At 43.3% G+C, this 144179-nt stretch overlaps 1 protein-coding gene across 4 annotated transcripts; it reads right to left on the bottom strand.

Moving 5' to 3' along the window:
- Positions 1–25872: 25872 nt before the first annotated feature.
- Positions 25873–116385, bottom strand: LOC142659414 (uncharacterized). 4 transcript variants are annotated; one of them, XM_075835572.1, is made up of 10 exons: positions 116215–116385; positions 90662–90735; positions 80903–81066; positions 76490–76675; positions 76284–76407; positions 59570–59667; positions 59375–59480; positions 59181–59278; positions 58900–59014; positions 25873–27132 (listed from the first exon to the last, which is right to left on the bottom strand). In XM_075835572.1, exons 1-10 carry the CDS (start codon positions 116220–116222, stop codon positions 25988–25990), a joined length of 2118 nt encoding a protein of 705 aa, XP_075691687.1. In that variant the 5' UTR covers positions 116223–116385; the 3' UTR covers positions 25873–25987. The 4 variants fall into 4 exon arrangements, with proteins under 4 accessions (XP_075691687.1, XP_075691768.1, XP_075691853.1 ...); XM_075835653.1 differs by having other exon boundaries at positions 59402–59480; XM_075835738.1 differs by lacking the exon at positions 90662–90735.
- Positions 116386–144179: the final 27794 nt, after the last annotated feature.

Here is a 144179-nt window from a genome sequence, read left to right as displayed (position 1 = left end):
GTTCTTGATAACCACCTCTTCAAATTCCAGGAAAGTTCCCGTCTGGCCTGCACATCGACGTAGCACGTACACATTGTACAATGCCTTCTGAATGATGTGCACGGCCAGCTTCATATACCACAACGCATGGCGCTGTAGGGCTTCAGGACTTGATGTGACCACCCCTCCCATGTACCTATTGTAGTCCAGGATGCAGTCTGATTTGGGGGTCTCTGTACTGGTACCTCGTACAGGTACATGGGTACTGGTGTGACATCTCTCTTGTCCTTGTACGTGACACACAATATGTTGCTGCTGGATTGTGCCCTGCTCTCACTCCTTCTTGTTTGCCCAAGCAGAGTCTTAGGGAGGCCTCTCAGATTTCGTCTAACAGTGCCGCAGTACTTCTGGAAGCGAGGCACCTGAAGAATGGGACGCTGGTATAAAGATTATCCAGGTAGAGGTGGTAACCCTGGTCCAGCAGTGGGTGCACCAAATCCCACACAATTTTTGCATTAATTCCCAGTAAGGGGGGGGTCATTCTGGGGGCTGAATTCTGTTGTCCTTCCCTTCATATATCCTAAATTTGTAGGTATACCCTGATGCACTCGCACAGCTTATACATCTTCACGCCATACCTTGCCCTCTTACTCGGCAGGTACCGGCGGAATTGAAGCCTCCCTTTAAAATGTACCAAGGACTCATCAATAGAAATACAATTCTCGGGGGTGAATGCTTGGGAAAACCGGGCACTGAAACGGTCTAATAGGGGTCTCCGTTTATACAAAACTGGGCTCATCTCGGCGTGGGCATGGCTCATTATCAGTATAGTGTAAGAAGCGAAGTATTGCCTCATTTATTTATTTTTTTAGGTTCCAGTTCAGTTCTGAAGTTGCTTTGTGGGGCCTATATATTAGACACCCCCATCAAAAATGCCCCATTTTAGAAACTAGACCCCTCAAAGTATTCACAACAGCATTTAGAAAGTTAATTAACCCTTTAGGTGTTTCACAGGAATTTAGAGCAAAGTAGAGGTGAAATGTAATTAATTTAATTTAATTTATTAGGCACCATGTCCGGTTTGAAGAGGTCTTGTGGTGCCAAAACAGTGGAAACCCCCCCAAAGTGACCCTATTTTGGAAACTAGACCCCTTGAGGAATTCATTGTAGTTTTCATGGGGTGCATGCGACTTTTTGATCAATTTTTATTCTATTTTTAAGTGAAGTGGTGACTAAAAAACAGCAATTTTACTATTGTTTTTTATTCAATTTTTTTTACAGCGTTCACCGTGTGCTATAAATGACATATTCACTTTATTCTGCGGGGCGATACGATTACGGCGATACCAGATGTTTATAGTTTTTTTTATGTCTTATGGCATTTGCACAATAAAATACATTTTGTAAAAAATAATTTTCTTTTTGTGTTGCCATATTCTAGGAGCAATAACTGTTTTATTTTTCCATCAGGAAAACCGTGTGATGACTTGTTTTTTTGCGTAACGAACTGTAGTTTCGATCAGTATCATTTTTAGGCACATGCGACTTTTTGATCTCTTATTATTCCATTTTTTGGGAGATGAAGTGACCAAACAATTGTGATTCTGGTACGGTTTATTATTACTTTATTTTATAGCGCACTGAATAAATAATGACATAATTTTGTAGTTCAGGCCGTTACAGATGCGGCGATACCAATTATGTATAGTTTATTTGTTTATTTATATATTTTTTTATTAATAATAAAGGACTGATGAGGGAAAAAGGGGGATTTTTACAAACTTTTCAAACTTTTATTTTATTATTTTTACACAACTTTTTTTTTACATTTTTACACTTTATTACTTTGTCCCGTTAGGGGACTTGAGGGCAGGAGGCCCTGATCGCTATTCTATTACACTGCACTACATGCGTAGTGCAGTGTATTAGAGCTGTCAGCTATTCGCTGACAGCAAGCATAGTGGGTCCTGACTTTGTCAGGACCCACTAGGCTTCCGTGGATGGCGTAGCCAGAGTCCATTGTTAATACTCTGGTTACCATAGTAGCCATCGCCGGCCGCTATCGTGTAGCGGGCCGTTGATTGTGTCTTAACACCTAAGAAGCCGCGATCGGTATTGAACGCGGCTTCTAAGGGGTTAATCGGCGGGGACCGCCGCGATCGGTCCCTGCACACTGAGCTGTGATAGCCTGCTGTCGGAAACAGCAGGTATCACAGCTCAAACACGCGCCGGGGAAAATGGTGCCGTGTTAACTCAGGTCAGTACTATTACTGAGCTGAGCACGAACGATGTGCTCAGCGCAACGTAATAGTACTCAGCTGAGCGGGAAGGGGTTAAAGGGATTGTTGAGAAGAAAAAAATTTCCTAATTGGTTAGGAAATCTAGACTGAAAAAATAACTAATATGCCTCTGTTTTCAAAATGGCACAGATGTCTCATTTCCATGCCCTGTAATGTGGTCCCAGAAATAGAGCTTCTCCCCTTAGTTGTGACGTGTCGAAAGAGCCTCAGGCTTCAGGTAGCTCTCCCTATCTGTGTGTCAGTGACGTGATGCAGAGGCTTGCTGCCTGGCTCAGTTTATTAGCTAAGCCAGCTCCTTCTCTGTCACAGCTGGAAGACAGCAGGCTTCATGTATAATCTGCAAGTGTATATCCTCCTTCTCCTCACCTTATTATCTGTTATCTTACTCTCTCCCCTTGAGTTTCAGCAAGGAGCTATCTACACCGTGTTACAAATTATTATGCACATTGGATTTAAGTGTCATAAACATTTAATTATTAGTTTTTCAATTAAACTCATGGATGGCATTGTGTCTTAGGGCTCTTTGGATCATTGTAATCAATCTCAGACACATGTGATAATTAGTTTGCCAGGTGTGCCCAATCAAAGGAAAACTACTTAAGAAGGACGTTCCACATTATTAAGCAGGCCACAGGTTTAAGCAATATGGGAAAGAAAAAGGATCTCTCTGCTGCCGAAAAGCGTGAAATAGTGCAATACCTTGGACAAGGTATGAAAACATTGGATATTTAAAGTAAACTTAAGCGTGATCATCGTACTGTGAAAAGATTTGTGGCTGATTCAGAGCACAGACGGGTTAGTTCAGATAAAGGCATAATGAGGAAGGTTTCTGCCAGACAAATTAATAGGATTAGGAGAGCAGCTGCTAAAATGCCATTGCAAAGCAGCAAACAGGTATTTGAAGCCGCTGGTGCCTCTGGAGTCCCACGAACCTCAAGGTGTATGATCCTCCAGAGGTTTGCAAGTGTGCATAAAGCTATTATTCGGCCACCCATAAACAATGCTCACAAGCAGAAACGGTTGCAGTGGGCTCAGAAATACATGAAGACTAATTTTCAAACCGTGTTGTTTACTGATGAGTGCCGTGCAACCCTGGATGGTCCAGATGGATGGAGTAGTGGATGGTTGGTGAATGGCCACCATGTCCCAACAAGGCATGTTTTGGGCTGGAATCATGGGGAGAGAGCTGGTAGGTCCCTTTAGGGTCCCTGACGGTGTGAAAATGACCTCTGCAAAGTACGTAGAGTTTAAGACTGACCACTTTCTTCTGTGGTACAAAAAGAAGAACCGTGCCTTCCGTTGCAAAATTATCTTCATGCATGACAATGCACCATCTCATGCTGCAAAAAATACCTCTATGTCATTGGCTGCTATGGGCATAAAAGGAGAGAAACTCATGGTGTGGCCCCCATGTTCCCCTGACCTCAACCCTATTGAGAACCTTTGGAGCATCCTCCAGCAAAATATCTATGAGGGTGGGAGGCAGTTCACATCAAAACAGAAGCTCTGGGAGGCTATTCTGACATCCTGCAAAGATATTCAAGCAGAAACGGTCCAAATACTCACAAATTCAATGGATGCAAGAATTGTGAAGGTGATATCAAAGCAGGGGTCCTATGTTAACATGTAACTTGGCCTGTTAAGTTTTTTTTGATTGAAAGAGCTTTTGATTTCTGTAAATATGACCTCCTGCTGCTGCAAATTCAACAAATTACCATTTTAGTTCTCTTTACAACCTTTAAAATGTTTTGCTCTCTGTTGTGCATAATAATTTGAAACTGTGCATTTTGAGTTTTTTACTTCTAAAAAAAAAATCTGTTATCATTAGGAGATTTGTTCAATAAAATTTGCATTATACTCCAACGGTTGATGGCTTGAAGATTATACTGACTGTCATTTGCATCGACTATTTAGGAAAATCAGCGAAAAATAACATTTACATAATAATTTGGAACGCGGTGTACTTTCAGTGTGATATGTCGTATACTGAAAGCAGATAGTTCCATGCTGAAACACAAGGGGGGAATGGAGATAACAGAAAATAAGGACAGAAGGAGGGGGCAGGACTCTTGGAGACAGGACATGGAGAAGGGGCTGGCTTAGCTAATGAACTGAGCCAGGCAGCCAGCCTCTTTGTGACATCACCAACACATAGAGGTGGGGGGGGGGTCCCTGTATCCTGAGGCTGTGTTGCCACATCGAAGCTAGAGATCAGCAAATCAATTCTGCCGGAATCTAATTTGTTACAAGTTTGGGATTTTAGCGAATCTGAAAGGAGAGAGAAGACGTCAGAGAGTGAGAGATAGTAAAACACAGAATGCAAATAGATAAAGTATTAGTGTCAGATTTTAGAGAGAGATAAGTCAGTCAGTCAGTCAGTCAGTGTCAGTGTGTTATTTAGGCGGGCACAGACAGACATTGTTGTGAGTGCTTCTACACCTAACCAGTTTTTACAATAATTTCTGATCACCAATCATCATCACATCATTCACAAATATTCAATAATATTAGTTCATAGTGTCATACACAGCTTTTCAGGGCACTTTCGATTCACAACAAATTTATTCGGACCAAACTGGATCTGATAAAATTGTATCCGAAACAAACTTTCGCGAAATTCATTCGTCTCTAGTCACAGCTAAGGAAATAAGCTCCACTTCCGGGACCACATGACAAAGCATGGAAATCTGGACATCTGCGCCATTTTGAAAATGAAAGTATATTAGTTAGTGTGTTCATTTTACATTTCCTAACCAATTAGGAAAATTTTCTGGCGTAGAACAACCCTTTTAAGGTCCGTATACTTCCAGACCTCATCGGGAGTTTCAAATAAGAAGACTTTATCTTGGTATGTAACTCTAAGTTTGGCTGGATAGATAAGGGAATATTTAATAACCAAAATCCCAAGATGTTTTGTTGCCTCTAGAAAAGAGCTCAGAGATTGTTGGGTAGTCAAGTAAAAAACAGTAAATGCCATAATTTGGCTATTGTTAAACAATACTGTGTTTAATTTTGAGTATCACATCTCTATCCCCGGAACAAAGTAATCTGCACAAAATAGGCCTGGGATTTAATCCTGGTGCTCTTGGTTTTAATGGTACTCTGTGTGCTCGTTCCATGACTAAAAAAAAAAATTAAAAAAAGCATCTACTCCAAAAGTATCCAATAACCATGTAGTTATGAATTTCGCACAGTCTATGCCCTCCGCTCCCTCCGAAAAACCTATCAGCCTAATATTGCCCCATCTGGATCTATCCTCCTTGTAGCCAATTTTTTTTAACAAGATTACAAGTTACGGTTTTAGTTTCTTTTACTTGTTTTTTTGTCTGATTGAGATCATCTTCTAGGTTGCTTACCCTCCCCTCCAAATCTCTCATTCGTTCTTTGATTTTACAACCTGCAATAACCCTGCTCCCACTACTCTACTTGATGAACAGCTTCCATCCTCATCGACTGTCTTCTCTTCCCTCATGATGTAGATTGTCCTCTCTCCTTCTATACCAATCTCTCAATTATCAAGCTTGAGTTTATTGCACTTGTTGTTTTATTGTCTCATGTTATGAGAAGGGGTATAAGTAAATATGCACAGCACCCTGGAATAAATGGCGTTTTAAAATAAATAATAATTAACTTTACATTAATGATATGTTACCCTTGGAAGACACAAGGTCATTAACATTATGAACATTATCCGGGATTTTGGAGATAATAATTTTTATATAGCGCCAAAATATTCTGCAGCACTTTACAAGTCAGAGGGAACATGTACAGACAATACCAGACATTACATAGTGACAAAACAAATTAAGTATTTAAGTAATAGAAGTGATGACCCTGCTCGCAAGAGCTTACAATCTAAGGCCTCATGCACACGACCGTAGCCATGTGCACGGCCGTGATTTTCGGGTCAGCCGGCAGCGGACTGTCAGCTGCGAGTCACCCGCAAATCGCGGGCCATGCACATGGTCGCGGCCATTATTTTCAATGAGCCCGGACCACAGAAGACGGCTGTAATAAGACATGTCCGTTCTTTCTGCGGTGCGGGCTCCCGGGCCATGCACGGACCGTAAAAACTACGGTCCTGTGCATGGCCGCATAGAAATTAATGGGGCCGCAATTCTCCCATGGATTTTCGGGGGAATTGCGGCCGTATAAGCACGTTCGTGCGCAGGGGGCCTAAGAGGAATTCCTATAAGGGTGATAAAAAAATGGAAAAAGTACTTGTTTTGTACAATGGTCCAGCTATCTTTTATACTAAATAGGGTAGTACATATAGAGATGCATGAGCCGGTCACAAGTCAGAATCTGTGTATACACAGATATTAAGTACATTAGTGTGCGAGGAGTGTGGGGGATAACTGTTGAAAGAGGGGATCAGGTTCTGAGGAATAATGTAGATGGGAAGGTCAGGTAAAGGTAAGGAATCAGATGAGAGAATGTGATAGGCCGGCCTAAAAAGATGTGTTTTTAAGGGCACGCTTAAAACTGTGGATGTTGAGAATGCATTCTCCAAGGTAGCGCATTCTATAGAATTGGTGCAGCACGAGAAAAGTATTAGAGAAAGGAGTGGGATGTTCTGATTATAGAGGATCTTAGTCTGAGATGGAAACATCAGGATTAGGTTAGTAGATGGTGGAAACACAAGAAGTTCAGATTTTGAAAGATTAATTTGCAGATAGGTAGAGGACATGATGGTAAAGACAGCGGACAGACCATCACTGTTCTTTTGCATTAGAATGGGATTATGTAAAGGGAAGAGGCATATAATTGTGTGTCATCAGCGTAGAGATGGTACTGGAATGCAAATCTGCTAATGGTCTGTCCAATAGGTAAAGAGAGTTAAGAGGAGAGGACCTAGGACTGATCCCTGAGGAACCCCAATAGAAAGGGGAAGAGGAGAAGAAGTAGAACCAGCAAATGACACACTGAATGAGCGGTCAGAGAGTTAGGAAGAAAACCAATAGAGAGCAGTGATGGAGGCCAATACAGTGGAGCATACTAAGTAGGAGTTGGCGGTCTACAGTGTCATATGTGCAGAGAGATCCAGAAGAATAAGGAGAGTAGTTGCTCAACAAAGTAGATTTAGATGTCAGGAGAGGATTTGAGACTCTAGTAAGGGCAGTTTCTGTAGAGTGTGGGAACCAGACTGTAAGGGTTGAGAAGAGAGTTAAGAGATTGCGGAATAGACTAGAGTAGACCAAGCCTTCCAGGAAATCAGAGATGAACTGGAGATAATAGACAGGTCGGTAATTATTAGCGCAGGGCGGGTCAAGACATGTTTTTTTATTTTTTTTCCAGCAATGGTGTTATAATAGCATGATTAAAAGAGGGAAGCTGGGGAGAGACTATGAGGGAATAGGATCACTAATTACAGGTAGTAGGACGAGAATAATAGAGACCTAGAGACTAATGCTGTTATTGTGTCAAATGCTGAAAGTGAAGACGAGGGAGTGTGGGAGGGAAGGAGATCGATGCTACTTGGAAATGACTCAGGCCTCACCAACAATTGGCGAAAATCGGTCCTTATGCCTGAAGACCCAGTTACCAGAGAAATTTAACCTTTTCCCGACATTTCACATATCCATACGCCAAAGTCGGGTAGGGGAAGTATGGAACGGGCTCACGGAGTGAACCCGCTACATACGATGCCGGTGTCGGCTGTATGTTACAGCCGACACCTCAGAGTAACGAGCGGGGTCGTGCACGAGCTTGATCCCCCTCATTTAACTCATTAAATGCTGCGGTCAATAATGACAGCAGCATTTAAATTGTTAGAATGAGGGGGGCGACCCCCTCTAACAGCTCATCGCGCCCCCCGCAACACAATCGTGGGGGGGGGGGAAATGGTTGCTATGGCTGGCTGGGGGCCTAATGAAGTCCCCCAGGTACGCCATCTTTGTGCTCCTAATAAGCACTGCCTCCGGCAGGGCTTAATAGATGTCTGTCAGAATCACGATATACTGCAATACATTAGTATTGCAGTATATCGTGCAAGTGATCTAACTATCGCTGGTTGAAGTCCCCCTAGGGGGACTAATAAAACAAGTAAAAATGAATAAAATAAAGGGGGTTTTTTTATGTAAAAAAAAAATAATTAAAATTAAAAGTAAAAAAAAAACCTATTCCTATTTTCCCCCTAGAGCATAGTAAAAAAATAAATAAACAAACATAATTGTTAACTCCGCGTCCGTAAAAGTCTGAACTATTACAATATATCATTATTTAACCCGCATGGTGTACGCCGTAAAAATAAATAAATTGTAATTTCTATTTTTTGTCACCTCATCTCCCACAAAAAATGAAGTAAAAAGTGATCAAACGGTCGCATGTACCCCAAAATGGTGTCATTAAAAACTACAGCTTATCCCGCAAAAAATAAGCCCTAATACCACTTAATCGACAGAAAAATAAAAAGTTATGGCTCTCGGAATTTGGCGACACAAAATACATTTCATTTTTTACACTTAGGTTTTTATTGTAAAAGTAGTAAAATATAGAAAAAAACTATATATATTTGGTATCGCCGTAATCGTATTGACCCACCGAATAAAGCTAACATGTTGTTTTAATTGCACAGTGAATTCCGTCAAAACGACGCGCAAAAAACAATGGAGGAATCGCTGTTTTTTTCATTTTCTACACCACAAATAATTTTTTTCTTGTTTCCTAGTACATTATATGGCACAATAATTCATGCTACAAAAACTAAAACTCGTCCCGCAAAAATCAAACCCTCATAGGACTATATAGACGGAAAAATTAAGACGTTATGGCTTCTGGAAGGTGGGGAGGAAAAAATGAAAATTAAAATCTGAAAAAAAGCTGCGGCGGGAAGGGGTTAAGAAGGTTCTCGGGGGAATGACAACAGTTAATATCCTCTCTTCATTACTTAGGAATTATGGTTTCTTTGAAACTTCAAGACTAATTTTTAACCCACTATTAAACCAATTAAAAGCTAAGAGAGCAGCGTGGTCCAAACTCCCTCTATCAATTGTTGGTAGTGCGCACCTAATTAAAAAGAAACCTTTGCCTCAATTTTTCTCCATATACGCCACAATGTCACCCATATGGATAAAGTGCCTGATTCTTGGCTTTAATATTTAGCGTCTCAGCTTTCAAAATTTACGGGGCAGCGTGTCAGAGGAATACACAGATTCTTGTGCATGTATTATTGGGCATGTGGTTGGGTCTGAACCTCTGTTATTTTAGGAACACGTGCTTTCCGAATACGGGATCAAAGATGCCTACTCTATAATTAATACATAAAATATGGTGGAAGATTAGACAACTGATGGAAGGGACGAGCAGCTTACCATGTACGCTTGTATGGGCCAATTTGAGATTTCCTCAGATCTGTAAGCTTGAGGAGCTCGGTGTGTGGAAGTTAAAAGGGATACACAATGTAAAATATTTATATTAAGATTTTAAGGCATACCTGGGTTTCTATAAAAAATGTAAATGTTATAATGATCCTCTATATTATTAGTTTACCATTGCTTGTAAATGTATTTTTGTGCTTCTACCTTACGTATCTGTCTGCGGATAGCCCCATTTTTGGTGCGCTGTCTCTTGCCGGTTCTGTAGAGGTGTGAACGCAGGCTCTGAGGTCTGCCAGCATTACAGATGCAGAAAAAGTAAGTGAACCTTCAAAAGATAATTAGTAAAAGGTGTTTCAATTAAGGACATGAGTTTGGAAGTGTGGGTCTCACATGTGCTTTGCCCATTGTAGCACCTGGATTAAAATCTAACTAAACTTTCTTGGCGTCTAATATACAAGTTCTAGAGATGTGACAAATGTATTAAAACTGTCTTACCCTATTTATTTTACCACTGAGCGCCCCATTTTTCATGCGCTGCTTTTTGCATTTTACTACATTGCTGGGGGAATGATCCGCGCGCTTCCGCTTGCCAGAGCCCCTAAGCCCCTCTACGTCATGCCTGTATGATTTTTGACAGAGAGAAGCGATTGCTATAAATTTAAAAAAAATACACTGAAGGGCCACTTTATTATCCCCTTAATGATGTGGTCTAGTTTGGGCCTTAAGGCTCAGACCCCATTTTTCAAATCTGACATGTGTCACTTTATGTAGTAATAACTCTGAAATGCTTACACCTATCCAAGCGAATCTGAGATTGTTTTCTCGTGACACATGGGACTTTATGTTAATGGTAAAACTTGGTCGATATATTCAGTGTTTATTTATGAAAAATTTGCATTTTTCTGAATTTTAATCTATCTGCTTGTAAGACAGATAGTACTACCACCCAAAATAGTTACCAGTTAACATTTCCCATATGTCTACTTTATGTTTGCATCATTGTTTTGAACATTCTTTTCTTTTTCTAGGACGTTACAAGGCTTATAACATAAGCAGCAATTTCTCATATTCTAAATAAAATTTTAAAAGCGTTTTTTTTTTTAAGTACCAGTTAAAATTTGAAGTGGTTTTGAGCATCTTATATATTAGAAAGTCCCTATAAAACACCCCATTTTAAAAACTAGATCACTCAAAGTATTCAAAACCGCATTCAGAAAGTTACTTAAAAACACTTTAGGCATTTCAGAGTAATTTAAAGGAAAGTAGAGGTGACATCTATAAATTTCTTTCTTTTGTCAGAAAATAATTATTCTATTTTTTTTTTCTGTAAAACAGGTTTTACATGAGAAACGCAACCTAATATTTATTGCCCAGATTGTGCAGATTTTAGAAATATCCCACATGTGGGCCTAGTGTCCTAATGGACTGAAACATCGGCCTCAGAAGCAAAGGAGCACCCAGTGGATTTTGGGGCCTCCTTTTTATTGGAATATATTTTAGGCACCATGTCAGGTTTAAAGAGATTTTGTGGTGCCAAAACAGTGGAAAACCCCCAAAAGTGACCCCATTTGGCAAACTAGACCCCTCAAGGAACTTATCGAGGGATATAGTGAGCATTTAGACCCCACAGGTTTTTTGCTGCATTTTTTGGAATTAGGCTGTGCAATTGAAAATCACATATTTTTCTGATAAAAGGTACACATTTAAAATTTTTACAAGGAATAAAGGAGATAAAGCACCCCAACATTTTGAAAGTAATATCTACCCATTACGGCAATACCCCATATGTGTCATACACTGCTGGTTGGACAAACGGCAGGGCTCCATGTAGATTTTGCTGGATTGGTTTCTGGGCGCCATGTCACATTTGCAGAGCTTCTGAGGTACCAGTACAGGGGAAACCCCTTAAAAGTGACCCCTTTTTGGAAACTAGACCCCTTGAGGAATTCAATATAGTTTTCATGGGGTGCATGCGACTTTTTGATTAGTTTATAGTCTATTTTTTATGAGCCGTGGTGACTAAAAAACAGCAATTCTACTATTGTTTTTTTGTTCTATTTTTTTTACAGCGTCACCGTGCGCTATAAATTACATATTCACTTTATTCTGCGGGGCGATACGATTACGGCGATACCAGATTTGTGTAGTTTTTTTTATGTCTTATGGCGTTTGCACAATAAAATACTTATTGTAAAATATAATTTTCTTTTTGTGTTACCTTATTCTAAGAGCCATAACTTTTTTTATTTTTCAATCAAGAAAGCCTTGATCTCTTTTTATTCCATTTTTTGGGAGGTGAAGTGACCAAACAATTGTGATTCTGGTATGGTCTATAATTATTTTCTTTTATAGCGTTCACCGCGCGGGATAAATAACCAAATAGTTTTGTAGTTCAGGCCGTTACGGACGCGGCAATACCAATTATGTCTAGTTTATTTTTTTAATAATAAAGGACTGATAAGGGAAAAAGGGGGATTTTAACTTTTATTACTCTTAAACTTTTATACAACTTTTTTTTTTTGTCCCACTAGGGGACTTGAGGGCAGGAGGCCCTAATCACAATTCTAATACACTGCATTACATGCGTATACTTTGTCAGGACCCACTAGGCTTCCATAGATGGCATAGCCGGAGGCCATTGTTAGGCCTCCGGTTGTCATAGCAAACATTGGCGCCCGCGATAATGTCGCGAGACGTGAATGGTGCTTTGACTCCTAAGAAGCCATAATCGCTATTGAACGCGGCTTCTAAGGGGTTAATCGGCGGGCACCACCGCTGTGTGAAATCAGGTCAGTACATTTACTGAGTGAGCTGGAAAGGGTTAATGACAACCATCTAGTAGCACTTTGGACCGTCTTTGGCCTTTAATACCTCAGCAATTCATCGTGACATAGATTCCTTTAGGTATTGAAATAGTTCTGCAAGAATATTGGCCCATGTGAAGGACAGTTTCTGGCAGTTGCCGCTTAAGGGTCGTTCTGATATAGTGTAAACAGCTGCCATGAAGGGATGAATTTGGTCGCTCCCATTGCTTAAGTAAGCCCTACTGTTTACACGTCCATTCACAGGTATCAGAGGACCCAGGGTGCGCCATGAAAACATTCCCCACACCATTATTCCACCTCTACCAGCCTAAACCATTGATATGTTACCCGACAGGAAAAGTTTATCGATTTATGCTTCTTGCTCCAAATACTTACTCTCCCATCAGCATGGTGCCATAGAAATCTGGATTCATCTGACCAGGCGATGTTCTTGAAATACCTGCCCAGGTAGTCTAACACAGATGACCAGACCTCATTCGTTGTTGCTTCGATCGCTTGATTTTCCCATTCTAATTGCATCTGATCCACAACCTTTGTGCTCGCTGGATTATATGCCGCACTGTTGTCAGGTGTCTAATTTCAGTACAGGGAAGCTCCAATCGTGAAAGGGCTGGTGTCTTTAATAAAGTGGTCAATGAGTGTAGGTGCAAGTAGAGACCCGATGGCAATCAGGCAGACAAAATTTATAGCAGGGATATGGGAGTGAGTACTTTGTCTGACTCAAATGGAACACAGTAGTGTGAATTAAAGTGAAGAGGTAAAAACTATTGACGCACACAGTGAGTGGCAAACAAACCCTGTGCCCTGGAAAATCTGTTCTTTGCAAGAAAGATTGGTTAGTGTGAACCATGCCTGAATGAAAACAACTTCAGAAGATGTGTTAAAGAGACGCATGAAGCTGGAAAGATCTTGGTATACATCAATCCATCATTAGGCTGGGTTCACACGACCTATTTTCAGACGTAAACGAGGCGTATTATGCCTCGTTTTACGTCTGAAAATAAGGCTACAATACGTCGGCAAACATCTGCCCATTCATTTGAATGGGTTTGCTGACGTACTGTGCAGGCAACCTGTCATTTACGCGTCGTCGTTTGACAGCTGTCAAACGACGACGCGTAAAAATATAGCCTCATCAAAAGAAGTGCAGGACACTTCTTTGGACGTTTTTGGAGCCGTTTTCTCATAGACTCCAATGAAAACAGCTCCAAAAAGGGACGTAAAAAACGGCATGAAAAACGCCGCGAAAAACGCGAGTTGCTCAAAAAACGTCTGAAAATCAGGGGCTGTTTTCCCTTGAAAACAGCTCTGTATTTTCAGACGTTTTTGGTTACTACGTGTGCACATACCCTTATACTTATTTTCAGGACTGTTGCTGCTCTGCCTAGGAGTGGGCGCCCTCTGAAAGCACTTTTTACAGAGAAATATTTTACAGGAGAAGGAAAGATGCTACAGTGCTTTTTGCCCTAAACCAGTATCCTTAATACAGTACCGGTGAGGCACCCTGACTCCCCACAAACTCCTAGGAATAGATGTTTATTCTACATATATGTATTCTTTGCCTCTGAAATTTATTTTATATCTTCTAGCTAGCTAAGGTTTGTTCTTGAACCATATTCTCTAAATATCGGACTACTGCTCTCCTTATCAGGCCTTCAAGGCCCTTCTGATATAAGACTACCAAGTTTACTGGAGACCGACATGATATTCAGACAACATAAAGCTTATAAATAGAATGATGTGTTATAAGTACGCGTTTCTTGTGTAGTCAATAAGTTGTAAGGCGGTTCCTTGATGGCCCTTAGCTAGAAAAGACCTTTAAAAGGTTAATCTAAAATGTAACTGTTAGCTCTTCTGTCTAACTCACCATGTCGTTCTTATTTCTTACTTCTCCATCTCTCTCTTATTATTGTAACTTTTCTTTCTTAATAAAGCTTTCATTTAATTTCACCATGAGACAAGAGAGTTTAAGATTTCCTTATCAATAGTGTATTGAAGCTTACAACAGCCAGGGACTTTTGATGAGTTTTTAAATGTTATACTCATAAACGAGATCTTTTAAAATCACATAACAGATACAATTCATGTGGCATCGACGATTAAATCACCTGACTGAAGTTTCGCCTTGGATGGGCTTCTTTCAGGGCATGAACTCTGATGCCACGGAAGAGTATTTGGAAGCAAACATCCACTTCACACATATATATATGTGCTCAAAACTTACAACACTGCCCTTCACTGTGCCAAACAAGTCTATTTCACTTCTCTCATCTTCACACTATCTAATAATCCAAAACGTCTCTGTGATACTTTTCACTCCCTCCTTAGTCCTAAAGTGCAGACGCCAATCACAGATCTCAGTGCTGAAGACCTGGCCACTTATTTTAAAGTTAAAATTGACAACATCCGGCATGATATTGTCTGCGAATCCCCTAGTAACATCGATCCCCTTCCCTCCCGCACTCCCTTTTCTTCACTTTCAGCATTTGACCCAATAACAGAAGTCTCTAGGCTCCTCTCTTCTTCTTGTCCTACTACCTGCCCTAGTGATCTTATCCCCTCACACCTCCTCCAGCCCCTCTCCCCGGCTTTCACTAGTCACCTGACTAAAATATTTAACCTCTCTCTTTCCTCTGGTATCTTTCCCTCCTCATTTAAACATGCCATTATAAACCCATTACTGAAAAAAAAACAACTCTTGACCCATCCAGCGCTGCTAACTACCAACCAGTCTCTAATCTGCTCTTCATCTCCAAACTCCTGGAATACTTGGTCTACTCTCGCCTTATCCACTATCTCTCTGCCAACTCCATTCTTGACCCCTTACAATCTGGTTTCCGCACTCTACACTCCACAGAGACTGCCCTTACTAAAGTCTCAAATGATCTCTTGGCGGCTAAATCGGACAGTAAATATGCTCTCCTGATTCTTCTGCATCTCTCTGCAGCCTTTGACACTATAGACCACAAACTCCTACTTAACATGCTCCACTCTATTGGCCTCAAGGACGCTGCTCTCCCTTGGTTTTCCTCCTATCTCTCTGACCGCTCTTCAGTGTGTCATTTGCTTCTTCTCCTTAGGCTGGATTCACACGTACGTGTGCGATTTGCGCCCGCAAAAAAACACGGCGTTTTGTGTGCGCAAAAGGCACTTAACAGCCCGGTATGATGCGTGGCTGCGTGATTTTCGCGCAGCCGCCATCATTATGACACTCCGTTTGGATTTTTGTAAACAGAAAAGCACGTGGTGCTTTTCTGTTTTCATTCATAATTTGACAGCTGTTGCGCGAATCACGCTCGTCCCACGGAAGTGCTTCCGTATTGTGCGCGTGATTTTCACGCACCCATTGACTTCAATGGGTGCGTGATGCGCGAAATACGCACAAAGAACGGACATGTCGTGCCTTTTTAACAACGGACTCACGCTGCATAAAAATCACGCAACTGTCTGCAAGGCCCCATAGACTAATATAGGTCCGTGTGACGCGCGTGAAAATCACGTGCTTTGCACGGACGTATATCCCGTTTGTCTGAATAAGCCGTTATCCACTTGCTATCCATGGTCCGCTCCTCTTTTCTCTCTACACAGCCCCTATTGGACAAACAATCAGCAGATTTGGCTTCCAGTACCATCTCCATGCTGATGACACCCAATTATATGCCTCTTCCATGACATCACCCCCGCTCTAATACAAAACACCAGTGATTGTCTGTCGGCTGTCTCTAACATCATGTCCTCTCTCTATCTGAATCTTTCTAAAACTGATCTCCTTGTGTTCCCACCATCTACTAACCTACCTAAACCTGATGTCTCCATCTCGGTGTGTGGCACTACCAGAACTCCTAGGCAGCACGCCCACTGTCTCTGGGTTATTTTTTACTCAGATCTTATCTTTACTGCTTACATTCAATCACTTTCACGCTCCTGTCATATTCACCTCAAAAACATCTCCAGAATCCGCCCTTTTCTTATGGAGGAAACAGCCAAAACTCTCATTGTTGCTCTGATTCACTCTCGTCTTGACTACTGTAACTCATTACTAGTCGGTCTTCCCCTCACTAAACTCTCCCCTTTCCAATCTATCCTTAATTCAGCAGCCAGACTCATCTTTATAACCAACCGCTGCACCAACACCTGTGATTACAGTATGGGACAGTTGTCCCGCAGCGAGGCAGGGACTCCTAGCGTCGTACATAACTATGATGCTAGGAGCCCGGCTCCCTGCAGTGTGTTTGGTCCGGGACTTGCGGCCGAAATACGTTCCATCCTTTACGGACCGAACATGCTCGTGTGAATCCAGACTTAGTTTGCTTCACACTCCACTTCATATCCGTCATACACAGATACTGGCTGGTGACCGGCTCATGCAGCTTTGTACCACCCCATGAATGGCTGGATTATTGTACAGAACAAAACACTTTTACACTTTGTGTCTCCCTTATTTCCTCATAGATTGTAAGCTCTTGCGAGCAGGGTCCTCGCTCCTCTTGTTTGAATTGCAAATTAACTTGGTCACTACGTAATGTCTGATATTGTCTGTTTCATATTCCCTCTAAATTGTAAAGTGCTGCGTAATATGTTGGCGCTATATAAATAAATATTATTATTATATATTAAAAAGGAACACAAATACCATAAAAAATTGTAAACAACTATGCTTTCTGATAGTAGCAAGCACCAACAGGATATATGGTGTAAGATGGTATTTAAAGGACGGGTGTCGCGAAAAATATTTTTTTTATATAATATTGCTTTTAGTATGTTATTAAAATACATTTTATTTATTTGTGTGTTTGTGTTTTACTTTTTTCTTACTTTTACTTCACTATGGGGGCTGCCATTTTGTTTTTCATCTCTGTATGTGTCGATTAACGACACATGCAGAGATGGAATACGGCAGCTACAGTGCATATGAGTCAATGAACGGGAGCCGTTCCATTGACTTTGCTCTCTGGCTCTGTACTGCGCAGACGCAGGTCAGAATCACACAGAGCAGAGCAGCTGTTTGCAGGGAGAGAGCAGGCGCCAGCTTGAAGACCAGCTGCACTGCAAGTAAGGTCTGTGTCTCTGCATGTCCCACTCTCTATCTCACAGACCGCCGCTCTCGTGACCCCCGACGGGCCGCCCCACCCGATGCCCCCCCCTAACGGCCCCACCCCCCGACAGCCCGCCCCTCTAATGGCCCCCCCCTCCCCTCTTGTGTGAAGGACTCATGATGCAACTGTACTGGGAAAGCCCTGAACGATAAATCTCTAGTTGTGCTGAGACTGTTTGGGGATGTGACTAATGAACCTCTCAGTCTCAGCACAACAAGAGAGATTTATCGTTCAGGGGTCTGGGAAAGCTGGGTGACCACCATTACTCCTACTAGAGAGTGTAAGAGGTTCATTAGTCACATCCCCAAATACACTCCAGTAGGAGTAATGGTGGTCACCCAGCTTTCCCAGACCCATGAACGATAAATCTCTCTAGTTGTGCTGAGACTGAGAGGTTCATTAATCACATCCCCAAACACACTCCAGTAGGAGTAATGGTGGTCACCCAGCTTTCCCAGACCCCTGAACGATAAATCTCTCTAGTTGTGCTGAGACTGAGAGGTTCATTAGTCACATTCCCAAACAGTCTCAGCACAACTAGAGAGATTTACCGTTCAGGGGTCTGGGAAAGCTGGGTGACCACCATTACCCCTCCTACTGGAGTGTGAGAGGTTCATTAGTCACATCCCCAAACACACTCCAATAGGAGTAATTGTGGTCACCCAGCTTTCCCAGACCCCTGAACGATAAATCTCTCTAAGGGTATGTTCACACGAGGGCGTCCGTTACGGCTGAAATTACGGGGATGTTTCAGCCTGAAAACATCCCCGTAATTTCAGCCGTACCGGCATGTGCAGGCGCTTGAACGCCGCGTCAATTACGGCCGTAATTAGCGCTGCTATTCATTGGAGTCAATGAATAACGGCTCTAATTACGGCCAAAGAAGTGACAGGTCACTTCTTCTACGCGGGCGTCTATTTACGCGCCGTCATTTGACAGCGGCGCGCAAATATACGCCTCGTGTGAACAGACAAACGTCTGCCCATTGCTTTCAATGGGCAGATGTTTGTCAGCGCTATTGAGGCGCTATTTTCGGGCGTAATTCGGGGCAAAAACGCCCGATTTACGTCCGTAAATAGGCCGTGTGAACATACCCTAATTGTGCTGAGACGTTCATTAGTCACATCCCCAAACAGTCTCAGCACAACTAGAGAGATTTACCGTTCAGGGGTCTGGGAGACCACCATTACCCCTCCCACTGGAGTGTGAGAGGTTCATTAGTCACATCCCTAAACACTCCAGTAGGAGGGGTAATGGTGGTCACCCAGCTTTCCCAGACACAGATATAACCAGGAAAGGGCTGGATGGACGGGCTGAGGGTGCACAGGGATTTTGGTGATCCCCCTCTGTCATGTGATCGGACCTAGGTTACCGATTCATCAGACGGGGTTCATGTGACTATAAATCTGTCCATAACAAGAGAGAGTGCACTCAGGACAAGCCCTGCCCTCATGCCGTAGTTGTGTGGTTCTGTCTGCAGTGATGGCGGTGGGTGGCTCTGACACCCGCCTCCCCCGTCGGTTCATCTCAGGACAGAAGGGGTGTCCAGATTGGAGACACAGCGCCGCACCTGTCCTCAGGTTGTGTCTGGTATTGTAGTTCACCTCCATTGAAGTGAATAGGACAGAGCTGTAATACCACACACGACCTGAGGACAGGTGCGGCGCCATGTTTTCCTGGACGACCCCTTTAAGACTTCTCCCGTGTGTGTGTGTGGCAGAGCGGAGTGTGCACGGGCGCCGCTGATACTTCATAGCCGCTTATCAGCTGTTTTGAAGAATCAGCGGCGAGCACCCCCCCCCCCACACACACACACACAAATCCCTCAAACACGCAAACTCAAGTGTAATCAAGCGGTTTTTTTATGTGTTTTTTTGCACGTAAAATGTGCAAAAAAAAAATATGTCAAATACACGGCGTGTGAACCTGTCAACTGAAAAGTCATTCACTTCACTTTCATCATTCTAAGGCTGGGTTCACACGACCTATTTTCAGGCGTAAACGAGGCGTTTTACGCCTCGATTTACGCCTGAAAAGACGGCTCCATTACGTCGGCAAACATCTGCCCATTCACTTGAATGGGTTTGCCGACGTACTGTGCCGACGACCTGTCATTTTACGCGTCACTGTCAGAAGACGGCACGTAAAATAACAGCCTCGGCAAAGAAGTGCAGGACACTTCTTGGGACGTAATTTGAGCCATTTTTCATTGAATTCAACGAAGAACAGCTCCAAATTACGGCCGTAATTGACGCCTCGCAAAACGCGAGTACGAGCAATTACGTCTGAAATGACGGAGCTGTTTTCTCCTGAAAACAGCTCCGTCATTTCAGACGTAAATGCAGTTAGCGTGTGCACATACCCTTAGGATATGTTCACACACAATGTTTTCAGCTGAAAAATCGGAAGCAGAACGCCTACAAGCATCTGCCCATTGGTTTCAATGGGAAATACGGCGTTCTGTTCCGACAGGGCGTTTTTTACGTGGTAGTTTTCCAAAAACGGCACGTAAAAAGACGCCCGACCAAAATGAAGTGCACATCACTTCTTGGGACGGTTTTGGAGCCGTTTTTCATTGACTTTATAGAAAAACAGCTCCAAAAACGGCCGTTAAAAAACGCGAGTTTGATTAAAAAATGGCTGAAAATCAGGAGCTGTTTTCCCTTTGCTTAGTAAGCGTGTGAACATACACTTAGCCTTTTGGTGTGTCCTATAACTTCTTCAAGCTGCAGAATCACACCCAATATGGCTGCCGGACACTGCTTAGCAATTTGAAGACACCTTTTCCTGGCTTGTGAGAGGGGGGGGTGAGGTTCCCTCCCACATTTACAGCAGCTGTGAGTCAGGTTGCTTTGCCTTATTCACCTTGCTGTAATTCTGGGAAGTGCTCCCCCTGGTGGCCAACATTGGAAAACTTGTCAAATTATTATTTAATTTTTAATACTTTCCACCATACGGAAAAAAAAAAATACAGCAGAAACGTAAAAAATATAATAGAAATAAGTAACGACACTTAAAAAAAAAGGTTTAATTTGCGACACATTCCCTTGAATTCAAATAAGAGTGCAGCAGTCCATGACCTCAAGCTGAAGAGACATCGGCTAATGTAAAAAGACAATAATTTCAAGCACGCAAATAAAATCAACTACACATTGGTTAAAAAAGAAAAAGGCAGGTGTTTTGGAATCGCCAAATCAGGGTCCTGACCTAAACCCTATTTAAATGCTGTGGCATGACCTGAAGAGGGCAGAAATATTCCTGAACTGAAACATCTTTACAGAGAGGAATGGCCCAAAATGTATTCTCAATGTTGTGTGGCTACAAGAAACATCTAGTGAAGGTGACTGCTGCTTAAGGGGGATCTACCGTTATTAAACTCAAAGGTTAACTTCCTTCTTCCGGATTTCACATAACATACAGAAGTTGATGGGAAGTCAATCACTTTATGTGGCATGAAAAGTGGGCGTTTAAAAAAAATTGGATCATTAAGGAAATTTGATCCCCAATACATGATCCTGAATTAATTCTACATATATGCTAGAAACCCCTGCCATCTTCGGACATCTCATATAAATACCTTGATGGACCTTTTTATGTACATGGCATGAAATAAATATCAGAATTGTGAGAGGATGTTGGGGGCTATCTTATTCTTTACATTTTAAAAATATAAATCTTTCAAAAAAAAAATATCTAAAAAAGCCCAAAACCTATTAGGTGGATGGTAACACAACGATAATGTTTTTTCAGGTCTAGAGAAAAACATCAATGTTGTTCTAGGCTTACTTACAATCCCCCCCTCCCGCTTCAAAACTACACATTTACGGAGCCTGCAGTGTTTAAGTCTCTGACTAGACACATAAAAATATTAGGACACGAGACGTAAATGGTTTTCATTTTTTTTTTATACATATGTGGACATATAGATCAATATTTGCTCTTCATTTTCACAGTATATAAAAAGGTAATGGAATTGAAAAAAATTGTATTTATTAAACAGAAAAAATACAGATATGCCATTTCCTTCTGTGGCTCCAATACCTGGTACTGCCCCTTTGGCAAAAACAACCTCATTCACACATGTGTAGTTTGGTCAATATTTTACATCAGTATTTGTAAGCTAAAACTAGGAGTAGATCCAAAACATGGATGACATGCAAATCTTTCCATTATACTTTTCTCTCTTCCATTCAGAAAATATGTGCTGGTCACGTGGTTATGCCATAAATATCTGTGGTGATACAACCCTATTAATAACAATAGAGTGGAGTATACAGAGTTGAGGTTGGTCGTCTACAGTGTTAAATGCTGCAGAGATCCAGAGGGATAAATACAGAGTATATGCTGTTAGATTTATCCATGAAGAGATAAGACTTTGGTAAAGACAGTTTCTGTATAGTGCTAAACCAGATTGTAAGGAGTCCAGAGGAGAGTCATCAGAAAAATAGCCGATCAGACAAAAGTAGACTAAGCGTTTATAGGAGTTAAAAGATGAGGGGTAGATTACAGACAGGTTGGTAGTGAGCAGCGCAGGGCAGCGGAAGAGATGGCTTTTGCCATAAATTAATGACATAGCGAAAGGGGAGGTGGAGTATTGACCATTCTCACCGGTTCAGCCAGCTCCATATGCGATCAGCTGTATATTATAGAATAAGCGGTCCGTGCGCTCAACAGTTCAGTAGGATGACCAGCTCACTGCCACATAACAGGTCCATTCAAGAAATGTTATTTTCGATCGGCGCTGCAAACATCAGACACCACCAGACACTTTACACACACAAAGTTACCCTTTTGTTTATAGTATCCTATGCAACAAACGCACAAAGTTAACCCCGGACACTTGGATCATTACCATCCTTTAATTAAAGGATCCACTATACGTATGACTTCAGTGTTGTTCTTGGATGCATAACACTGAATATAAGAGGAAGGATTGAACCAGAAGGGAACAGCGCCTAACAAAGGGCTGTTTATCACTATTCACACCTGGTAACAGGTGTGATACTACAATACCACTGTATATTACAGGATGAGTGGACGAGGTGTGAGAAAATAGAAATGCTAATGCAGGTAGTAGGGCAAGCAAAAGAGAGAAGCCAAGACTGTGTGTTATGAAGTCAAATGCTGAAAGTGAACAAGAGGAAGTGTTGAACGTAAGGGGTTGTTGTTATGTGGGGATTGGGAGACCAATTTAAAGAGGCTCTGTCACCAGATTTTGCAGCGCCTATCTGCTATTGCAGCAGATAGGCGCTGCAATGTAGATTACAGTAACGTTTTTATTTTTAAAAAACGAGCATTTTTGGCCAAGTTATGACCATTTTCGTATTTATGCAAATGAGGTTTGCAAAAGTACAAGTGGGTGTGTTGAAAAGTAAAAGTACAACTGAGCGTGTATTATGTGTGTACATCGGGGCGTGTTTACTTCTTTTACTAGCTGGGCATTCTGATGAGAAGTATCATCCACTTCCCTTCAGAACGCCCAGCTTCTGGCAGTGCAGATCTGTGACGTCACTCACAGGTCCTGCATCGTGTCGGCACCAGAGGCTACAGTTGATTCTGCAGCAGCATCAGCGTTTGCAGGTAAGCAGCTACATCGACTTACCTGCAAACGCCGATGCTGCTGCAGAATCATCTATAGCCTCTGGTGCCGATGTGTCCTCACTCGTCTGACACGATGCAGGACCTGTGAGTGACGACACAGCGTGATCTCTGGAGAACACGGCTGTGTCTGCACTGCCAGAAGCTGGGCGTTGTGAAGAGAAGTGGATGATACTTCTATACACAACGCCCAGCTAGTAAAAGTAGTAAACACTCCCAGATGTACGCACATAATACACGCCCAGTTGTACTTTTACTTTTCAACACGCCCAGTTGTACTTTTGCAAGCCTCATTTGCATAAATACGAAAATGGTCATAACTTGGCCAAAAATGCTCGTTTTTTTTAAATAAAAACGTTACTGTAATCTACATTGCAGCGCCTATCTGCTGCAATAGCAGATAGGGGTTGCAAAATCTGGTGACAGAGCCTCTTTAATTTCCCACATTCTGAACATAAATATGGCTTCTATTGTGTGAGAAATCTTCAATGTTGAACGAGACTTGAATAATCTATTAAAGAGGACCTAGAATGTTTTTTCTTTTTAAACCACATACCTCCCTTTATTCCCGGCGTCCCCTCGATTCCATCGCAGTTTTTTTAAAGTTTTTTTGACTCTCCTATTGTCCCGCTACGGCCCCTACTCTGTGTAATGATGGGGTAGGGAGAAGACAGGTGAGCCCTAATCTACCCACCACTCAGTCCCTGCCTACTTGCACGGCCCGTCCTAGGCAACGGCGTACAACTGGGCGATGGTCTCTACGCTCAATATGTGCACGACAGACAAACAGACAAGGGTACACAGAAGCTAAGGGAAATGGGGCAGTTGTCCACGGCAACACCGTGAGCAACAAGAGTAGTGAACGAGTCGAGTCAAACCAGGAGTGTACGAGGTACCAAACGCAGAGCAGGAGCGTAGTCAGAAAAGCCAGGGTCAAAATGAAGCAAGGTCAAGTATAATAGCAGGAGCAGCAGAGCCAGGAAACAGGAAAGAATCACAGGCAGAGACAAGCAGGAAATGAAGGTATAAATAGACCGAGGGTGGGAGCTAGAACAGTCTGGCCAGACTGTGATAGGTTCTCCCACTCCTGAGCCTACCAGCCTGAGTGGTAGCAGATCGAGTCAGTCTCACAGACATAGAAGCAGGTGCAGACTGATTATCTATGGGCGTTAACCCTGAAGCTGTGCCTGGCAAATCCTTTACAATAGGGGTATTATTCAGTCACTATGTGGTTATGGTGTGGCAGTATTATTCAGTAACAGTATGGGGTTATTATTTTGTCACTATATGGTAACGTTGTGGTGGTATTATTCAGTAACAGTATGGGGGTATTATTCAGTCACTATGTGGCTATGGCTCTATCAGACTTAGGAGCAGACTAATTAACCACAGACGTCGACACAGAAGCGGTGTCTGGCAGATCCTTTACACTCTGCTTGGCACCGAATATTCTAATTTTAAATAAAGGCACAGAGAGAAGGAGACTTCATCTCTCCTCAGTAGGCATTGCCTCCCGCATCACTGTGATGCAGTCCAATCAGAGTTGACAGCCTCACAGTGATGAAGACCCGCTCTGATTGGACAGTGATGCAGGTGGAAATGCTTACGGAGGAGAGAGGAGGTCTCCTCCTCTCTGTACCTTTACTCAAAATTAGCATATAAGGAACTCAGCGTAGCAGGACAACTGGAGGGCAAAAAGAAAGATAGCACTGTAACCAAGAGGATGCTAGGAACAAGGGGAGGTATTTGGTTTACAAAACACCACAACAGGTCCTCTTTAACCCCTTAAGGACACGGCCAATTTTAGCCTTGAGGACAGAGCAATTTTTTTTACATTTCCCTCTTTGCATCCCGACGCTCATAACGCTTTTATTTTTTGTACGACATAGTTGTATGAGACATTGTTTTTTGCGGCACGAGTTGTACTTTATGTACGTACCATTTTTTGGTACAAATACATTATCGTTTAATTTCTATAAATTTTTAATTAGATTAAAATGAAGAAAAAAAGCAGTTGCGCAGCAGTTTTAATATTTTTTTTTTTACACCATACACCGATCATCATAAATAATGGTATACATTTGTTGTACACGTTGTTACGGTCGTGGCGATACCAAATATGTCTATATTATTTCATGTTTTGGGACTTATATTTTAAAAAGTTTATTTATTATAAAAAATGTGTGTTTCTCTGTATTTTTTTGACTTTTTATTTATTTATTTACCATTATTTTTTTTTTACATTCATTTAACTTTTTTTGTTAATCCCATAAAGGGATTTATCATTTTGATTTTTATTTTGTAACTGTGATGTACTGGCATAGATCTATATGCCAGTACATTAGCCTGTTACTGATCGTACACAGGCAGTTGTTAGGACATACCTCAGTATGCCCTAACAACAGGAAATATGTTCAGACAGCCCTGGGGTCCTTCACTGGACCCTGGGCTGTCTGGCCATACGAGTTGTGGGCTTTGATCGCGTCACAGTTATATTCTGTGACGCGATCAATGTGCAGTCCCCTCTCTTTGAACGCCGCGATCAGCTGTCATCGCGGCGTTCAAAGGGTTAACAGCGGAGAGAAGATGTTTCTCTCCTCTCCGCTGTCAGAGCGGGGCCGTGGCTGTGTATTACAGCCGTTGCCCCGCTCTCGATCGCACACACAGAGACGGCAGGGACGGCTGTCACACAGGACGAGTATGCTCGTCCTAATGCGCGAAGTGCTCGCCGCTCAGGACGAGCATACTCGTCCTGTGTCGGCAACCAGTTAAGCACTTTGACCGTGAATATGGCTTCTACACTGTGTGATGTTTCATGTCTAACAAGACTTGAATTATTTTTAAAACATTTCCCACATTCTGAAGATGAATTATGGTTTCAATCCTGTGTGAATTCTATGATGTTTAACAAGATTTGATTTATCTGTAAAACATTTTCCACATATTGAACATGAATATGGCTTCTCTCCTGTGTGAATTCTCTGGTGTTTGACAAGACTTGATTTATATTTAAAACATTTTCCACATACTGAACATGAAAATGGATTCTCTCCTGTGTGAATTCTTTGGTGATCAACGACACTTGTTTTTTCTGTAAAACATTTCCCACAATCGGTACATGAATATGGCTTCTCCCCTGTGTGAATTCTCTCATGTTTAAGAAGATCTGATTTATCTGTAAAACATTTCCCACATTCAGGACACGAATATGGTTTCTCCCCTCTGTGACTTCTCTCATGTCTAACAAGATTTGATTTATCTGTAAAACATTTCCCACATTCTGAACATGAATACAGCTTTTCCCCTGTGTGAATTCTCTGATGTCTGACAAGAATTGTTTTTTCTATAAAACATTTCCCACAAATTGAACATGAATACGGTTTCTCTCCTGTGTGAATTCTCCAATGTTTAACAAGACTTGTTTTTTCTGTAAAGCACTTCCCACATTCGGAACATAAATATGGTTTCTCTCCTGTGTGAATCCTCTGATGTTTAACAAGATCAGATTTCCTTGTAAAACATTTCCCACAATCTGAACATGAATATGGTTTCTCTCCTGTGTGAATTCTCCAATGTTTGACAAGGCTTGTTTTTTCTGTAAAACATTTCCCACAATCGGAACATGAATATGGCTTCTCCCCTGTGTGAATCCTCCAATGTTTGACAAGGCTTGTTTTTTGTGTAAAACATTTCTCACATTCTGAACAGGAGTATGGTTTCTCTCCTGTGTGAATTCTTGTGTGTGTAATAACACCTGGTATTTTTGTGAACTGCTCACAACATTGAAACCTTTTACCCCCTTTCGGAGCTGCATTCGAGGCAACAATTTGTGATTGGTCAGGAGAAAGTTCCTCATGATTAGGGGAATTATATGATAGATATGTACTGTGAAGTTCTGGATGTACGGTAAGGGTAGTGAGGTTTTCTCCTGAGGAATGCTGGATGATATCTTCATCTTCTACTTTATAGTTTAGCCATAACTTGAAGTTTCCCTCACAGTTCTTACTTGGATTTTCTGTTAGGATTGAAAAAAAAATTAATTTTAATTTTATTTTTTCACATCACAAAGTAGACAAATCTATAATATACCTATTAGGTGGGAAACACAGACATGTAGTTTTTCATGGAGTTTTGGGTACAGTATTTTTGAGCCAAAGCTAGAAGTGGATCCAGTAGATAAATATAAAAAGTAATTCTATAGAATTTAAGCACAGCCTCAAAAACTGCATGTGTGATTTCAGCCTTATAAAGCTCTGTAGAACACATCTTATATATAAAATCGGGAAGGACGTGGAGCGATGGAAGAGTCAACAGACATCGCCTCCAGCCGTGCCAGGACTTTTATCCGAATCTGCAGCGGCTCGAAGCAATGTCTGTTCAGTCTTCCATGGCTCCAATGAAGAACCTGTGAGAGGAAGTCCCGTCACAGTGAGATCTCGCGAGATCACGCTGTGCAGTGAAACAAGCTGGGCATGAATGAAGAGAAGTGTATGACGCGGATTGGTCATTAAGATCTAATTAGCATAAATCTAGATTCCACTCCAGGATATGGACAGTGACGCCAGGGACTTTTGCTGGAGCGGTCCCCTACTCCTTAAGCGGAATCAGGGTTGACAACCGTCCATAAATTTACGGACAGTCCGCAAAAATGGGTGTTTTTTTTCTGCCATCCGTAGCGTCCGGCAGAAAAAAGCACCATCCGGGCTTTTTCAGCAGCCACCCGGAACTTTGCATGGTGTATCCGCCAAAATGTAAATGCGCAGTACAAAGGAATAGTAGGCCGCTGCCGGGCATATTTTTCGATTCTGTGGAATCTGAAAATATGGAGACCGGCCGCTGCCAAGTGAGGTCAGTGCCGGGAGTGGACCAATCCAGTCACCTGGACATGGTCAGGTGACTGCACTGGTCCAGTCCTGTCCATCACCGACCTCATTCAAAAGTGATCCTCTGCCACTTTGCTTCGCCCCATGACCACCTCCTGACGGTGAGTGGTGTCAGGCACAACGGAGAGTGGTAGCGGTAGGCTACCGCTCTGTTTGCCCTAAGTACAAGGGAAGGGGGAGGGGGGAGGCTGTGAGGAGCGACGCTACTTACAAGGGAAGGGGGGAGATGTGCGTGGCTATCGACACAGGGACCTGTGCGTGGCTATCGACACGGGGTGCTGTGCGTGGCTATCGACACGGGGTGCTGTGCGTGGCTGTCTACAAGGGGGCGCTGTGCGTGGCTATCGACACGCGGTGATGTGTGTGGCGCTATCTACAAGGGGGAGCGGTGTGTGGCGCTATCTACAAGGGGGAGCGGTGTGTGGCGCTATCTACAAGGGGTAGCGATGTGTGGCGCTATCTACAAGGGGGAGCGGTGTGTGGCGCTATCTACAAGGGGGAGCTGTGTGTGGCGCTATCTACAAGGGGGAGCGGTGTGTGGCGCTATCTACAAGGGGGAGCGGTGTGTGGCGCTATCTACAAGGGGGAGCGGTGTGTGGCGCTATCTACAAAGGGGAGCGGTGTGTGGCGCTATCTACAGGGGGGAGCGGTGTGTGGCGCTATCTACAGGGGGGAGCGGTGTGTGGCGCTATCTACAAGGGGGAGCGGTGTGTGGCGCTATCTACAAGGGGGAGCGGTGTGTGGCGCTATCTACAAGGGGGAGCGGTGTGTGGCGCTATCTACAAGGGGGAGCGGTGTGTGGCGCTATCTACAAGGGGGAGCGGTGTGTGGCGCTATCTACAAGGGGGAGCGGTGTGTGGCGCTATCTACAAGGGGGAGCGGTGTGTGGCGCTATCTACAAGGGGGAGCGGTGTGTGTGGCTATCTACAAGGGGGAGCGGTGTGGCTATCTACAAGGGAGAGCGGTGTGGCTATCTACAAGGAGGGTTGTGTGTGGTATCTTCAGGGGGCACGGTTATTGAGGGGGCACTTTTATTGTGTCGAGCACTGAGGGACCATTATTACAATCTGGGGCACTGTGGATTACGAGTTTGTTTAGAGGATTGGGTATACGTGAGGAGGATGCTGGATTAGCGAGAAACCAACATGTGTGTGTGTGTCAAATTCTGCAGAGACGAGTCATGGCTGGAATAAGTCGTCACAGTGGTCTGGGCCGCATGGAGAAAAAATAAGGGAAAGTGAACGACTAATCAGAGAAAACATCACCTAAGTTAACGGGGGAAAGATACAAGCGGAATTGTGATTGGTGAATCACTCCTAGCACACTGCACAGGCAACGATTTTGTAATGTGTCCGTAAAAATTTTGGCCTGTCCGTGAATTTTAGCTCAGTTGTCCAGAAATTTCCGAAGTGGAGGTTGGCAACCCTGAGCGGAATCCCCTGCATTGTGGCCGGTGATTCAGCTCCAGGAGAAGTCCCTGACGTCACTGTCCCTATATGGACTTTGAAGCAGGGATTTCTCCTGGAGCGGTCCCATAGAGGATGGTAGGGGGGGTGCCATCTATGGGGGGTGGCTATGTACAAGGGTGCGGGGTAGCTACCTACAGGGAGAAGTGTGGTATTATCTACAGGGGTGTCTGAGTGGCACTACCTACAAGGGGGGCTGTGTGGCATTACCTACAAGGGGGGCTTTGTAGCATTGCCTACAAGGGGGCTTTGTGGCCGTATCTACAGAGGGCAGTGTGTGACATTATCTACAGAGGGCAGTGTGAGGCATTATCTACAGGGAGGCTACGGCAATATCTACAGGGTGCGATGTAGCAATATCTACAGAGGGCAGTGTGTGGCATTATCTACAACGGGGGCTGTGGCAGTATCTACAGTGGGCAGTGTGTGGAATTATCTACAGGGGCTGTGCGGTATTATCTACAGAGGGAAGTGCGGTATTATCTACAGAGGGAAGTGCGTGGCAGAAAATTAAACGCCTCATGCACACGACCATGTGCGCCAGCCGAGTCCCGTCAGTGATCCGAGGAGAGATAGAACATGTCCTATCTTTCCTCAGATCGGAGACTGGGATAAATTTTTCACGGACCCGATTCACCCACTAAAGTGAATGGGTCTGTGAAGACTATCGGGTGCCACTCGGATGCCATCAAAAACGGCACGAGTGGCACAACGTTCATGTGGATGAGGCATTACAAATCAAATTCATCCGTTTTAAAAACAGACAGGGAAAACAACAGATGAAAACGGGTCAAAATCGGCCGTTAAAAACGGTAACACGGCCTGGAACGGATGCAAAACGGACGAGGAAAACATACCACAATGGACGTTTTTATCTGCCGACACTCAGACCCGGTCGTGTGAATAGAGCCTTACATAGGACTGCAGGTAACATCTACACTATCTGTACTCAGAAAGCTATCACTGTGTCATCTGTGGTGTCACATAGGACTGCAGGTAACTTCTACTACATTACACCGCGTTCCAAATTATTATGCTAATGTTATTTTTCGCTGATATTCCTAAATAGGACAGTCAGTATAATCTTCAAGCCATCAATCGTTGGAGTATAATGCGAATTTTATTGAACAAATCTCCGAATGATAACAGATTTTTTTTTTAGAAGTAAAAAACTTAAATGCACTGAATCAATTTATTATGCACAACAGAGATCAAAACATTTTAAAGGTTGTAAAGGTTGTAAAGAGAACTAAAATGGTAATTTGTTGAATTTGCAGAATCAGGTGGTCATATTTACAGAAATAAAAAGCGCTTTCAATCAAAAAAAACGTAACAGGCCAAGTTACATGTTAACATAGGACCCCTTCTTTGATATCACCTTCACAATTCTTGCATCCATTGAATTTGTGAGTATTTGGACAGTTTCTGCTTGAATATCTTTGCAGAATGTCAGAATAGCCTCCCAGAACTTCTGTTTTGATGTGAACTGCCTCCCACCATCATAGATATTTTGCTTGAGGATGCTCCAAAGTTTCTCAATAGGGTTGAGGTCAGGGGGAACATGGGGGCCACACCATGAGTTTCTCTCCTTTTATGCCCATAGCAGCCAATGACACAGAGGTATTCTTTGCAGCATGAGATGGTGCATTGACATGCATGAAGATAATTTTGCTACGGAAGGCACGGTTCTTCTTTTTGTACCAAGGAAGAAAGTGGTCAGTCATAAACTCTACGTATTTTGCAGAGGTCATTTTCACACCGTCAGGGACCCTAAAGAGGCCTACTAGCTCTCTCTCCATGATTCCAGCCCAAAACATGACTCCGCCACCTCCTTGCTCATGTCGCAGCCTTGTTGGGACATGGTCGCCATTTCACCAACCATCCACTACTCCATCCATCTGGACCATCCAGAGTTGCACGGCACTCATCAGTAAACAACACGGTTTGAAATGTAGTCTTCATGTATTTCTGAGCCCACTGCAACAGTTTCTGCTTGTGAGCATTGTTTAGGGGTGGCCGAATAATAGCTTTATGCACACTTGCAAACCTCTGGAGGATCCTACACCTTGAGGTTTGCGGGACTCCAGATGCACCAGCGGCTTCAAATACTGGTTTGCTTCTTTGCAATGGCATTTTAGCTGCTGCTCTCCTAATCCTATTAATTTGTCTGGCAGAAACCTTCCTCATTATGCCTTTATCTGAACTAACCCGTCTGTGCTCTAAATCAGCCACAAATCTTCACAGTACGATGATCACGCCTAAGTTTTCTTGAAATATCCAATGTTTTCATACCTTGTCCAAGGTATTGCACTATTTCACGCTTTTCGGCAGCAGAGAGATTGTTTTTCTTTCCCATATTGCTTGAAACCTGTGGCCTGCTTAATAATGTGGAACGTCCTTAAGTAGTTTTCCTTTTATTGGGCACACCTGGCAAACTAATTATCACGTGTCGGAGATTGATTACAATGATCCAAAGAGCCCTAAGACACAATACCATCCATGAGTTTAATTGAAAAACGAATAATTAAAGGAACAGTGTCACCCCAAAAAATGTTTTCATGTCAGTTTTATGTTAGTGTTTTATTAAAAACGTTTTTATTTATTTGTGTGTTTGTGTGTTACTTTTTTCTATTTTTTCACTTTTTCTTCCCTATGGGGGCTGCCATTTTTTTTTCCATTTCTGTATGTGTCGATTAACGACACATACAGACATGGAATACGGCAGCCACAGTCCCATAGGGACTGCGAACGGGGCCCGTCCCATCCACTTCTGTGTACGCCGTCTGTGTGGGAACGGCGCATGCGCCGCTCCCACACAGTCCAATTTGAAATGCGCGCCGTCCGGCGCCATTTTCCTGTGGACCGGAAGTCGCGGCCGGACAGTAAGATTACTACTTCCGGTCGCGGCTTCCGGACTTGTGCACTTGGACCAGCGGCAGCAGACGGAGCAGACGGGCCTGAGGGAGCCGCGGCGGCAGGAGCAGGTAAGAGATTTCTATGTATGTTCGTGTTTGTGTGTGTTTACTACTGTATGTAAACCTACTACACTGTGTGTTAGCTCAAAAAATGGCGACACACAGTGTAGGAGGTTAGACCGTTCAATCCCCTCGTTTATCCCGGCACTAGCCAGGATAAAGGAGGTGGGGATTCTCAGAGCTCACTAGAGCGAGTGCTTTTTTCCCAATTTTGCAGCAAAAAGCAATGTGGTTGCTTTACCACATGCAATGCTGCAATTTTGGTAATAGCTCCATCTAGTGACCAGCACTGGGAAATATTATAAATTAGAATCTAATTTATAATATTTCCTGACTCGTGAAAAAAATAAAAAAAATTTGAACAATGTTTAATCAACTACACACTAAATGTTTAACTAAAAAAAATAAATACATGTTTTGCTGGCAACACATTCCCTTTAAATGTTTATGACACTTAAATCCAATGTGCATAATAATTTGGAACACTGTGTATACCTTTATCCTGGATGAATAATCTATTATTCAGCAAACGCTGCCGCAGTTTTCTTAGGTTTTGAAATTTTGGTAATTAGGTTTTAATATACACTTATATCTTTTACAAATACTTATTCCTTTTGCTAGCAAATCCGTGTAATGGGTTTTCTATACTAGTTAAAATATAATCTAAGAAGTACAGGACTCTGATCTACACCCAGTCACCACTTTTTTAACATAAGCCTTGACAAAACTCAAAAATGGGGGGGAAAAAAAAACCAACCCTGTCTGGCAATCAAGTCTGTCCTCTACCAACACATTTGGCCCTTCAATACCAATTGGGCATCACCATAACCCCTTAATAACCAGGTCTTTTGCACGTTAATGACCAAGGATTATTTTTTGTTTTTTCACTCACATTCTAAGAGTAGTAACTTTTTTTTTATTCCGTCAACATAGCAGTATAAGGCCTTTTTTTTTTTGAGGGACGAGTTGTATTTTTCAACTGCACCATTTTTGGATGCATATAATATATTGGTTAACTTTTATTAACTTTATTTTAGGAAAGAATTGAATATAAACAGCTATTCCAGCATTGATTTTCGCGTTATAAATTTACGCCGTTCACTATGCGGCGTAAATATCATGTTACCTTTTATTCTATGGGTCGGCACGATTACGGGGATACCAAATATGTAAAGGTTTTAAATTTTCCTATGTTTGCAAAATAAAACCCCTTTTTTTTAAAAAAAACATTGCTTGTTTTTGCATTGCCGCATTCCAAGAGCCGTAACTTTATTTTTTCCGTCGATGTAGCCATATGTGGGCTTGCTTTTTGCAGGACAAGGTGTGATTTTCATTGGTAGTATTTTGGGGTGCATGGGACTTATTGATTAAACTTTTCTTTTATTTTTTATGGGGGAACGGGAGAAAACAAAAAAAGGCATTTTGCTGTATTTTTGGCATGGCGTTCACCCGGCGGTTTAATTAATGTGTTCACTTTATTGTTCGAGTCATTACGATCGTAGCGATAATATATATATATATATATATATATATATATATATAGATATAGATATATATGTGTGTTTTTTTGTTTTTTTTTACACGTTCACTAAATAAAACCACTTTTTGGGGGAAAAAAGTGATTTTATCTTTTTTTTTTCATAAATTTTATTTAAAGCGGCTCTGTCACCACATTATAAGTAGCCTATCTTGTACATAATGTGATCGGCGCTGTAATGTAGATAACAGCAGTGTTTTTTATTTTGAAAAACGTTCATTTTTGACGGAGTTATGACCTATTTTAGCTTTATGCTAATGAGTTTCTTAATGGACAACTGGGCGTGTTTTACTTTTTGGCCAAGTGGGCGTTGTGGAGAGAAGTGTATGACAGTAACCAATCAGCGTCATACACTTCCCCCCCATTCATTTACACAGCACATAGCGATATAGATATATCGCTATGTGCAGCCACACACACACACAAACACACGTTACTGTGTCCTGACAGTGAATATATATTCTCTCCAGCCAGGACGGGATGTATATTCAGAATCCTGACACTTCTGTAGCATTTCTGTGAGATTTACTGCAAGGCAAGCGTAATCTCGTTTTAAATGACAGTTTACAGCGTAATCTCGCGAGATTACGCTTGCTGTAGTGTTGGGATTGTGTTAGCGAAGTGTCAGGATTCTGAATAGACATCATGTCCTGGCTGGTAGTGATGTATATTCATTGTCAGGACACTGCAGTAACGTGTGTGTGTGTGTGTGTGTGTGTGTGGCTGCACATCGTGATATATCTATATCGCTATGTGCTGTGTAAATGAATGGAGAGAAGTGTATGACGCTTATTGGTCACCGTCATACACTTCTCTCCACAACGCCCACTTGGCCAAAAAGTAAAATACGCCCAGTTGTCCATTAAGAAACTCATTAGCATAAAGCTAAAATAGGTCATAACTCCATCAAAAATGAAAGTTTTTCTAAATAAAAAACACTGCTGTTATCTACATTACAGCGCCGATCACATTATGTACAAGATAGGCTACTTATAATGTGGTGACAGAGCCTCTAACTATTTAACTTTTTTTTTTTGTCCCACTGGGAGACTTCACTCTGCGATCTTCTGATTGCAGATATAATGCTGTGGTATACTTATTTTTTTAAAAGCTTAATTTTATTGAAAACATAAGAATTCTGACATAGGTTCTTACAGGAAGAGAAAAAAATATTAAAAAACACAGAGCATGCTGAAATACAATGACGCAAGTACCTATACATAATGTATAGTGTTATTTCTTTTTCACATGGACCACGTGGATCGCAGGCTCACCACACTAATGGGTAAGATCTGAGACATTAACTTCTTCTGGTTGTTTCCAGATTGGAAGTACCTTTCACCTTTGGGTACATTCAGGCCATATTCCTTCTGGATATGTGGCACCGGGGTCCTTTCTCGGAAAACACGTGTTTATAGATCGCCAAGTAAGATGCTTAGCATTTGTGGTACATGATATTGTGGTTATGTTACATATTGGACAGCAGTTGATATAGATTATGCACTATTACTATTTTCTTGCTGACTTCATGATCTTGCATCTGTTATCTTGGTTTACCGCAGCCATGTCCCTGTGTTAAGGTGTATGTGTACACTATACCCTATAATTTGGTGGTGCATTTGCACCATTTCTGCGATTCCACAGCAGTTTTGGAGTGGTCCATATATAACTTTCTTCTTTTTAGATACCTCGCTTGTTTTTATTATGTATGTTATATGTTTATATATTTATCTCTAATAAAATGAACTTTCTACAATATATGTAGCTCTGCGACTCTTGGTTCTCAATTTCTTTATCTGATATGGTAGAGTCCTGCTACCCTTTGATTAGATATTTTGGGGGTACTTTGTACACATGTGCTGGTTGTACCTAACCACTTACTTTTCCCTGAGAGACATTTATTCATAATAATGATACAGTATTTGAAGCGTATAACATACTGTAAAAAAACAAAAACAGCTTTCCATCAGTTTACAGAAAGAGGGAAGTAACAACCAGTGAAAACAATGCATACAAGGTGGTCAGTGAAGAAAAAAAAAAGTGAGACAGAGGAGACACCTCAGACACACTAAAGATATTTAGGAAGTATGTGGGTTGGCAATCCAGGGCTGCCAGATTTTCATGAAATTATCCGGGCAGTCATGCGCTTCATAAGCAAGTTTGAAAAGAGGGAGATTGGAGTTAATTAATGCGGTCCATGACTGTAAAGTAGGGGCTTTAGGATGTTTCCAGTTCAGGAGTTTTGGCATAGAACAATAATAACATCATAAGGGATCTGGAAGGAAAAGCAGGAATGAGGTCTTCTAACAGGAGAAGTAAACAGACTTTAGGTTCTTATATACGGGAGAAGTCCAACATTAGATTCAATAAATTCTAACACTTCCAACCAGAAGGCAGAGATAATCGGGCAGTCCCAAAACATGTGAAGGAAGGAACCTTCCTTCCTCAGGAACTTCGAGCATGTAGGAGAAGGAAGCTTCCCTATCCGAAACCATTTAGAAGGGGTGTAGTAGATTTGCTGAAATATAATTTGAATGAGTCTATCTCTTGCGGATATCAATGGGCCACCCAAGGCACCCAGGATTTCCGCATGATCCTCTGTAGAAATAGAGGGCAGGACCTGGGACCATCTATTCAAAGCTCTGTCTGTTGTAGTAGAAGAGACTCGAATCAGTTGTTTATAAAGTGTGGATAATGGTTTGGCCAATGTCTCCTGTGTCACCCAATCCTCCAACGGGGATGTACATAACCATAGATCATAACCCACAAACTGAGACCAAAGGGCATGTCTAAGCTGTAAGTATTGAAATTTCAAGTGAGGAGGGATCTGATGTTTAGTCCTGAATTGTATAAAGGTTGCAATTTTATTTCCTATCACCACATCCTCCAAAGTCAGTATACCCAACCCCGCCCATGTAGAAAGATTGGAGAGCTTTCGAACGTGTCACAGGTGTGGATTATACCAAAGAGGTGCGAAAGAGCAGATGAGACCTATGCCACACCCTCAAGGTGGTCTTCATCAGATTGTAAGTCAATAACCTGGTGGGGCTGCTTGTCGGAATAGCGAGATGACTAGGGCCTTATAGGATCCAAGTAGTGTTGCCTCGAGATCTGTAGATGGGTTTAGAGGTCTATGGGTAAACCACCACCAGACATATCAATTGACTGGCCAGAAAGTAAAGATACAAATTCGGTAAGGCTAGACCCCCCCTGCTCTGTAGTGAGCTGGAGAGTACCAAGGGCAATACGAGGGGTTCCACCTGCACAGATAAAAAGGACCCTTGTCCACCTTTGAGTAAAATGAAATACGCAACCACATAGATGAGTTATGAAAGAGGTCTAAAAATCTCGGGCGTGGCTTGGCGCGCAGCAAGAGCGGTCGCTTGACTTAGGAGCTCCGCAGTGACCTCATGTCATACATATCCTGTACTCATCCTTTCCTCTCAATTCCGTCCCAGAGATCCAGGAGGTTGAAGGTTGAGACGTTATGAGCCCCACGAGAGGTCAAACGGCCACGGAAAAGTTGCAAGAATTTGTGAGGTGACAAAGCCAAGATGGTGGCTGCACCCCTCAGCCACAGCGTTCTAGAGGAAGTGAGTCCTCTGGAGGGAAAGCCTCATTAGCTGCTGCGGAGGAGCCTGAGCCAGAACTTACCCTGACAGAGGTGACGAATAAACTACTGGCCGCCATCTCAGCATGCAAAACTTCCTTAAGAGGCAAGTTGGAGGAGGTGAAGATTGGCCTTATCAGGCAGGATATGCAGGCCTTAAGAGAACGAGTGACGCATTTGGAGGATAGAGTATCTGGCGTAGAGGATAGGACAGCCACCATGCCGCATGCGCTTGCAGACCTGGAATCGGCTGCTGAACTTTGGAAACAAAAAACGAATGACCTAGGGAACCGGCTACGCCGGAATAATATTCGGATAATCGGCATGCCTGAACAAACGGAAGGTCAGAACTCGCGCAATTTTGTTGTGAAATTAAAAAAGAAACTGTTACCTGACGCGCCATTTTCACAGGCCTTTGCTGTGGAGCGGGCCCATAGGGTCCCAGCCAGACCGCCTCCACCGGGCGCCCCGCCAAGACCACTGCTAGCTCATCTGCAATGATAGAGATGTGATTCTACTTCTAGATCGTAGACTACCGCCGATTACATATAATGGGGCTGCGGTCTCTATTTTTCCAGATTTTTCGGAAGATCTGCAGAAACGTAGAGCGACAATTATGGCTGTAAAGCGACACCTAAGAGACTTTAATATACCATACTCGATGGAATACACCGCGAGGCTGAGGGTGGTGGATAACGATTGCTCCATTTTCTTCAACTCCCCGCATGAAGCTGATGAGTGGGTGAGAAGTAGCCGACTACCTCGACGTAATTGATCATTTCCTTGAGAACATATCAGATCGGTCGTTTGGAATGTGCTTTATCTGGTATATTAAGGGAAACCTATGCTCCCTATTCCTATGCCATTGGATCATTCTTCTTTTTAGGACTTCCCAATTCAGAATTTACCGTCACCTGTGGACTATATCCTGCAATGCGAACGACATGGGACGATCCGATCTGAACTGCGGGATGAGGACATGCTGGTAATCTTACGTAATTCTATTGTCTGCAATGTATTGCTGGACGTAATTATAGTATAGTAGTTCAGTTTTGTGTGTTCCACTACAGACCATAATTATATAATATATACATACACACACATATATATACATAGTTAGTCGTGGCACTCTGCTCTAAAGAACACAACGACAATTCGTCATTTTCCAGATTTGATTAGCAGAGAGTGAGACTGGAGATACTGCCTTTGATCTCCTGTCTCCATACTCAGCAGGGGACCAGAGAGGTAATTGGGGATGTATCATGTGATGCACACGTGTACCACAGGACATCACCACTGGTTAACTTACCTCCCTCCCCCCTCGAGATTCTGGGGGAGACAAAAGATTCCCACTGCTTGCCCCCCTTCGCCAGGTAATGAGACTCCATGGCGGGAGCCATAAACAGTCCCATGTCCCCCCCCCTTGCACGTGCATGAGCATGTGATGTCATACAGAAGTGCACGGGGGGGGGGGGTTTAAAAGGATAACCTGTTCTATACTGCTCTTGCTCCTGCTTCCTGCCCACCAGACACCTACAGCTCTGTTCCTGACAACAACCTAGGACCACATGTGCTAAGTATCCTCCCACTCTCTCTCCCCTCTCCTACCCTTCTCCCCATAACCCTACTTTCCCTGGTCTACAGATTTCCCCTGGTATTTAATCCCTTGAGTGTATAGGGAAAGTTAGAACCAGGAGGGGGTTGGTCCCAGAAGCAAGCAAGAGTGAGTGCACTGTAACTTGTATGTACGTTAGTTAAGTGAGTGGGTGTTTGTATAGTATTGTAATATATTGTACTGGTACTGTGGCACGTGTAGTTATTACGCTAATGCAATGCTATATCGTGAATGTTAGGTAAGTGGGAGGTGGTATAGATTAGGGTTTGTAAGACCTTGTTTATACTGTACCACGCGTAGGGTCAGTGTATTCAATACATATTAAGTTATTATGTGTATTGGGATACACTGATACTATACAGTGATTATTTACGGTTTGGTGTATTTTATATCTAAGTGTGACTACGGTTTGTGTTAATAAATATTACCCTTTAATACTATACAGTTGTATACACTTCGTAGCAAAGCAAGTAGACTAACGTTAATACAAGAGAATGGTAGGGAAGCTAGGCATAACCCTAGTGACACTGATAATAAAGAAGGTAGTAATGGTGGGGGGACACTATCCAGTGAACCCCACCATTACCCACTTCCCCTTTTACATTGGCCAGCCAGCCCAAGCTGTTGACAATTTATTTCTGTGTTTTGTACAATAAAATTGTGTTAAAACGTGAACTAAGATAGGCGGAGAGGCGTGGACAGTTGACGTATACTGTGCGCCTAGACCTTGAAGTTTGGACGAGTAACAGTTTTATTTAAGGCTTAATAAAAGGATACAATTGAGAACACTGAACCCAGCTATTTGTTTTTTTCTTTTCCTTAGGTATTAACGTTTTTATTTTGGTTTGCGGTGTGCTGCTCTACTGCAACTAATCGTCGGGGCGATCGGGAGACGCATGAGAGTATCCATAAGTATCGACATCGGTGTCCTTCAAGTGAAGTCCAGCTGGTCTGGAAAAGGCGTTCCGGAGTAAAAGGACCTTTTTCATGCAGCAAGGGACAAGGAGGACAATGCAGACCGAGATCAATTCTGAAAGAGTGAGTATGGATTTCTCCACACTGAAACACCTCACGAAAAACACTACATTTAATCCAGTACCCCCCTCCACTACATACAAGTCAGCAGGAATGCTGTGGTCCACTCTGTTGGATGAGGCTTATGCACATGATAAGTTGTGTAATAGCAAAGAGGAGTGTTCTTAACAAAACCTCCAAACAGCTCTACATGCTCGCTAAACTTATCTGTGTGTATGAGGAGACATGGAAGCCTGATAATTCAGACATAAAGAGTGATTCCACAAATCTTCACTGCCAGTGTTGTGTCAATAATGTGAGGTGGGTTTGTGCTTTCCAGACACAACTGGCAGAGAATGCCCAATGTAGAGATAAGCAAATTTGCATTCCGGAATCGCAGGTGATAGATTTGAGAAATCATGGTGATGATGTTAATGCACAGCTGACTGGGTCTTATGCGGTGATCAATGCATTTTAGGATAAGGCGGCATCTATGGATGCGATCATTGCCAAGTTGAATGATGAACTTGCCACTAGGTCACAATCGGTTGCCAGTATGCAAAACATCATAAAAGATTTCTAAAAAATGTTACAGCAGAATCAGGCCTTGAGAAAGACAAGGCTGGTAAGTATAATTTTGGCCAAAATGATTACTAATACCCCAGGTATTTTTCATTCTTACTTATATTTGCTTCTTTTGGACACAGCCGGGTCTTTGATGCTGGGAGAGTATGGTGTGCTGTTTGGCATAGTAAGCAGGGTAGCCCGCTCTATGAATTATCAAGGAGTCACAAATAGGCTTCTACCTGGATATACACGCTGCGCCTCATGACCTACACACTATCCCCTCCATGTTTCACACACTGGCACCCCATTATTCATTTATTTTTATTTATGCACTTTAATCATTACTGTCCCCTATATTTCACCCCTATTATTATCACTTGCACATACACTATTCATTTATTCTTTTTTACTACACATCCCATGCACCACACGCCACTCCCCTCAAGACTAGTGGGAGTGGCTATTATTATTTAAAGCACCTGCTCACTCTCCTTCATCAGAGTTTCTGACCTGGCTGTGTCCATTTGTAAGTACATACACTAGAGACTCTCTCTCCTAAAGGCCTTAATAGAGAATATGATCTCCTTTCCTAAATGTTGTCTACATTCCTGCTTTATTCTATTCTGATATTCCTATTTATAATATATATTTATTTCTTCCAGGCACGCTAGAAAAATACGAGATCGATTAGAGGACCAGATACAGGTACCATAAAACCGGTTCACTTTTCTTACTTTTCTTCCTCCTTTTTTTCTTTTGCTATAGGACTGTATTATTTCATATGTTTATCTTGTTTTTCTTCTCTAACCATTTATACAATTTATTGATTCATTGAAATCAACTTCATATTGTTCACATTCTTATCATAATAATAAAAATTATGTTCCTATATTCTTTGTCCCTACAATATGCACTACTATATTTAATTTCAATCATTCACACATTATCCATACATATACCTTACGAGGATTACGAGGATTACTGTGGCCATACATCCAGTTAATATATCTACACTACTCTATAGTATCATATTCACGATCCTCCGTGTTTATCCATAATCCAGCTTGCGTCTCACAGTGGTGAGCACAGTGGTGCTACCTTTAATACGCCCGCGCCGGCGTTCCACACACCGGATACTACATTATCGATCATCTGGTTAATACATTTACACTGCTTCACAGTACCACATTCACGATCATCGGTAATTATCCATTACTAAGCTTGCATCCCAAGCATAGTGTTGCTATCTCTAGTACGCCTGCGCCAGAGCGTCACTTGCGTTCCACATACCGGATATCCGGGTTTGCCGCGCTATATCTGTACTTCCTGTAGGGAAGGTAGCAGCAGACATTATTCTGATATCGGAGCGTCTGGTTGACGCCGCTGCAGCTCTTAACCACACTGCCATTCCATTAAGGTATACTCGCTTTTGGATCTTATAACATAATATCCTTGTTTCCTTTTTTTCTTGTTTTTTTCACTTCTCTATGTGTTTTGACCCTGTGCACATTCTATACCGGCACTTTATGGTATGGTCTCATGTGACATAATAGCAATGCCTCCACTTGATATAAATACCCACCGTCAAAATTGAATGACATGATATTTATTTATTCTTTGAAGTATATTGTCTCACTATTTCTCTTGATTTTAGGAGAAGCTTTGCCCATTATAGTTCTAAAATATGATGCATAAGATATATAATGGATGTTTATTAAAGATAATACTCTTTTGACACATATATGGTCATAATACTTACCGCCATCACGATGTATATATACATTTCTTGTTGATTATGGTCAGTCTCTATCATCCTAGAAATGGATGTCATTATATTATTTCTACACGCAATTTTGTCATTTACTTTGTTTATTGTGTTTTGATGTATCAATATGATTATTGTTTTGTATTTATAGCGATTGTGATAAAGGCCTAGGTTGGGCCGAAACGTTCAATAAAATCGCCATAAACCAGATGATGAATTCACGTATTGAATACAATAAAATAATTTTTCTTTGAAATCCAAATACTAGAGTGCTTTCAGGTTTATCTCTTGGATTTCCATTTGTAAGTATGGCCTTTTTTCTGTGTTTTTGTGGTATATGTCCCCTTGTTTTTATCAAGGCTGGTAAGTGTGCCCTCTACGGGCAAATAGGGGAGAGTAGAAAAAGTGATGGATCAGATGTCCCAAATCGTGATCCCATCCAGAAATCTGAAAGTAACATTGTTACGAAAGTGTTACGCAAATGTAAGCGTACGATAATCAGAAGTGCCTCCCTAGCCATGCAGAACTTTGAAAGATCATGCACTGTTGACTGCCCTGAGTCCAACAGAGCATGTACTATTAAATGTTTTGCATGTGCTGGTTCAGGCCATATTGCAAAGTACTGCGAGTCTTTGAGTAGTAAGAAATGTGGTCCCGTTAAATGTTGTCAGATGGGACATAATGCTAGGAACTGCCATGGTATAAGCAAATGTGGAAAGCCTACTAAAGTAGCAAAATAAAATGGCCACATTACATAAAATGGTGGATTTAGGAAAGGACAAAATGGCTGCATGAGAATCTCCTCCAGCCATGTGCTCAAGGGTCTAAATGACCAAACACAACTGGGGAGGAGTTCAACTGTGAACTTTAAGTAGGCTATAATTTACATGTTTACAGAGAGGTGTTAACTCTTTGATGTCTCTACTGTGTGTTTATGGTCTTTTGGGTTTGTCACCAGTTGTCCTTTTGTTTTCATTTGTGGTTCATTCACAGATTCTATTGTGGTGTATCCCTGGTTATCAATAATATGTAGTTATACTATATGGGTGTTGCCTGTATTTATATGCATAATTAGAAAACCACTCCAAGAAAACTGGAGAATCAACCATTGAATAGTGGTGTATTTGCTTGTTCTGTGAACGGATATTAGGTAAAGAGGTGCGAACAGGTAACATAAGTTCATTTGTAGGGTTATGTTATACTGCGCACCTAGACTTTGCATTTACATCTATAATCGCAAAATGTTTTAATTGCTCTCTATTTGGGATAATAACTTTGGAATTGTTATTTACCACAATTTCATCTGAGACTCCAGCTGATCCTGAGTTCAGTGAGGAAGAGGATATCGTGGAGAAGCTTAAAGACTCTGAAAATCGAGCCTCCATCCCATTCCCTGAAAAGAGAGACCCAGAGGTGTCCTGGTGGGAGAGCCTATTTGGGTACAACCCCAAAGCAATTTTGTTCTTCAACTCCTCATCCACCCTGTGATTGTACTGATCAGTGAAAGGACTTGCCGACCAAGTAAACTATGTCAGGTGTAAAAGCATGAACTTGGATTAAGGACACTGTACCGTCCTGCGACCAGTAATCGGCGAGTGTATGCATGTAATGTATGTACATATATATATATATAAATATATATATATACACATACACACTTATTTGTGTAGTGTAATATGAATCAATGTGTCGTACACAACTTTCAAGGTGTACATATAGACATTGTAGGTGTAGATGTGTGTCCGCAACATAGGCATACTCAGTGAGGTTATGCCTGTCCCACCGTGAGTGTGTATGTATGTATGTATGTATGTGTAGGCGGGCACATATTTACAGCCTGTAGTCACCTCATTTATATGTGTACCTTTCATGTGTTTATGGAGGAGTAGTGAGAGATGCTGTTTGAGCGTGAATCTCTATATGTACATATACCTATGGATTAGGGGGAATATTTTTGTATGCTTGATTGTTTTACATTTTGTGTGTATGTTTGGGTGGTGTGTAGGAACCCTTAGGGACAGGTAAGGTACACACACACACACACACACACACTTGAAGGGCATTTCCACCTCAACTTAGAAATGGTATGGTTCATACGATGATGGATTGAAGGTTAGGTAGAGGGGAAATGGAAGGATGTTCCGCCCCTCAAATATATATCGGGTACCGAGACATCAGCTCCTACTTAGGGATGCTAACCTGCCATGGTAGAGACCTGGGTATCGGCCCACAAATATTGTGTCTTCGATCAAGGTGCTGGAGAAATTTGGAAAAAGTCAAGTTGAGCACGCACCCAGTTGAAAGTGGTGACGCAAGGGTCGACTAACGAACTGTGTTGAAGGAACGTTGTCGAAAGGTAGGACTAAGAAATTCCAAGGCTGACTGTGTGGGGGAACAATTAGCCTTACACGGGTCGGCACGCTAAAATTGGATTGGCCTTTGGAAAGACCTGCTGATGCCGCTAAAGGGGAAAAGATTCATAAAGAAAGATCAAGCCCAAGAAAGAAAAAGATCCAGGACTTTGAGTTTTGTTATAGACTTTGAGTTTCTATGGACTTTCAGCTTCGTTTTATGGACTTTGAGGTTTGTTCAATGGGCTTTGCGTTTCTATGGACGGAGTTTCATTATATGGACTTTTAAAACTTCATTAAACTTCATTCCATCTATGACCATTACTAATAACAAGGTTGAGGGGGTAAATACAAAACAAACACTTCCACAAATTTCATTGTCGTGTTCCCGACAACAGGGGGAATGTAAAGGGAAGTGTCTGCTTTCAGTGGAGATGGAGGGGTGGGGGTATGTGTATTATATATATATATACACACACACACACACACACACACACACACACACACACACACATATATATATATACACACACACATACACTACCGTTCAAAAGTTTAGGGTCACTTAGAAATATCCTTATTTTTTAAAGAAAAGCACAGTTTTTTTCAATGAAGATAACATTAAATTAATCAGAAATACACTCTATACATTGTTAATGTGCTAAATGACTATTCTAGCTGCAAACGTCTGGATTTTAATGCAATATCTACATAGGTGTATAGAGGCCCATTTCCAGCAACCAACACTCCAGTGTTCTAATGGTACATTGTGTCTGCTAACTGTGTTAGAAGGCTAATGGATGATTAGAAAACTCTTGAAAACCCTTGTGCAATTATGTTAGCACCACTGTAAACAGTTTTGCTGTTTAGAGGAGCTATAAAACTGACCTTCCTTTGAGCTAGTTGAGAATCTGGAGCATTACATTTGTGGGTTCGATTAAACTCTCAAAATGGCTAGAAAAAGAGAGCTTTCATGTGAAACTCGACAGTCTATTCTTGTTCTTAGAAATGAAGGCTATTCCATGCGAGAAATTGCAAAGAAACTGAAGATTTTCTACAATGGTGTGTACTACTCCCTTCAGAGGACAGCACAAACAGGCTCTAACCAGAGTAGAAAGAGAAGCGGGAGGCCCCGCTGCACAACTGAGCAACAAGACAAGTACATTAGAGTCTCTAGTTTGAGAAATAAACGACTCACAGGTCCTCAACTGGCAGCTTCATGAAATAGTACCCGCAAAACGCCAATGTCAACGTCTACAGTGAAGAGGCGACTCCGGGATGCTGGCCTTCAGGGCAGAGTGGCAAAGAAAAAGCCATATCTGAGACTGGCTAATAAAAGGAAAAGATTAATATGGGCAAAAGCACACAGACATTGGACAGAGGAAGATTGGAAAAAAGCGTTATGGACAGATGAATCGAAGTTTGAGGTGTTTGGATCACACATAAGAACATTTGTGAGACACAGAACAACTGAAAAGATGCTGGAAGAGTGCCTGACGCCATCTGTCAAGCATGGTGGAGGTAATGTGATGGTCTGGGGTTGCTTTGGTGCTGGTAAAGTGGGAGATTTGTACAAGGTAAAAGGGATTTTGAATAAGGAAGGCCATCACTCCATTTTGCAACGCCATGCCATACCCTGTGGACAGCGCTTGATTGGAGCCAATTTCATCCTACAACAGGACAATGACCCAAAGCACACCTCCAAATTATGCAAGAACTATATAGGGAAGAAGCAGGCAGCTGGTATTCTATCTGTAATGGAGTGGCCAGCGCAGTCACCAGATCTCAACCCCATTGAGCTGTTGTGGGAGCAGCTTGACCGTATGGTACGCAAGAAGTGCCCATCAAGCCAATCCAACTTGTGGGAGGGCCTTCTGGAAGCATGGGGTGAAATTTCTCCTGATTACCTCAGCAAATTAACAGCTAGAATGCCAAAGGTCTGCACTGCTGTAATTGCTGCAAATGGAGCATTCTTTGACAAAAGCAAAGTTTGAAGGAGAAAATTATTATTTGAAATAAAAATCATTATTTCTAACCTTGTCAATGTCTTGACTATATTTTCTAGTCATTTTGCAACTCATTTGATAAATAGAAGTGTGAGTTTTCATGGAAAACACAAAATTGTCTGGGTGACCCCAAACTTTTGAACGGTAGTGTGTGTGTATGTATATATATATATATATATATATATATATATATATATATATATATATATATATATATATATATATAATTTTATTTTTTTATTATGTATATCTTGAATCTGCTCAAAAGAAGACAGTGACAATTAGTCCTATCTCCATACTCTTCAGGGGACCAGAGAGGTAGTTGGGGGATGTATAATGTGATACACTCGTGTACCACAGGACATCACCACTGATTAGCTTACCTCCCTCCACCCTCGAGATACTGGGGGGGTGGGGGGAGGGGGAGCAAAAGATTCCTACTGCTTGCCTCCCCCACTCACCAGGTAATGAGATTCCATGGGGGGAGCCTTAAACAGTCCCATGTCCTCCCCCCAATTGCACGTGCATGAGCATGTGAGGTCATACAGAAGTGCATGGAAGGGTTTAAAACTATAAACTGTCCTACACTGCTCTTGCTCCTGCTTCCTGCCCACCAGACACCTACAGCTCTGTTCCTGACTCAACAACATAGGACCACATGTGCTAAGTATCCACCCCCTCTCTCTCCCCTCTCCTACCCTTCTCCCCATAATCCTACTTTCCCTGGTAACCTTTTCCTTCCCTGGTCTACAGACTTCCCCTGGTATTTAATCCCTTGAGTGTATAGGGAAAGTAAGAACCAGGTGGGGGTGGGTTGCAGAAGCAAGCATGAGTGAGTGCACTGTAACTTGTATGTATTTTAGTTGAGAGTGGGTGTTCGTATAGTATTTGAATATATTGTACTGGTACTGCGGCACATGTAGTTATTATGCTGAGGATATATCGGTATCGATGTATGTTAGGTAAGTGGGTGGTGGTATAGATGTGTTTGTATACCTTGTTTACACTGTACCACGTGTAGGGTCAGTGTATTCAATACATATTAAGTTTTGTATTGTGTATTTTATATCGAAATTTGACTACGGTTTGTGTTAATAAATATTACCCTTTATTTACTATGCAGTCGTATACACTTAGTATGAAAGCAAGTAGACGAACGTTAATAATTGAGAAACAAACCCAGTGACCCTGATAATAAAGGAGGTAGTAATGGTGGGGGACTCTAGCCAATGAACCCCACCATTACTCCAGCCCTTTAACAGTGCCTATGGTAAATGAGATGGCTTATAAAAATAGAGGGGTGTTGGACCACTCTCCGGCTGTATGGAGTTCTCTCCTTCCTGGCCCCTTGGGAACTAGCAATTGGAAAATACACCCTTTCTGGCTCACTTTAATAGGTCCTCAGGTTTTTTGCTAAGCAAACCTATTATGAGCTGGGTAACCAGTCAAGCAAACTTCTGGCCCACTTAATACACCGAAACGCCCAAAGTCCAGCTATACTGAAGCTTCAGGACGACTCGGGGAGTGTTCTGAAGGACACCCCGAGAATAGCGGCCAGGTTTGTTCAATTTTATAGGGATTGATATTCCTCCCAGACCTCATATGAATGGATTGACTTTATGTCCTACATGGATGGCATGATATTCCCGCAACTTGAGGATATGGGTAGAGCAGCCCTGGAATTGGATATAACCAAGGATAAGGCGTCTGGCCCAGATGGGATCCCTCTGGAGGTATACCTTCGATACTCTGATCATCTCATTCCCTCACTCTGCTCGATGTACTCCCATGCTCTAAGTGTTGGTAAACTGCCAGACAGTATATTTGATGCCGTAATCATAGTTTTATTGAAACTGGATAAAGACCCCGTTGAATGTGGCTCCGATATCGCTGCTAAACCTTACAAAGTTACTTACGAAGGTACTAGCTAATAGACTCAGTCATTTTGCAAATCATACATTCTGATCAGGCGGGCTTTATGCCTAGGAAGTCCACTTCAGATTTTATTAGGAAAGTTCAAGTCCTTACTCAAATTGGCACAGCTATGAAGGCTGATTGGGCTTTGGCGTCTCTTGAAGCAGCCAAGGCTTTAGACTCAATCGAGTGGCTCTACCTTTTGGAATCGCTGGGGAGGTTTGGATTTGGTCCGACCTTCGTCAAATGGATAACCATTCTGTATAAAGATCTGAGGGCGCAGATATAAATTAATGGTATGTCCCCATTCTTCCCTCTACACAGGGGTACCAGACAAGGTTGTCCCCTTTCCCCGTTATTGTTCGCTATTGCTATCGAACCCTTGGTGATTAATATACGAAATCATCCGACTTACAAGGGGATAGTGATAGGATCACGGGAAGACAGGATTAGTTTATATGCCGATGGCGTGATCCTTTATATGACTCGCTCAAGGGATTCTTTAAGAACAGCCATTAAGATCTTGGATAACTTTGAGCGTTTCTCTGGGTTACATATTAATTGGAGCAAGTCTTTTTTATGCCGTTGAAGGGAGTGGGATGGTCGGAGATGGAAATGGGTTTGCCAGTGGTGCTTTCATTTAAGTACCTGGGTATTATTAATAGGGACCACAGAGAGGATCATGCCTTGGAATACACGAGGCACAAATTTAGTGTATGGAGCACGCTTCCACTGGCAGTGGCGGGACGCATTAATCTCATTAAATTGGTGATTCTATCGAAATGTCTCTATATTCTTGAACATGCTGCTATACTAGTATAGAAGTCTTTTTAAAAAAAACAAAAAACTTCACGCTTTATTACCAGCATTCATTTGGGGTTCCAATAGGTCTAAGCTTAGTCTATATACTTTGCAGCACCCTAAACACCTGGGATGGGCGGAACTGCCGGATCTGTACCTATACTATGTGGTTAAGGTATTAGAGATTGTGGATTGATCATGCCCCTTTACCCAATAGGGAACAACATTTAGCCACTTATTTGCATCTTTCTCATCTGTGGCCAGTTCTGGAAAGTCCACCAGGGACTATTAAAGACATGCTTCCCGTACATAAGGTGGCATCACATGCCTGGTCAGCTGCGATTACTCGATGCATAGTCGGACATGCCTCTCTGGTTCAATCCACTCCTTACACACCTGTCAGATGGTTTAGCTCCTAGTTTTTGGATTCAATATGGAGTATGATATATAGGAGATGTATATACTGATAACATTTTTAAGTCCTTTCACAGCTGCAGAGTGATTTTCATCTTCCTAGGGAGAGTTTTTACAGATATTTGCAACTACGTCATGCTCTCAAAAGTCAATATCCACAGTCAGAGGTTAGCTTCTCACAATATCCGTTGATCAGAGTTTTCAAATCCCAAGGTCCAAGGGGATTGATATCAGTCATTTATACCTCTCTTATCCAGTCTAAATTGGCCAATACACCATTACCGGTGAGGGACAAGTGGGAAGTGTTAATAACAGACCTATCAGGAGAAGATTGGGAGGAGATCCTTTCTTCCCTACTTTCTGTCTCACTAGCTGCCAACAATAAAATTATTAAATTGTCAATTCATCAAAGCTATCTTACTCCGGTGAGAATGTATAAAATGGGTAGATACCCTAGTACTGAATGTCATAGGTGTGTTTTCCTAGATCTGATTTTTGGCACATGATGTGGGCATGTCCGACTGTCTCCTCTTTTTGGGAGGAGGTGGTGGAAGTAATTGCGGGGGTGGTGCAGCTCCCGATGCCTCATACCCCTCGGGTGCGTTTGCTTGGTGTGTTATCTGAGGATCAATGGCCCTATTATACGAGAATCCTTCTTCAAGAGATATTGTTCATGGCGCGAAAAAACCATTGCACTTCAGAAGATGGATCAGAGGCCCCCAAAAGTTTCTAAGTGGAAGTCGCTGATTAACTCCATAATTCCTTACGAGCGAGTACTCTATAAAAGACGAGGGTGTGTGAATAAGTTTTCTAGGATATGGGAGGTATGGTGTAACTCGCTCCTCACTCAGTATACCCACCCCACATAGGTTTTTGAATTTAACCCCTTAGTAACCACTAATACGCCTTTTTACGTTGGTCACTAAGGGGCCTTAGGCTAGGCTGACGCCTTTTCACGTGAGCCTAGTCTAAGTCCTGCACGGGTCTCCCGTGCAGGCTGGAGCCGGGGCTCAGCTGTCTGATGACAGCTGAGCTCCTGCTCCAACGCCCGCGATCGAAGTTTACTTCGATCGCGGCCGCTTAACCCGTTAAATGCCGCCCTCAATAGCGACCGCTGCATTTAACTTTGTTTACAGAGGGAGTGCGCTCCCTCTGTCACCCATCGGCGGCCCGCGAATGCAATCGCGCTTCTCCGATGGGGTGTCATGGCAGCCGGGGGCTTGATAAAGCCCCAGGTCTGCCCTGGACATATGCCTGTTAGGAAGTGCCGGAATCACGTCCTAACAGATTGCCTGTCAGATTTACACTGACAGGCAATAATGCTCTGGTATACGAAGTCATAATAAGTCATAATAAAAATAAATCAATAAGTCCCATGCACCCCAAAACAGTACCAATCAAAACTACGTCTCGTCCCGCAGAAAAGAAGCCAAAAAAAATTACTACATTGATGGAAAAATAAAAAAAAGTTACGGCTCTTGGAAAGCAACGATGCAAAAACAAATAATTTTAGTTCAAAAGTATTTTTATTGTGCAAAAGTCGTAAAACATAAAAAACCTCTACATATGTGGTATCGCCGTAATCGTACCGACCCAAAGAATAAAGGTAACATGTTATTTACGCCGCACAGTGAACGGCGTCAATTTAAAAACGCATAGAACAATGGTGGAATTTCAGTTTTTTTTATAATCCCCCCCAAAAAAGTAAATAAAAAAAAATTCTATGTACCCTAAAATGGTGCTATTAAAAAGTACAACTAATCCCGCAAAAAACAAGTCCTCATACAGCTATGTAGATGAAAAAATAAAAAAGTTATAGCTCTTTGAATGCGACTATAGAAAAACAAATAAAATAGCTTGGTCATTAGGGCCTAAAATGGGCTGGTCACTAAGGGGTTAAGAGACCGACTGCTGAGAACTTGATAAGTGGCTTGCAGCCTGTAATATACCTTCTGTATTGCATTCACTAAAATATGTTTTCCTGCTTGCTGTTCACAATGCCGTACGGATTTGGATATTTATATGTGACCTTGTTATGTTTTTTCACTTATCACACTCAAGTATTTGCTTATAATGACAAACTGTACTTTATCACTGATTAGGTACTGAATGTATTTGTACTGTAATTCTTCAATAAAACAAGGTTTAAAAATAAAGAAATCTCGGGAGAGACTTCATTATAAACCGATTGATGCGACCTGTTACTGAGAGGAGCAGGTGTCTCCATTTGTCAAAATCCACTCTAAGTCTCTGCAATAGTGGAAGGATGTTATCGGGTATAAAGGTGTTCGTGTCAGGACTAATACCTACACCAAGGTATGTAATGTTATCCACCCACTGTAAGGGCGCAGGAAGAATGGTTCCCCTGGCTCCCGCATCGAACGCCATTATCAAGGACTTGGACCAATTCATTCGTAGACCGGATACAGTGAAAATCTATCAAATAGGAGAAGAATGAACTCGCAGGGATTGATTAGGGTCATTAAGGAAAACAAAATTTAACAAAACCTTTTCCTCTCTACTTCCCACAGCATATCCCGCTATATCCGGGGAATTCCTTATGGCCAAAGCAAGCTGCTCAATCACTAATGCAAATAGTGAAGGTGACAAAGGACAGACCTGTCTAGTACCTCTGGCTGGGGCAAATGATGGGGAGATCAGACAATTGGATTTGACACTTGATACGGGTTGTGAATACAAGAGAAGCACCCATTGAGTAAAGCGGTCTCCAAACCCAAATCTACGCAACACTGACCACAAGTATGGCCATTGCACCGAGTCAAACGCCTTTTCTAGGTGACAATACAGGAGCCAGGAGAGAGGTTAGTGAATAATATCAGTGGCTTTACCCTATATAAATCCAGATTGATCCGGATGAACAAAATGAGAAATCACCCTCTGAAACTGCATTACTAGTATTTTGGCCAGGATTTTAATATCACAGTTATGCAATGTTAAATACCTTTGTGTCAAAAAAGACAAAAGTATAGAGGGTATGATACCTTTATTGGCTAACTATAAAAGTTCTATATGCAAGCTTTCAGAGCACAGAGGCTCCTTCTTCAGGCGGTTTACAAATGAATGACTTAGAAAAAAGCACAACATTAAGATGTTACACAAAGACAATTAGTACATGAGGTGATACATCATTAAGATAAGCCAGGGCAATAAAACTGGGGTTATAGGGGTGCTGACCTAGGAGTTAAGGCATCTGGAGTCAATATCACAGTTAAGAAGGGATATAGGTCTACAGGATTCACAATTACTCGGATCCTTACGGGGCTTAGGTATCAACACTATGGGGGCCTCTCTCAGACGGAGGGAGAGTTGTCTCCCCGTCCAGAGACACACAAAAGAAGCAGCTGTGGAGAAATTATGTGAACATGCATTTTATACAACTCAATGGGAAGCCCATCTAAACCCAGGGTTTTCCTATTTCGGAAGGAGCTAATGGCTTCCGTAACCTCGGCCAAAGTTCGTTCAGCCTCTAAGAAGTTCGTATTCTCCACATCCAGAACTGGGAACTCAATGGAATTTAAGTATTCTTCCAGACTGGGCATAGAGTACGTCACTTTGGAGGAGTATAGTTCTGTGTAAAATTGGGCAAAGGTCTGATTAATAATCAAGGAATCTCTCACCATCACACCCGTGGAAGATATAATTTCCATTATCGGATTTACTATTGTGTCGTCTCTAGCCAGATATGCTAATAAAAGCCTGTTTTTAATCACCCTGTTCAAAGCACCTCTGTTGGGAGTATAGCGTTTTTTTCCTAGTCAGTTCTGTCAAGAATAAAGTATATTCCCGCTGTTTAGCAGAGAAAGTAAGGAAGTCTAAGGTGTTTCTCAAGGCTAACACGCTGAGCCGCTGAGCCGCTGCACCTCTCCTATGTGAGAAGATAACTCATATAATCACCCCCCTTGCATATGCCTTGAAAGCATCCCAAGTTAGACCACACCCTGCCGTACCAGCATTAGTATCCCAAAAGCTTCGAAGCTCGGCCCCAAGGGTTGTTAGTACCTCATTACAGGACAGCCATAGAGGACTCAGTCTCCAAATTTTACGTTTGGCCACTTCAGGGTATCCCAATGTGACCAGTAGGGGAGAATGATCATAGATACACCTGGGAAGATAGTCAGCATCAACTACGAAGACTAGAGCAGCCATATTCCCAAATGAGAGATTGATTCTCGAGAACAATCTATAGGCCGGTGAGTGGCAGGAGTAAACACTAGATAGTGGATGACGCAGGTGCCAAATTTCTGCCAGATAATATGTATCAGCCAAAGGGGAAATACCACCCGCCACTCCTCCCAGTCTATCCATATCCAACACCAGACAAAGGAGGAGATTGAAATCACCAAGGAGTAGGGGGGGGGGGTGCAGGGCGAAGGCCTGTCACGAGTACCATCACCTCATGTAGAATTTGGACAGAAGCTGGAGGTGGGTTATAGAAATTTACAATAATGAATGAGGTACAATACATCTGGCAGCACAAAATTACAACTCTACCCTTAGGATCAGTGTTCACTGAAGTAATTACACATTTCAGAGACTTGTGGACCAGCAAAGAGACCCCTCAGGAATAGCTGGAAAAGGAGGCATGATATCCATGCTTAATCCAGGGTTTATGCAGAGCCTTCAATTTGGACCCCACTAAGTGGGTTTCCTGGAGGAGTATCATATGCGGATTGTATGTGGAGACCAAGTTAAAGACTAATAATCTCTTGAGCTTATCATTCAGGCCCTTAACATTCCAGGATATTATTTTAAAAAATACTGTAAAGTCTCCATCATTAATATCAAAGAAATGGGGTATCCCCAGACCATAATCTGGGAGAGTAAGAAGATGCGGTTTCCGCAAAGGTTCACATCCTTCAGCTGATTGTCAGGTCAAATCACCGATCCACACATAATTATATGCTGCAGTCACCTGGTGTAAGAGAGACAGAAAGCTAGAACTAACATAACCCAATCCAACACACCCTACCTGTCCCTCCAAACAGGAGATATGCTTAATTCCCAATGCAGTAACGCGCATGCTCAAGGTAAAGGTAAAACTGGGATAAGAAAATTTGGTTTTAAATGTTTAGAAGAAAGTGGGGGAAATCCTCTTCCCAGATCCTCTTCAGATCGAAGAAAGAAGATGGCAACCTCTGAGGGCCTAGATGTACGTGGCCCAGACGCAGTTCCTGCCGATTTCTCCATTTTGTCAGTTACTTTGGACTGCTTGGAAGAAGCCATTATCTCCGGATTACAGACCAGAAATATGTGACAGGGCAAATAGTGTATTCAGGCTAGTGCACCAGGAATGTACGCCACAGTAGAAATTGCATAGGGAAGGGGAAGATTCCTCTAGTCGCTACATTGCAGTCAAATATTGTGAGGAGTATACTGGGGGGGGGGGGGGGGTGTCCATAGCTAGATTGGTATGCTCACCAAAAAAGTAATTGAGCCTAGGAAACAGGGCACTTACCACACCGTAGGAGAGCAGATGCAGTCCAGAAGAAACATCTGTGTGGAGGACCAAGATGGCAGCCGCACCCAGCAACACCTGCAGTGAAGCACCCGTGGTGGTTGGTGTATGGCCAGCGATGTAGGGCACTGTGTGTCTTTGGTGGGGACAGCGTCCCAGCGGGATAGGCTCCTCCAGAGAGCGCTATGCAGCCCCAGCAGAGTGCCATGTTCCGAACTGGCCCGGACAGTAGGCCCCGCTACAAAACCAGCAGCAAATGGCAGCAAAGGGCTACCTGCACGTCTGCTCCTGCCAGCGTCCAGGCCAAGCCCCCCATGCTTTGGTATACCAAAGCATTATTGCCTGTCCGTGTAAAACTATTAAATTAAATAGGCAGTTGCTGAAGGCAGACCTGGGGGCCTTTGTTAGGCCCCCAGGCTGCCATGGAAACTGATCGGTGCCCTCCAATATTGTTGTGGGGAAGCCAAGGGGTGGCAGAGCGAGCTTCCTCCCTCTGTCAAACACATTAGATGGCAATATTGACAGCAGCATCTAATGGGTTAAAGTGCCAGAATCGGAGAGCGCTTCGATTTCGGCAGTTGGAGCAGGAACCTGGCTGTGTATAACAGCCATGCTCCTGCCGCTAATCTCGTAGGTACACTGGCAGTGCCCACGAGATCAGAACAACGGATATATCCGTCGCTATGCAGGTACTAGCTACTACTTGTGTTGGATATATCAGTCATTCGTCGTTAAGGGGTTAATACAATGGTTATTGAAAATAGGATCTTAGCCATGAGGTCTGTAAATCCTAATGGCTGCACAGTTACCAGATCTCAATTTTATAGAACATCTTTAGGATGTAGTGGAATAGACAGAGTGAGGGTATCAATCAGAATCTGTAATAAAGGTTTCCAGTATAGTTATATCATTCCACTAAGAATTCAGGCTGTTCTAAGGGAAAGGAGGGTCCTATCAAGTACTAAAAAGGAGGACCTAGAGAAGTGACCTGAGTGCAGGTAATCATCACTGATATGTTCAATAATTAATTAAATAAGAAATTCATGCTTACTAATAATCATGGATCTGAAAAATTGGATTACCCCGAAATTACAAAAAAAACACCACTGGGGGGACGGACCTGCAGCTTCAGTTTTGCGATTGCAGAGGAACCCCATGCTCCTCAATATGTCCTATGGACAGAAAGAAAGTAAGAGAATGGGGAAGTTCAATCTTTTATGTACATTGCTTTGCTTATTTATTCATGGTACTTTGTACTTAACTAGCTTACCAAATAGTACTGGTAGTCCCCACCTAAAGTTAATATAAGGACCTAGGGTATGTTGTATCTAGTCAGCCTCAGCTGGTACCATGAACTGGATAGGTGCCCAGCAAACTTTTGGTCGTCATCGACAGAAATGGGTGTTAGTGCATAATAAACAACGGGGCTCCCCATTTTATTGTGGAAAAACTATTCATCTGTGTTGATGCAATCCTGTGCAAAATATATTAGACTGAAGGTTTAGGAGAATCTCTGTTTATGTGGCTGCACATCGCTGCTGTGTAAATCAATGGAGATGAGTGTATGATGCTGACTGGTCATACACGTAAACACGCCCAGTTAAAAACACAATATACGCCCAGTTGGACATAACGAAAAAAAACGCCCAGTTGTCCATTTCAAACCTCATTTGCATATATATATATATATATATATATATATATATATATATATATATATAAAATAGCTCATAACTTGGCCAAAAATGAACGTTTTTAAAAAAAAACAAAACGTTACTGTTCTCTACATTGCAGCGCCGATCACATGCAATAGGAGATAGGGATTTCAGAATCTGGTGACAGAGCCTCTTTAAGCTGAGCAGATCATGAGCAAGAAAGCCTTTTATGGGAACTTACATGTAAGACAAAAGCTTCTCATAAGAATGAATGAGTAAGATAAGATTTCCCATAACAAGTTTACAGCTTCAAAGCTAACACGTACATTCTCATAGCAGACTCTGGGAAATCATGTGTTTACCATTCTTTATCGGACAATCCCAGAGCAAGTTTGGACTTCGGGCTCTTTTACTCGGCCGGTGCAGCGAGCACCGATCAAAGAGACATCATGGATCGGCGCTCGTTTGCTCTGATCACATGGAGCTATGGATGGGGACGAGCGGTCGTTACTCTGATCGCTTGTCCCCATACATTATCATGTCGGCAGCACGTCTCCCCGTTTACACAGGGAGATGTGCTGCCGACAACACTAATATTTAACTTTTTTAAAACGATACGACCAGCAGATGATCGAGCATTTGCTCGTTCATCTGCTGATCGCTGCCCTGTTTACATAGGGCAATTATCGTCAACGAGCGTTATATTAATGCTCGTCTGCCCGATAATCGTCCGGTGTAAAACCCCCCTTACAGAGAAAAAAAAAATCAACCTATTACATCCGGGAGTCTAAGCAGCTCCTGTAGATAACTGGCTGTGCTGCTTCTAACTCCATTCCATCAGTCCTCCTGACCGACCGATGTAATCTACTCTCCTCCTCCCTAATCTCAGTATTAGCGATATCAGCAGGGGAGGAGGTTGAACATGGCAGTTTAGTGAGAGCGGAGGGGAGGACACAGGCTATCAGTATCAGAGTGTAAATAGGTAAAAGAACACAGGGGTAGGGATTGGGAGTCACACAAGTTCAGGGTTGACAACCGCCTGTTTATTCCTCGACAACCTGTAAAAATAGGGCACATTTTTCCAGTGTTAGTAAAAACAAAATGAATGCGTCCGTGATTTGGAAGAAACTTGAAGTTGGAGGTGCTTGTACAAATCATTGGCATTGCAATTATTATTTCAGAGGTCTCAGTAAATGTTGTGAATGTGTTAAACTTTTCTAAGCTGTAAACTTCTATTACTTATGATTTCTTGATTCATTATAGTTTTACAATTTGTCTGTAAAAAATGTCTGTCCATGATTTTTAGATAAATTGCCCAGGAAAAAAAAAAATCTGGTTCGCAACTGTGCACCGTCAGTATCAAAATGCAAGTAGGGATTAGAGCAGAGGGGCTATCAGTGTAGAGAAAGCAGTGCTGATATATGAGAGCTAGTGAAGGCAGCAGCATCCCGGACACACAGACCTCACATCAAGCATGTATTACAGAAAGGACATGACCACAGGAGAAAAGTCTGACACTAGAGCAGCTTGCACACTGAATATCAGCGGTTGTAAAAACTAAATCAAGATTTTGCCTAAAACTTAGTGCAACTTTTTAATCTCCAGTTAACCATTAACATAAATAAAAAGGGTTTATTTTTTTACACGTCAAAAGGTTTCCATAGCCTGTATCACTAATGTGGACGCTTACCTCAAGAAACCTCTGAATTAACTCTAAATTCATTATTACTTACCTGTGGTCACATCTCCTGGAATTTCCGCCTCCACTTCACTCTTACACAATTGATCGCCCCTCACCCGCTCTTCTTCTGCTTCATCCTCCACTTTAATATTAGTCAGATCTTCCACCTGATTTCACATATGTAACAATTCAGTACAATACAAGAGAGAGTGCGAAAAATCTAACAGATCAACATAAGAAACCACCAAAATCTATGACCACATCTATGACCGCAGGACCAAAAACCTCCACACTCCCTTATATAGATCATGTATAGGGCTCAGCTTCATCTACCTGATGATTCTCTGGGACATTGTGATTTTCCTCTGGGCAGTCCTGGGAATAGAGAGGACAGGTACATCTCTCTGGTGGATTTCTTCTACTTGATCCATCTGTAGGAAACACACAGTGAAGGAATACATTGTTTAAATGTGATGACAGGATAGGAGTAGTATCTAGGTGAGCCTCAAAACAGGTTTTTGTCTTACAAGCAATAAAAGTCTCCCCCTCCTTACAATGCTGATCAGCCATTAAATCCGTCTCCTCTTCTGCTTCATCTTTAACCTCAATCTTAATATCAATCAGATTTTCACCCTGAATGGACAAGATATTATTATTTTTTTTAATTATATTGGGTTCAATTACTTTATGGTCATATTTTGGTGGACTTTACTGCCATCTACCTGATGATTCTCTAGGACATTGCGATTTTCCTCTGGACAGTCCTGGGAATACAGAGGACTGGGACATCTCTCTGGTGGATTTCTCCTGCTGGATCCATCTGTAGGAAACACAAAGTGACTGAAAACATTACTATTGTATATCTGTCTATATATCACACCTCTCAAGACCTTCAAATCTAGGTTTATTGATGAGCCAAAATTACAATATTGTCCTCTGCACCAAGGTCCCAGCACTTTGTAAGTCATAGGCCTGAAGTGGCCCACCAGAGCGAATGGTGGGGCTACCTACTCCGCCATAGTATTGAATGGTTTCCGCGTCCTGAAGATGTGAAGTTGAAAGTAGTAGGAGGCTTTTAAGAGCACCCTGCTGCGCCCTGCAAACCCCAAAAAGATTCAAGGTGCTGCCCTGATGTGTCCTGGAACAAATCACACCCCTGCTTATTAGGAAAATGGAAAATTTCAAAAGAGGGAACTCACGGTGAAGACCCTCATCTTTTATCAGTATCTCTAGAAAGGAAAACAACTACTCCAAGTTTCCTCTCCACAAGGGATAAGAAACCACTGAGGTTTTGGAGATAGCTCTATTTTTTTATACTCCCTGGTGCTATTATGGTGAATGGGTAGAAAAAAGGAAAATATGATTACATTTACCAGTAATTGGTTTTCCATGAGGACATGACAGCACCATGACCGAGACTGCCTCCCTCCCAGACAGCAAACAGGAACTTCTGAGATCGCTTCAAAGAAGGACACCCCCATCCTCCTCTGTAGGAAAAGTCCGACTTATCATAAGGACAGTTATGACAATTTATAAAAAAAAAATTTTTAAATGAAGAGGACCCACACTGCCTGCCTTAATATATACTCCGATCAGCCATAAAATTTTAAAACCACTGACAGGTGAAGTGAAAAGCATGGATTACCTCGTTACAATGGCGCATGTCAAGGTGTGGGATATATTAGGCAGCAACTGTACAGTCAGTTCTTGAAGTTGAGGTGTTGCAAACAGAAATAAAAACGGAAGGATCTGAGCGACTTTGACAAGGACCAAATTGTGATGGCTAAAAGACTGGGTCAGAGAATCTCCAAAACGGCAGGTCTTGTAGTGTGTTCCCGGTACACAGGGATGTTTCCCGATATATTACTACCAAAAGTGGTCCAAGGAAGGAATACGGTGAACCGGCCGGCCACCCGAAAAAAACCCGAATCTCACTGATGCACGTGGGATGCAAAAGCTAGCACGTCTGGTCCGATCCCACAGACGAGCTACTGTAGCAGAAATTACTGGAAAAATACAAAAATTACACTTACCACACAGGAAACCATTCCCAATCGCTTTAAAAGTGGCAATACCCCGAATCTCCTAAGTCTGTAGCAAGATTATTCACCCAAATTAAGGTTATATATTGTATCTATATTCATATACATTTTTATATATCTATACATACAGTATATTTTTTTTTACCAGCCACAGGGAAGTCATGTAAAAGCTCATACATATCTAAAAAGAGTGGGAAATAAAGGTGGTGCTGTCATGGGCTCATGAAAAACAGAGTACCAGAAAGTGTAATCTTAGTATTTCCCGTATCACCCATAACAGCACCAGTGAGAATAGACTTGGGTGGGATAGCACTTTTCTTCCAAAGGCTAACATGTATTAGGCCAACTCCAGGTAGCTGCCTTAGAAACGTGACCTATTAAAGGGGTTGTCCGAGATTCGATCAAATTTTCAAAAAAAGTGTGTAATACCCCTTATACAGACAACCTAAATAAACAAGTATTTAAAAAAAAAATAAAAAAAATCCACTTACCACATATCTTCTTTGAATTTAGCGCCATATGTTTACATGCACTCCAGGTCCGGTTTGTTGAGGTTTCCTTCTCATGAAACTTCTTTTCCCTGCATGCATTGCAGGCTGTAATGAGCGTGCATGTACAGCCTACCAAGAGTTCATTTGAGCTGTCCTTGCACGTCCCCACTGACCTTTTTTGCACCCCAACAGCTCCGTAGATGTCATCCCCCACCTCCTTATATGTCACACTACCCCTCCCCCACCTGTACCTAGCGATATTGTACGAAGCGCTATTGTACCTCACCGAAGGAGCGGAATCCCACTGTGGTCGTGGATTTCGCTCCTGGACGCTGCGCTTGAGGTCTCTGTCCATGTATGGACAGAGACATCAAGCGATCCGTTCTGGACAGAAATCACAGGCCACAGCGGCGCTATATATATATAAAGGCGGGGGGTGTATCTACAAGTGGCTGTGTTTCGCAGGTGCCGTCCTTGTTCACTGTGAACATGCACAGGCGCGCTCACAGTGAACAACTACATAGGCTGGGCAGGCATTAAAGAACAAGCACCCGCAGAAACGACACGTCACCAGTGACGTGTCGTATAGGATCCAAGGTCTCTCTGGTCCGAGACCATGTGATCGGTATACGACACGACAGTGGAGGAGGCAGAAAACGTGACGTTGGAGCTCACGTGATCAGCAGGAAAAAGCAGCCAGAGCGGAGAACAGAAGCAAGATTGCAAGGGTAAGTATATTATGAAATGGTAAATATCTGAAATGTGGTATTAAATGTAAAAAAATAAAAATAAATCTCGGACAACCCCTTTAAGGCTTTAGCTCTTTCTGCCCAGAAGGTAGAAATTGCTCTTGTGGAATGGGCAGCAAACCCAGAATGGGCATTATCCCTGGAATAAGCCAATCTGATAGAGCAATAGTCCTGATCGCAAACTAGTCCCCATTTTTAATTTTTTTTTTTATGTATACATTTATTTAGTTATAAATTCAGTTTAAAATTTTCACATTATGTAGATCATTCATAAAAAGACATACATATTTTACGCGGACATAATGTCCTTATCCATCCCTTCCCTGCATCACAGAGAACAAAAACAACCCAACAGATAAAGAATAAATCACTCATATCTTTAGGCGGCAGATGGAGAGATTTCTCGGGTATCATCGTTGATTTGAGACTAGATCTATACATCGTATGACCAGCAAGACCATCTCTCTAGCAACGACTTTACTCGGATAACCCCATTCTCCTGCATGCACTTCGCATATAGAGATAGTATTGATTTACTTTTTTCCTCAGTCCATTTAATTGTGGAAGATCTTTAGATTTCCATTTAGACACCAGTTCCGCTCTAGTGGCTATACATATTGTAGCGCCCATGGCCGCGGGCCGTCGGGTTCACTCACCTCCCGACGTCCGCAGCCATGGATCTGTGAGCGCTGGCCTCCGTCTCCCTTCTTGGAGATGCCAGCGCTCACTTCCGCTCCGTCCGGCCGGGTCCCGTAGGGTGCGCGCGCACGCTCGCGCCTGCTCTTAAAGGGCCAGCGCGCGCACATGAAAACAATGATCATTAACCCACGTGATTCCCTGCCCTATAAGAATGCCCCAGCCCTTCTGATCCTTGCCTGAGCGTTGTTAGTCTTTAACTGTCTGTCTCGCAAATGGTCAATGAGTGTCTCCCGTTCCCGCTGTTACCCGTGCCCGGTTACCGTTCCTGTATTCCGCATTGTTCCTGTGCCTACCCGTGTTCAAGTGCCATCTGCCACGTCAAGTGCTATCTGCTCATCGGATACTGCCCGCCACGTCTGGCGCCACTTTCCGCACCTGCCTCCATCCGTGCTGAAGCCACAGTCACCGTCCGGACTATTTCAGGTACCTAAGCATTACTGTCTGCTATCTTACCTTCACATAGACTGTGACCTGGTCAGCTGCCTCCCCGCTACGGCGGAGCGGCCTAGTGGGTCCACAAACCCAGGGTCCGTGACAGTACGCTCAGGCCATGGAACCCGCTGGCCAGCCCAAGACCCCAGTACAGAAGATTCAGACAGAGATGCATGACCTACGCACTCGTCAGGATCAACTCTTTGAGGCGGTGAATTCTATTCTGGTCCGCCTGGATCTACTCGCTGTTCCACCCCCGGTTCTTCCTCCAGAAGCTGTTGCTGTGCCACTGCCTGTTGCTCCCCCTGTTTGTTCCGGATCCTCAGTTCCTCTGCCTCTTCCTCCTCGCTATGACTGTGACCCCAGAGCATGCAGAGGATTTCTCAATCAATGCACGGTGCATTTTAGGCTACGGCCTCATCTCTTCCACTCCGAGGAGGCTAAAGTAGCATTCATCATCTCCCTCCTCGCTGGCAAGGCCCTCGCATGGGCAAACCCAATCTTGGAGCAACAAGGACCTGTATCCGCGTACCTAGCCTTGTTCCTGCAGTCCTTTCGTACCGTGTTCGAGGAGCCGGGTCGAACATCCCCTGCCGCAGCCACTCTGTTGACCCTCAAGCAAGAAGGCTCCACAGTAGGGGAGTATGCGATCTCCTTCCGTACCCTAGCAGCCGAGCTGGCATGGAACAATGAGGCACTGGTGGCGACCTTCTGGCAGGGACTGTCCTCTCACATCAAGGACGAACTGGCAGCCCGCGACCTTCCATCTACCTTGGATGCCCTCATCCTGTTAGCCACCCAGGTTGATATGAGAATCCGGGAGCGCTCAAGAGGTTCGTCAGGAGAGCCGGGCCCACAGACCAGCACCCCCTGCCCAGAGACCACAATTGTCCACTCCTAGTGCGCTACCTGAGGAACCCATGCAGGTAGACAGAGTCCGGTTATCTGAACAGGAGAAGCAGCGCAGACGCTCCTCTGGACTTTGCATGTATTGCGGCCTCAAGGGTCATTTTGTGCGTCAATGCCCACAGAAACCGGGAAACTCCAGTACCTAGGGTTGGTTGGAGAGGCAACTCTAGGTGGAACGTCTCCAAACGTTAAAACCTCTTCCAAATTATCGATACCTGTGGCCATCGTCACCGGACAGGCATCACATCCTTCCTCCGCCTATCTTGACTCTGGAGCGGCTGCTAATTTTATCCACCAAGATCTAGTGGATCGGTTTCAACTACCCACAGTCCGTCTGGAGAGACCCCTGGCAGTTGCCTCTGTGAATGGTCTACCGCTGCCTGATCCAATCATGCTCATCACTGAGCCGGTGACATTACGGGTCGGAGCTCTTCACTCAGAACAGATCTCCTTCCTGGTACTACCTAAGGCTATCAATCCTATCCTGCTGGGTCTGCCATGGCTCAGTCTACACGCCCTGACACTCGACTGGAGTTCTGGAGAAGTTCTTCAATGGGGTTCCAGATGCCATAGCCATTGCCTGTCACAAGTCCGTCCTGTTGTGCCCCCTCTGCCTCAGTCACTCTCCGATCTACCTTCTCAGTATGCCAGTTTTGCGGATGTCTTCTGCATACGAGAGGCTGAGATGTTGCCTCCACATCGGAGTTATGACTGTCCCATTGAACTGGTTCCCAATGCTTCTCTTCCCCGTGGACGAGTATATCCTCTCTCCTTGCCAGAGACGTTATCAATGTCAGCCTATATCAAGGAGAACTTGGAGAGGGGTTTTATTCGAAAATCTTCCTCCCCGGCCGGGGCAGGATTCTTCTTCGTTAAAAAGAAAGATGGATCTCTCCGACCCTGCATTGACTACCGTGGTCTCAATCAGATCACGGTCAAGAACAAATACCCGTTGCCACTCATTTCCGAGCTGTTTGATCGCATACGAGGAGCCAACATTTTTTCCAAGCTAGATCTGCGGGGGGCCTATAATCTAATCCGGATTCGCCGGGGTGACGAATGGAAGACGGCATTTAACACCCGCGATGGGCACTACGAATACCGAGTGATGCCCTTCGGACTGTGTAACGCTCCCGCAGTATTTCAGGAGTTCGTTAATGACATCTTCCGAGATCTCCTCTATACGTGTGTTGTAGTTTATCTCGATGATATTCTAATCTTCTCCCCAGAACTGATGACCCATCGGAGGCACGTTCGTCAAGTTCTTCTGCGACTAAGAGAGAATCGCTTGTATGCCAAGTTAGAGAAATGCACATTTGAAAAGAGGTCTCTGCCCTTCCTGGGCTATGTCATCTCAGATCAAGGCCTTAAGATGGACCCTGAGAAGTTAAAGTCTGTCCTGGAATGGCCACGTCCTCAAGGCCTAAGGGCCATACAGCGGTTCCTGGCTTTCGCCAATTTCTACCGGCAGTTTATTCCGAACTTTTCTTCTCTGACGGCCCCCATCTCTACCCTTACCAAGAAGGGTGTGAACGCCAAGGGGTGGACTCCGGAGGCAGAGTCCGCATTCATTAGCCTCAAGAAAGCCTTCACTTCAGCTTCGATCCTTCATCACCCTGACATATCTCGGCAGTTCTCACTGGAAGTGGACGCTTCCTCTGTTGGTGCAGGCGCACTTCTGTTGCAGAGGAGCTCCAAAGGAAAGGCCGTAGTGTGTGGCTACTACTCAAGACTGTTTTCCTCTGCTGAGCGCAATTATTCCATTGGAGATCGGGAGCTACTGGCTATCAAATTGGCCCTGGAGGAGTGGAGACATCTTCTGGAGGGCGCTGCTCACCCCATCCTGATCTTCACCGACCACAAGAATCTCACTTACCTTCAGTCCGCTCAAAGACTGAATCCTCGTCAAGCCAGGTGGTCACTGTTCTTCACCCGTTCCTGGACCGCAAGAGGGTAGGAGGAAGTACTTTCTATCTGGTGGACTGTAGAGGGTTTGGTCCTGAGGAGAGGTCCTGGGAGCCAGAAGAGAACCTCGGTGCTACTGCTCTTATTAAAAAGTTCCTCTCTCACTCTGGCCCCAAGAAGAGGGGGTGTAAGAGGGGGATACTGTAGCGCCCATGGCCGCGGGCCGTCGGGTTCACTCACCTCCCGACGCCCGCAGCCATGGATCTGTGAGCGCTGGCCTCCGTCTCCCTTCTTGGAGATGCCAGCGCTCACTTCCGCTCCGTCCGGCCGGGTCCCGTAGGGTGCTCGCGCCCGCTCTTGAAGGGCCAGCGCGCGCACATGAAAACAATGATCATTAACCCACGTGATTCCCTGCCCTATAAGAATGCCCCAGCCCTTCTCATCCTTGCCTGAGCGTTGTTAGTCTTTCCGTCTGTCTCGCAAATGGTCCCTTAGTGTCTCCCGTTCCCGCTGTTACCCGTGCCCTGTTACCGTTCCTGTATTCCGCATTGTTCCTGTGCCTACCCGTGTTCAAGTGCCACCTGCCACGTCAAGTGCTATCTGCTCATCGGATACTGCCCGCCACGTCTGGCGCCACTTTCCGCACCTGCCTCCATCCGTGCTGAAGCCACAGTCACCGTCCGGACTATTTCAGGTACCTAAGCATTACTGTCTGCTATCTTACCTTCACATAGACTGTGACCTGGTCAGCTGCCTCCCCGCTACGGCGGATCGGCCTAGTGTGTCCACAAACCCAGGGTCCGTGACACATATCCTGCTGACCACCCATCTACATTTAGCTGGGACTGCTTCAAATGAAAGATGAAGCAGTGCCAGTTCTGGCGTTGGCTCAACAATAGTCTTACAAATTGTGGTATTAAAGTGAGCTACAAAAATTACTATTGAAATTTATCTGGGCTAGGAAGGAAGCAAGAATAAATGCAGGAACTTTATATGCACCATTACGAAGAGGAGGTATGGGTGTTCCTGACCTAAGGCTATATTACTGGGCGGCTTTAGTAGAACCGGCAAAGGCCTTCTGGAACTCGGTAAACCCAAAAAGAATTGGGTTTATTTGGAGTGTCTGTTTTGTGGTTTTAAAACACTAAAAAGGGATTACTCATGTGCCACCTTTTGAACCTGATAAAAATGTAAAATAAGCCTCTATTAGATTCTACAAAAGTGACATTGTTTGCTTGGAGCAAATATGTTTGAAGGAACAATGGTATCGCATTGGTACTTGCAGACTTTGTTAGATAACTGTAAATATTTAATATTGGATCTAGATATTGCGGAATGGCAACTACTAGGAATAATAACTCTTGAAAACCTGACTACAGGTGCAAAGGTAATCTCTTCCCCCCCCCCCCTTATAGTTATAATACAAATCTTTCAGATAGAAATGTTTTCACTTATATTCGACATTGAATATCTCAGAATAGTCATTCCTCAAATATGTAATACGTCTTCAAGACTAAATTATTTCAGTGAATTTTTACATGATGTAAAAAGAAAAAGGTAAACGGGAGGGATAGTAATTCGGAGTACAGAATTGAAAAGTATTGATCAACCGTCAAAAATGGGGTATATGATGGCTTTGGAGCGAGATACTGAGAAATCTTTTTCACCCCAGGCTTGAAGCCAAGCAATGCGATGGTCAGCTAACAACTTCCATTGCATTAACCATTTAGAATTATTACGTAAACTGCAATTAAGATGATATTTCTCTCCATCGCAAATAGCTGGAGGGTTTGTAAATTTATCGGATTTATGTTGTAGGGACTGCCATGGAAGAGGCAGCTTAGTCCATATATGGTGGGAATGCCCTAAAATCTTTGAATATTGGCGTGAGGTGTTTGACCCTGGAATTTTATAAATAGCTCTTTGTTGTCCTCAATATATTTAAGCAGAGACCTAACATCCAGACTATGAAATCTCTCCTTTTAATCATTATTGAGGTATTAGCATAAAGAGGGCAGTATAATTTCCTTGGAGCAGTGGAAATCTAAAACCACCTTGGAGAGAAAAGCAGAATCTGTTGGTTGTTATAGCAATGAAAAAAAAAAAGAGGTCTTGAAAGACAAGATTTTTAGAGAAATACTGTCTACTGGCAAAAAAGAAGGTTCCATGACCCTGGACAAAAGGTTTAATTCCCTGGGGGGATATCTAGGTTTTAAAGGTGGTCTAAGTTTCCCAGCCACTTTGACAAATCTTTTTATCCAGGGGTGTTCACACAACCGGATCTCAAACAAAGCACTAAGATTCGAAATTTGCACTTTGATAGTACGATTTGGCTTTTGGAGCACAAATTTTACTGGAATGGTTTTGTCACGATCTAGGGGTAGGTGGACCCACTAGGTCCCCCTGCCGTAGCGGAGTGGCAGCTGGCCAAACAACAGTCTATAAAGACTATGCAAATTCCTTAGCACAATAGTACATGTAAGAGTCCAGACAGTAGCAGAGGCTTTGGCACGGATGGAACTTGACGTGGCAGATGACACCAGACGTGGCGGATGATACCAGGCGTGGTAGACTACACCAGGCGTGGCAGATTATACACACACTTCAAGAAAATGCTTAGGTACAGGAAATAATATAGCAAAAGGATACGGGAACACTGGGAGCAGGACGCATCTAAAAGACCGTTTACAATACGAACATGGGTAGACAACAACGCTCAGGCTAGGAGTGGGAGGGCGATGCTCTTTTTATAGTCCAGTGTGATCTGGGGATTAGGTAGGGAACTCCTTTAAGGCAGGGGACAAGCACGGAGGTGCGCGGCGGCGTCTTGTGGCTGCAATCGTTACAGGTTTGTGGACACCAATGTTGCATTTGCAAAGCCCCAGAGCTACCAAAACAGAAGCGACCCGATTTTACACACCCCTCAAGGCATTCATCGAGGGGTATAGTGAGAATGACCCCAAAGGTGTAAATTACTGTGCAGTGGAAATGGCAATTTTTCCATAGATATGCCATTTCAGTGCCCAATATACTCTACCCAGCTGGTGCCATTGTGAAAAAGACAGCTCTCTGATTATCATGCTGTGCTCTACATGTGGCCGTAATCTTTTGCCAGGACATATCACAGGGCTCTGATGTGAAAGAGCACCATGCGCATTTTGAGGCCAGATTTGGTGATTTAAACAGCATTGGTTCACAATTACAGAGGCTCTGGAGGTCAAATAATATAAGAATCTCCCAAGAAGTGACCCTACTTTGGAAACTATATTTTTAAAAGCATTTCTCAAGGGGTGTAGTGAGCATTTAGACCCCACAGGGGTTTTCATAAATAAGGTACAAAGTGAAAATTGCTACATTTCCACTGATATGCTATTTTAGCGGTCAATATGCTGTGCCCATCTTGTGCCACTGGAGACACACACCGAATAAATAGTTAAGCAAGTTTTTCAAGGTATGGCAATGCCATGTACATTATGTAAACATATATAGCTGTTTGGACACAATGTAGGCCTCAGAAGAGAGGGAGCGCCATTTGGATTTTTGTTACAGTAGACTTTTTGGAAGCTTTGGTCACCAAAGAATCAATTTTTGTTAGTGTATCCCAAAATTGCACATCCTCTTCATCAAAGGAATGAAGTTAGGTCCAAAATTATTGGGACAGGGACACAAGCTTCATGATTTGGGCTCTGCATGCCACCACATTGGATCTGAAATGAAGTAACGGAGATGCAATTGAAGTTTAGGCTTTCAGGTTTAATTCAGGGGGATGAACAAAAATATCCTGTGAAACGTTTAGGAATTGCAACCATTTTTTCTACCCAGCCTTCTCATTTCAGGGGCTCAAAAGCAATTGGACAAAATTAACATTACCATAAATAAAATGTTTTTATTTTAATACTTTTCAGGCAATGACTGCCTGAAGTCTAGAACCCATGGACATCACCAAACGCTGGGTTTCCTCCTTTGTGACACTTTGCCCAGCCTTTACGGCAGTTGTTGTTAGTTGTTGCTTGTTTGTGGGTCTTTCTGCGGCTCGGTCACCAGTTTATAAATGCCCCATCTCCTACCTAATCTGATAGGTGCTGTAATGTAGATACAACCGTGGTTTTTATTTTGAAAAATTATCATTTTTAAGCAAGTTATGAACAAGTTTAGATTTATGCTAAATAGTTTCTTAATGCCCAACTGGGCGTTTTTTAACTCTTGACCAAGTGGGCGTTGTAAAGAGAAGTATATGAAGCTGACCAATCAGCGTCATACACTTCTCTCCATTCATGTCCATCTGTAGTCCCAGCACAGCGTTATCTCGCGAGATCACACTGTGCTGTCACATACACCCACAGTAATTTTACCGAAGTGTCTTGAGTGAATAGACATTGCCTCCAGCCACGATGCAATGTCTATTCACACTCCCAACACTTCGTAGACATTTTATGATGCTAGGAGTCCCTGCCTTCCCACGGAACTGCTGTTCCAACTCTCAATCAACAGCTTACAGATCGGCCAACCCCTATAGATACCTGCTCTTAGTTGCCCCGACTCCAACAACTCAAACATGTAACTTATTTTATCTTCGTTCTCCCTTATCAGCCTCCTCAGAGTACTTACTTCATGCCATCTAATAAAGGGTTTAAGCTGAAACGCTATAAAAAAAAAAATCCAAGGAAGAAGGGCAACACACACACACACACACACACACACACGTCTCCTTAAACGTTTTTGCTTTATTCTCACCCTCTTCCTGCCCCAGATTAAGTAATTTAATATGGTTTCTATTAATTTGAATATTTTTGCATTGATCCAGACCGTGCTGGCAGCTAAGACAAAGCACTATTTGTGGTTGTAGTGATCTTAACCAATGCCAACCTGTCTGCCCTAGATAATGGCATCTTGACCAAAGTAGAAATTCTGGACTGTATTTTAGCAAGAAGAGGCATAATATTTAAGGGGATAAAGTCCTCAATGTCTGCATCGATTTTAAATACCTAGGATATTCAAAACGTTGCGTTGGTTGATAAATCCTGGAGTTTATTCAAGGTTAGTTCAAAATGGTCTAGAGGAAGGAGCGTAGATTTAAGCCAATTGATACTTAATCCAGAAAATCTTCAAAGTCCTCTATTGCATGTATAGTCTTAGTTACATTTTTTTCTGAATTGTTTAAACATATTAGTATGTCGTCTGCGTAAAGTAAAACTTTATCCCTCCTTTTTCCACTGCCGAAGCCCATTATATCCTCTCTGCTTCTTAACCAAATGGATAGTGACTCTATGAACCGAGCAAACAGCAGCGGAGAGAGGGGGGGGGGGGGGGGGGGAGTCCCTGCCGAGTACCACGAGTCAGACACAAAGGGGCTGTAAGTCCACCATTAAGTCTCACTCTTGCACTTGGTCCAATATAAATTTTGCTGGCCCAGATCAAACTTCTCCATAGGTATGCCCACTCCACCCCGTCGAACACCTCGGTAGCATCCAATGATAGGATGGAACGGGTTCCCCCTTCACCCAACAATCTAACAAGATCTTCATTTACATTTCTTCCTGGGATAAACCCACTTTGGTCAGGGTGTATAATTGATGAAGTTACGTTAGCCAACCTCATTGCCAATGCTTTACGGATGTAAAAATATATGCTATTCAGAAGTGAAATTGGTCTATATGACTCAATTTCTATCGAATCTTTACTTTTTTTTTTTTTTTAAATAGAACAGTAATAATAGCCTCAGTCATTGACAATGGGAGACCCTCCTCCTTATACGATCCCTTGATAGTTTCCAGTAGTAAGGTGAGTAGCTCCTTGCCGTATTTTCTATATATCTCAAAAACGGGAGACCATCAGACCCTGGGGATGTATTCCCAGAGAAGGATCTAACAGCCTGTTATGGGAGCTCCCAAGGTTTTCCTCTGTTAAAGTAGGGAGTTTTATCCCATCAAGAAAAGGACTTAATTTTGTATCACTAAGGCCCCATGCACACGACTGTAAAAAACCTCCGTTTTTGCAGACCGCAACTGCGGTCCGCAAAAACTGACCCATTCACTTTCATTGAACGCGGACACCTTTCTGTAGCACTACGGAAGGGTGTCCGTGCCGTGGAAATGTTCCGGGAATTATGGAACATGTCCGTTCTTTTGCATTTTGCGGGCCGTGCTCCCATAAGAAAATTCGGCTGTCAGTCGGCGGCCGGCCGTGCCCGCAATAGCGGGCACGGTCGTGTGCATGGGGCCTAACTCCCCCCTATATAAATCTGAATAGATGTCGTACAATTCCCCCATTATTTCTTCCGGCTCCCGAGAGAGACCCCCCCAGTCGTCCCTTCACACACGCAACAATACTAGAATCTTTTGGTTGGCAATAATCTGCGTTCGCAATCTACCGTGTTTCCCAGATTCACAGAAGTAATTCTGACCAGAGGAAAAAAAAACAAAAAAAAAAAAAACAGCTTCTGCTGTGTTTTCTCAAGCAAAAACTGCTCTAGTTCCTCCTGAGCCTCAGCCTCCTGAGCCTCAGAGTAGTTCTTTATTGCATAGGTTACTCCCAGCAGTGAGGTCTCTCTCAGCACAAATTACCTTTCTTCTAAGTTCGCTTTCCTGTCGCAGAAAAGATTTGAGTGGTATATATATATCCCAATAAAGAACCCCCCTTAATGACACCTTCAAGGAGTCCCATACAAAATGAATGTGAGGAATTTACATTGGTTTCCCACCAAAAATTATTATTATTTCACTGCCAATCTTCCCCTGCTTATCTATCAATGTCAGCCAGTGTGGATTTATTTTAGTACACTCTTCAGTTGCCTGTGATTTTTTTTTTTTATAGTATTCAGCTCTATTTTAACCATATCATGATCAGATATGCCATTCATTTCATAGTCCATTCTCGCCATGCTCTCAGCAAATTCCGGATTCGATAAGGCCATATCAATAAGAGACATCGACTTGTATGTTGAGCTAGCACATGAATAGGCCTTTCTAGGACCATACTTATTTCTCCATATATCTACAAATCCGGTTTCGCTACAGATCCTAGCTGGAGGAGAAATTCTGAACAAATGTGGGTGGTTACCTTCTATTCCCTTAATCCTATCCAGTTGTTCCTATATTATGGAGATAAAGTCCCCAATGATCAATACTGACCCTTTATCGATCGTATTCAAAAACAATAGTACTCGATTTAAACCATCAGGTTTATAAGGGGGTGGAATATATACAAATACCAATGTGTATTTAGTACCTTCTAGTAACCCATGAAGTATAATAAACATTCCCTCTTTATTAATTTGTGATGTTATAATTTTAAAATCGAATGTGTTTGTGTACATATACACTAACTCCCCTAGAGTATGTTGTATATACCGCATGATACTCCTGTGCTGCCCATTTTCTCCTAACTTGATCTATCTTTTCCCCTATTAAGTGGGTTTCCACTAAACAAATTATTGCTGGGAGATGGCGATTGATTGAATCGAACACTGAGCATCTCTTTATTCTATCTCCCACTCCCCTGACATTCCAAACTATTATTTTAACCATAGCTTCGGTAAAAGAGGTAAGGATTCATATATTATTGTTGTACAGCACACTTATGAGAAAGGTAAGATCCGGCGAGCATGATGGGGGGAGGGATAAAAAAAATTCCTCCCTGCTCGGTCTTCAAGTTCAACTACTTGATTTCTTAGATCTTTATTTTCGGTGTAATCATTCTTTACTTCCTTTTTTATGGATGTCATTTCTTTAATAAAGTCCTGTAATCTCGTGGGCTCTGATAAATTACAGATTCCCCAGATGGCTTTTTTTTTTTTTTTAGCAGCTTGTCCAACTTTTTATCAGTTATTCCACAAGGGATTTCGATAAGTATGATTTGGCCCGGTTAATACGTAAACGATTGCCTAATTAGCATACAAAATCGCTCAATAACGTGTCCTATGAAGTAATGCAAATCCCCTCAAAAGAGAAAAAAAAATGGGGGAAAATATTGCAATAGTGCCCATGCTTCACAAGCTTCATAAACTATACTACCCCTAATTTTGCCTGCAATGCATTTAAATCTGAGAGCAGCATAGTTCCAGCGGCCCCTACAAAGCCCTCCTAGATTTTCCAGGATTTTAGGACGTTCAACATGGAGCATATCAAACATAGGGTAGAGATAAGCGATTAATGCAACAATTTAACAGTTGAATAGTTCAAAAATATCGCCTCATGTCATCCATTATATTATAGCACTCCAAAGGCCTCAGTATATCAGGGTCATATAAGGCTCCAGCCTCTCAAGCTTCCACGGGTCAGTCAGGTGAGTTGAACAGTGGATTTTATGATTTTACTTCGGACAGGCAAATAACAACCCAGCTTGAGCAAGTAATGCAAATTGATTGATTAAGCGGGCACAGTCAGTATACGACAATAGTGTGTGTATGTTATATAAGCAGTATTTGGCTTTCGCCTCTCACCCGAGCCAATACACGTAGAAGGCAGCCTCTTATTTCTGGTTTCTTTCCCACTTTCTGCATAGTAATATTGGAATTTCACCTCATCTCTCTTCCCAGAAGGAGAATGAGACGCCCAAAAAGCAGGAGCGCTGGGGGAACCAAAGGCATCGGTAGCATGTATGTTCCGGATAAGAGTGGTGTACAGGGAGCGCTCTCTCAGGTATTCTGGCGTCTGGCGCTCAAAGATCGAGTTTTCGGCACTCCATGTTCAGCCGGCATTCCCCCATCCCGGAGGTGGAAGTGACGTCAGAGGGGTGGAAGTGGCAGGTGGAGCGCAGCAAAGACGAGCTACGTCATGCCGTCCTGTCCCATCCCACCATCAAAAAAATCTGGCACTTTTAACAAATCAACTTAGCCATGCCCCCTCTTCTAGACACTTTACAGAAGTGTATATTGAGGTACAAAAGAGGTCTAAAACGAAATAAATGTGTCCTCAATTTAAACCAGAATTCTGAAGCATTTTGATTAGTGAATCTGCCCAACTGTTTTTTGTTTTTTTTTCATTTTAATAATTTCCCTCGTAAAATACATTGAACGCTATGTACATTTTCCTTGAAAATGGTTCCTAAAGAATAAAATAAAAAAAATAAACAAAAAATAATAATAATCTACAGCTCGCCCGGAATAAAACAACAGCTCACACCGCTACAAATCATGAGAAATAAAGTTATGTCCAACCAAATGAAGGGGGGAGGGGCAAACAACTTTAATAAACTTTAAGGCCAAAATTAGCCATATTAAAAAGGGGTTAATACGGAGTAAAGGGACTTAAATTATCTACCAACTATAATTAAAAAAAAAAAAAAAGTGACACTTTCAGGCTTTTCTTAAGTCTCTACTTAAAGGGATTCTCTCACCAGATGTCCGTACTGAATGACCAACAGGCTATTATGGTTTAGGCTAACCTGATTCTGACGTGTATTATGTCATTCCACAGATTGCCTCCTTTGAAGAGAAAAAGATTTTATTACATTTATGCAAATGTGCATTTTGGAGCAATGAGGGCGCCACCGTTGCATTGCGCAGTAGTGCCGATTAGAATGGTGACTTAAAGTTTGCACTGTGCTTGCGTCATATCCTAATCGGCACATGTGCAGTGTAATCTTTATGCTCATCCATTACTGCGCATGCGCCGATTAGGACGTAGGGAGGCGCACATTCACTACACTACGGGGCCAGGCGTGAACTTACCTAGTATGCTGCCTGGCCCGTCACTCAAAGGAAGCAGGGAGGGAGGGGGATTGAACTGGGGCATGACGAGAGAGCATTTTGGAGCGACGGTGGCGCCCTCGTTGCTCCAAAATGCTCATTTGTATAAATAAAAGATTTTTCTCTTCAAAGGAGGCGCTCTCGTGTTAACCTACTCTATCATAGCATGTTGGTCGTTCAGTATGGACATCTGGTGACAGACTCTTTAACAGAACGTCTTATCCACGTGCAGAAAAGTAGACTCCAGTATTAGATCTCACACTGAACCTGTAAAACATCTTTACATGTTGGAGAGATTATAAGAGTAGATCAGTCACTGGTTATTTAAGACTATGTTCACACATGGCACAATGACCCCATGACATATTGCCGTTGTTGGCAGCTGGAAAATCGGATTTTTTGAGCTCCTACATTACGTCATTACACACACGTCTATATGTACTGTACAATACGGTAATAAGGCTTCCACATGGCCAGCATTCCCAGCCTGTGCCCACAGTAGCGACCAACAAGACTCTTACCTTGTGATGTGCGCGGACGGTAGTTGTCCATCATGACCTCCTCGTCCAGATCCTTGTGTCCTTCTAGATACTCCCACTCCTCCATGGAGAAATAGACAGCGACATCCTGACACCTTATAGGAACCTGACACACACAATGATAGTCATCACCCAGACACCTCTAGTGCTGTTACTGTAGAATTTCCCAGAATTCCCAGCAGTGTCACCTCTCCAGTCAGCAGCTCCGTCATCTTGTAGATCAGTTCTAAGATCTTCTCCTCATTGTTCTTCTTATGTATCCGGGAGTGAGGGGGACGCTCTGTGATGGGGCTCTGACTACTGCTCCATCCTCCTGACTCATGGATGATGGGAGTCGTACAGTCACCCGACGTCTTCTTCACTATTGTGTACTCCTGTGTATGGAGAGACATATTCAGGGGAAAAATTACTTCCAGACTCCAAAACTGGCGATCAGAATAAATCCCTGGATCAACAACCCATCCCCAGAAATCGAATACAAATATCTGTAATAATATTATACTAAAGAAAGATCCAGGGACCTTCTAAACTTCACCATGACAATTTCTTAAAGTAGAGTGTTCCATAGTGTGACTGCTCTTACAGTAGAGAAACCTTTCTATGTGGGTGTAGAAACCTTCTTTCCTCTACATGTAGTGGATGCCTCCTTCTTATAGTTACATTTTAATATGTCCCCCTTTCCCTTCTTTCCTCCAGGAGATATAAATGACGTTCTTTAAGTCTCTCCTGAGAAGTTTCATTCTTAAGACCTTCCACCATTCTTGTAGTCGTCTTTGGCCTCATTCTATTATCTCAATGTCTTTTTGTAGGTGAGGTCTCCAGAACTGAACACAGTATCCCCCCTCAGGAGAAAGAGGGAGATTGTAAGCCTGCTGTACTGACAGCTCTGATGCCACATCTGTAATAATACTGGAGACCTCACCTACAAAAAAAAAATTTAAAGATTCGTTTTAACGGTAAAAGACCCCTTCCCTCTGTCCAACTAACTACACCAGAATAAGGATAGAGAAAACAAAACGCTTATAATAAAAGGGAGGGTAATATGATGGTGCCGATACAGAGGATTCCTGGAAACTAGTCAAATTAATCTTAATTTTCCCCATTCGCCCTCCATACCAGATAACAACCTAGGGTGGGACAATGGCCTGAAGTCCTTTCATAACAGAGGCCAAATCTTCTCCGGAGGAAAGATCAACCATGTAATGTTTTACAAACCGTCTCCCCTGGCCAGGTGCCGGCTCTACAGATCTGGTCTATGGATGCACAAGATCGTTCTGCCCAAGAAACTGAAATATCCCTCATAGAACCAGCTTTTAGGACTGGTACTTCTAACCCCTCGGAGATTAGGTTTCCCTAATAGTATTCTTTACCTAGTTTTATAGAGGCCTTCATGCCTTTGTTTTTTCCCATAAACTGCGGCAGAAGATTATTGTCTTTCCGCCAGTGTTGTGTAACCTCCGGGTGTTCTTGAATACAATTCTTCTGACATCTAAAAAGTTAAAAATCTTTTCCTTCTCATTAGATGAATTTTGACAGAATGAGGGTACCATGATATCCTGACACCTATGAAAATCAGAGACCACTTGGGTCTAACTTAAAAATAATCCTAGCCTTAAGAATTCTACAGTAAAGTTTCTGGAGTTCACCGATTCGCTTTGGAGGTTATAGCTAACAAGACGGATGTTTTCCAGGTTAGAGTTCTGAGATCTTCTAGATTTAGGGTTTCAGAGAATGATTTTATCAGGCCCTCCAGTACCAGAATTGAATCCTTCTTTAAGATCTTATCTAATGCTGGGCCAAAAACATTTTTTCCTTCAAAAAGGAATGGAGCAGATGTCTTCAGACCATGATTTTAACCATAAAGCCCTTCTGGCTGGATTAGATAAGGCTGAAGCTTTTGCAGCCATGCTTACCATCTCAGCTCAGACATCAGCTATAAAACCTGTTGCTTTTTGAAGCAACGGGATGGAAGAAAGCATCTGTTCTCCAGGGGTATGACTTTTAAGGCGAGATTCTAATTGACTAACCCAAATATGCATCGATCTAAAAAATGTCATTTTTAGGGTATGTTCACATGCAAACTCAAAAACGTCTGAAAATACGGAGCTGTTTTCAAGGGAAACCAGCTCCTGATTTTCAGACTTTAAGCCACTCACGATTTTCGCTGCGTTTTTCACGGCCGTTTTTGGAGCGGTTTTCAATAGAGTCAATGAAAAAGGCTCCAAAAATGTTCTGCACTTTTTCGCTGCTTTTTTTTTTTTTACGCGGCAGCTTTTAAAAAAGGCCGCGTAAAAAAATGGCTCTTCGGTACAGAACGCCGTTTTTCCATTACAATCAATGGGCAGATGTTTGGAGGCGTTCTGCTTCCGACTTTTTGAGCATTTACGGCCCAAAAAATGGCCGAAAATAAGTCGTGTGAACATACCCTTAAGGTGTTGCCGATTTTAGGTGGTCTTCAGAAGACTTTTCACATTCCTATCCATAGGATCTCTAAGCTGGGTGGAATCCTCAAAAGGGCTATTTTTTTTTGGCCTATTTTCAGGATCTCATCTCAAACTTCATCTTTGTCAAAAGGGAAACTATTTTTTATCGCTCTACGTATAGTAAGACATCTCTCCGGATTTTCTTATTCTGCTTGAATTCTTTGACATTTTTATGCATAGGCAGCACCCTCTTTTCTAACTCCTAAGTTTACAAACATCTCATATTGTATGGTTATTTGTCCTTTCACCTCCTCAATACTCATTAATATGTCAGTGACTTCAATAACCAGTCAGAATTTCCAGAAAAGTAGTATAATAAAATTTTACTTCATCCACCAGATAAAGGTTTTACCGTCCTCCCATGCTTCCAGACGAGAGACGTCTTCAGTGGACATGGAATCAAAATTAAGTTTTTTTTGTTTAAGGCGGAGGTGGACTAAAAGCAGGAGTGTGAGGAGATGCTTGGATTTCTTGTCTAGCAATAGACCTAATGTCATGAAAATGGGATAATATTTCTTAGAATGTTAGACACACAGCACATACATTGTTTTTTTGCGTTTTTTTTCTTTAAATGCTCTAGGTAGGTGTTTTTTTTTTTATTGGATTGCACATTTGTTAATTTGTGGATTGTCAATTTTTGAGCTCTATCTTTGGCAACCTAAAATTGGGTAAAGAAGGATCTTAGCACCAGCAGCAGACAAAACTATATAAAATAGATAAATTACCATACAACTATTTCAGTAAAGTCTACTTACTTTATCAGGATAAGTAGAAGGATGTCCATTATTAGAGCGTGCAGCAGACGGACCCTTCATGGTAGTGAAATAAACCAGAAAGAGAGCAAATGCGCCATACCTTTCTAAAACAGGCCTCAGATCAGGGCATTCCTGATAAGTGGCACCAAACGATATCCTTGCTGCTTTCAACACAGACCTCAGATCAGAGCGTTCCACGGGACATGGCTGACTGCTGGAAATGTAAATCTGCAGTAATCGAGAGATTACATAATTCCGTGCATAGTGCGTCCACCTGACCTCCCGAACTTCTGGTCAGATGGTATGCTGAACCCGGAAATCCTAAGGAAACATGCAATGGGATCTGAAGGCTACAGGACAAGCCGGTCAACCTCAGCACCCACCACGCGGAGTGCAGTAGACCTACTTCGTCCTGTCTACCAGATGTGAACCGGTAATAGCCAGACTGGGAGGAGAATGCCTCACTCCACGACCCAGGCTACCTGACAGACGTAAAAATACGGAGAAAGCGGTGTTATTAGCCCCAGAACTTCCACCTGTCCGATCAGGAGACCTCTTGCCTGTTGACCTTTTAGGAACAGAAAGACACTGGAGATGGATGGAGGAGAGGGTACTTTTGAAACTTTTATCTGCTTTCTGTCCCTAGAAGGTCCAGAGGATAATCTCTCCTTAATTCTGGTATGGAGGATGAATGTCGAAAAACACATTAATAAAACAGAGCGGGTCCAAAGACGACTACATGAATGGTGGAAGGTCTGAAGAATAAAACTGGTCAGGGGAGACTTTAAGAACGTCATTTGTATCTCCTGGAGGAAACATTGGAAAGGGGGGACATGATGGAAACCTTTACATATGTTACAGGAGGGAAGAAACTAGACAAGAACAAGGGGCACAATCTGACATTAGTTGTGGGGGGGATTAGAAGCAACGTCAGAAAATATTATTATACTGAAAGAGCAGTAGATACTCGGAGCAAACTTCCAGCAGATGTGGTTGGAAAATCAGCAGTAAGTGAATGTAAACCTGCCGGGGAGAAACAAGGATCTATCCTAAGAGAAAACTAAAAAGGAAATAATATTGTGGGGGGGGGGGGGGTGACTAGATGGACCATGTGCTCTCCTCCTGCCGTCATCTTCTATGTTTCTATATAGAGGTCATCCTGATCCACCTGGCTCTACATTACTATTGCTGCATTGGTGACACGACACATAACTGACCATATTGGTGGCTGATCTTCAGCTTCTTGACGTCACTTGGAAGGTCTGGACGCTGTTATACAGGACGCTGGATTCTTCCTATTACTTCCTATTATGTATTGTCCCTTCCCTATGTGTGACTTGTTCTATAATGTAGAAAAATTTACCTCTCCGCTCAACAGGTAGATGATCTCCAAGGTGAAGTCTAATATTCTTCTGCTCATCTCATTCCTGTCCTTGTCCATCCTTGGTGGGTCATTCAGGAGAAGGAACGTTGTGGAGGAGAAGATGAGAAAACTGGAGGAACTGGAGGATCTAGTACTGCAGACGTCTTTATGAAGAAAGGAGAAGATGGAAATCATGCAGGGGACAACATCATGTGTGACATACAGAACCTCACTTATTGATCATTGAGAGAAACATCTTCTCAGAGCCGTCACCACATGGAGTAAAGGGGTATTCCCAACACGGACATTTCTCCCCAGGATATGCCAGAAATGTCTGATAGATGTGTCTCCACCTCTGGCCGTACTCGGCTGTTTCTGGACCTCCTATACAAGTGAATGGAGAGAGTCGTGCACATGTGTGGTCACCTCTCCATTCATTCTCCACCTGGATGCAGTAATCACCTCACCAGGCGGGTTGGGGGACCCCCGTTCTCCAGATAGAGGTGGGACCCCCATATATCAGACATTTATGGCATATCTCTCAGATGAGAAGAGTAAAATGAAGACATTTCCCCCCCAGACAATGAAGACCTGACTCCTAACAACCTGACACATGGCGGATACTGGGGAGACATTGCTGACATCTCACAAGACGTGGTGCACACTATGCAGTCAGTGTTTGATATGAACTGTGAGGTTCTGCAGACTGCTGCAATGCCCAGGAATGGAGAGAACTAGGATTCTAGCCACTTAACCCCTCCAATTTCATTTGCATAACCATTGAAACCTTAGCTTCCGTTTGCGTAACCATTGATCTCAATGGTGACGGAAACTTTGCTAATGGCTCCGTTTGTCACTGTTGTGAAAAGGTTCTGTTTTGACAGAATCAATAGCGCAGAAATTCCTTGCAGCCTGTCATCTCTCAGTACTGGCTGCTACTAGCAGCCTTAGTACTGAGGGAAAAGATCGGGTGGGATCACAGCGGTGATCTCCGCTGATTAAACCCTTAAATGCGGCGGTCAATAGCAACCGCCACATTTAAGGAGTTACAACATCGGCACCTCTCAGCGCGATCACGATGGTTGCTATGGCAACTGGAAGCCTAATAGGACTAATACGCTGCCTGTAAGGGGGGATTCAGACGAACGTTGTGTTTTTGCGCGCGCAAAAACCACTTGACAGCTGCGTGTGTCATCCGTGTATGATGCGCGGCTGCGTGATTTTCGCACAGCCGCCATCATAGAGATGAGGCTAGTCGACGCCCGTCACTGTCCAAGGTGCTGAAAGAGCTAACTGATCGGCAGTAACTCTTTCAGCACCCTCGACAGTGAATGCCGAACACAATATCGAGAAACCTGTTAAAAAAAAAAAGAAAAAGTTCGTACTTACCGAGAACTTCCCTCCCGGCCGTTGCCTTGGTGACGCGTCCTTGGTGACGCGCCTCTCTTGACATCGGGCCCAACCTCGCTGGATGACGCGGCAGTCCATGTGACCGCTGCAGCCTGTGCTTGGCCTGTGATTGGCTGGAGCTGTCACTTGGACTGAATTGTCATCCCGGGAGGTCAGACTGGAGGAAGAAGCCGGGAGTTATCGGTAAGTCAGAACTTCGTTTTTTTTTTACAGGTTCATGTATATTGGGATCGGAAGTCACTGTCCATGGTGCTGAAACAGTTTAACTCTTTCAGCACCCTGGACAGTGACTATCTCCTGACGTCGCGTACCGAAATTTTTTTTGCCGGGTTCGGCCAAAACGAGTTCGGCCGAACCCGGTGAAGTTCGGTTCGGTTGTCTGGGTTCGCTCATCTCAAAGACACTCCGTTTGGATGTTTGGAAACCGAAAAGCACGTGGTGCTTTTCTGTTTACATTCATCCTTTTGACAGCTGGTGCGCTATTTCAGTCGGTTCGCACGGAAGTGCTTCCGTGCGACCTGCGTGGTTTTCACGCACCCATTGACTTCAATGGGTGCGTGATGCGCGAAATACGCGGAGATATTGAGCATGTCGCGCTTTTTGCGCAGCTGACAAACGCTGCGCAAAAAGCACGGACTGTCTGTACTGCCCCATAGACTTGTATTGGTCTGTGCGTGGCGCGTGAAAACAACGCGGCCCGCACGGACCCAATACACGTTCGTGTGAATCCCCCCTTAGTGTGAAACTGACAGGTATAATACCCTGCAATACATAAGTATTGCAGGGTTATACAACAATGATCCAACAGATGGATTTACAAGTCCCAAGAGGGACTAAAAAAATAAAAATGTTGTACAAAAAAAAAAACTAAAAGCTCCAAGTAATCGTAAAAAGAAAAAAAAAAATAAGAAAAAAAAAAATCGCCCTTTTTCCCTTATTAACTCCTTTTTATTAGAAAATAAATAAACTATGCATAATTGGTATCACCGCGTCTAACGGCCAGAACTATAAAAATATATTGTTATTTATCCCGCACGGTGAAGGGCGTAAAATAAAAAAATTAAAAAAAAAAAAACACAATACCAGAATCGCTAAATGTGTAAAAAAAAATATGAAATAAATAAGGATAGAAAAGTCGCATGTACACGAAAATGGTACCAATAAAAACTAGTTAGTTCAGCAAAAAACAAACGCCTTCACACAGCTTTCTTGATGGAAAAATAAAAAAAAGTTATGGCTCTTAAAATATGGCGACACAAAAAGTAAATATTTTTTTTTTAAATGATTTTAAAATCGGACAAACACTGTAAAGCATATAAAAACTAGATACATACGGTATCGCCGTAATCGCATCGACCCGCAGAATTAATGTCATTTATAGTGCACGGTGAACACCGTAAAAAAAATTAATAAAAAAAACCTGTAGTTTTCACGGCCTAATTCCACTAAATTTAGCAAAAAAACGTTGGGATTAAAATGATCACTGTACCACTAGATAAATTCTCTGTTTTGGTCTCTCAGTGGATTTGCAAATGTGAAAAACCAATCCAGCAAACTTAAAGAGGCCCTGTCACCAGATTTTGCAACCCCTATCTCGTATTGCAGTGTAGATAAGAGTAACGTTTTTTTTTTTTTAAACGAGCATTTTTGGCCAAGTTATGACCATTTTTATATTTATGTAAATGAGGCTTTCTAAAGTACAACTGGGCGTGTTTAAAGTAAAAGTACAACTGGGCGTGTATTATGTGTGTTACATCGGGGCGTTTTTACTTCTTTTACTAGCTGGGCGTTGTGTATAGAAGTATCATCCACTTCTCTTCACAACGCCCAGCTTCTGGCAGTGCAAAGACACAGCGTGTTCGAGAGATCACGCTGTGACGTCACTCACTTCCTGTCCCAGGTCCTGCATCGTGTCGGACCAGCGAGGACACATCGGCACCAGAGGCTACATTTGATTCTACTGTTTTGGCCCGGCAGGACCTCTTCAAACCTGACATGGTGCCTAAAATATATTCTAATAAAAAGGAGGCCCTAAAATCCTCTAGGTGCTCATTTGCTTCTGAGGCCGGTGCTTCAGTCTAGTAGCACACTAGGGCCACATGTGGGATATTTCTAAAAACTGCAGAATGTGGGCAATAAACAGGGTTGCGTTTCTCTGGTAAAACCTTTAGCATTACAGAAAAAAAAAAAAAGGATTAAAATGAAACTTTCTAAATGCTGGTTTGAATACTTTGAGGGTTTCGAATATATAAGGCCCTTAAAGTTACTTCCAACAGAACTGAACGGGTCCACCAAAAAAAAGATTTTGGAAATTTCCTTGAAAATGGGAGAAATTGCTGCTTAAGTTCTAAGCCTTGTAACGTCCTGGAAAAATGAAAGGACGTCCAAAAACCGATGCAAACAAAGTAGACATATGGAAAATTTTAACTAGTAACTATTTTGTGTAGTATTACCATCTGTTTTACAAGCACATACATTTAAATTTAGAAAAATGCTACATTTTCTCAACATTTTGGATTTTCACAAACAAATACTGAATTTATCGACCACATTTTTCCACTAACATAAAGTACAATATGTCAAAAACATTCTCAGAATCGCTTGGATAGGTAAAAGCATTCCTAAGTTATTACCATATAAACGGAGACAAGTCAGATTTGAAAAAAAATCGTCTGCGTCCACAAGGCCAAAACAGGGGTGTCCTGAAGGGGTTAATTTACCTGGTATGCAGTGACATATTACAAGGTGAAAATATATCAATGAGAATAAATATCAAGATTAAGTAATAAATTGTTTGGCATAGTAGAAGGAAGTTGGCACTACTAGTAAAACTTTTGAAAGGGGAGAAGGTACGCAGAGCAAAAAAAAAAAAAAAAGACAGAAGAAGCGCTACACTTAGCACGAAACTGGCTGTAACCTGCCATGCAATCTGCTTTGTCGCTTTTATTTTTGCTGGATGCCACAATAAAAGAAAGAAATACTACCTTATGGGTGAGTGCCATAATGTCATCCTTTTCACCATTTGTAAAATGGATTGCTAGAGTGCCGCTTAATTACTTTTTGTGATACTGGTGCGCGGTCTGGGCAGTGAAGAGTGTGAGTGTATGTAAGGTCCTGGCAGTGCAGTGCAGATATGTATGTAAGTAAGGTCCTGGCAGTGCAGTGCATGTGTATATATAGACCTCATAGTGGTCGCCTTGTCGTGGCAGTTGGGCTCACCTGATTTTATCAAAATGTGCGCTAAGAATCTCCCTATTGTAAGTAGATTTTGCAGTAATGCATATTTATTTATATTTAGCGGCTTAGGTGGCATTAGTGTCCGCAGTGTGATGTCACCATTTTCTTGTGTGCTGTATATTTGCAGTCACAGGCGTTCTTGCACCTGTATACACGTTTTGTTTCATTTTGTTGGAATGTGCTGTTCAAATTTTCATGTTGTTTATGTGATTCATATATGTGGGGTTAGTGACTGCCTCCATTTTTGATCTTTCACTCCTCCCATTCTGCCCTGGGTGATTTTAATTAGTTTAATGCTGGTTCCTACTCTTCCCAAGAATATGTAGGCTTAGAACCAGCGTAGGTTCCCACCTCAGAGGTCGCCTTGTCGTGGCAGGTGGGCTCACAAAATTTGATCAAAATGTGCACTTCGAACCTCCCCATTGTAAGTAGATTTAGAAATATAGCTTGGTTCACACGACCTATTTTTAGGCGTAAACGAGGCGTATTTTGCCTCATTTTACGTCTGAAAATAGGGCTACAATACGTCGGCAAACATCTGCCCATTCATTTGAATGGGCTTGCCGACCTACTGTGCAGACAACCTGTAATTTACGCGTCGTAGTTTGACAGCTGTCAAACGACAACGCGTAAAAATACAGCCTCGTCAAAAGAAGTGCAGGACACTTCTTTGGACGTTTTTGGAGCAGTTTTCTCATAGACTCCAATGAAAACAGCTCCAAAAACTGATGTAAAAAACGCAGCGAAAAACGCGAGTTGCTCAAAAAACGTCTGAAAATCAGGGGCGGTTTTCCCTTGAAAATAGCTCCATATTTTCAGACGTTTTTGGTCACTACATGTGCACATACCATAATGCATATTTATTTATATTTAGCAGCTTAGGTGGCATTAGTGTCTGCAGAATGCGGTTGCCATTTTCTTGTGTGAGAGTGTATGTATGTATGTATGTATGTATATATATATATATATATATATATATATATATATATATAAAAAGGTCCTGGCAGTGTATATATGTATGTACTCTACACTTCACAGAAACTGCTCTTACTAAAGCTGACGGTAAATCCTCTCTCCTGATTCTTCTGGATATCTCTGCAGCCTTTGACACTGTAGATCACAAAAACTCCTACTTAACATGCTCCACTCCATTGGCCTCAAGGACGCTGCTCTCTCTTGGTTTTCCTCCTATCTCTCTGACCGCTCGTTCAGTGTGTAATTTGCCGGTTCTATTTCTTCTCCTTGTCCACTTGCTATTGGGGTTCCTCAGGGATCAGTCCTAGGTCCGCTCCTCTTTTCTCTCTACACAGCCCCTATTGGACACACTATCAGCAGATTTGGCTTCCAGTACCATCTCTACGCTGAGGACACCCAATTATATACCTCTTCCCATGACATCACCCCTGCTCTAATACAAATCACCAGTGATTGTCTGTATGCTGTCTCTAACATCATGTCCTCTCTCTATCTGAAACTGAATCTTTCTAAAACGGAGCTGCTTGTGTTGCAGCCATCTACTAACCTCCCTAAACCGGATATCTCCATCTCTGTGTGTGGCACTACTGTAACTCCTAGGCAGCACGCCCGCTGTCTCTGGGTTATTTTTGACTCAGATCTTTCCTTTACTCCTCACATTCAAGCTTCTGTTATTTTCACCTCAAAAACATCTCCAGAATCCGCTCTTTTCTTACAGAGGAAACAGCCAAAACTCTCATTGTTGCTCTGATTCCCTCTCGTCTTGACTACTGTAACTCATTACTAGTCGGTTTTCCCCTCACCAAACTCTCCCCTCCCCAATCTATCCTCAATGCAGCAGCCAGGCTCATCTTTCTGACCAACCGCTACACCAACACCTCTACCCTGTGCCAGTCACTGCCCTGGTTGCCCATCCCCTTCAGAATAAAATTAAAATGTATTACTCTTACCCACAAAGCTCCCCACAGTGCTGCACCTCCTTACTTCTCCTCCCTCATCTCTGTCTACCACCCTACTCGCGCTCTACGTTCTGCCAACGACCTTACATTAAAATCCTCCATAATCCGAACCTCCCGCTCCCGTCTCCAAGATTTTTCTCGTGCTGCACCCGTCCTTTGGAATGCGCTACTCAAGACAATCAGATTAATTCCTGATATCCACAGTTTTAAACGTGCCCTGAAAACACATCTTTTTAGACAGGCCTATAACATTCCCTAATCTGACTCCTTTCCTTGGCCCCATTAGTCATCAGAATAAGATTCCTTCACACTCAAAATTACATAGTTTGTACGGTTGGACACATGTCCATCAAGTTCAACCAAGGGACGGGAAAAGGGAAGGTAAAAATTTCTACACATAGGAGCGAATACTTTTTTGTTCTAGGAAATTATCTAAGCCTTTTTTGCAGCCATCTACTGTCCCTGCTGTGACGGCTCCTACGGTAGACCGTTCCATAGATTCACAGTTCTCCCAGTAAAGAAGGCTTGTCGCCTCTGCAGGTTGAATCCTTTTTTACTCCAGACGGAGGGAGTGCCCCCTTGTTTTTTTAGGGGGTTTTACATGGAACAGGATTTCACTATATTTTTTGTATGTGCCATTAATATATTTATATAAATTAATCATGTCCCCCCCCCCCCTTAGTCGTCTTTTTTCAAGGCTAAATAGGTTTAGTTCTTTTAATTTTTCCTCATAACTTAGATTCTCCATGCCCCTAATTAGCTTCGTTGCTCTTCTTTGTATTTTTTCTAACTCCAGGGCATCCTTTCTATGGAGCCCAGAACTGAACTGCATATTCTATATGAGGCCTCACTAATGCTTTGTAAAGTGGTAATATTACATCCCTGTCTCGCGAGTCCATGCCTCTTTTAATACACGAGAAAAAAGGATCTTTCCAGGGGCGCTGCTGCGTGGTAGAAATGATAGGAACGAAATCCAGAGGTAATGTAAATAAGTTCAATTTATTCGGGTGAGTGGCTACGCGTTTCAACGATGAACAATCGTCTTCCTCAGGCCATGTATGCAATACATTGGACACATCTTATATAGCATGTGGGTTCAAAATTAACACGAGTGAAAAAAAACGCCAAATCTGCAGAGGTCAAGGTGCGATCGTGACGTCACACCCGGCTTTTTTTCTTTTTCTTTATTCTCACCGCAGGGCAGTGAATACATAAACATGTTTAATATACAAACCAAATAATTCTTTGTAAATAGATACACAAAGGGGTAATGAAATTGCAAATAAAAAAGAAAAATGGAAAAGAAGTTTGAAGTGTTCATAAAAAGGTCTTTCTAAGCGGTATCACACTGTCATTAATATACGACTATGAAAGCAGGGAATCATACATTAGTCAGTAAGTAATTAGATGGAAACAGTAAACTGAGGGTTAAAATAATAATATTGACAAGGGCTACACTAGAAGCCAATGTGTTGCTGGGTTACAGTGAAAAATGCCAGGACATGACTTCATTACCAGGACAACCAAGCAGGAAACGGAGTAACAGAACAAATCGGAGATATCTGCGCTTAATGTAGATAGATCATTGAAAGATTAAATACTACTTTAAAAAAAAAAAAAGGGGGGGGCTTAAATAATAAAAAAAAGCATTATTAAATAAGAGAATACCCATAGGTACGGTATTAGGCATATACATTCTTTTGTAACTATACAGGTAAAAAAAAAAAAATAAGAAGAAGAAAAGATTGGATTTTGCAAGATTCTCCAAACTGTGCAGACCTGATTTAGGAATACGCAGTGTATCTTTAGCTCTGGTATGTAATTCTATCAGAGGAATAATAACTTTACGGGAAATTGGTAGTAGGGTACAATAAAATGATGCTTTTTAAAAAAGGTTAAAATTGCAATTATGTTGCCAGGTTAACAGTGCGGGACAACGAGACCAGAGGATCTGAAAGAAGATCGGGGATAAAAAAGGCAGAACATGCTGCAGGTAAGTTAATAAAAAACAGTATATTACAGTTAAAATAATTAGGTATGCAATATTTAAACCATCGGTCAATTTAGAAGAGTACGCAAAAATTGCAGTACCAACGGAAATTTTAAATTAGAGTGCAATATTTTAGAGAGAAGATTCAGAGAGAAGAACTTCCCTCTAAAACTAATTAAAGATGCAAGACATAAAGCCTCAGAATTATCTCAGGATTCCTGCCTAAACCCGGTACAGAAAAAATCAGAACCAAATAAATACAATACTAATTTTATTACTACTTTTAATCAGGGGAACAAAACAGTTAGGTCAATCTTGCACAAACATTGGCACATTATAAAAAGCGACCCTTACCTTAAAGATGCGATACCAGCTCATCCTAGCATCACTTTCCGACGATCTTTGACTCTGAAAAATATTCTGGCCCCCAGCAGAATCCGTAAACCTAAAACATTATCAGCCACCTTTCTATCCAGACCCAATGGCTCCTACAAATGTGGTCACCCACGATGTCTATGCTGCAATAGTATCAATAACAAAAAATACACATACACATCAACAGTCACAAAAGAGTCTTTCCCAATCAAGTCACCCTTAAGTTGCAGCAGTTCCTATGTAATTTACTTAATGGAATGTACGTGCCAACTCCAATACGTGGGTCGAACGACACAATGTCTGAGATCCAGAATAAACAAACACAGATTCAATGTGAACACAGGTTTTTTGAAACATAGTGTGTCTCGCCATTTCACCCATGTACACAAATGCCAATTCAACCAAATCACAGTTACACCCATTGAAGACATACATCTTGATGTTCCCAACAGATTCAATAAACTTAAACAGAGGGAAAACTATTGGATCTTCAAATTACAGACATTGCACCCAGGGGGTTTGAATGATATCTCCGAATCAACATTGGATTAACCCACACCTCTATTATTAGTAAATTTGTAAACTAATACTTGAGGAAAAACAATCTCCATAAGTCAAATTATTACACAACAATAAACATGGAGCAGTATTTGGTAAATATGAGTGACAAATTTATTCATCCGTTATGCGTTCTCTTTCTGCCACTTAAACCTCTCATCCATAAAGTCTATCATGCCGTGATTGTCCCCTTTTAGTTTAAATATTGCATACCTAATTATTTTAACTGTAATATACTGTTTTTTATTAACTTACCTGCAGCATGTTCTGCCTTTTTTATCCCCGATCTTCTTTCAGATCCTCTGGTCTCGTTGTCCCGCACTGTTAACCTAGCAACATAATTGCAATTTTAACCTTTTTTAAAAAGCATCATTTTATTGTACCCTACTACCAATTTCCCGTAAAGTTATTATTCCTCTGATAGAATTACATACCAGAGCTAAAGATACACTGCGTATTCCTAAATCAGGTCTGCACAGTTTGGAGAATCTTGCAAAATCCAATCTTTTCTTCTTATTATTTTTTTTTTTTTACCTGTATAGTTACAAAACAATGTATATGCCTAATACCGTACCTATGGGTATTCTCTTATTTAATAATGCTTTTTTTTATTATTTAAGCCCCCCCCTTTTTTTTTTTTTAAAGTAGTATTTCATCTTTCAATGATCTATCTACATTAAGCGCAGATATCTCCGATTTGTTCTGTTACTCCGTTTCCTGCTTGGTTGTCCTGGTAACGAAGTCGCGTCCTGGCATTTTTCACTGTAACCCAGCAACACATTGGCTTCTAGTGTAGCCCTTGTCAATATTATTATTTTAACCCTCAGTTTACTGTTTCCATCTAATTACTTACTGACTAATGTATGATTCCCTGCTTTCATAGTCGTATATTAATGACAGTGTGATACCGCTTAGAAAGACCTTTTTATGAACACTTCAAACTTCTTTTCCATTTTTCTTTTTTACTTGCAATTTCATTACCCCTTTGTTTGTGTATCTATTTACAAAGAATTATTTGGTTTGTATATTAAACATGTTTATGTATTCACTGCCCTGCGGTGAGAATAAAGAAAAAGAAAAAAAGCCGGGTGTGACGTCACGATCGCACCTTGACCTCTGCAGATTTGGCGGTTTTTTTCACTCGTGTTAATTTTGAACCCACATGCTATATAAGATGTGTCCAATGTATTGCATACATGGCCTGAGGAAGACTATTGTTCATCGTTGAAACGCGTAGCCACTCACCCGAATAAATTGAACTTATTTACATTACCTCTGGATTTCGTTCCTATCATTTCTACCACGCAGCAGCGCCCCTGGAAAGATCCTTTTTTCTCCTGCAACTCTCTCTACCTAAGCGGTCCTTTTGGGTTACCGACTCGGATCTGGCAGCAGCACTGTGGTTTCTATTATACATGCCCAAAAACTTCGTATCTAGGTGAGCACACTACTTGCCCTCTTGTCTCACCTTTACCAACTGATCTGCACAAGGTGGCGCCGTGCGTTTTTTTCTCTTTTCGTTCCTCTTTTAATACACGACAATATCCTGCTGGCCTTTGAAGCAGCTGATTGACACCGCATGCTGTTATTTAGTTTATGATTTACAAGTACACCCGGATCCTTCTCAAAAAGTGAATCCCCCAGTGTAGCTCACCCTAGGACTTATGATGCATGCCGGTTGTTGGTACCCAGATGCATAACTTTACATTTATCTACATTAAACCTCATCTGCCAAGTGGATGCCCAAAAACTTAGTGTGTCCAAATCCGCTTGTAATTTACGAACATCTTCCATAGACTGAACATCACTACATAGCTTGGTGTCATCTGCAAAAATAGAATTAGTGCTATTAATCCCATCCTCTATATCATTAACCCCTTCCCGTCATAAACAACTTTCAGATCTTCATTTTCGTTTTTTCCTCCCCACATTCCAGAAGCCATAGCGTCTTTATTTTTCCGTCGATATAGTACTATGAGGGCTTGATTTTTGCGGGACGAGTTGTAGTTTTTCGTAGCACCATTTATTTTGCCATATAATGTACTAGGAAACGGGAGAAAAAATTATTTGTGGGCTAGAAAATGAAAAAAACAGCGATTCCTCCATGGTTTTTTGCGCGCCGTTTTTACGGAATACACTGTACAATGAAAACAACATGTTAACTTTATTCTGTGGGTCAATACGATTACGGCGATACCAAATATGTATAGTTTTTTCTATATTTTACTACTTTTATTTACATGTAAAAACCCAAGTGTAAAAAAGAAAATGTATTCTGAGTCGCCAAATTCAGAGAGCCATAACTTTATTTTTCCGTCGATTAAGGGCGGATTTACACGAGCGTGTGCGTTTTGCGCATGCAAAAAAACTGTGCGTTTTGCGTGCGCAAAAGGCACTTAACAGCTCCGTGTGTCATCAGCGTATGATGTGCGGCTGCGTGATTTTCGCGCAGCCGCCAGCATTAACCCCTTCCCGACATTTGCCGTAAATGTACGTCATGGAAAGCATTAACTTCCCGCATCTTGCCGTACATGTACGCCGAATGTTTGGGACCAGCTCAGAAGCTGAGCCGGTGCCATCATCACCGGATCTCAGCTGTATCTTACAGCTGACATCCGGCTGTAACGGCGGGGACCGAAATTAGCTTCGATGCCCGCCATTAACCCCTGAAGTGCAGCGCTCAAACGCGATCGCTGCACTTAAGGTGTTTGCAGCTCATCGGAACCCCAGTAATGAAATTGCCAGGGTTCCGGTGGCTGCAATGGCAACCGGAGGCCTAATACTGGCCTCCCGGTCTGCCTAGCACCGAAGCCGGTCAAGATCCGCCCGGCGGCGGAGCCTGATCGGCTTCCGTAGCTGCCGGCAAGATGGCGCCGGGTCAGGAGCTGATCCGGCGTCATCAGCGGTGGAAGTCAGCTGTACTGTACAGCTGACATCCACCTGTAACGGCAGGAACCGGAGCTAGCTCCGATCCCTGCCATTAACCCCTTCGATGCAGCAATCGAAAGCGATTGCTGCATCGTAGCGGTTACTAGCAGATCGCCAGCCCTGACAGGCAATCAGGACTGGCGACTGCTGTTATGGCAACAGGAGACACAATGGTCTCCTGCTCTGCCATTACGGAAGCCGATTTAGGCCCCGCCGGGAGGCGAAGCCTAATCGGCTTGCTGTCAGTGAATGACTGACAGATCTAATACATTGCACTACATAGGTAGTGCAATGTATTAGAAAAAAAAAAATCTGACCGTTGGACCTTCAAGTCCCCAAGTGGGACTTGAGAAAAAGTGTAAAAAAAAGTGCAAGTAATAAAAGTTTGAAAACAATAAAAGTTTCAAGTAATCAAATAAAACACAATCCCCCTTTTACTCTTATCAAGTCCTTTATTATTGAAAAATAATAATAAAACTATATGTATTTGGTATTGCCGCGACCGTAACGACCTGAGGTATCAAAATATTATATTATTTATTGCACGCGGTGAACAGCGTAAAAAAAACCGTAAAAAACGATACCAGAGTTTCTGTTTTTTAGTCACTTTGCCTTACAAATGTTAGAATAAAAAGTGATCAAAAAGTCGCACGTATCCAAAAATGGTACCTATAACGTCCCGCAAAAAACAAGTCCTCATACACCTCCGTCGACAAAAAAATTAAAAAGTTATGGTTCTCACAACTTGGCGACAGAAAAAATACATTCTTTTTACAAAAGTAATTTTATTGTGCAAAAAGTTGTAAAACATAAAAAAGTTCTATGAATTAGGTATCGCCGGAATCGTACTGATCCGCAGAATAAAGTTAACATGTAATTTATAACGCGTGGTGAACGCTGTATAAAAAAAAACCGAAAAAAGCTGTGCCAGAATTGCGTTTTTTTGTTTACCTGGCATCCAAAAAATAGGATAAAAGGTGATCAAATAGTCGCATGTACCCCAAAATGGTACCAATAATAACTACAGCTCGTCCCGCAACAAACCAGCCCTCATACCGCTACGTCTATGAAAAATAAAATTAGTTATGGCTCCAATAAGTCAGGAAATCAAAAAATATGCAGTTGTACCCGAGGGGAACATTTCTTCTGTTTGAAGAGGCGATTTATCAAGGACCTAAAATTAGGGAACCAGGAAAGGGAGGGCCCAAACATATCCGCTGGAAGCGACGGTGCCCGTATTATACCAGGACAACACTTCCTAGCAAAATTCCCCAAACTACAAAGGCGCGGAGTGTGGATCAAAAGGGGGATAATAAAGGACGCCATATATCAGTGCGACACCGGCCTGTGCAGAAAGGATTGTGTCACAGCGTAACACACATCTATGGATTATTTTATTGTTTTTTTTTACCCCATTATTATACCACCTGACTATGCCCCTTATATACTCCGCCCGGCTTACATATGCCCTACATTATAAACGGAAACACCAGTAAGACTCCAAACAAAACTACTACCAAGCAAAATCCACACTCCAAAAGCCAAATGGCATTTCCTCCCATCTGAACCCTACAGCGTGCCCAAACAGCAGTTTCCTTCCACATATATGGCACCGTCATACCCGGGAGAACCCTTTTAGCAATTTTTGGGGTGTGCGTCTCAAGTGGCATAAGCTGGGCACGACATATTTGCCACTGAATGGCATATCTAGGGAAAAATATAAATTTTTAATTTGCACCATCCACAGCGCATTCATTTATGGAAAAGACCTGTGGGGTGAAAATGCTCACTACACCCCTTAATAAATGCCTTGAGGGGTGCAGTTTCCATAATGGGGTCACTTCCCAGGGGTTTATTTTTATTATTTCACATCTGAGCCTCTGCAGTTGTGAACCAATACTTTGTAAATCGCCAAATTAGGCCTCAATTTTACATGGTACGCTTTCACTCCTGAGCCTGGTCGACTGTCCAGGCAAGAGATTAGGGCCACATGTAGGGTGTTTCTAAAACCAGGAAACCCAGCATAATAATTAGAGAGCTGTCTTGTTATGGTGGCACAAGCCGGTCACCACATATTGTCCACATATCTGTGGAAAAAATCCAATTTTCACTCTGCAACATCGAGTTCACACTAATTTCTACAAAACACCTGCAGGGTTAACATGCTCACTACACCCCTAGGTAAATGCATTGAGGGGTGTAGTTTCCAAAATTGGGTCACTTCTGGGGGGTTTCCACTGTTTTGGGCCCACAGGCGCCCAGAAACCAATCCAGCAAAATCTGCACTCCAAATGGCGGTCCTTCCCTTCTGAGCCCTGCCGTGTGCCCAAACAGCAGTTTATGACCACATATGGGGTATTGCCGTACTCGGGAGAAATTGCTTTACAAATGTTGGGTTCTTTTTTTTCCTTTATTTGTTGCGAAAATGAAAAAATTTGCGCTAAAGCTACGTCTTATTGAAGAAAAAGGATTGTTTTTATTTTCACTGCCCAATTCTAATAAATTCTATGAAACATCTGTGGGGTCAAAATGCTCACTACGCCCCTAGATGAATTCCTCAAGAGGTGTAGTTTCCTAAATGGTGTCACTTTTTGGGCGTTTTCATTGTTTTTTCCCCTGAGGGGCTTTGCAAATGTGACATGGCCGCCGCAAACCATTCCTGCTCAATGTGATCTCCAAAAGCCAAATAGCGCTCTCTCCCTTCTAAGCCAAGCCGTGTCTCCAAACAGCCGTTTATTACCACATGTGGGGCATTGTTTTACTCGGGAGAAATTGCTTTACAAATTTTGTGGTGCTTTTTCTCCTTCAGTCCTTGTGGAAATGAGTAAAAATAAGCTAAACCTACATTTTCTTTGAAAAAATTTTGATTTTTATTTTCAGGGCCTACTTCCAATAATTTCTGCAAAAAAACCTGTGGGGTCAAATCGCTCACTATACCCCTAGATAATTTCCTCAATGGGTGTAGTCTCCAAAATGGGGTCACTTGTGGGGGGTTTCCACTGTTTTGTCTCCTCAGGGACTTCGTAAATGTGACATGGCCTCCGCAAACCATTCCTGCTAAACTTGAGCTCCAAAAGCCAAATAGCGCTCTTTCCCTTCTCACTGTACCCCTAGATAATTTCCTTGAGGTGTGTAGTTTCCCAGATGGGGTCACTTTTGGGGGATTTTGACTGTTTTGGCACCGCAAGAGCCCTTCAAACCTGACATGGTGCCTAAAATTTATTCTAACAAAAATAAGGCCCCAAAATCCACTAGGTGTTCCTTTGCTTCTGAGGCCGGTGCTTCAGTGCATTAGCACGCTACGGCCACATGTGGGATATTTCCTAAAACTGCAGAAACTGGGCAACAAATATGGAGTTGCATTTCTCTGGTAAAACCTTCTGTGTTATAAAAAAAAAAATTGTACTAAAAATTAATTTCTGCAAAAAAATATGACATTTGTAAATTTCACCTCTACTTTGCTTTAATTCCTGTGACATGTGTAAAGGGTTAAGACATTTTCTAAATGCTGTTTTGAATACTTTGAGGGGTGAAGTTTTTAAAATGTGGTGACTTTTTGGGGGTTTCTAATATATAAGGCCCTCAAAGACACTTCACAACTGAACTGGCCTCTGTAAAAATGGCCTTTTGAAATTTTCTTGAAAATGTGAGAAATTGCTGCTAAAGTTCTAAGCCTTGTAACGTCATAGAAAAATAAAAGGATGTTCAAAAAACGATGCCAATCTAAAGTATACATATGGGGGATGTTAATTAGCAACAATTTTGTGTGGTATAACTGCCTGTCTTACAAGCAGATACATTTAAATTGAGAAAAATGCTAATTTTTGCAATTTTTCGCTAAATTTTGGTGTTTTTCACAATTAAATACTCAAGATATCGAGCAAATTTTGCCAGTAACTTAAAGTCCAATGTGTCACAAGAAAACAATCTCAGAATCGCTTGGATAGGTGAAAGCATTCCGGAGTGATTACCACATAAAGTGACACATGTCAGATTTGAAAAATGAGGCTCGGTCAGGAAGGTCAAAAGTGGCTAAAGAGGGAAGGGGTTAATGACACTCCGTTTGGATGTTTGTAAACAGAAAAGCACGTGGTGCTTTCGGTTTCCAAAATTTTTTTTACTGCGGTTGCGCGAATAATGCGCGTCCCACGGAAGTGCTTCGAAAAAGTGCCGAAATATAGAACCTGTCATGAGTTTTACGCAGCGGACTCACGCGGCGCAAAAATCACGGACAGTCTGCACTGCCCCATAGACTTGCATAGGTCCGTGCGACCTGCGTGAAAATCACGCAGGTTGCACGGACGTAAATCACGTTCATGTAAATCCGACCTCAGTGGTATGAGGGCTTATTATTTGCGGGATAAGCTATAGTTTTTAATAATACCATTTTGGTGTACATGCGACGGTTTGATCACTTATTTCATTTTTTGTGGGAGATGAGGTGACCAAAAAATAGAGATTCTGGCGTTTACAATTTTTTTTTTTTTTACGGCGTTCACCGTGCGGGTTAAATAATGATATATTGTGATAGTTCTGACTTTTGCGGACGCGGCGATTCCAATTATGTTTATTTATTTATTTTTTTACTATGCTCTAGGGGAAAATGGGAAAAGGGAGGTTTTTTGAACTTTTAATTTTTTTTTATACCAAAAAAAAAAACAAAAAACTTTAACTCATTTTTACTTTTTTTATTAGTCCCTCTAGGGGACTTCAACCAGCGATCGTTAGATACTAATGTATTGCAGTATATCGTGATTCTGATAGGCAACTATTAAGCCCTGCCGGAGGCAAGGCTTAATAGGTGTACAAAGATGGCGGCGTTCATTAACCCCTTCAGGACTGAGCCTGTTTTGGCCTTCAGGACGAAGCAGATTTATCATATCTGACATGTGTCACTTTATGTGGTAATAACTCTGGAATGCTTTTACCTAACCAAGTGATTCTGAGATTGTTTTCTCGTGACATATTGTACTTTATGTTAGTGAAAAAATTTGGTTGATAAATTCAAAATTTGGATTCTTCTAAATTAAAAATGTATCTGCTTGTAAAAGAGATAGTAATACCATACTATATTTCCCATATGTCTACTTTATGTTTGCATCGTTTTTTGAACATTCTTTTATTTTTCTAGGACGTTACAAGGCTTAGAACTTTAGCAGCGATTTCTCATATATTCAAGAAAATTTCAAAAGGCCATTTTTTCAGGGAACACTTCCGTTCTGAAGTGGCTTTGAGGGCCTTATATATTAGAAAGTCCCCATAAATCACCCCATTTTGAAAACTGCACCCCTCAAAGTATTCAAAACAGCATTCAGAAAGTGTTTTAACCCTTTAGGCGTTTCACAGGAATTAAAGCAAAGTAGAGGTGAAATGTACAAATGTAATTTATTTTTTTTTTACAAAATTCATTTGTAATACATTTTTTTCTGTACCACAGAAAGTTTTACCCGAGAAATGTAACTTATTATTTATTGCCCAGATTCTGCAGTTTTTAGAAATATCCCACATGTGGCCCTAGTGCGCTAATTTACTGAAATACAGGCCTCAGAAGCAAAGGAGCACCTAGTGGATTTTGGGGCCTCCTTTTTTTTAGCATATATTTTAGGCACCATGTCAGGTTTGAAGAGGTCTTGTGGGGCCAAAGCAATAAAGACCCCCAAAAGTGACCTCATTTTGGAAACGACACCCCTCAGGGAATGTATCTAGGGGTATAGTTAGCATTTTGAATCTGCAGTTTTTTTGCTAAATTTATTTGAATTAGTATGTGAAGATGAAAATCGACTTTTTTCTGCAAAACGTAGAAATTTTTAATTTTTCCAAGGAATAAAAGAGAAAAACCACCCCAACATATGTAAAGCAATTTCTCCTGATTATAGCAATACCCCATATGTGGTAATAAACTGCTGTTTGGACCCACAGCAGGGCTCAGAAGAGAAGGAGCACCATTTGGATTTTGAAATTCTGATTTTGCTGGAATAGTTTTCAGTGTCGTGTCGCGTTTGCAATGCACTGGAGGGAACAAAATAGTGGGAACCCCCGGAAAGTGACCCCATTTTGGAAACTACACTCATCAAGGAATTTTTCTAGGGGTAAAAGTTGGCATTTTGACCCCACAGTTGTTTTGCTGAATTCATTGTAATTATTCTGTAAAGGTAAAAATCTACTTTTTTTTCTGAAAAAAGGTAGCCATTTTTAATTTAATAGGAGAAAAAGCACCCCAACATTACGGAAATACGCCATATATGGTAATAAACTGCTGTTTGGACCTACAGCTGGGCTTAGAAGGGAAGGAGCGCTATTTGGCTTTTGGAGCTCAAATTTAGCTGAAATGGTTTTCGGGTACCATGTCGCATTTGCAAAGCCCCTGAGAGGCCAATACAGTGGAAACCCCCCAAAAGTGACCCCAATTTTGGAAATTACACCACTTAAAGAATCGATCTAGGGATATAGTGGGCATTTAGACCCCACAAGTCTTTTGCAGGATTTATTAGAATTATGCCGTGAAAATGAATATCAACATTTCTTCCACTAAAATGTTGCATTTTTTTCAATTTCAAAAAGGATAAAGGAGAAAAAGCACCCCAACATTCATAAAGCAATTTCTCCAGAGTACAGCAATACCCCACACGTGGTCATAAATGGTTTTTCATTAGAAAGTAATTAACCCTTTCCAGACTGATCCATTTTTTATTTAGCTTTTTTAGTTTTTTCCTCCCCGCGTTCCAAGAGCCATAACTTTTTTATTTTTCCGTCAATAGAGCGGAGTGAGGGCTTATTTATTGAGGGACGAGCGATCGTTTTTATTGGTACCATTTTTTAGTACATACAACTTTTTGAGCACTTTTTATTAAATTTTTTGGTAGAGGCAAGGTGACCAAAAAACAGCGATTTTGCAGTTTTAAATTCTTTATTTTCCACGTGAGACGCTCCATACATCACCCCCCACACTACATCATGCTATTAAGTCGTGGTGGGCGAAGGGGTTAATGTGCAGCGGATGGTGCAGAGTGAAAATTACAATTTTCCACTCATATGCCATTTTTGTGCACTACATGTTATGCCCAGTTTGTGCCACAAATACCTCATAAAATATTAACCGGGTTCTCCCGGGTACGGCGATGCCATATCTGTGGACGTAAACTGGTGTTTAGGCACGCTGCAGGGCTCAGAAGGGAGGGAGCGCCATTTGGCTTTTGGGGCGCAGATGTAGCTTGGTAGTAGTTCTGTTTGGGATTTTACTGGTATTTCAGTTTATAATGTGGGGGCATATGTAATCTGTGCGGGGTACATCAGGGTATAATAAGAGGGTATAATAATGTGGTAAATAAATAATAATTCATAGATGTGTGGCCGGTGTCGCACTGATATAGTGTCGGATCTTATCCATTTTTGGACACTCTGCACATTTTGCATCGCCATATTCTGAGAGCCAGAACTTTTTTATCTTTTCTCCACCGGAGCTGTTTTAGGGCTTATTCTTTGCGGGACAATCTGTAGTTCTCATTGGTACCATTTTGGGGTACCAGAAGTTTTAGTGATCGTTTTATTCCATTTTTTGGCAAGCAAGGTGACCAAAAACCATCAATTCTGACAATGTTTTTTATTCTTTTTTTTCACGACATTCACCCTTGGCTATAAATGACCATTTTACTTTATTCTGCGGGTCGGTACGATTAGGGTGATACCATAGGTATATAATTTTTTTATGTTTTGCAGCGTTTGTGCAATAAAATCACTTATTTATAAAAGTTATTATTTTTTGTGTCACCATATTCGGAGAGCCATAACTTTTTTATTTTTCAGTCAAAAAAACTGTGTAAGGCCTTGTTTTTTGCGAGACGGGATGTAGTTGGTATTGGTACCATTTTGGCGTACATGCATTGTGATTCAGGCACTGTTTTTCGTTTATTTTTTTCGCAGTGTTCACCGTGCGGGAAAAATATTTCAGTTTTATAGTTTGGGTCGTTACGAACGCGGCGATACCAAATATGTGTACTTATTTTAACGTGTTAATTTTTTTCCTATAATAAAAGACTTTTTTGTTTATGTCACTTATAAAACTTTGATTTTTACACTTTTAAAAAAAAAATATTATCTTTTTTTTACTTGTCCCACTAGGGGACATTTAGACTTGCAGCTTTGATCGCTGCTAGAGTACATTACTCTACACACGTAGTGTAATGTGTTCTAACTGTCGTTGTGACGTGACAGTCACTGACAGGAAGCATCGGAGAACTTGCCGGAGGCTGCTCCTCCGAGGCTTCCGTACATGGCATGTCATTGTCTAGCCTCTGGTTGTCATGATAAGGATCGCAAGCCCCCGCAAAGGCATGTGGGGGGCTGCCGATCTGCTCTAAACCTCTTCAATGCGGTGATCTCAATCGACCGCATCGAAGGGGTTATTTGCCGATTTCAGCGGCGACAGGCCGCTGATCGGCAACGGGGAGAGCAGGGCAGACACCCTGCACAGTTAACCGCCGCTGCGGTGTAGTGCCACGCGGCGGTTTACTGTTAAAGCGCGGACGTAACTGCACGCCCAGGTGCACGAAGTTACTGCTCACCTGGACGTGCATGTACGCCAAGGTGCGGGAAGGGGTTTAGCCCCCAGGCAGCCATAGCAACAATCGCCCCCCCCCCCCCGCGATTGCGTTAGATAGCTGTTAGAAGGGGTCGCCCCCCCTTCTTTCTGACGATTTAAATGCTGCAGTCAGTATTGACCGCAGCATGTAAAGAGTTAAACTGGCGGGATAGCGCTCAAGCGAGATGCCGCTAGTTACTCTGAAGTGTCGGCTGTAACATACAGCCGACACTGTCATCGTATGGAGCGAGCTCACTGCGTGAGCCCGCTCCATACTTCCCCTAACCGACTTTGGCGTATGGATACGTCAAATGTCGGGAAGGGGTTAATAAATAAGTTGAATAATAGTGGTCCCAGCACGGAACCCTGGGGTACACCACTTATTACCGGGGACCATTCAGAGTAGGAATCATTGACCACAACCCTCTGGATACGGTCCTTGAGCCAATTCTCAATCCAATTACAAACTATATTTTCTAAACCTATAGTCCTTAATTTAACCATTAGACGTCTATGAGGGACAGTGTCAAATGCCTTTGCAATGTCCAAAAACACTATATCCACAGCGGCCCTCTGTCTAGGCTTCTGCTCATCTCTTCATAAAAACAAATCATGTTATTTTGACAATTTCTGTCCTTAGTAAAACAGTGCTGACTGTCACTTATAATACTATTTTTTGTCACATAATCCTGTATATAGTCCCTCAATAGCCCCTCAAACATTTTCCCCACGATGGATGTTAAGCTTACTGGTCTATAATTACCCGGGGAAGACCTAGAGCCCTTTGTGAAAATAGGCACCACATTTGCCCTGCGCCAGTCCCTTGGCACTATACCAGTCACGAGAGAATCTCTAAGTATTATGAAGAGGGGGACAGAAATAACTGAACTAAGCTCCTTAAGAACTCTAGGGTGTAACCCATCTGGTCCCGGGGCCTTGTGCACATTTATTTTATTTAGATTGCACCATATCTACATTCATCCAATTCAGTATATCAACTGATATATTAACAGCACTGGCACTGGCTACATCAGCTGCTCTTTCTTCAGTTGTATATACAGACCTAAAAAAAACATTTAGTAACTCTGCCTTCTCTTGATCCCCTGTGACAAACTTCCCATTACCACTATCTAGGGGTCCCACATGTTCAGACCTTGGCTTTTTAGCATTTATATACTTGAAGAATGTTTTGGGATTTGTTTTACTATCCTTGGCGACCTGCCTTTCATTCTATATCTTTGCACCGTATTGCACTTCATGTCCGTCATACACGGATACTGGCTGGTGATCGGCTCATGCAGCTTTATGTACCACCCCATGTGTATAAAAGATGGCTGGACCATTGTACCGAACAAACACTGTTACACTTTGTGTCTCCCTTATTTCCTCATAGATTGTAAGCTCTTGGGAGCAGGGTCCTCAACCCTACTGTCTGAATTGTAAATTAGCTTTGTCACTTCGTAATGTCTGATATTGTTTGTTGATGTTCCCTATAAATTGTAAAGTGCTGCGTAATATGTTGGCGCTATATAAATAAAGATTAGTCATGTCAGTGCAGTGTATGTATATGTAAGGTCCTGGCAGTGCAGTGTGTATATATGTAAGGTCCTGGCAGTGCAGTGTGTATATATGTAAGGTCCTGTCAGTGCAGTGCGTGTGTATATATGTAAGGTCCTGGCAGTGCAGTGTGTGTGTGTGTGTATATATAAGGTCCTGGCAGTGCAGTGTGTATATAAGGTCCTGGCAGCGCAGCGTGTGTGTATATAATGTCCTGGCAGCGCAGCGTGTGTGTATATAATGTCCTGGCAGCGCAGCGTGTGTGTATATAAGGTCCTGGCAGCGCAGTGTGTGTATATATGTACGGTCCTGGCAATGCAGTGTGTGTGTGTGTGTGTGTGTGTGTGTGTGTGTGTGTGTGTATATGTAAGGTCCTGGCAGTGCAGTGTGTGTGTGTGTGTGTGTGTGTGTGTGTGTGTGTGTGTGTGTGTGTGTGTGTGTGTGTGTGTATATGTAAGGTCCTGGCAGTGCAGTGTGTGTATATATGTAAGGTCATGGCAGTGCAGTGTGTGTATATATGTAAGGTCCTGGCAGTGCAGTGTGTATAGAAGGTCCTGGCAACCTGGCAGTGCAGTGTGTGTGTGTGTATATATATATATATATATATATATATATATGTGTATGTAAGGTCCTGTCAGTGCGTGTGTATATGTAAGGTCCTGGCAGTGCAGTGTGTGTATATATGTAAGGTCCTGGCAGTGGAGTGTGTGTATGTATATATGTAAGGTCCTGGCAGTGCAGTGTGTGTATATAATGTCCTGGCAGTGCAGTGTGTGTGTATATGTAAGGTCCTGGCAGTGCAGTGTGTGTATATAATGTCCTGGCAGTGCAGTGTGTGTGTGTGTGTATATAAGGTCCTGGCAGTGCAGTGTGTATAAAACGTCCTAGCAACCTGGCAGTGCAGTGTGTGCATGTATATGTAAGGACCTGGCAGTGCAGTGTGTATGTATATGTAAGGACCTGGCAGTGCAGTGTATGTATATGTAAGGTCCCGGCAGTGCAGCGTGTGTATATGTAAGGTCCTGTCAGTGCAGTGTGTGTATATGTAAGGACCTGGCCGTGCAGTGTGTGTGTATGTATGTAAGGTCCTGTCAGTGCAGTGTGTGTGTATATGTAAGGTCCTGGCAGTGCAGCGTGTGTATATGTAAGGACCTGGCAGTGCAGTGTGTATATATGTAAGGTCCTGGCAGTGGAGTGAGTGAGTGTGTGTGTGTGTGTGTGTGTGTGTGTGTGTGTGTGTGTGTGTGTGTGTGTGTGTGTAAGGACCTGGCAGTGCAGTGTGTATATGTAAGGTCCTGACAGTGCAGTGTGTGTGTATATGTAAGGTCCGGGCAGCGCAGCGTGTGTGTGTGTGTATATATGTACGGTCCTGGCAGCGCGTGTGTGTGTGTGTATATGTAAGGACCTGGCAGCGCAGCGTGTGTGTGTGTGTGTGTGTATATGTAAGGACCTGGCAGCGCAGCGTGTGTGTGTATATATATGTAAGGACCTGGCAGCGCAGCGTGTGTATATGTAAGGTCCTGGCAGTGCAGTTTGTGTATATATGTAAGGTCCTGGCAGTGCAGTGTGTGTATATATGTAAGGTCCTGGCAGTGCAGTGTGTATATGTAAGGTCCTGGCAGTGCAGTGTGTGTGTGTATATATGTAAGGTCCTGGCAGCGCAGTGTGTGTATATAATGTCCTGGCAGTGCAGCGTGTATATAAGGTCCTGGCAGTGCAGTGTGTATATAAGGTCCTGGCAGTGTATATAAAAGGTCCTGGCAACCTGGCAGTGCAGTGTGTGTATGTATATGTAAGGACCTGGCAGTGCAGAGTGTGTGTGTGTGTGTGTGTGTGTGTGTGCGCGCGCGTATGTAAGGACCTGGCAGCGCAGTGTGTGTGTATATGTAAGGTCCTGGCAGCGCAGTGTGTGTGTATATGTAAGGTCCTGGCAGCGCAGTGTGTGCATATATGTAAGGTCCTGGCAGTGCAGTGTGTGTGTATATGTAAGGTCCTGGCAGTGAAGTGTGTTTATATATGTAAGGACCTGGCAGTGCAGAGTGTGAGTGTATATATGTAAGGTCCTGGCAGTGCAGTGTTATTATATATGTAAGGTCCTGGCAGTGCAGTGTGTATATATGTAAGGTCCTGGCAGCGCAGCGTGTGTATATATGTAAGGACCTGGCAGTGCAGTGTATATATGTAAGGTCCTGTCAGTGCAGTGTGTGTGTGTGTGTGTATGTATATGTAAGGTCCTGGCAGTGCAGTGTGTATGTGTGTGTGTGTGTGTGTGTGTGTGTGTATGTGTGTGTATATGTAAGGTCCTGGCAGTGCAGTGTGTGTATGTATATGTAAGGTCCTGGCAGTGCAGTGTTATTATATATGTAAGGTCCTGGCAGTGCAGTGTGTATATATGTAAGGTCCTGGCAGTGCAGTGTGTGTGTGTGTGTGTGTGTGTGTATGTAAGGTCCTGGCAGTGCAGTGTGTGTATATGTAAGGTACTGGCAGCGCAGTGTGTGTATATAATGTCCTGGCAGTGCAGTGTGTGTGTGTGTATATAAGGTCCTGGCAGTGCAGTGTGTATAAAAGGTCCTAGCAACCTGGCAGTGCAGTGTGTGCATGTATATGTAAGGACCTGGCAGTGCAGTGTGCATGTATATGTAAGGACCTGGCAGTGCAGTGTGTATGTATATGTAAGGACCTGGCCGTGCAGTGTGTATGTATATGTAAGGACCTGGCCGTGCAGTGTATGTATATGTAAGGACCTGGCCGTGCAGCGTGTGTATATGTAAGGACCTGGCAGTGCAGCGTGTGTATATGTAAGGACCTGGCAGTGCAGCGTATGTATATGTAAGGACCTGGCAGTGCAGTGTATATATGTAAGGTCCTGTCAGTGCAGTGTGTGTGTATATGTAAGGTCCTGGCAGTGGAGTATGTGTATGTATATGTAAGGACCGGGCAGTGTGTGTGTGTGTGTGTGTGTGTGTGTGTGTGTGTGTGTGTGTGTGTGTGTGTGTGTGTGTGTGTGTATGTATATGTAAGGACCTGGCAGTGCAGTGTGTGTGTGTGTATATGTAAGGACCTGGCAGTGCAGTGTGTGTGTAAGGACCTGGCAGTGCAGTGTGTGTGTGTATATGTAAGGTCCTGGCAGTGCAGTGTGTGTATATGTAAGGTCCTGGCAGTGCAGTGTGTGTATATGTAAGGACCTGGCAGTGCAGTGTGTGTATATGTAAGGACCTGGCAGTGCAGTGTGCGTGTATATGTAAGGACCTGGCAGTGCAGTGTGTGTGTGTATATGTAAGGTCCTGGCAGTGTGTGTGTTTATCTGTAAGGTCCTGGCAGCGTGTGTGTGTGTGTGTGTGTGTGTGTGTGTGTGTGTGTGTGTGTGTGTGTGTGTATATATATGTAAGGACCTGAAAGTGCAGTGTGTGTATATATGTAAGGTCCTGTCAGTGCAGTGCGTGTGTATATGTAAGGTCCCGGCAGTGCAGTGCGTGTGTGTATATGTAAGGTCCCGGCAGTGCAGTGCGTGTGTATATGTAAGGTCCTGGCAGTGGAGTGCGTGTGTGTATGTAAGGACCTGGAAGTGCAGTGTGTGTGTGTATGTATGTATATGTAAGGACCTGGCAGTGCAGTGTGTGTGTATGTATATGTAAGGTCCTGGCAGTGCAGTGTGTGTATATATGTAAGGTCCTGGCAGTGCAGTGTGTGTATATATGTAAGGTCCTGGCAGTGCAGTGTGTGTGTATATGTAAGGTCCTGGCAGTGGAGTGTGTGTGTGTATATGTAAGGTCCCGGCAGCGCAGCGCGTGTGTGTGTGTGTGTGTGTGTGTGTGTGTGTGTGTGTGTGTGTGTGTGTATATATATATATATATATATATATATAAGGTCCTGGCAGTGCAGTGTGTGTGTGTGTGTGTGTGTGTGTGTGTGTGTGTGTGTGTGTATATATGTAAGGTCCTGGCAGCGCAGCGTGTGTGTGTGTGTGTGTATATGTAAGGACCTGACAGTGCAGTGTGTGTATATGTAAGGACCTGGCAGTGCAGTGTGTGTATATGTAAGGTCCTGGCAGTGCAGTGTGTGTGTATATATGTAAGATCCTGGCAGTGCAGTTTGTGTATATATGTAAGGTCCTGGCAGTGCAGTGTGTGTGTATATATGTAAGGTCCTGGCAGTGCAGTGTGTGTGTATATGTAAGGTCCTGGCAGTGCAGTGTGTGTGTGTGTATATGTAAGGTCCTGGCAGCGCAGCGTGTGTGTGTGTGTGTATATGTAAGGTCCTGGCAGCGCAGCGTGTATGTGTATATATATATATATATATATATATGGACCTGGGAGTGCAGTGTGTGTGTGTGTGTGTGTGTGTGTGTGTGTGTGTGTGTGTGTGTGTGTGTGTGTGTGTGTGTGTGTGTGTGTGTGTGTGTGTGTGTATATATGTAAGGTCCTGGCAGTGCAGTGTGTGCTCTGCCAGGACCTTACATATACACACACACACTGCACTGCCAGGACCTTACATATACACACACACACACTGCTCTGCCAGGACCTTACATATACACACAGTGTGTGTGTGTATATGTAAGGTCCTGGCAGTGCGGTGTGTGTGTGTGTGTGTGTGTGTATATATATGTAAGGTCCTGGCAGCGCAGCGTGTGTGTGTGTGTATATATGTAAGGTCCTGGCAGCGCAGCGTGTGTGTGTGTATATGTAAGGACCTGACAGTGCAGTGTGTGTATAAATGTAAGGTCCTGTCAGTGCAGTGTGTGTATATGTAAGGTCCTGTCAGTGCAGTGTGTGTATATGTAAGGACCTGGCAGTGCAGTGTGTGTATATGTAAGGTCCTGGCAGTGCAGTGTGTATATATGTAAGGTCCTGGCAGTGCGTGTGTATATATGTAAGGTCCTGGCAGCGCGGCGTGTGTGTGTATATATGTAAGGTCCTGGCAGCGCAGCGTGTTTGTATATGTAAGGACCTGACAGTGCAGTGTGTATATATATGTAAGGACCTGGCAGTGCAGTGTGTGTACAAATGTAAGGTCCTGTCAGTGCAGTGTGTATATGTAAGGACCTGGGAGTGCAGTGTTTGTGTGTGTGTGTGTGTATATATATATATGTAAGGTCCTGGCAGCGCAGCGTGTGTGTGTGTGTGTGTGTGTGTGTGTGTGTGTGTGTGTGTGTGTGTGTGTATATATGTAAGGTCCTGGCAGCGCAGCGTGTGTGTGTGTATATGTAAGGTCCTGGCAGAGCAGTGTGTGTGTGTGTATATGTAAGGTCCTGGCAGTGCGGTGTGTATATGTAAGGTCCTGGCAGTGAGGTGTGTATATGTAAGGTCCTGGCAGTGCAGTGTGTGTGTATATGTAAGGTCCTGGCAGTGAGGTGTGTATATGTAAGGTCCTGGCAGTGCAGTGTGTGTGTATATGTAAGGTCCTGGCAGTGAGGTGTGTATATGTAAGGTCCTGGCAGTGCAGTGTGTGTATATGTAAGGTCCTGGCAGTGCGTGTGTGTATATGTAAGGTCCTGGCAGTGCAGTGTGTATATATGTAAGGTCCTGGCAGTGCAGTGTGTATATATGTAAGGTCCTGGCAGTGCAGTGTGTATATATGTAAGGTCCTGGCAGCGTGTGTGTGTGTGTGTGTGTGTGTATATATGTAAGGTCCTGGCAGCGCAGCGTGTGTGTGTATATGTAAGGACCTGACAGTGCAGTGTGTGTATATGTAAGGACCTGGCAGTGCAGTGTGTGTATATGTAAGGACCTGGCAGTGCAGTGTGTATATATGTAAGGTCCTGGCAGTGCAGTGTGTGTATATGTAAGGACCTGGCAGTGCAGTGTGTGTATATGTAAGGTCCTGGCAGTGCAGTGTGTATATATGTAAGGTCCTGGCAGTGCAGTGTGTATATATGTAAGGTCCTGGCAGTGAAGTGTGTGTGTGTGTGTGTGTGTATATATATGTAAGGTCCTGGCAGCGCGGCGTGTGTGTGTATATATATATGTAAGGTCCTGGCAGCGCAGCGTGTGTGTGTGTGTATATGTAAGGACCTGACAGTGCAGTGTGTGTGTGTATATATATGTAAGGACCTGGCAGTGCAGTGTGTGTATAAATGTAAGGTCCTGTCAGTGCAGTGTGTGTATATGTAAGGACCTGGCAGTGCAGTGTGTGTGTATATGTAAGGTCCTGGCAGCGCAGTGTGTGTATATAATGTCCTGGCAGTGCAGTGTGTAGAAAAGGTCCTAGCAACCTGGCAGTGCAGTGTGTGCATGTATATGTAAGGACCTGGCAGTGCAGTGTGTATGTATATGTAAGGACCTGTCAGTGCAGCGTGTGTGTATATGTAAGGTCCTGGCAGTGCAGCGTGTGTGTATATGTAAGGTCCTGGCAGTGCAGCGTGTGTGTATATGTAAGGTCCTGGCAGTGCAGCGTGTGTATATGTAAGGACCTGGCAGTGCAGCGTGTGTATATGTAAGGACCTGGCAGTGCAGCGTGTGTATATGTAAGGACCTGGCAGTGCAGCGTGTGTATATGTAAGGACCGGGCAGTGCAGTGTGTGTATATGTAAGGACCTGGCAGTGCAGTGTGTGTATATGTAAGGACCTGGCAGTGCAGTGTATGTATATGTAAGGACCTGGCAGTGCAGTGTATATATGTAAGGTCCTGTCAGTGCAGTGTGTGTGTATATGTAAGGTCCTGGCAGTGGAGTATGTGTATGTATATGTAAGAACCGGGCAGTGCAGTGTGTGTGTGTGTGTGTGTGTATATGTAAGGACCTGGCAGTGCAGTGTGCGCGTGTGTGTGTGTGTGTGTGTGTGTGTGTAAGGACCTGGCAGTGCAGTGTGTGTGTATATGTAAGGTCCTGGCAGTGAGGTGTGTGTATATGTAAGGTCCTGGCAGTGCAGTGTGTGTATATGTAAGGTCCTGAAAGTGCAGTGCGTGTATATATGTAAGGTCCTGTCAGTGCAGTGTGTATATGTAAGGTCCCGGCAGTGCAGTGCGTGTGTGTATATGTAAGGTCCCGGCAGTGCAGTGCGTGTGTATGTAAGGACCTGGCAGTGCAGTGCGTGTGTATATGTAAGGTCCTGGCAGTGGAGTGTGTGTGTATGTAAGGACCTGGCAGTGCAGTGCGTGTGTATATGTAAGGACCTGGCAGTGCAGTGTGTGTGTGTGTATGTAAGGACCTGGCAGTGTGTGTGTGTGTGTGTGTGTGTGTGTGTGTGTGTGTGTGTATATATGTAAGGTCCTGGCAGTGCAGGGTGTATATATATATATGTAAGGTCCTGGCAGTGCAGTTTGTGTATATATGTAAGGTCCTGGCAGTGCAGTGTGTGTGTATATGTAAGGTCCTGGCAGCGCAGCGTGTATGTATATGTAAGGTCCTGGCAGCGCAGCGTGTGTGTGTGTATATGTAAGGTCCTGGCAGCGCAGCGTGTATATATATATATATATATATATATATATATATATATGTGTAAGGACCTGGGAGTGCAGTGTGTGTGTGTGTGTGTGTGTGTGTGTGTGTGTGTGTATATATATATATATGTAAGGTCCTGGCAGTGCAGTTTGTGTATATATGTAAGGTCCTGGCAGTGCAGTGTGTGTGTGTATATGTAAGGTCCTGGCAGAGCAGTGTGTGTGTGTATATGTAAAGTCCTGGCAGTGTGTGTGTGTGTGTGTGTGTGTGTGTGTGTGTGTGTGTGTGTGTGTGTGTGTGTGTGTGTGTGTGTGTGTGTGTGTGTGTGTGTGTGTATATATATATATATATATATATATGTAAGGTCCTGGCAGCGCAGCGTGTATATATGTAAGGTCCTGGCAGCGCAGCGTGTATGTGTATATGTAAGGACCTGACAGTGCAGTGTGTGTATAAATGTAAGGTCCTGTCAGTGCAGTGTGTGTATATGTAAGGTCCTGTCAGTGCAGTGTGTGTATATGTAAGGACCTGGCAGTGCAGTGTGTGTGTATATGTAAGGTCCTGGCAGTGCAGTGTGTATATATGTAAGGTCCTGGCAGTGCAGTGTGTATATATGTAAGGTCCTGGCAGTGCAGTGTGTGTGTGTGTGTGTGTGTGTGTGTATATATGTAAGGTCCTGGCAGCGCGGCGTGTGTGTGTATATATGTAAGGTCCTGGCAGCGCAGCGTGTGTGTGTATATGTAAGGTCCTGTCAGTGCAGTGTGTGTATATGTAAGGTCCTGTCAGTGCAGTGTGTGTGTATGTAAGGACCTGGCAGTGCAGTGTGTGTATATAATGTCCTGGCAGTGCAGCGTGTGTGTATATAAGGTTCTGGCAGTGCAGTGTATATATAAGGTCCTGGCAACCTGGCAGTGCAGTGTGTGTATGTATATGTAAGGACCGGGCAGTGTTTGTGTATATGTAAGGACCTGGCAGTTCAGTGTGTATGTATATGTAAGGACAGGGCAGCGCAGTGTGTGTGTATGTAAGGTCCTGGCAGTGCAGTGTGTGTATATATGTAAGGTCCTGTCAGTGCAGTGTGTGTATATATGTAAGGTCCTGGCAGTGCAGTGTGTTTATATATGTAAGGTCCTGGCAGTGCAGTGTGTGTGTATATATATATATATATATATATAAGGACCTGGCAGTGCAGTGTGTGTATATGTAAGGTCCTGGCAGCGCAGCGTGAGTGTGTATATGTAAGGTCCTGTCAGCGCAGTGTGTGTATATATATATGTAAGGTCCTGTCAGCGCAGTGTGTGTATATATGTAAGGTCCTGGCAGTGCAGTGTGTGTATATGTAAGGTCCTGGCAGTGCAGTGTGTGTGTGTATATATGTAAGGTCCTGGCAGTGCAGTGTGTGTGTGTGTGTGTGTGTAAGGTCCTGGCAGCGCAGTGTGTGTATATAATGTCCTGGCAGTGCAGCGTGTGTGTGTATATAAGGTCCTGGCAGTGCAGTGTATATATAAGGTCCTGGCAACCTGGCAGTGCAGTGTGTGTATGTATATGTAAGGACCTGGCAGTGCAGTGTGTGTATATGTAAGGTCCTGGCAGTGCAGTGTGTGTGTATATGTAAGGTCCTGTCAGTGCAGTGTGTGTGTGTGTATACGTAAGGTCCTGGCAGTGCAGTGTGTTTATATATGTAAGGTCCTGGCAGTGCAGTGTGTATATATGTAAGGACCTGGCAGTGCAGTGTGTATAGATATGTAAGGTCCTGGCAGTGCAGTGTGTGTGTGTATATATGTAAGGTCCTGGCAGTGCAGTGTGTGTGTATATGTAAGGACCTGGCAGTGGAGTGTGTGTATATATGTAAGGTCCTGTCAGTGCAGTGTGTGTATATATGTAAGGTCCTGGCAGTGTGTGTGTGTGTGTGTGTGTGTGTGTGTAAGGTCCTGGCAGCGCAGTGTGTGTATATAATGTCCTGGCAGTGCAGCGTGTGTGTATATAAGGTCCTGGCAGTGCAGTGTGTATATAAGGTCCTGGCAACCTGGCAGTGCAGTGTGTGTATGTATATGTAAGGTCTTGGCAGTGCAGTGTGTGTGTAAGGTCTTGGCAGCGCAGTGTGTGTATATATAATGTCCTGGCAGTGCAGCGTGTGTGTATATAAGGTCACGGCAAACTGAACTGGCAGTGCAGTGTGTGTATGTATATGTAAGGTCCTGGCAGTGCAGTGTGTGTATGTATATGTAAGGTCCTGGCAGTGCAGTGTGTGTATATATGTAAGGTCCTGGCAGTGCATAGTGTGTATATATGTAAGGTCCTGGCAGTGCGTGTGTGTATATATGTAAGGTCCTGGCAGTGCAGTGTGTGTATATATGTAAGGTCCTGGCAGTGCAGTGTGTGTGTATATATGTAAGGTCCTGGTAGTGCAGTGTGTGTGTGTGTGTGTGTGTGTGTGTATGTATATGCAAGGTCCTGGCAGTGCAGAGTGTGTGTATATGTAAGGTCCTGGCAGTGCAGTGTGTGTGTATATATGTAAGGTCCTGGCAGTGCAGCGTGTGTATATATGTAAGGACCTGGCAGTGCAGCGTGTGTGTATATATGTAAGGACCTGGCAGTGCAGTGTGTGTGTATATATGTAAGGTCCTGGCAGTGCAGTGTGTGTATATATATGTGTAAGGTCCTGGCAGTGCAGTGTGTGTGTGTGTGTGTGTGTGTGTGTGTGTGTGTATATATATATATATATATATATATATATATATATATATATATAATGTCCTGGCAGTGCAGCGTGTGTGTGTGTGTATATAAGGTCCTGGCAACCTGGCAGTGCAGTGTGTGTATATATGTAAGGTTCTGGCAGTGCAGTGTGTGTATATATGTAAGGTTCTGGCAGTGCAGTGTGTATATATGTAAGGTCCTGGCAGTGCAGTGTGTGTATATATGTAAGGTCCTGGCAGTGCAGTGTGTGTGTGTATATATATAAGGTCCTGTCAGTGCAGTGTGTGTGTATATGTAAGGTCCTGGCAGTGCAGTGTGTGTGTATATGTAAGGTCCTGGCAGTGCAGTGTGTGTGTGTGTGTATATATGTAAGGTCCTGGCAGTGCAGTGTGTGTATATATGTAAGGTCCTGGCAGTGCAGTGTGTGTGTATATATGTAAGGTCCTGGCAGTGCAGTGTGTGTGTATATATGTAAGGTCCTGGCAGTGCAGTGTGTGTATATATGTAAGGTCCTGGCAGTGTGTGTGAGTGTGTGTAAGGTCCTGGCAGCGCAGTGTGTGTGTGTATATAAGGTCCTGGCAACCTGGCAGTGCAGTGTGTGTATATGTAAGGTTCTGGCAGTGCAGTGTGTGTATATATGTAAGGTCCTGGCAGTGCAGTGTGTGTATATATGTAAGGTCCTGGCAGTGCAGTGTGTGTGTATATGTAAGGTCCTGTCAGTGCAGTGTGTGTGTATATGTAAGGTCCTGGCAGCGCGTGTGTGTATATATGTAAGGTCCTGGCAGTGCAGTGTGTGTATATATGTAAGGTCCTGGCAGTGCAGTGTGTGTGTGTGTGTGTGTGTGTGTGTGTGTGTGTGTGTGTGTGTGTGTGAGTGTGTATGTATGTAAGGTCCTGGCAGTGCAGTGTGTGTGTGTATATGTAAGGTCCTGGCAGTGCAGTGTGTATATGTAAGGTCCTGGCAGCGCAGTGTGTGTATATAATGTCCTGGCAGTGCAGTGTGTGTATATATGTAAGGTCCTGGCAGTGCAGTGTGTGTATATATGTAAGGTCCTGGCAGTGTGTGTGAGTGTGTGTGTTTGTGTGTAAGGTCCTGGCAGCGCAGTGTGTGTATATAAGGTCCTGGCAACCTGGCAGTGCAGTGTGTGTGTATATGTAAGGTTCTGGCAGTGCAGTGTGTGTGTGTGTGTGTGTGTGTGTGTATGTAAGGTCCTGGCAGGGCAGTGTGTGTATATATGTAAGGACCTGGCAGTGCAGCGTGTGTATGTATGTGTATATATATATATATATATATATATATGCATGTATGGTCCCGGCAGCGCAGTGTATATGTATGTAAGGTCCTGGCAGTGCAGTGTGTGTGTATATATATATGTAAGGTCCTGGCAGTGCAGTGTGTGTGTATATATATGTAAGGTCCTGGCAGTGCAGTGTGTGTGTATATGTAAGGTCCTGGCAGTGCAGTGTGTGTGTATATGTAAGGACCTGGCAGTGCAGTGTGTGTATATGTAAGGTCCCGGCAGCGCAGTGTATATGTATGTAAGGTCCTGGCAGTGCAGTGTGTGTGTGTATATATATGTAAGGTCCTGGCAGTGCAGTGTGTGTGTGTGTATATATATGTAAGGTCCTGGCAGTGCAGTGTGTGTGTATATGTAAGGTTCTGGCAGTGCAGTGTGTGTGTGTGTGTGTGTGTATGTATATGTAAGGTCCTGGCAGGGCAGTGTGTGTATATATGTAAGGTCCTGGCAGGGCAGCGTGTGTATGTATGTGTATATATATATATATATATATATATATATATGCATGTATGGTCCCGGCAGCGCAGTGTATATGTATGTAAGGTCCTGGCAGTGCAGTGTGTGTGTATATATATATGTAAGGTCCTGGCAGTGCAGTGTGTGTGTATATATATGTAAGGTCCTGGCAGTGCAGTGTGTGTGTATATGTAAGGTCCTGGCAGTGCAGTGTGTGTGTATATGTAAGGACCTGGCAGTGCAGTGTGTGTATATGTAAGGTCCCGGCAGCGCAGTGTATATGTATGTAAGGTCCTGGCAGTGCAGTGTGTGTGTGTATATATATGTAAGGTCCTGGCAGTGCAGTGTGTGTGTGTGTATATATATGTAAGGTCCTGGCAGTGCAGTGTGTGTGTATATGTAAGGTCCTGGCAGTGCAGTGTGTGTGTATATGTAAGGTCCTGGCAGTGCAGTGTATATATGTAAGGTCCTGGCAGTGCAGTGTGTATATATATATATATGTAAGGTCCTGGCAGTGCAGTGTGTGTATATGTAAGGTGCTGGCAGCGCAGTGTATATGTATGTATGTATATATGGTCCTGGCAGTGCAGTGTGTGTGTATATGTAAGGTCCTGGCAGTGCAGTGTGTGTGTATATGTAAGGTCCTGGCAGTGCAGTGTATATATGTAAGGTCCTGGCAGTGCAGTGTGTATATATATATATGTAAGGTCCTGGCAGTGCAGTGTGTGTAAATGTAAGGTGCTGGCAGCGCAGTGTATATGTATGTATGTATGTATGTATGTATGTATGTATGTATGTATATATGGTCCCGGCAGTGTATGTATGTGAGGCTACAATGTGATTATATTACATTCTGGATTTTATACGTTACAATAACTCCGCAGTAACATGTCATCTCACTAGCAATTACCTTCTCATGTCACCACCGCCATCATGGCTGATACCAGAGAGAACACCCGACCAGCGCAACTCTCTACCTCATACACGGCAATAGCTGAAGAACCTGTGATGATGTCACCATCGAGTGACCGGGGCAGGAGGGGCGGAGCTTATCAGTGGACAAAAGTGGTGACTGAAGGACCTCTGAAGAAGATCACGTGACATTAGAGGCGGAACTCATGTGCAGCGTGAGGAAGTATTTATGATCACGTGATGCGAGGGTGGAGCTCTGTGAGCGGCCGGGACTCCTGTGTGGCGTGGAGAAGTGATGATGATCAAGTGACATGAGGGGGCGGAGCCAGGGGAATGCTGGGAGTTGTAGTTCTCTCCATTTATACCCCTACCTGTAATGTCCTCTGATATCCCATAATAACAGCCTGGACATGTTGGGAGTTGTAGTTCTCTCTTATACCCTCTCCCTGTAATGTCCTCTTATATCACATAATAACATCCTGGACATGCTGGGAGTTGTAGTTCTCTCTTATACCCCTCCCTGTAATGTCCTCTGATATCACATAATAGCAGTCTGGACATGCTGGGAGTTGTAGTCCTCTCCTCTTATACCTCCTTCCTGTAATGTCCTCTGCTATCCCATAATAACAGTCTGGACATGCTGGGAGTTGTAGTCCTCTCCTCTTATACCTCCTTCCTGTAATGTCCTCTGCTATCCCGTAATAACCATCTGGACATGCTGGGAGTTGTAGTTCTCTCCATGGCCGGCCTTAGGTACGTGCGACCAGTGCTGTCGCACAGGGCGCCCGCTGCACCGTAAGGGGGGCACCACCGGGAGTACAAGCCCCGCACCATGGTCACTACTCGGGACGACAGTGTGTCAGGTGCCACTCACTTACTGCACCGACCTCATACTGGCTGCCCCGCGTCCCGGCCACCGCTCGTCTGCTCACCCTGTCCTGCGTCCTGAATGACAAGACAGGCGTGATGACATCATTCAGGACGCAGGACAGGGAGGAGACACCGCGCTTCCTGTGCGTTTCCAGGGCTGGTGGAGACACCAAGGGAACGTTTTCTCCAGGGCGGCTCCAGCAGGAAGCGTTTGCCGGACGCCCAGCAGGTAAGTCACTGACTGGACTTTGTTTGATTGTGGGAACTGATGGGGTTCTAAAAATGGCAAATGGACAGAGAATTCAGTGCCACCTTGGTGCCCATTTGCCATTTATTGCCCCGTTATTGTTCTTCTGTGACAAAAGATGCTAAAAGCTACAGGGGCAGCAAATCGCCATCAAGGGGCCACCAAACAGAAGGACGCTAAAGGGGCAATAAGTGGCAAATGGGCACCATGGTGGCACTGAAAGGCACTAAAGTTAATCAATGTCAAATAGGCACAGAATTTAGTGCCTTCATAGTGCACATTTACTATTTGTTGCCCTTTTAAACCCTGTTCAGATTACGTGAAAAGCTATGTACACCTTTGAATTCTTATTTATTTTTTTCTATAAAAATCAGCGTCAGCGCTCCGTTCAGGCGTTCCATCTGAGCTTTCCGTCAGAACGGAGCCCTGACTGATTTCAATGGTGACAGATCTGGTGCAAATGGTTTGCGTTTGTCTCCGTTCTGCAAGGGTTCCGTCGTTTTGACATAATCAAAAGCACAGTCGACTACAGTATTGATTCAGTCATTGTTCCGTTCTGATGGAAAGCTCAGATGGAACGCCTGAACGGAGCCCTGACACACATGTGAACGGAGCCTTATTAAACTAATTTTACTTTTTGAGATACAGCTGTTTTGTATTCAGTATACAGAGCAGCCGTATCTAGTGCCGAGACCTGAGTCCGTCAGGTCAGTGGGACTGACGGGTTCAGTGTCAGCGGGTCCTGCGTGTCGACGGTTCATAACTTAAATGTGATCGATAACAGGTGGATCCTGCGTGTCAGAGACACAGGACCTGCTGACATTGAACCCGTCAGTCCTACTGGCCTGACGGATTCAGGTCTCAGCGCTAGATACGGCTGCTCTGTATACAGAATACAAAGCAGCTGTATCTCAAAAAGTAAAAATAGTTTTTAATAAAAAGTATTTATTTAGAAAGTTGCACAAAACACACTGATTATTTAAAAAAAAAAAAACGATTTCAAAGGTGGGCATAGCCGTGGTTGTCCGGAATACAAATTAAACATTTTGTTGAAGCAGCAGGAGGCGTTAAAATAAAAAAAATAACTTATACTTACCTGTCTCCTCCCAGACGTTCCTGCGCTGGGGGCTCCCGTCAGATCTGTTCTCTGTTTGTATATAGCGGTGACATCATGTTGACCGTACACCGAAAAAGGCCATACTTACAAATGGACACAGCCAGGCCAGAAACACCACACACCACTCCCCTCAAGACTAGTGGGAGTGGCTATTATTATTTAAAGCACCTGCTCGCCCTTTCATCAGCGTTTCTGACCTGGCTGTGTCCATTTGTAAGTATGGCCTTTTTCGGTGGTTTTGTATATGTCCCTGTGTTTTTATCGGTTCTGTTTGTGCATCAGGAACGTTCTGTTCCAGTTTAGGATTTAGGGACTCGCAAGTCTGGGGATCCTTGTCGTGGATTGCGAGCTTGCGTCCTTTTGGCCAAAATGATTACCAATACCCCAGGTATTTTTCATTATTATGTATATTCGCTTCTCTTGGACACAGCCGGGTCTTTGATGCTGGGAGAGCATGGTGTGTTGTTGTTTGGCATAGCAAGCAGGGTAGCCCGCTCTATGAATTATCAAGGCGTCACAAATAGGCTTCTACCTGGCTATACACATTGTGCCTCATGACGTACACACTATCCCTCCATGTTTCACTCACTTGCACCCCATTATCCATTTATTTCCATTGAGGCACTTCATTTATTACTGCCCCCTATATTTCACTTATAGTATTACACTTGCACACACACTATTCATTTATTATTTCTTACTACACATCCCATGCACCAAGCACCACTCCCCTCAAGACTAGTGGGAGTGGCTATTATTATTTAAAGCACCTGCTCGCCCTTTCATCAGCATTTCTGGCCTGGCTGTGTCCATTTGTAAGTATGGCCTTTTTCGGTGTTTTTGTATATGTCCCTGTGTTTTTATCGGTCATGTTGACCGTACACCATCACTGCTGCCTATTAATAGCCTCAGCGGCGTTCAGCGGCGACCAGTAATTAGCTGCGGTGATGATCTACTGTCGACGTGATGCCACCGCTGCAGTCACTCTGTGTACACACAGAACAGATGACAGAAGCCCCCAGTGCAGGAACGTCTGGGAGGAGAGCGGTAAGTATCAGGGCCGGCTCTAGGTTTATGTGGGTCCTTGGGCGACACAAGACTTAGTAGGCCCCTTTGTGGGGGAACTCACGGTGGCAGTAAAATGTCACTTTGTGCCCCCATATAGACGTTAGGCCCTGTTTATGCCCGATATAAAACTTAGGCCCCCAGTTTGTACCCCCACAAGTTTAGCCCCCTCCGTAGATAGTGCCACACAGCCCCCACCTCCCAGGTAGTGCCACACAGCCCCCCACCTCCCAGGTAGTGCCACACAGCCCCTTCTCCCTGGTAGTGTAACACAGCCCCCCTTCCTGGTAGTGCCACACAGCGCCCCCTCCAAGGTAGTGCCACATAGCCCCCACCTCCCAGGTAGTGCCACACATCCCCCTCCTCCCCGGTAGTGTCACACAGCCCCCCTCCCTGGTAGTGTCACACAGCCCCCCTCCCTGGTAGTTGCACCTTTGGGGTTCCTTCTAGGAGTAGAATCCCCAGCTAGAGCATTGCCGACACTCTGGGTGGGGATTCCGCTTCAGGAGCAGCCCCTCACGTCACTGTCCATATATGGACAGTGTTTTCCTAGGCAGCCCCAGAGCCATAGTCCCGGGCAGAGCGCTACTAGCACTCTGCCCCGGGACTCCTGCTCTGCTCCTGACATCACTGTCCATATATGGACAGTGACGCCGGCAGAGTCAGCACCCGGCGGCCGAGTGGGACCCCCAAGGGTAGTGGGCCCCAGCACTCGCCTGGGTTCGCCGGGTGCTGATGCCGGCCCTGGTAAGTATGGGCTGCAACATAAAAAGTTTAAACCCGGACAATCCCTTTAACCTCTTAACACTATCCGTGTATGTATGGCAGATGTGCATTCCAACAATATTGCATGTGCCACTGTGTGTTATCTGTGGTGTTACGTAGGACTGCAGGAAACATCTACTACATTATCTGTAATCAGAGGGTTATCACTGTATTATCTGTGGTGTTACATAGGACTGCAGGTAACATCTACTACATTATATGTAATCAGAGTTGTCACTGTGTTATCTGTGATGTTACATAGGACTGCAGGTAACATCTATTACATTATCTGTACTCAGAGAGTTAGCACTGTGTTATCTGAGGTGTTACATAGGACTGCAAGTAACATCTACTACATTATATATAATCAGAGTTGTCACTGTGTTATCTGTGATGTTACATAGGACTGCAGGTAACATCTATTACATTATCTGTACTCAGAGTTATCACTGTGTTATCTGTGGTGTTACATAGGACTGCAAGTAACATCTACTACATTATCTGTACTCCGAGAGTTATCATTGTGTGTTATCTGTTGTGTTACATAGGACTGCAGGCAATATCTACTACATTATCTGAACTCAGAGAGTTATCACTGTTATCTGTGGTGTTACATAGGACTGCAGGTAACTATCTGTTCTGTGTATATATATGTGCCTGCGTGGGTGTATTTGGTCCTGTATGTCCATATATTTACCTATATGTAGCTGTATAAGATCCACTATGTGTGTATACATGCCGTGTGTGTGTGTGTGTGTGTGTGTGTGTGTGTGTGTGTGTGTGTGTGTGTGTGTGTGTGTGTGTGTGTGTGTATATATATATATATATAGTGAAGGAAATAAGTATTTGATCCCTTCCTGATTTTGTAAGTTTGCCCACTGTCAAAGACATGAACAGTCTAAAATTTTTAGGCTAGGTTAATTTTACCAGTGAGAGATAGATTATATAAAAAAAAAAAGAAAATCATAGTCAAAATTATATATATTTATTTGCATTGTGCACAGAAAAATGAGTATTTGATCCCTTTGGCAAACAAGACTTAATACTTGGTGGCAAAACCCTTTTTGGCAAGCACAGCAGTCAGACGTTTTTTGTAGTTGATGATGAGGTTTGCACACATGTTAGATGGAATTTTGGCCCACTCCTCTTTGCAGATCATCTGTAAATCATTAAGATTTCGAGGCTGTCGCTTGGCAACTCGGATCTTCAGCTCCCTCCATAAGTTTTCGATGGGATTAAGGTCTGGAGACTGGCTAGGCCACTCCATGACCTTAATGTGCTTATTTTTGAGCCACTCCTTTGTTGCCTTGGCTGTATGTTTCGGGTCATTGTCGTGCAGCCACGAGCCATTTTTAATGTCCTGGTGGAGGGAAGGAGGTTGTCACTCAGGATTTGACGGTACATGGCTCCATCCATTCTCCCATTGATTCGGTGAAGTAGTCCTGTGCCCTTAGCAGAGAAACACCCCCAAAACATAATGTTTCCACCTCCATGCTTGACAGTGGGGACCGTGTTCTTTGGGTCATAGGCAGCATTTCTCTTCCTCCAAACACGGCGAGTTGAGTTAATGCCAAAGAGCTCAATTTTAGTCTCATCTGATCACAGCACCTTCTCCCAATCACTCTCAGAATCATCCAGTTTTTCATTTGCAAATTTCATATGGGCCTGTACATGTGCCTTCTTGAGCAGGAAGACCTTGCGGGCACTGCAGGATTTTAATCCATTACGGCGTAATGTGTTACCAATGGTTTTCTTGGTGACTGTGGTCCCAACTGCCTTGAGATCATTAACAAGTTCCCCCCGTGTAGTTTTCGGCTGAGCTCTCACCTTCCTCAGTATCAAGGATACCCCACGAGGTGAGATTTTGCATGGAGCCCCAGATCGATATCGATTGACAGTCATTTTGTATGTCTTCCATTTTCTTACTATTGCACCAACAGTTGTCTCCTTCTCACCCACCGTCTTACTTATGGTTTTGTAGCCCATTCCAGCCTTGTGCAGGTCTATGATCTTGTCCCTGACATCCTTAGAAAGCTCTTTGGTCTTGCCCATGTTGTAGAGGTTAGAGTCAGATTGATTAATTGAGTCTGTGGACAGGAGTCTTTTATACAGGTGACCATGTAAGAGCTGTCTTTAATGCAGGCACCAAGTTGATTTGGAGCGTGTAACTGGTCTGGAGGAGGCTGAACTCTTAATGGTTGGTAGGGGATCAAATACTTATTTCTCTGTGCACAATGCAAATAAATATATATCATTTTGACAATGTGATTTTTTTTTTTTTTTTTCTTATAATCTATCTCTCACTGGTAAAATTAACCTAGCCTAAAAATTCTAGACTGTTCATGTCTTTGAAAGTGGGCAAACTTACAAAATCAGCAAGGGATCAAATACTTATTTCCTTCACTGTGTATATATATATATATATATATATATATATATATATATATATATATATATATATATATATATATATATATATAGTTCATTTTTTTGTTTTGTGTGGGGCAGCAATAGCGAATCCCGCACAGGGCGCCATCCAACTTAAAGAGGCTCTGTCACCAGATTTTGCAACCCCTATCTGCTATTGCAGCAGATAGGCGCTGCAATGTAGATTACAGTAACGTTTTTATTTTTAAAAAACAAGCATTTTTGGCCAAGTTATGACCATTTTTGTCGTTATGCAAATGAGGCTTGCAAAAGTCCAAGTGGGTGTGTTTAAAAGTAAAAGTCCAAGTGGGCGTGTATTATGTGCGTACATCGGGGCGTTTTTAATACTTTTACTAGCTGGGCGTTCTGATGAGAAGTATCATCCACTTCTCTTCAGAACGCCCAGCTTCTGACAGTGCAGATCTGTGACGTCACTCACAGGTCCTGCATCGTGTCGGCCACATCGGCACCAGAGGCTACAGTTGATTCTGCAGCAGCATCAGCGTTTGCAGGTAAGATAGGGGTTGCAAAATCTGGTGACAGAGCCTCTTTAAGGCTGGCCCTGGTACTCTCCTCTTATACCTCCTTCCTGTAATATCCCATAATAACAGCCTGGACATGCTGGGAGTTGTAGTTCTCTCCTCTTATAGCTCCTCCCTGTATTGTCCTCTGATATCCCATAATAACAGCCTAGTAATTTTAGGAGCCATGGTTTCTGGGTTGTGTGCACAGCGCAGATAATGTCCTGGTGCTGGGCACGAAGATAAAGATGTGTCTAAGCTTATCATGTGTGATACCATACCCCCCCAACCGCCCCGAATACTGTGCTGGGCGGCTGGTGGTATGTCCCGGACTATCGGTGTCAATTGTATATGCGTCGTCAGGACACAGATACGTTTAGATACAGAGCTTTCGGGGCATTATACTGTATGGGGCAGCTGTGGGGGAATTATAGTGCATGGGGCAGCTATGGAGGCATTATACTGTAAGGGGGAATCCTATAGGGCCATAATACTGTATGGGGGCATTATACTGTATGAGGTCAGCTATGGGGGCATTGTACTGTATGGGTCAGCTATGTGGGCATTACGCTGTATAGGGGCAGCTATCGGGCATTGTACTGTATTGGTCAACTGAGGGAGCATTATACTGTATGGGGTCAGCTATGGGGGCATTGTACTGTATGTGACAGCTATTGGGGCATTATACTAGATGGGGGCATCTATGTGGGCATTATACTCTATGGGGGTAACTATGGGGGCATTATACTCTATGGGGGCATTATGCTGTATGGGGCAGCTATGGGACATTATGCTGTATGGGCGAATTTGTTTGCCCATGATACTGCATGTGGGCATCTGTGTTGGCTTAATACTGTATGGGGGCATCTGTGTGGGCAATATACTGTATCGGGGCATCTGTGTTGGCTGTATACTGTATAGGGGCATTATACTGTATGGTGGCAGCTATGGGGGCATTATACTGTGTGGGGGCAGCTATTTGGCATTATACTGTGTGGGAGGCACTATGGGAGCATGATACTTTGTGGGCTGAACCGGGTGTGTATGGGCGGGATTAGAAGCGTAGCTTAAAAGGGGAAAAACATTTCCACGGCGCGTTACGCCCGGAGTTGTCCCTTTGCAATAGTTGAACGTTGAGAGGTATGGTGATACTCTCTGCTGGGGCCCTGTATCTAAGCTTATCATGCAGCAATAGTTGACTCAGTGGGCATTAGCCCCACTAGTGACCGAGTCCTTCTCTAACAGGCCTTTAAAATGTAACTTCTATTTAGTTTTAATAAATGAATCCAATACATGCACAGAGTGATGTTAAGTTTGACTGTGTGACACAGGTTAATTGTTACACATAGAACAGCTCCAAATAATTAGTTAGGGACTGGATGTCCGGACCACCAGCACCTATATTCTTGTTATAAACAAATGTCTCATGGGACTATAATGTCATATGGGTTGAGCTACCAGCAAGTGCAAAATTCCCAGCTCCCCAATAATGAAATAGAAACTCCAAACATCATATACTAAATACACGAGAAAAAGGAGTCGAAACTATTAAGCAAAAAGCGCCAATTATAGAAAATTACAAATTTTATTTGACAATACAAAAATACATGGTTAAAAACAGACTACAAACCAAATAACTGCATATCTCCACAGTAGGAGACAATGTGGAGCCACAAAAAGCTGCTTTAATTAGTACAGTTTTTATATGTTACATACATCGGGAAAGTTTCCCAAAACAGATTGTCATAAGTATGCTCTAAAACGAGTCCCTAGAACAATGTAATGAAGGCTAACAGAACACTTGTGTCCAAAATATTTTTTGAAAATTCTCAGTATAATGCGTCTCTGTAAACAGTAATAGGGGATACCAAGGTAGTGATTTATTTATAGTAGTGAATAAATTTAATCCACTCAGTACCAGTTAAGTAATTAATTCAAAAAGGACCAAATAGTGGAGATAGCCTATCTAGGACATTGTCTAAATATGCGGATAACCCGGTAACAGCATGTCAAAAAAGTATAGTAGTTTAGTGGAAAAAAACAGCAAGTACTAACCCATGTGGCTCCTCAGTTGTGACAGCTCCCAAGTATGGAGAAAAACCCCAACGCGCGTTTCGCGTAGATTGCTTTTTCAAGGGGTGTTCTTAGTTGTATAAATTAAACCTCTTAAATACGATAGGTCGGGAAGTCAGCTGATTTATCAGGCCAATGAGAGCCTGAACTTTTGCTCCCATCGCGCGTGCCGAGATGAGTCACCACACAATCACAGCTCCGAGCCGCCGGAACCCGACCACGCATGCGCGGCTCCGGAAACCGCGCACGCGCAGACAGGCACAGCCAGCCACAAGAACAGAGACCGGGGGCGACACACTCGACACGCACAGATAGGAACCAAAGTAAGTGAAGAAAATAAGAGTATCATCCACCACATATATACGCAAACGCATTACAATGAGAAAAACTTCTCATGGTTATATCAAGAAAAACCAGCGAGTATAAATGTAGGGTAATCTAACAAAAACGAATAAAGTGTAAAGAAATGACAAATTATAAGTCATAATAGACACAATATATTATCAAAAGAATTTATAATGATAAAAAGTGACAAAAAGATATAATAATAAATAAGATGCTGATGAACCAGCAATAATAAGATGCTGAGAAAAACAGCAATAATAGGGTGAAACAATAATATATACTTATTGTTGGATGTCCGAGGAAAATGCCCACAAGGAAAGAAAAAATATATCCACGTGTGCATTCCACCAGGACATCCATACACAAAAATGTGAATTAACATAATTATATAAGATGAATATAAGATTAATATAAAATTCAAGAAAGTAAACCTCTACGTAGATGAATATCAAAACCCATACTACAGTTTAAGCATAGATTCTTAAATACAGATTCAATAGTGAACAGAAGCAGCGTGTGAATACGTTCCAATGAAATCCCATCATATTCCAGAGTATCAGGAAGTAAAAGAATTTCTCCAGACAAGTCCAGCTCATGATGTTACATCCCAGCGACCACAAATAGCTCAGAAAAACTCTGGTATGGAGGAATAAAGTAGCAAACTAAACAGAACAAAAACATAAATTAATAGATATACAGAATAAAAACGTTTAAAATAAATGGCAAATAAAGAATTTTTAAAGGAAAGAGGCAAAACTTAATGTTTCGTTCAGTCCAACAGGGGCCATAGTACCAAGGGTGATAATCCACTTACATTCCCTCTGAGCCAACAATTTTTTGGAATCCCCACCTCTAATACCACAGAACACTATCAATACCCCATGCCTTGAAGGATTTTGGGTCACAGGCATGGTGTATCTTGAAGTGTCTGGGAATGGTCTTAAGGAGTGTAGTATCCTCAATATCCTTGGCGGCCGTTATATCACGCACATGTTCTCTTATCCTGATCCTCAGTTGTCTTGAGGTCAGGCCAATATATACTTTCTGACAGCCACAGGTTGCGTAATAAATTACGTTCACTGTGCTGCAGGAAATATAGTGTCGTATTTGAAAGACCCTATTTTCTATCATTGACGCAAAATGTGTTGTCCGAACCATATTCGCACATGATAGGCAGTCACCACAGGGGTAACAGCCCAATCTGGGACTACTTGATGAAAAAGGATTTTGCTGCTTCGGTATATAATGGCTCTTTACTAACATGTCCTTAATATTCATGCTCCTCCGAGCTGTCATCTGAGGTCTTATAGATAGATTCCCTGCAAAAGCGGGCTCCAAATGCAGGATTGGCCAATGCTTGTCCAAAAGAGATCTCATCATGTGCCATTGGTTGTTATATGTAGTAATGTATCGAGTATTATTTTGATCAAATTTTTTTGTATTTACTCCCACAGGATGCAAAATTTAATTCCGACTCGTCAGTTGTGCCCGTCTGTATCCCTTTTTAATACTTCTATGGCTGTACCCCCTATCCAGAAATCTTTCTCGTAAGTCACTAGACTGTTTCTCAAAGTTCACATTTGATGAACAAATGCGTCTCATTCTCAGGAATTGACCAGTAGGGACGGCGCCAATCGTCGACTGGCTGTGGGCAGAAGTTGCATGAAGCAAGGCGTTCACAGAAGTCTTCTTCCTGAAGACATCAGTTTGAAGGTGACCCGTCTCATCCGCCTCTATTATAATATCCAAAAACTCAACTCTGTGCTTATCAGACACATAGGTGAGTTTTATATTTAAATCATTGTTGTTAAGATCCTGCATAAATTGTGTCAACTGTGTTTCAGTCCCCTGCCAGATAAACAAAACGTCATCAATGTATCTCATCCAGCATTATTTCAAAAAATATTTTGGACACAAGTGTTCTGTTAGCCTTCATTACATTGTTCTAGGGACTCGTTTTAGAGCATACTTATGACAATCTGTTTTGGGAAACTTTCCCGATGTATGTAACATATAAAAACTGTACTAATTAAAGCAGCTTTTTGTGGCTCCACATTGTCTCCTACTGTGGAGATATGCAGTTATTTGGTTTGTAGTCTGTTTTTAACCATGTATTTTTGTATTGTCAAATAAAATGTGTAATTTTCTATAATTGGCGCTTTTTGATTAATAGTTTCGACTCCTTTTTCTCGTGTATTTAGTATATTAACCTATATTCTTGTGTATTATTATTTGTATCCTGGCACAGAGCTTATCAAAAACAACAAAAACGCTCCTAGTTCCCCCCTCAACATGTTTCACCCATAACACTTTGTCATCAGGGGAATGAGACACGAGCGTAGTTGGCTTTAGCATTAACATACTTTTTAGTAAGAGCTGAGATGGGAGCCACCAGAGAAGAAAAATTAGGAATGAATTGCCGATAATAATTGGCAAATACCAAAAATCACTTTATGGCTTTGAGTCCTTAGGGACGGGGCCACTTTAATACTGTAGACAATTTAATTGGCTCCATTTAAAGGCTTTGATCTGAAATTAATAGTTGACTATATCTGATTTTTGTTTTCTAAGCATTTTTTTTTAAAATCATTCATTTTTATTATTTAACAATGAAGTCCAGGAAGTTACAAAATTTGTACACTTATAAAAGTACAAAACATTACAATCAAGGACAATAAAGGTATTCAAATGAGAACAAATGGGGGGGGAGGTAAGGGAGGGAAGGAAGGGAGGGAATCAAGGGTAGACACCAAGGAAGTATCTATACATCCAATAGCATGTTACACAGGCAAAAGAAAATAGCAATATCCATAATAACCCGACAAGTAGAAGGACTCCCCTCTTGTCAAAGGCCAAAAAAAACAAAAAACAGCGTGGAACCTCAACACGGGAACATATCTGTCCACAATTGCCACTGGGCCTTAAAACTACTCAACCTAGCCTGTCAGAGTGCAAAAAGTAACTTCCCGTAGAGAGGGAGCCACATCAGACTTCCATTTTTTCGCCAGCAAAAGCTTAAAGGACGAGTGTTGCGAAAAAAACATTTTTTATATCAATTTGCTTTTAGTGTTTTATTTTAAATTTTTTTTATTTATTTATGTGTTTGTGTTTTACCTTTTTTTATTTTTTCACTTTTTCTTGTCTATGGGGGGCTGCCATTTTTTTTTCCATCTCTGTATGTGTCGATTAACGACACATACAGACATGGAATACGACACATACAGCCCCATAGTGAATGCGAACGGGACCCGTTCCATCCACTATGCTGTACGCCGTCTGTGTGGGAACGGCGCATGCGCCGCTCCCACACAGTCCAAATTGAAGGTCTTCGGTGGAGCGACGTCCGGCGCCATTTTCTTGTGGACCGGAAGCCGCGGCCGAACAATAAGATTACTACTTCTGGTTGCGGCTTCCGTACTTGTGCACTTGGAGCGGAGGGAGCAGACGGAGCGGAAGGACCGGAGGGAGCGGCGGCGGCAGGAGCAGGTAATTTAGGTCTGTGTATGTACGTGTTTTACTTTGTGTTTACTACTGTATGTAAACCTACTACACTGTGTGTTAGCTCAAAAAATGGCGACACACAGTGTAGGAGGTTTGACCGTTCAATCCCCTCCTTTCTCCTGGCACTAGCCAGGATAAAGGAGGGGGGATTCTGTGAGCTCACTAGAGCGAGTGAGTTTTCTCAAATTTTGCAGCATAAAGCAATGTGGTTGCTTTACCACGTGCCAATGCTGCAATTTTGGGAATTGCTCCATCTAGTGACCAGCACTGGGAAATGTTATAAATTAGAATCTAATTTATAATATTTCCTGACTCGTGAAAAAATGTAAAAAATTAGAACAATGTTTAATCACTTATACACGAACTGTTTAAAAAAAAAATTTCTAGCGACACATTACCTTTAACCGAAAGGCAAATATGACAGACTAGAGCCCTATGAGCCGGCAAAACAGCTACCATATTTAAAGAGTCTCTGTCACCACATTATAAGTGGCCTATATTGTACATGATGTGATCGGCTCTGTAATTTAGATCACAGAAGTGTTTTTTATTTAGAAAAACGATCATTTTTGACGGAGTTATGACCTATATTAGCTTTATGCTAATGAGTTTCTCAATGGACAACTGGGCGTGTTTTACTTTTTGAGCAAGTGGGCGTTGTACAGAGGAGTGTATGACGCTGACCAATCAGTGACCAATCAGCGTCATACACTTCTCCATTCATTTACACTGCAGATAGCGATATAGCTATATCGCTATGTGCAGTCACATAAACACACTATAACGCTAGTCATGTGTCATGACAATGAATATACATTACCTCCACCAGGACGTCATGTGTATTCATTCTCCTGACCACTTCTGTAGCGTCTCTGTGATTTACAGCACAGCACAGTGAGATCTCGCTGTGAATGACAGCTTACAGCGTAATCTCGTGAGACTACGCCTGCTATGCTGTAACGATGCGAGCGAATATGCTGGACCTCCGGTCTCGACAGGACCAACTCCTCCAGGCGTTGAACGTTCTTGCACGTCGGCAGGAGGCACAAGCTGCCGCTCCTCCTACTACACCTGGCAATGTGGATCCTCAGTATTCACCTCTTGGCAGTATTGATCCACGTGTTTGATATACGGATCCATGAACGCCTCCAATAGATTCAACGGGAGAGGGTCCTTCCTAGACTGGTCCCTACTTTGCAGCAACCCTTACTGTCCCCCGATGTCGATCCTCCCAAGACGTCGGTAATAACGGACCAGTGTAAGTTATCCACTCAAGAGAGACAATGCAGACGCACATCTGGACTCTGTCTTTATTGCGGTCTCGATGGCCATCTTGTGCGCCTGTGCCCCCAAAGATCCCAAAACCTAGGGTTGCTTGGAGTGATGACCTTGGGTAAAGATGGACTTCCGTCTATATTGTCCATACCCGTGACCATAGTGTCCGGTGAGAGAACGAATCAGTTCTCTGCGTATCTGGACTCTGGATCCGCGGCTAATTTCATCCATAGAGACCTGGTGGATTTTCTGCTATTACCCACCACCCTCTGGAGAGTCCGTTGACAGTTGCTTCAGTGAATGGACTACCCCTGCCAGACCCTGTTATAGCCGTCACCAAGCCACTGAGGCTCCAAGTGGGAGCCCTTCATGCCGAACTTCTGTCGTTCTATGTCCTGCCCAAAGCTGTTAACCCCGTGCTGCTGGGCCTCCCTTGGCTCCGACTGCATGCCCCAGTTCTGGACTGGAATTCTGGAGAGGTTCTCCAGTGGGGCCCTGAGTGTCAAGGTCGTTGCCTGGTGCGGATTCGTTCGGCTCAGCGTTCTCTGTCTCGGACATTAGCAGGATTGCCGGGTCATTATGCTGCCTTTTCGGACGTCTTCAGCAAGAGGGAGGCGGAGACATTGCCCCCACATCGGGCGTATGACTGCCCTATTGAACTGATCCCTGGTGCATCCCTTCCCTGTGGTAGGGTGTATCCTCTCTCCTTGCGAGAGACTCTGTCCATGTCCTCCTATGTGAAAGAGAACTTAGAAAGGGACTTCATACGAAAGTCTTCCTCCTCCTCTTCTTCGTCAAAAATAAAGATGGCTCTCTTCATCCTTGCATCGACTACCGTGGTCTCAACCAGATCACGGTGAAGAATAAATATCCGTTGCCACTGATCTCCGAACTATTTGATCGTATACGTGGTGCAAAATTTTTTTCTAAACTAGACCTACGTGGGGCTTACAACATTAGTCCGGATTCGGCAGGGTGATGAATGGAAGACTGCATTTAACACCCGTGATGGACACTATGAGTATCTAGTAATGCCCTTCGGCCTGTCTAATGCTCCCACGGTCTTCCAGGAGTTTGTGAATGACATTTTCTGTGACCTCCTCTATGATTGTGTTGTAGTCTACCTTGATGACATCTTGATTTTCTCCCCAGATACTATCACGCACCAGAGACATGTCCGTCAGGTTCTGCTACAGTTAAGGGAGAATCGTCTGTACGCCAAGCTGGAGAAGTGCGTATTTGACAAGGATGCTCTACCCTTCCTGGGCTACATCATCTCGAATCGAGGTCTCGAGATGGACCCTGAGAAGATAAAGTCTGTCGTGGAGTGGCCATGCCCTCAAGGCTTGAGGGACATACAGCGCTTTTTGGGATTTGCTAATTTTTACAGGCAGTTTATTCCGAACTTCTCCTCACTGACTTCTCCCATCTCTAACCTTACTAAGAAGGGTATCAACGCCAAGGTGTAGACTCCTGAGGCAGAGTCCGCATTCAATAGCCTGAAGAGTGCCTTCACGTCAGCCTCTATCCTCCATCATCCAGATGTCTCTCTGCAGTTCTCGTTGGAGGTGGACGCATCCTCTGTCGGTGCTCCTGTTCCAGAGAGGTCCCAAGGGCAAGTGGATACTTTTCCAAGCTCTTCTCCATAGAACGCAACTACTCGATTGGGGATCGGGAGTTACTGGCCATCAAACTAGCCCTGGAGGAGTGGAGACATCTACTAGAGGGCGCAGCTCATCCGATCTTGATTTTTACGGACCACAAGAATCTGACCTAGCTCCAGACGGCCCAACAGCTGAATCCTCGTCAGGCCAGGTGGTCACTGTTCTTTGCAAGATTCCAGTTTGAGCTTCATTATCGCCCGGCCGATAAGAATGTGAGGGCTGATGCCTTGTCCAGGTCTTTCGAGACAGAAGACACCATTGAGAGTCCACAGAACATTATCGATCCATCTTGCATTGTCTCGGTCAATCCCCTGCAAATTGGGGACATTCCCACTGGGAGGACTTTTGTGCGCCTGGCTGATCGTGGAAGAATCCTCCGCTGGGGTCACTCCTATAGACTGGCAGGTCACGCGGGGTTACGTAAGACCCGGGATTTGATTGCTCATCATTTCTGGTGGCCCACTCTGCCCAAGGATATTGTGGACTTCGTTTCTTCCTGTGCTGTATGTGCAGCCAACAAGGCCATCCACTCCAGACCTGCTGGCCTGCTCCAGCCATTGCCTGTGCCCAATGCTCCCTGGCAGCATATAGCGATGGACTTTATCACGGACCTGTCTCTCTCTGCGGGATGCAGTGCTGTCTGGGTGGTGGTGGTGGATTTTCGAAGATGGCCCACTTCGTTCCTCTGACCGGTCTTCCTTCTGCTCCTCAGTTGGCCAAGCTATTTATCCAACACATCTTCCGCCTGGTTCAGTTTACTTCGAGGTTCTGGAGAGCCCTCTGCGGACTTCTTGGCATGAACTTGGACTTTTCTTCTGCCTACCATCCTCAGTCTAATGGTCAGGTCGAGAGGATCAACAAGATTTTGGAGAACTACCTACGCCACTTCATCTCTGAGCAGCATGATCACCGGGTGCAGCTGCTCCCGTTGGCAGAGTTCTCCTACAATAATCACACCAGTGAGCCTACTAGGAATACACTGTTCTGCATTGTCTACGGCCAGCACCCACGAATTCCTCTTCCGTTGCCTGATAATTGCGAGGTACCCACAGCTGATTCCACATTTAGAGACTTTCTAAAGATCTTGCAGCAGACTCTATCCTCCATCCTAATGGCAGTGGACCGCATGAAACGGAAAGCTGACTCAAGGAGAAGAGAGCCTCCTCGGTTTCTTACTGGCACTAAGGTCTGGCTGTTGTCCAGGAATATCCGACTGAGGGTGCTGTCATGTAAATTTGCCCCCACGTTCCTCGGACCATTCGAGCTTCTGCAGCAGATCAACCCTTTCGCCTACAAGCTTTGGCTGCCTCCTACCCTCAGGATTCCCAACTCCTTCCATGTCTCCCTCCTGAAACCTGTGATTCTGAACCGCTATTTCAAGACTCCGAGCCCTGCAGTGGCCTCCAGCAGCCCCTCGGACATCTTTGAGGTCAAGGAGATCTTGGACACCAAGAGAGTGAGAGGAAAGACCTTTTATTTGGTGGATTGGAGGGGGTTTGGTCCCAAAGAGAGGTCCTGTGAGCCAGAGGAGAACCTCAATGCCCCTACTCTTCTGAAGAAGTTTCTCTCTCGCTCTGGTCCCAAGAAGAGGGGGCGTATGCGGGGGATACTGTAATGTCCGTGGATGCGGGCTGTCAGCACCAACCCCCCCCCCCTGACAGCCGCAGCCACGAGTTGGCAAGTGCTGGCCCCAGCCTCCTCCTCAGGAGACACCAGCGCTCGCATCCACTCACCTCTGCCATATCCCGTAGGGTGCGCGCACGCTCGTCCTCTCTCTTAAAGGAGCAGCGCGCGCACCGGACCTCATGGACGAACTTTGACCCGTGAGTACCTTGGACTATAAGAGGGGTCCAGCCTCCTCGTTCTATGCCTGAGCGTTGTTGTGTTCCCTAAGTTCGTCTATGTGATGGCCTCTTAGTTGTTTCCTGTTCCAGTCCCTGTCCCTATACTTGTTTCCAGTTCCTGTACCTAGCAATCCATACCTTCCTGGTCTTACACGGAGCTGTGCCAAAGTCGTGCTGCGCTACATCCACGTGTGACCTGCTTCACCTCGCCTGACGTCCGCCTGCTACCTAAGTGCCAGCCGAGCCTGCCCTGCTGCTGACAGGTACCTATAGAACTATAGACTATAACCTGCTCCCTATTGGCCAGCTGCCTTACCGCCACGGCGGTACGGCCCAGTGGGTCCACAGACCCTTCGTGACATATAAAGCTAATATACAGTGAAGGAAATAAGTATTTGATCCCTTGCTGAGTTTGCCCACTGTCAAATACATGAACAGTCTAGAATTTTTAGGCTAGGTTAATTTTACCAGTGAGAGATAGATTATATATAAAAAAAAAAAGAAAATCACATAGTCAAAATGATATCTATTTATTTGCATTGTGCACAGAGAAATAAGTATTTGATCCCCTACCAACCATTAAGAGTTCAGCCTCCTCCAGACCAGTTACACGCTCCAAATCAACTTGGTGCCTGCATTAAAGACAGCTGTCTTAAATGGTCACCTGTATAAAAGACTCCTGTCCACAGACTCAATTAATCAGTCTGACTCTAACCTCTACAACATGGGCAAGACCAAAGAGCTTTCTAAGGATGTCAGGGACAAGATCATAGACCTGCACAAGGCTGGAATGGGCTACAAAACCATAAGTAAGACGCTGGGTGAGAAGGAGACAACTGTTGGTGCAATAATAAGAAAATAGAAGACATACAAAATGACTGTCAATCGACATCGATCTGGGGCTCCATGCAAAATCTCACCTCGTGGGGTATCCTTGATCCTGAGGAAGGTGAGAGCTCAGCCGAAAACTACACGGGGGGAACTTGTTAATGATCTCAAGGCAGCTGGGACCACAGTCACCAAGAAAACCATTGGTAACACATTACGCCGTAATGGATTAAAATCCTGCAGTGCCCGCAAAGTCCCCCTGCTCAAGAAGGCACATGTACAGGCCTGTCTGAAGTTTGCAAAATGAACATCTGGATGATTCTGAGAGTGATTGGGAGAAGGTGCTGTGGTCAGATGAGACTAAAATGTAGTTATTTGGCATTAACTCAACTCGCCGTGTTTAGAGGAAGAGAAATGCTGCCTATTACCCAAAGAACACCGTCCCCACTGTCAAGCATGGAGGTGGAAACATTATGTTTTGGGGGTGTTTCTCTGCTAAGGGTACAGGACTACTTCACCGCATCAATGGGAGAATGGATGGAGCCATGTACAGTCAAATCCTGAGTGACAACCTCCTTCCCTCCACCAGGACATTAAAAATGGCTCGTGGCTGGGTCTTCCAGCACGACAATGACCCGAAACATACAGCCAAGGCAACAAAGGAGTGGCTCAAAAAGAAGCACATTAAGGTCATGGAGTGGCTTAGCCAGTCTCCAGACCTTAATCCCATCAAAAACTTATGGAGGGAGCTGAAGATCTGAGTTGCCAAGCGACAGCCTCGAAATCTTAATGATTTACAGATGATCTGCAAAGAGGAGTGGGCCAAAATTCCATCTAACATGTGTGAAAACCTCACCATCAACTACAAAAAAAAGTCTGACTGCTGTGCTTGCCAACAAGGCAGCTGGGACCACAGTCACCAAGAAAACCATTGGTAACACATTACGCCGTAATGGATTAAAATCCTGCAGTGCCCGCAAGGTCCCCCTGCTCAAGAAGGCACGTGTACAGGCCCGTCTGAAGTTTGCAAATGAACATCTGGATGATTCTGAGAGTGATTGGGAGAAGGTGCTGTGGTCAGATGAGACTAAAATTGAGCTCTTAGGCATTAACTCAACTCGCCGTGTTTGGAGGAAGAGAAATGCTGCCTATTACCCAAAGAACACCGTCCCCACTGTCAAGCATGGAGGTGGAAACATTATGTTTTGGGGGTGTTTCTCTGCTAAGGGTACAGGACTACTTCACCGCATCAATGGGAGAATGGATGGAGCCATGTACAGTCAAATCCTGAGTGACAACCTCCTTCCCTCCACCAGGACATTAAAAATGGCTCGTGGCTGGGTCTTCCAGCACGACAATGACCCGAAACATACAGCCAAGGCAACAAAGGAGTGGCTCAAAAAGAAGCACATTAAGGTCATGGAGTGGCCTAGCCAGTCTCCAGACCTTAATCCCATCAAAAATTTATGGAGGGACCTGAAGATCTGAGTTGCCAAGCGACAGCCTCGAAATCTTAATGATTTACAGATGATCTGCAAAGAGGAGTGGGCCAAAATTCCATCTAACATGTGTGCAAACCTCACCATCAACTATAAAAAAACGTCTGACTGCTGTGCTTGCCAACAAGGGTTTTGCCACCAAGTATTAAGTCTTGTTTGCCAAAGGGATCAAATACTTATTTCTCTGTGCACAATGCAAATAAATATATATAATTTTGACAATGTGATTTTCAGTTTTTTTTTTTATATAATCTATCTCTCACTGGTAAAATTAACCTAGCCTAAAAATTCTAGACTGTTCATGTCATTGAAACTTACAAAATCAGCAAGGGATCAAATACTTATTTCCTTCACTGTAGGTCATAACTCCGTCAAAAATTATCGTTTTTCTAAATAAAAAACACTGCTGTAATCTACATTACAGCGCCGATTACATCATGTACAATATAGGCCATTTATAATCTGGTGACAGAGCCTCTTTAAGGACAGAAGAGCCATCGCCGCGTTCGGTACAAACAAAATACCCATTACTCTAGAGAAGAGATCAAAGACTGCCACCCATAATGGGGTAATAACCGGGCAATCCCAGAAAATTTAATATAAGGATCCCCCTGCAACCTCGCCAGCACAAGGAACTTGAAGTCGGATAGATCTTGGACAGCTTAGAGGGAGTATAATACCATCTCAACTGGATTTTGTAGTGAAACCTCCAGAAGATTGGAATTCAGAGTAGACCTAAGCGTCCACTTAATCATCAATAAGATAAGTAGACCCCCAAATACCCCTCCCACTTTAACATTTGTGGAATCTTAGAAGCTACTACATCCCCCAATATCCTATAAAGAGGTCTTGTTAACTTCGAATCCCCTGTGGAGAACGTAAAAATCATGTCATACAGCCCAGAGGGAATTTGAACTTGCGTGTGAGACTTAGAAGGGACAAGGTGTCGAGCCTGCAGGTACTTGAAAAAAATCAGAGTGTGAAATTGCGAACTCCAACCTCAATTCCAAGAAGGATTTAAAAGAATCATTCCGGAAGAAGTCTTCTAGTGATCCAAATCCCAGAGTAGCCCAATCCCTCAACTTCAAATTAGCAATCAAAAGCTCAAGAGCATCCACTGGTAAAAAAAAAAGCGTGCGTGCAGAAGCAGAGGAGGGAATCCGTTTTAAAATTGCTCTCCACGCTTGAAGCGGAACCTGCCCTGTAGGAAAGTTAGGCATCACACTATTAGGAAATTTCGCATGGGTCCAAAGTAACGAGGGAAGAGAAACATCTCATATCAGATGCCTTTCAATCGTAGGCCAACTAGAACCTGAGAATGGAGTGCACCAGTATCTCAATTGTCGTACCACTATAGCCTTATGATAAGTAGCGAGGTCTGGCACCCGATACCCCCTCTCTGCTGATGTATATAAAGTCGATGCCTTGCTATACGAGGCCGACCATTTTCCATATAAATCTCATCATTTGATCCTCTAGCTGCCGAAGTAAAAAGTCAGGCATAGGGACCATGACAGTCCTAAAAGTATAAAGTATCTTCGGGAGGATAATCATTTTATATAGTACCATGCGACCCATCCAGGAAGGCTCAGTATCTGATAGGCGGTTTAATTCTTTTTGCAATTTATCGTGTAGGGGGACAACGTTAATATAGGCCTGTCTAGAAGTTGGGGAACACAAATTAATACCCAAGTAGGGAATCGACACTTCCTCCCATCCAAACGGGATCTCCCTCTGAATGTCCTGACACAATGTTAGAGGGATCGATACACATAATACCTGTGACTTGGAGGCATTCATTTTATAATATGAAACCCTGCCAAATTGCGTCAGAATCTCTGAAACTCTTTTGAGTGAAGACAGCGGGTTCGTTAGAGTTAATATGACATCATAAACAAATAAACCAATTTTGTGCTACCGATGTCCCACGGAAGACTATATCTGATCTTTATCGTGAGCACATTGAGCCTTCTTACAGGGCCATAAAGTACTGTCTTTTGTCTCATAGAAAACAGCCAGCTTTAGCAGTTGACGATAAATTGCGAATAAACCCACTCTCCAGGTATTTCCCATCAAACAGTAGATACAGCTTATCTGTGGTGGGGTGGATTTGGGTATAAAATCAATAGCGCAGTTGTCACAATCTGTGGGTATGTGGACCCACTGGGCTGTACCGCCATAGCGGGATAGCAGCTGGCCAAACAGTGTACCAAGTCAATGTCTATATAGTCCAAGCACAACGGTACATGTAGCAGTTCAGACAGTAGTAACAGCTAGGCTTAGATGGGACCTTGGCAGCAGACACCAGTCGTGGTGTAACACAGCAGGCGTGACCGTTGGCACAACACGACTCCAACTTTCTAAGGCACAGGAAAAACGGTAGCACGGGTTACAGGTAGCAGATACGAGAACACTGGGAACAGGATAACACTAAGGGACCATTTGCAGGCCTAACACGGGTAAACACAACAACGCTCAGGCAATGAGTAAAAGTGCAGAGCCCTTTTTATAGTCCAGGGTGATCATGGGTTAATTGATTATTTTCATGTGCACGCGCTGGCCCTTTAAGGCCAGGCAAGAGCGTGCATGCGCACCCTACGGGATACAGCAGAACGGAGCGGAAGTGAGCGCTGGTGTCTCCTGGGGAGGAGTTGCAGGCCAGCGCTCACAGATCCATGGCTGCGGCCGTTTGGGGGTGAGTATTCCCGATGGTCCGCGGCCGTGGACGCTACAGCAGTCATAAGGTCTGTGAGGAAGAAGAGTCTCACCTTGACATTTACAGAAGACATAAGAAGAACTGGAATATGGTTTCGGTGAACTGTCCAAAACTTGTACCACAGGCCGAGGCCTAGGGGTTCAGATGACACACAAACATTGTTATCGGCAAGTTTCACCCCATCGAGTTATCTTAACGCCCTGGAGGAACCAAAACAGTGGAAACAGCCCATTAGTCACTCCATTTTGGAAACTACATCCTCAAGGAATTTTTCTAGGGGTATAATTAGCATTTTGACCCCAAAGGTTTTTTTTGCTGAATTTATTGGAATTAGTCTGTAAAAATGAAAATCTACTTTTTTTCTAAAAAAAAACATTTTTTAATTTTTACAAGGAATAAAAGTAAAAAAACACCCCAACATTTGTAGAACAATTTCTCCAGATTACGGCAATACCCCATATGTGGTGATAAACTGCTGTTTGGACCCACAGCAGGGCTCAGAAGAAGCGCTATTTGGAGCACATATTTGTTGGATTGGTTTTTGGGTGCCATATCGCGTTTGCACATCTACTGAGGTACCAGTATAGTGGAAACCCACAAGAAGTGACCCCTTTTTTAAATGTTTTTTTATAAACTGTTTTTATTAAAGAGTTTTCCATAACATATCATTTTTCAATAGAACAAAGGAGAGGAGGGAGTTAAATCGGGAAATAGAGTTAGGCCCTATTCACATAACAGGGATTCCCGGCCGTCAAAAGATGGTGCATACAGTATTTTCGTCCGTTCTCCCAGCCGCACGACTCCCATAGAAGTCTATGGGGCTGTGTAAAGCACGGCTGTCACTCGGATGTGATCCGAGTGACGGCCGAGCTTTCCAACGCTCGTTCGCTCTCTTCTCCTCACAGTGCGAAGTGCATGTTAGGAGTAGGAGGAGGGTATTTTTTTGCTCCCTGTAGGAGCGGAATCCCCGGCCACAGCTTCGGCAATGCTGCGGCCGGGGATTGGGGATTCCACTCCAGGAGAAATCCCTGACTTCACTGTCCATATATGGACACAGTGACGTCAGGGACTTCTGAAGCGGAATCCCCGATGCTGTGGCTGGTGTTTCCGCTCCAGGAGAAGTCCCTGACGTCACTGTCCACATATGGACACAGTGACGTCAGGGACTTCTGAAGCGGAATCCCCAGCGCTGTGGCCGGTGTTTCCGCTCCAGGAGAAGTCCCTGACTTTACTGTCCATATATGGACACATTGATGTCAGGGACTTCTGAAGCGGAATCCCCGGCGCTGTGGCCGGTGTTTTCTGCTCCAGGAGAAGTCCCAGACTTCACTGTCCATATATGGACACAGTGACGTCAGGGACTTCTGAAGCAGAATCTCCGGCGCTGTGGCCGGTGTATCCGCTCCAGGAGAAGTCCCTGACTTCACTGTCCATATATGGAAACAGTGATGTCAGGGACTTCTGAAGCGGGATCCCTGGCGCTGTGGCCGGTGTTTCCACTCCAGGAGAAGTCCCCGACTTCACTGTCCATATATGGACAGTGAAGTCAGGGACTTCTCCTGGAACGGTGGCGCTATCTACAGAAAAGTAGGGGGAGTGCCATCTATAGAGGGGTGCTATGTAAAAGGGTCCTGTGTAGAACTACCTACAGGGGGCTGTCTGGCATTACCTACGGGGGGCTGTCTGGCATTACCTACAGTGGGCTGTGTGGCATTACCTACAGGGGGGCTGTGTGGCACTACCTACAGGGGGTCTGTGTGGCACTACATACAGGAGGCTGTGCGGCATTACCTACAGAGGGCTGTGTGGCATTACCTACAAGGGGGCTGTGTGGCACTACCTACAGGGGGGCTGTGTGGCACTACCTACGGGTGGGTTGTGTGGCATTACCTACAGGGGGCTGTGTGGCATTACCTACAGGGGGGCTGTGTGGCACTACCTACAGGGGGTCTGTGTGGCACTACATACAGGAGGCTGTGTGGCATTACCTACAGAGGGCTGTGTGGCATTACCTACAAGGGGGCTGTGTGGCACTACCTACAGGGGGGCTGTGTGGCACTACCTACGGGTGGGTTGTGTGGCATTACCTACAGGGGGCTGTGTGGCATTACCTAAAGGGGGCTGTCTGGCATTACCTACAGGGGGCTGTCTGGCGTTACCTACAGGGGGCTGTCTGGCGTTACCTACAGGGGGCTGTGTGGCGTTACCTACAGGGGGCTGAGTGGCACTACTTACAGGGAGGCTCTGTGGCACTTTCTATAAGGGAGGGTCTGTGGCACTACCTACAGGGGGGCTGTGGCAGTATCTATAGAGGGCAGTGTGTGACATTATCTACAGAGGGAAGTGTGTGGCAAAAAATATCCAAATGAAATTCATCCGTTTTTAAAATGGACAGGGAAAAAACGGATGCAATACAGGTCCTAATCGGCCGTCTGTTTTTATCTACCAACACTAGGACCCTGTCGTGTGAATAGAGCCTTAGGATGAGGATGCGCGAGTCATGAGGTGTTGAGCAAAGTTTACTCAAAAAGAAAATAGAATTGAAACTAATAAATGGATAATATAAACACAACAAAAGTTAGCACGTTATTGGTGGGACTCCTACAACAGTTTGTCCCAGATACCGTGTGGTATATTGAAAGCATGTGCAAAGATTTTGTTTTATTTGCGGCGGGAGAGTGTCAATAAAGGATTCCCATAAGGTAAAGGATTTCTTGACTTTAAGTTCCTTATGCAGTGTGGCTTCCACCCAGTCCATCCTGAAGATATGGGAAACTTTCTGTAGAAAAGGTTTTAAGGATGGGGTTTGTGGTGAGAGCCAGTCCTGTCGAATAGCCATACAGGCCGCATTTGAGATGTTAAAAAATATTTTTTTTGCATTTGGAGCGCATGGCGGAGCGTTGGAATCTAACATACCAAAAATGGTCCAGGCGGATGACAGCGGGACAAAGTTGACGAAGTGTGTAATAGCGAAGGTTTCAACAAGCTTCCAGAACTGTTGTATGCAAGGACAAGCCCAAAAGCAATGGTACAGATCAGCGTCCAAAGTTGCACTTCGGGCAAGCTGACGAGGGCAATCTGCCCATAAGGTAGTTCCACATCGGTGATATAGGCTCTGTGAGTGATTTTGAGTGCCACATCCCAGTAGGAGGCAGATGGGAGAAATTTTGACGCTAAGTATAAGTTATCCCTGATGCCCTTGATGGTTAGGTCTGGAAGGTGTTGCAAACAGGAGAGTGCCCCAGTTGGGGGAGCGGCATAATTAATAGGTGACCTAAGAAAGTTAGAATACAGCGATGTATTCCCCTGTGTGCTTTTTGATTTAATGACTAAGTTGGTTACAAGTTCCTGGGAGGAAGCAGAAGAGATTTAGTTTGTCATTTTCCTCACATAAATGGAAGCCTGCGAGAATGTGAAGAGTGACTGAGAAGAAAAGTGGAATTTATCTTAGAATTCCGAAAATATCAAGTGACCCCATTTTGGAAACTGCACCCCTCAAATAATTTATCTAGGGGTATAGTAAGCATTTTGCTACATTTATTGGAATTAATCTGTAAAGATGAAAATCGACTTTTTTTCTGAAAAAACTGAATTTTTTAATTTTTACAAGGAATAAAGGTGAAAAAGCCACCCAACATTTGTAAAGAAATTTCTTCCGATTACAGCAATACCCCATATGTGGTAATAAACTGCTGTTTGGACCCACAGCAGGGCTCAGAATGAGTGCTATTTGGAGCACAAATTTTGCTGGAATGGTTTTTGGGTGCCAAGTTGTGTTTGTAGAGTTACTGAGGTACCAGTACAGTGGGAACCCCCAAGAAGTGACCCCATTTTGGAAACTGCACCCATTTAAAGAATATATTTAGGGGTATAGTTAGCATTTTGACCCCACAGGTTTTTTTTTGCTGAATTTATTGGAATTAGTCTGTAAAGATGAAAATGTACTTTTTTTTCCGAAAACACATAGAATTTTTACAAGAAATAAAAGGTAAAAAAGCCCCACAACATTCACAAAGCAATTTCTCCCGATTACGGCAATACCCCATATGTGGTAATAAACTGCTGTTTGGAGCCACGGCAGGGCTCAGATGAGAAGGAGCGCTATTTGGAGCACAGATTTTGCTGGAATGGTTTTGGGGTGCCATGTCACGTTTGCAGATCTACTGCGGTACCAGTACAGTGGAAACCCCAAGAATTGACCCCATTTTGGAAACAGCACCCCTCAAAGAATTTATCTAGGGATGTGATCACTTTTAGGACCCCATAGTTTTTTTTTGCTGAATTTAGTGGAAATCTGGCATGAAAAATAAAATGTTACATTTTTCACAACTGCGTCACTTATTGGACATATTTTTCAGACACAGAACATGTAAGTGAATGAAAGCACCTCAACATTTATTGAGCTATTTCTTTTCAGAAATACCCGAAAGTGGTCTAAATATGTTGCCTGGACACATAGCAGTCCCTGGAAGTGAAGGAGCACCACTAGGATTTTGAGGTCTTATTTTTACTTGGATAATTTTTGGCCTCAAAGATTGGCCTAAAAAAATTGTACAGATCATACACATTTGTTATAGTATTAGGTATTCATCTAGCAGTACAATGAGAATTTTTCATTTTTTTAGAGTGTCCAATTTAAAAAAAAAAAAAAAAAAGGGGGGTATTAAAATTATAACATTTTTAATCCAGGGAGGTGTGGTAGATTCGGAAGCAGTGCTTCATGCATTTGTTTTGGATGGACAAGTGTCGCACTGATATGTGGTGTCCTTTCGAATACCCTTTTTTTGCGCAGACACGGCACCTTTTTTGTGCCCTGCATTTTTGAGGTGTGGCAAGCACTTCAATTGGAAAGTGCTGCCCAGGAATGATACGGCAAGAATTACTTGGAGCAGCAGAAGTTTCCCCCACCTCATCTCCAAGCATAATACATTTTATAATTTTTTATTGGTACTCCAGATATGTACCCAGGTGGCCAGCTTTATGAAAAATGAATTGTATAGTGCTATTTGGACAAGGTACACTGCCATTTTCTTGTACCAGATTTTACTTTTTCGCATGGCACTAAACGGTTTTAAAACGTGATCATTCAGGTCAACCCACAATTAATTTATTATATGCCTGAATGCACACAGGCTTCATCGTGGATGATATGAATCCACGTGTGGGTACGGAGGTGCAGCTGGCGTCATGCATAAATGTCAACATG

The sequence above is a fragment of the Rhinoderma darwinii genome, chromosome 1 (assembly GCF_050947455.1).
Source record: "Rhinoderma darwinii isolate aRhiDar2 chromosome 1, aRhiDar2.hap1, whole genome shotgun sequence".
NCBI classification, from domain to species: Eukaryota; Metazoa; Chordata; class Amphibia; order Anura; family Rhinodermatidae; genus Rhinoderma; species Rhinoderma darwinii.
Note: the sequence above shows the minus strand (reverse complement) of the source record. Positions and strands in the feature narration are given on the sequence as shown.

Excerpts from the sequence above, each read along its gene's own strand:
- LOC142659414 (XM_075835572.1), bottom strand. Across the intron at positions 59,481-59,569 it reads ATGTCCTAGAGAATCATCAG|GGTGAAAATCTGATTGATAT; the intron begins GTAGATGGCAGT and ends TTGTCCATTCAG. Across the intron at positions 59,015-59,180 it reads ATGTCCCAGAGAATCATCAG|GTGGAAGATCTGACTAATAT; the intron begins GTAGATGAAGCT and ends ATGTGAAATCAG.